At 46.0% G+C, this 126,030-nt stretch overlaps 4 protein-coding genes, 2 long non-coding RNA genes, 2 other non-coding genes and 2 pseudogenes across 16 annotated transcripts; 3 read left to right on the top strand and 7 right to left on the bottom strand.

The window, feature by feature from the left end:
* Positions 1 to 7,951: 7,951 nt before the first annotated feature.
* On the bottom strand, positions 7,952 to 32,450 carry ESYT1 (extended synaptotagmin 1). Its single transcript, XM_058308032.2, has 31 exons — positions 31,985 to 32,450; positions 30,431 to 30,472; positions 30,116 to 30,250; positions 29,932 to 30,005; positions 29,521 to 29,593; positions 29,273 to 29,362; positions 29,031 to 29,086; positions 28,482 to 28,605; positions 28,223 to 28,399; positions 28,043 to 28,125; positions 27,699 to 27,747; positions 27,483 to 27,569; positions 27,279 to 27,371; positions 26,968 to 27,039; positions 26,718 to 26,804; positions 25,363 to 25,512; positions 24,938 to 25,093; positions 24,631 to 24,807; positions 24,383 to 24,465; positions 24,212 to 24,260; positions 24,012 to 24,101; positions 23,768 to 23,863; positions 23,442 to 23,513; positions 23,268 to 23,354; positions 10,852 to 10,992; positions 10,600 to 10,754; positions 10,397 to 10,495; positions 9,437 to 9,568; positions 9,259 to 9,364; positions 9,016 to 9,065; positions 7,952 to 8,822 (listed from the first exon to the last, which is right to left on the bottom strand). Exons 1-31 carry the CDS (start codon positions 32,372 to 32,374, stop codon positions 8,783 to 8,785), a joined length of 3,315 nt encoding a protein of 1,104 aa, XP_058164015.1. The 5' UTR covers positions 32,375 to 32,450; the 3' UTR covers positions 7,952 to 8,782.
* LOC111765987 (U2 spliceosomal RNA) lies at positions 17,241 to 17,430 on the bottom strand. The gene has a single exon (XR_002798165.1). It is a non-coding gene; the product is annotated as a U2 spliceosomal RNA (small nuclear RNA).
* Positions 32,451 to 35,894: 3,444 nt separating the features above from the next.
* On the bottom strand, positions 35,895 to 41,161 carry ZC3H10 (zinc finger CCCH-type containing 10). Of its 4 annotated transcripts, none has more exons than XM_058308034.2 (3): positions 41,069 to 41,161; positions 40,252 to 40,315; positions 35,895 to 38,808 (listed from the first exon to the last, which is right to left on the bottom strand). In XM_058308034.2, the coding sequence occupies exon 3, from the start codon at positions 38,754 to 38,756 to the stop codon at positions 37,449 to 37,451; it is 1,308 nt and encodes a 435-aa protein (XP_058164017.1). In that variant the 5' UTR covers positions 38,757 to 38,808; positions 40,252 to 40,315; positions 41,069 to 41,161; the 3' UTR covers positions 35,895 to 37,448. The 4 variants fall into 4 exon arrangements, with proteins under 4 accessions (XP_058164017.1, XP_004466158.1, XP_004466157.1 ...); XM_004466101.5 differs by having other exon boundaries at positions 35,895 to 38,811; XM_004466100.5 differs by having other exon boundaries at positions 35,895 to 38,811; positions 40,252 to 40,938; positions 41,069 to 41,121.
* Positions 41,162 to 41,610: 449 nt separating this feature from the next.
* LOC101419827 (uncharacterized) lies at positions 41,611 to 42,752 on the bottom strand. Of its 3 annotated transcripts, none has more exons than XR_001119099.2 (4): positions 42,718 to 42,744; positions 42,583 to 42,607; positions 42,199 to 42,221; positions 41,611 to 41,949 (listed from the first exon to the last, which is right to left on the bottom strand). It is a non-coding gene; the product is annotated as an uncharacterized lncRNA (long non-coding RNA). The 3 variants fall into 3 exon arrangements; XR_009188201.2 differs by having other exon boundaries at positions 41,858 to 41,949; positions 42,583 to 42,642; positions 42,718 to 42,752; XR_009188200.2 differs by having other exon boundaries at positions 41,858 to 41,949; positions 42,583 to 42,721.
* Positions 42,753 to 44,687: 1,935 nt separating this feature from the next.
* On the bottom strand, positions 44,688 to 54,047 carry PA2G4 (proliferation-associated 2G4). Its single transcript, XM_012528125.4, has 13 exons — positions 53,768 to 54,047; positions 51,540 to 51,668; positions 51,162 to 51,267; positions 51,000 to 51,069; positions 50,655 to 50,747; positions 47,916 to 47,979; positions 47,588 to 47,666; positions 47,393 to 47,471; positions 47,168 to 47,301; positions 46,573 to 46,667; positions 46,352 to 46,479; positions 46,172 to 46,225; positions 44,688 to 45,789 (listed from the first exon to the last, which is right to left on the bottom strand). Exons 1-13 carry the CDS (start codon positions 53,853 to 53,855, stop codon positions 45,724 to 45,726), a joined length of 1,185 nt encoding a protein of 394 aa, XP_012383579.2. The 5' UTR covers positions 53,856 to 54,047; the 3' UTR covers positions 44,688 to 45,723.
* Positions 54,048 to 55,183: 1,136 nt separating this feature from the next.
* ERBB3 (erb-b2 receptor tyrosine kinase 3) lies at positions 55,184 to 72,684 on the bottom strand. Of its 4 annotated transcripts, none has more exons than XR_011650234.1 (29): positions 72,350 to 72,684; positions 68,785 to 68,936; positions 68,073 to 68,259; positions 67,299 to 67,424; positions 66,605 to 66,670; positions 66,316 to 66,434; positions 66,076 to 66,217; positions 65,676 to 65,789; positions 65,464 to 65,584; positions 63,790 to 63,863; positions 63,520 to 63,610; positions 63,050 to 63,255; positions 62,700 to 62,832; positions 62,413 to 62,503; positions 62,020 to 62,174; positions 61,154 to 61,207; positions 60,609 to 60,750; positions 59,763 to 59,882; positions 59,541 to 59,639; positions 59,139 to 59,324; positions 58,805 to 58,960; positions 58,428 to 58,503; positions 58,103 to 58,249; positions 57,911 to 58,008; positions 57,632 to 57,820; positions 57,387 to 57,458; positions 56,971 to 57,271; positions 55,357 to 56,786; positions 55,184 to 55,285 (listed from the first exon to the last, which is right to left on the bottom strand). XR_011650234.1 is itself a non-coding variant. In XM_004466097.4 (28 exons), exons 1-28 carry the CDS (start codon positions 72,429 to 72,431, stop codon positions 56,263 to 56,265), a joined length of 4,023 nt encoding a protein of 1,340 aa, XP_004466154.2. In that variant the 5' UTR covers positions 72,432 to 72,632; the 3' UTR covers positions 55,184 to 56,262. The 4 variants fall into 4 exon arrangements, 2 of the variants coding, with proteins under 2 accessions (XP_004466154.2, XP_058164019.1); XR_011650235.1 differs by lacking the exon at positions 72,350 to 72,684 and adding an exon at positions 69,343 to 69,425; XM_004466097.4 differs by having other exon boundaries at positions 55,184 to 56,786; positions 72,350 to 72,632.
* A 21-nt stretch (positions 72,685 to 72,705) lies between these two features.
* On the top strand, positions 72,706 to 76,315 carry LOC131280567 (uncharacterized). The gene is made up of 2 exons (XR_009188202.2): positions 72,706 to 72,846; positions 73,667 to 76,315. It is a non-coding gene; the product is annotated as an uncharacterized lncRNA (long non-coding RNA).
* Positions 75,620 to 75,743, top strand: LOC111765990 (small nucleolar RNA SNORA31). Its single transcript, XR_002798168.1, has one exon. It is a non-coding gene; the product is annotated as a small nucleolar RNA SNORA31 (small nucleolar RNA).
* A 31,786-nt stretch (positions 76,316 to 108,101) lies between the features above and the next one.
* On the top strand, positions 108,102 to 109,786 carry LOC101422182 (la-related protein 4-like; annotated as a pseudogene).
* A 3,315-nt stretch (positions 109,787 to 113,101) lies between these two features.
* Positions 113,102 to 120,219, bottom strand: LOC131280568 (cyclin-G1-like; annotated as a pseudogene).
* Positions 120,220 to 126,030: the final 5,811 nt, after the last annotated feature.

Genomic DNA, 126,030 nt, shown 5'->3' on the forward strand with positions numbered 1-126,030 from the left:
AGCCTGGAGGCCCTGGGTTTGAACCCTGGACCTCCTATATGGTAGGTGGATGCTCTATCAGTTGAGCCACATCCGCTTCCCTATATCGTACACTTTAAAATGATCAATTTTATGTTGTGTGTATATTTTATCACAAATTTTTAAAATTCTTTTTTTTAAAGTGATGTGCACAAAATAAAAGTTGTAGAGCCAGGGAGCTGTGGGTAGTGGTAAAGGGAGCTAGAAGAAGAATTTTTGGAGTTATATGACACTGTAGCCCTTCAGTAACTTTGAATAATTGTGAATTCACTCTGTTCAGCCTAACTAGCTCTTTAGCAATAACTAATGTGTTCAGATGGATAATAGTTTAGGTAGAGGGAACACTCTTTCCAAATAAATAGGAAAGAATTTTTGGGCAAGATATTTTCAGTCGTCTTTGGCATTTTGACCAAGAATTGGAACTGGTGGTAATTCACAGTGAAGACAAGGGGAATAGCAAGAATGTATTATGATACGCAGGTAGTTTATAAAATCCTTTCCAAGTCCAATTTTTATAGACCCATACTAGAAGTAAAATATAAACAGAAAAATTTTATGATATGTAATACGCGTTTCATTTGTGTAAATGAACCACTAAAAAGGTGGTTTCAGATTTACCAGTTCTTCAGAATCTCTTGAGAGTTTTCTAAGCACACAGACTTCCAGGCTTTGCCCCCAAAGACTCTGACTCTTGGTCTGCATTAGGACCTGGGTGCGGTCACCCCTCGGGCTGAAGTGTGGTTTGCTGGCCTGGCGGGGGAGCAGCTGCGGCAGGCCAAGCCGCTGCCCCCATAATAGGGTGGCTGGTCGGACTCACCGCCACCCCTGAAGGAAGCTCGGCATGGGCGCAGAGTGCCCTCGGGTCTCCCCTTCTCGGCAGCCATGCTTCCGCGGCCGCCTCTCCTCCCGGATGGCGCCACACGATGCCTGTGGGGTGGCACCCTTCTTCTTCTTTCTCCCTGCGCAGGCGCAGGGCGGAAAATTCCAGTCTGCCCTTTTCCCCTCCCCCGACAGCAGCAACAGCCAGGCGTGGGCGGAAAAATCCAGTCTGCCCTCCACCCCAGCAACAGCAGCCACCAATCCCTAAACCCTGCCCCTTCCCCCAGCAACAGCGACAGCCAATCCCTAACCACCACCCCTCCCCCATCCAGTACCGCCCACTGACCTTTCGCCGGCAACCAACCAGAACAGGGCATGGCTTCGACCAATCAGCCTTCCCCAGCCCTTATAAAACTGTTGCCTCTCCCTCAGTAAAGTGGACTTGCGTGTTTACCTTGTCTCCGCGGTAGTTCTTCTGCCGTGCGCCCTCCAGTCCTGAGAGCCCCCGACAAGGGCCTGGCTTCCCTTGTCCCCAGTTCGTCGCCTGCTTCTCCGGGCGACCCCTTCGTCGCCGGCTTCGCCGGGCGACCCCGTCAGCCAAACCGCGCAACCCCTTGTGAGACCGATCCCTCGTCTGCTGCCGGACCGACCCCTCGTCCCAGGTGGGACCGACCCTTCGTCCCAAGCGGGACCGACCCCTCATCCAGAGCTGGACCGACCCCTCGTCCGCAGCCAGACCCCACCTCTACCGACCGAGCAAACCGTCGCACCTGGGAATCTGTTTGAAATATTTTTAGTACTGGAAAGCACAGAACATAATGTAACAAACAAATGGGTCACCATACCAGTTTTAATAAACATGCATCTGATTGTATCACCTCCCTACTTAAAATCCTTCCATGTCTTTTGATAAACACAATCCTTATAGTGGCCCCACAAAAGCAGCACAGTTTAAAATGCTCCTTGCATTACTTCCTCTGTACCAAATACACCTCTTATCTTTCAGCTCTTCAAAGGCATGCTATGTCCTCTTTGTTCAGGCTGCTGCCTCTGTTATGCCCTTTCTTCCCCCCATACTTGTATCCCCAGGGCCAAGCAGAGCACAGTACCTGGGAGGCTCTAGGCACCCATATATTTGTAGAACGAATGGATATCTGGGTGAAAGAGAAGACTCAAGGATGGGCAACAATTCTAGTAAGTTGATGGGATAGAAGGGGATTAAGGTATGGAGAGAATTCCCATGTATTGGACTCTTATTTTCACCCTGAAGTAGAAGGAGGGTGATTTGATTAACTAAGAGAAGAAATAGAAGGAGGTGGGTTGAAAAAGTAGGGAAGGTTTGAAGTAGGTGCTATGAAAGATGGGAGATGGCTTACTGGGGACCCATTTGCAAATATCCATTTGACAAGCATTTACTAAGTGGCTGCTCTGTGTTGGGCACATGAATTTGCTGAGCAGCATGGAGGGTGGTTGCAATGGGAGATCATGGATTTGTGACAGTGCCTATACACAAGATAGTGATTTCTTTCCTCCAGAAGTAGTAAGCTGAATGACCCTGTCAGAGAATGACAGCTGGAATAGAAATGAATTGGAGATTTGAGGAATCCCCAAAGTTAGTCCAGGCCAAATAAAGATGGAATGAGTATAGAGGAGGAGGCTCTTGGATTGAGAAAATAAGGAAAGTCACTAAGGGTGGGAATTTCAATGAGATTGAAGAAGTGAGATGGTTGGAGATCTCAGAGTTGTAGTTGGAGGAAAATAGTGCATTTGAGATGAAAAATTCAAAAGTTAGAGAGAGAGAGGATCTAGGATGAATGGCCACTGGGGTGGATGGAAAAGGGTAGCAGAAGTGAAGATCATTGCATTTGTGGAAAAACTGTTAGGATTCTTCCAACTGCAAGTAGCAAGAAAATTAAACTGGGGAAGCAGATGTGGCTTAAGCGATTGATCCCATCTACCAGAGATGTGTCCCATCCAGGGTTTGATTCCCGGGGCCTCTTGGTGAAGGCAAATTGGTCCACACATAAAGCTGGCCTGAGTGGAGAGCTGGCCCATGTGGAGTGCTGGCCCGTGCAGGGAGTTGGCCTGCACAGAGCTGACGCAGCAAGATGACCCAACAAAAAGAGACACTGAAGAGAGACAATAAGAGATGCGGCAGACCAGGGAGCTAAGGAGGTGCAAGAGATTGAGCACCTCTCTCCCACTCCAGAAGGTCCCAGGATTGGTTCCCAGTGCCACCTAAAGAGAAGACAAGCAGACACAGAAGAATGTACACCGAATGAACACAGAGGACAGATGGGGGGGGGAATAAATAAATAAATCTTAAAAAAAAAATTAAACCAGCTAAATGATAAAGGGGATCTATTGGCCCATGAAAAGTCAAGAGATATGGTGAGTTTTAGGTTCAGCCTGTTCCACAGGTCATGACATAACAAGGGGATCTAGTCTCTGCAATTTTCTTGCCAACATCCTCCTTCAGGTTAGCTGCTTCTTTCTTGGCTCGCCTCCTAGAGCCAGATATGGCTTGGCTGTAACATTCACAGATATCTCATCCTTATACCAGTAAGGAAGAGAAACATCAAAAAGACAACCCAAATAAGAAATGGGCCAAGGATTTGAATTGACTTCTCTCAAAGAAGATAGGCAAATGGCAAATGGCTAATAGGCACATGAAAAAGTGCTCCATATCATTAGCCATGAGGGAAATACAAATCAAAACTATAGCGAGATACCATTTCATAACACTAGGATGGCCATTATTATTATTATTTTGGGTTTTTCGTTGCGGTATGGGGGCCAGGGATTGAACCTGGGACCTTGTATGTGGGAAGTTGATGCTTAACCACTGAGCCACTTTGGCTTCTCTGAGTTGGTTTTTTTGTTTGTTTTTGTTTTTTTTAGGAGGCATTGGGAACTGAACCAGGACCTCCCATGAGGGAAGTGGGCACTCACTACTTGAGCCACATCCACTCCTGACCATTATTTTAAACAATGGAAAATAACAAGTGTTGGTGAGGATGCTGAGAAATTGGAGCCTTCATACATTGTTGGTGGGAATGTAAAATGGTAAAGTAACCATGGAACAGTTTAGCGGTCTCTCAAAAAGGCAAAATAGAATTACCATAGGGGTAGCAATCCCACTTCTAGGTATACCCAAAAGAACTGAAAATAAGGACTAGAAAGATATTTGTATACCAATGTTCATTGCAGCATTTTTCACAATTGCCAAAAGATGAAAACAATCCAAGTGTCTGTGAACAAATGAATGGATAAACAAAATGAGGTATGTAATATAGGGGAATATTATTCAGCTATGAAAAAGGATGAAGTTCTGATACATGTGACAACATGGATGAACCTTGAAGATATCATGTTGAGTGAAATAAGCCAGACACAAAAGGACATATTAGATTATTTCACTTATAAGAAATAACTCTGCAAACTCATAGAGACAAAAAAGTAGATTGCAGGTTATCAGGGGCTGGGTAGTGGGGGAGAATGGGGAATTTGATGTTTAATGGACAGAGTTTCTGTTTGGGGTGATGGAAAATTTTTGGTAATGGATGGTGGTGATGGTGGCATAACATGGCGAAGTAATTAATGCCACTGAAATGTATGCTTGAAAATGGTTAAAATGGGAAATTTTAATTTGTATGTACGTTACCATAATAGTAATGATAAGGAGGAAGAGCGCTAGCTTTTCTTGACCTTTGTCTCAATTCCTGGACTTCACTCTGACTGGACCAACTTATGTACCCGTTTACCCTTGAGCAATCGCTCTGGCCCGGGAAACAGCCTTCCCTGATTGGCTTAAGCTGTAAGGTCATTGCTCACCTGTGACAAGGAGGATGGTGTTACTGTTACTTTGATCCCCTGAAAATACCATATGAGAGCAGGATTTAGGGTGCCAGAGCCTTCAGTAAATATTGTGGATTGACACAGTATTTAGTAAATGGCATAGATGAGAGAAGGTAGAGTTTATCAGATTGGTATCATCTCCAACAAGCTGGTGTTTTTACTGAAGTTGGAAGAATAATGGTGGGTAAAGCAGCATTGGGGATCTCAGAGAATGCAGGCCCCACTTCCCAGTCTTCAGCACACGGGACTCAGAAGCAGCAGACTCCCCTAGATGGTGCGCCAGGTCGGTGAGGCCTCGTGGGAGGTGAATCAGGTTTCAGAAGCGGCCAGAGCGAGCTTTGTGTGGAAAGGTTAAGGGATTGTAAGGGGTAGGGTGGGAAGTGGTATGTAGAACCAGGTTTGCAGAGGGCACGGGAAAGGTTTGTGAGGGAGGGGTGATTGTGTTAAGGCTCTTCGGCTGCTCTCAGAGCCTCTATCCTCTGTACCTTTCTTATAGGAGGTCATTATCATGTTTACTCGAGTTGCCTGACCACCCTCCTCCTTACTAGATTTTCAGTTCTTTAGGGCAGCCTTATCTTGCATTTCAGCAATACCTACCTAACCCAGGGCTCCATAAATCTTATTTGGATTCCATCCCAAGATTAGAAAAGAAAATCGACAAGGGGACTGCTGCTGGAGAGAGGCTTACTGACAAGCACAAGGAATGACACTTGAGGGGAGAGCGCCTGCTGCTCAGCTGCTGAGAACCTGCTTTGCATGTACGAGGTCCTGGGTTCAGTACTGGGTACCTCCAAAAAACAAAGAAAGAAATGACAGGTGGTAGGTAGTCTGACAGGAAAAAGGCAGGAAAATCTTTAAAAGTAGGCAAAAAGTTTTCCATCAGTTGGCAAGGATTTTTAAAAATGTATATATCCAGTTTTGGAGAGAATATAGGAAAACACATTTTCATGTTATGCTGTATAGAAAATTCATATAATCTCCTTAGAATGCAGTTTGGAAAATTAAAAGTCATAAAAGTATAGAAGTAGACTTAGCAATTCCACTTATCCAAAGGAAATCATTTAAAATGTGTATAAATATTTTTTATATAACTGTATTCCCACAGTGAGTAGCAAAACTTAGAAACTACCTTCATTTATGACAATAGGGAAACAGTTATAAACTATGGTGCATTCACTCATTCTATGGAATTATATAGAACTATTATAAATTTTATTTTCAAAGGATAGTGAAGTATAAAAATGTATAGTGAAAAAAAAACAGGTTGCAAAACATTGAGAAAAAGGTCCTATTTTATATAATTTACATGTTTATAAAAACATAAATTCCTACAATCATGTTAGCTTTTCTTGTGTTTGTAACCTCATGGTCTTAAAGATGGCTGCTGCAGCTCCAGGCATCACATCCTTACACTAACAACCCAAGCAGAAAGGAAAGGGCAATGAGGGCTTTCTTCTTTTGGATGCTCCAATCCCCAGCTGACTTTATCTTACATCTTGTTGACAAAGAGTTGGGTCACAGAGCCATCTCACGTTGTAAGGGGCAGCTGGGAAAGTATCTAGTGAAGAGGTTCATGATTAATCTCTTGGGACTGGCACACTGCCATCATGAATACTTTGTTGTTCTCTAAGTAGGGAAGAGAGGAAAATGGCTGTTGGATAGCTAACTATATTGCTACACCCAGTTAACTACAGTACATTGACCCAATAAAGCCACATCCCAAGAGAGTATTTGTGAACATCAACAGTATACCCATTTGCAGTTATAGCTTCCTTTCTCTGGAATAGGTAGTCATCATGTATGTATCAGAGTCAAAAGTCAGTTGTTCTGAAAATAGAAGTATATTCCTTTGATTCATGACCCTTGTTTCATCTTTGAATAGATAAGTGCAACTATTTACTGACTTGTGTCTCATCTTGTATTTAATATGTAGATCAACACTTCCTCCTTTAGGGATCCTGAACTTGGTTGGATAGAGAACTTGTGCCAGGTCCTCTAGTTTTCTGGAAAATGTAATTACCTGAAGTGATGAACTAAGTCAAGAGTGCCGCTTAAAAGTGCGCATTGCAAGGTCCCTGCTTACATTACCTGAAGCTAGAGCAGCAGGCTTTGGGCCACATGCCCAGGTCTAATCATTAGACAAAAGACTTCAGAAATTTAAGTTCCTCTGCCCTAGGGTTTTGGATCCACCCTCCACTCCCAGACTTCTAGGGACAACTGGGACCTCTTGCTCATGGCCAAGGCTGGGACCCTCTTAAGTTGATGAGAAGAGGAGAGAGCAGGAGAACAGTTAAGAGGACAAAGGACTTGCTGGAAAGAATAGGAGCTTGTTAGTAGACAGTGGGGAGTTTAAATTTATGTTTTCTAACAAAATGAATTTTGACGACTAGTTAAGAACTGAGCTTTGTCCTTTCCTCTAAGCCTTCCCTCTCCTCCCAGTGGGCTGCATCCTAAGGTTTATATTTTCCACTCTGCCCCCCACCCCAAAAGGCTCCCTCATTTGTTTGCTAGTTGTTTGCTCATTGTTTTCTCATTGTCTGCTTTTTTGTTTTTTTCTTTAGGAGGCACTAGGAACCAAACCCAGGACCTCCCGTGTGAGAGGTGGGTGCTCAACTGCTTCAGCCATACCCACTTCCCTAAGGTTTATATTCTTACAGAGAAGATAAGCCCTGCCCCGGGGTGGTTATGAAATAATCCTCTGACCTCCTATTCCTGTGATCCTGCTTTCAGTAGTTAACTTTTCTTCCATCTCATTCTCATTTGGTAGTTAAGAAAGATTGGAGGACAGTGTCTCTAGCTTGAATTCTGGGAAGTCTTGAAAGGAGCAAAGGTGAGCAGATCTGCCGGGTATAAAATATTTCTTATTTAGCTTCCCCTTAGGTGGGCCTGAAACCCTTCTGGAAGTGGCCGAGCATGTTCTGATGGCACTGAGAGACACTCTGTGAGCCTGTGCTATGGCACAGGGTTTCCAGGGTTTCCAGGTTCACCAGGTTTCCTGTCCCTAGAAAATCCATGAGACGAGGATGGTCAGCAAAGTTGGACAGGTTGGCCTTCATCACTGGGAACGGGAATGGTTCTCACCTGAAACGCAGCAGCAGCTACTTCACCCAGACCCCCTGACTATCCTCAATGGAGCCAACATTCTTGGTGGCTGCAACCACAGTAGGTTCTGATCACTAATTGAACAGACACGATTCACTAGGAGTTGAGTAAAGGCTTTCAACAGTTGGAATAAAAATCTGAAAAGAGCCACAGCTGGTCTGAATATGAGGTTTAATGTAAGATACAGTGGATTGGCAAGAGTCGGTGCAAAACTAAGGAGTACCAGATTCAGTTCTAGTCCGTGAGTTAACAGGCTAGGCACTTGGGCAAAAAATTGGCCCTGCTGTCCCGAGTCCTCCAAGGTCCTTTGCTAATCATGACCAGATGCTTGGAGCCTGAAATCCTGCTCCATGAGGCTTGGGTAGAAGTCAAGTGTTCTTGATTCCCAAAGTGAACCAAGAGACTGGCCCCAGCCATCATGGCAGGTATGATGTTCAGAACAGGCTTGAGGAAAGTGGGGACGGAACTGGCCCTGGGGGCCTGGGTTACTCTACACACACCACATGCAGTAGTCCCAGAGGCTCACAGTGGAGCGTGGGCCTGCCCACCTTCTCATCCACACCTTTGCCCTCCCTGACTTCTCGAGATAGGGAGGAAGGAGGCCAGTCAATTAAATAAGAAAAATAACTTTCCAAAAGCTGTATTTGGCATAAGCTAATGCCACTGCTAGTGCTGCCAGTGGCCAGGCACAGGTACAGAAGGCCCTGGGGAGCTGGAAGGAAAGGAGCACGATGTGTGGGCAGAGCAGGAAGCCAGCTCAAGTCCCTGCCCCAGGAGCCCAGGAGGATAAAGGCCGTGCAGTAAAGGGTAATACATGGTCCTTCTCTTTGGTCAGGCAAAGGCCCTCATAAGGGCCTGGGAGGTGAGGGGAGGAGGGGCACAGGCTCCGCCCAGGCCCTGGCTTTAGGCTCATCACACTGAGGTGGTGATACAGCGAGCGGCCAGGCAAGGAGGCAGAGCACAGCCAGACAGGTGGTCCCCGTTCCTAGGAGCTGCCCTTGTCCTTGTCATCCATGAGGTCATACCTGTGGAAATGGGGAGAGCAGGCTCAGGTAGAAATAGGACTGTGTCCTTTTATAAATGAGACACGATCCAAGGGCTCCTATGCTTCAGAGACTCAATGGTTCTGACCTCAGAGTGCATCCTTTCCCCCTTTCTGAGACTGGGATTTCTTCACCTAAATATCCAGACCCACCCCCGGCCCACCTAGTCACTCACCATTGTGCTGCTCCCTGAGAAAGGTCTATTTCAGCCAGGTCCAACTGCACCTGTGTCGGGGGACAGTCAGAGCAAGACGTTATTTTGATACCACCAAAGGCCATTCCCAAGCCAGTGCAGGGGTGATGAGTCACTTCTCAATTCCCACCTGAGGTTCTCCCTCCCTAACGGGGATGGCAGTGTTGGAACAGGGTGGGCTGGGCAGGGCAACGCTCACCTCTGCCCTCCAGCCCAGCCTCTTACCTTCCCCAGCAGCTCACGCTCTCTTGACATGAAGGAGGGATTAGACTTCACAGTGACATCCAGCTTTCGCCTGAGGGCCTCATCCAGGGGCAGTTCCCACTCAAACCTGGGAGGTGCTAGATGTTAGGAGCAGGGGTCCCTCCCAAGCCTACCGTCCCCTCCCTCAGGCTCCACTCACCGTTCACTGAAGTCAGGATTTAGGGTCCTCTTCTTCTGCGAGGTCTTCCTCTTGGTACCTCGGTTCTTGTCTGGCAGTAGCAACAGTGACACATAGGGGTCAGGGGGATCCCGCCCGTTCTGTCGAAGGGCCCTACAACAGGAAGATGAAGGTGACAGGGCGATCCAAGGGAAGGGATGGGGGGAACTGGGCCGGCAGGATGGGGGGGATCCTGGATGGTAGGAGGATGGGGGGGACCTGGACAAAGAAGGAGGGGAGGGGACCTGGGCAGGGGGGACCTGGACGGCAGGAGGATGGGGGGACCTGGACAGCAGGAGAACGTGGGGGAAGCTGGACGGTAGGAGGACGGGGGGGAAGCTGGACGGTAGGAGGATGGGGGGGGAAGCTGGATGGTAGGAGGATGGGGGGGCCTGGACGGTAGGAGGATGGGGGGGCCTGGACGGTAGGAGGATGGGGGGGCCTGGACGGTAGGAGGATGGGGGGGCCTGGACGGTAGGAGGATGGGGGGGAAGCTGGACGGTAGGAGGGTAGGAGGATGGGGGACCTGGATGGCAGGAGGATGGGGGGACCTGGACGGTAGGAGGATGGGGGAGGACCTGGACGGTAGGAGGATGGGGGAGGACCTGGACGGTAGGAGGATGGGGGGACCTGGACGATAGGAGGATCGGGGGACCTGGACGGTAGGAGGATGGGGGGACCTGGATGGTGGGAGGATCGGGGGACCTGGACGGTAGGAGGGTAGGAGAATGGGGGGACCTGGACGGTAGGAGGATGGGGGAGGACCTGGACGGTAGGAGGATGGGGGGACCTGGACGGTAGGAGGATCGGGGGACCTGGATGGTAGGAGGGTAGGAGGATGGGGGGACCTGGACAGTAGGAGGGTAGGAGGAAGGGGGACCTGGACAGTAGGAGGGTAGGAGGATGGGGGGGACCTGGACGGTAGGAGGGCGGGAGTCTCACCGGCAGCCGTGAACGATGCTGACCAGCTTGCGTTCCTCAGTGTAGTACCACACAGTCAGCTTCACCTGGCCTAGGGGCCCGGCTGGGGCCTCCAGGGGACTGTGGAGAGAGGAAGATAGGTCTGGAGAAGGCAGGGCGTGGGGGACCTGTACCTCACACTTCACAGTCCTGACCACACCCTCCTTTTGGTCTCAGTCCCTTACCTGTCCCCATGTGTTAGGCGCTGCCGGAGCTCTGGGGCTGAGGAGGTGACGTGAGGGGGGCCCCCCCAGAGCTCCGGTTCTCCACTCAGAGAAGAGGAGCTGTGGCTGGAGCTGTGGCTGTGAGCTTCCACCCCCGAGTGCTGGGACACCAGGATCTAGCGGGCAGGAGAGGGAGAGCTGGCCTCTGTGCCCACGCTCCTGGGCGTGTCCTCAGCTGTGGAGCCGCCCGCCTGCCCCCTCTCCTGCACTCACCCCCAGCTGCGCTCTCAGCAGCACCTGCCCCTGTCCGTTGCTGAGCGTAAACCAGCGGTCCAAGCAGAGCCGGTCAGCTGCCAGGAGCTCCGAGAGGGGCAGGGATAAGGAGCCCAGTGCGCCAGTCCCCTCACCCCGAACCTGTGAAGCAACACAACTGTCGTTGGTCTGTGGATCTTTTGGGTGGTTCTGGGGAGAAACTCCCCTTTGTGAAGGGCAGGGAAGCCATGGCAACGACAGTTTCTGGACCCGCTTTCCTTCTTCCTTTTGCAACCAGATAGTTCTCATCTTTACTCTCTAACCTTTCTCAAATTATACAATACCTGCACAGAGTAGAGAAAAGAACAGGAAAAATACGTTGCCCCATTTCCATACTCCAAATGTACTATCTTTAAATTCCTTGTTTTGTTGCTTCCAGCAACAAATGCTAAAAAAAATACTGATGTCTGAATTTCAGGATTTACCAACTTTAGGTGGTATCTTCTGATTCTCTGCTATGAAAGATGAGGAACTGGGCTCTATTTCTGCTAGTGTTAGTACTTAGGTTATTTTTTATTCTAATGGTTTCTACTGTAATTCATGTGATTCTCTTCTTAGCAACTTTAGGACATTATTTCTTGACTCCCTACTCCATCAGAAGAGGAAATCAGCATCCCTATATTACTTTCCACCTATCCTTTACCTCTCATACCTCTTCACTTTTTATTCATCCTTCAACCCACTGAAATCTAGTTTGTACTCCATTCATGCCACTGAATTGCTCCAAGCACCAGTTACCTCCTAATTTCCCAAGTCAATGAATACTTTTCCATCATCTTATCTCTTGGCAACATTTGGCCATTTCCTCTCTTTTGAAGCACTCTTCCCCTCCCTCCCCCCCTCCAGAGAATCTGTCAGTTATTATAGTAAAATAAAACAGCAAAGACAAGATCTGACAATTGTGATGGGTATACCATTACATCAGTCCCTAACTGAGCTATTCAGTAAGTCATCTGCCTACTTTTTAAAGCCCCACAGTAATCGTCCTGGTCCATGCCACCACCATCTCTAGTTTGAAGTTTTACATTAGTTTCCTAATTGCACCTTCTGTGAAACGCTCTTCTTTTGGTTCTGTTACCCACTCTTTCCTGTTGAGTATCCTCCACTCAGGCTGCACTTCAGCCGCTCACGGGCTCTTCTTCCTCCCTCTGCCCTTTAATTGTCAGGGTGTCTCACGTGTCCACCCTTTGTCTTCTTTTCACTCTGCACACTCCCTAAGAGATCTCATTCACACCCATGACTACAGTTGCTACCTGTTGCATGCTCAAGATGCTCAAACAAGAGGAGATGGGGAGAACACCAAAAAGGGCCACAGATGTAGACATTTCCTCTTAGCTGTGCGTCAGAGATCTCAAATTTTAAAACTCCTGTCTTTGTGCATTCCCTGTGTCGGCCATCCAGCCACCTCATGCCAGAAACCCAGGACTCATCTAGGCTTTCCCTTGTTCTGCCTCTTCCTCCATATCAAAACCACCACCAAGTCCATTAGGCCTTTGCTATTTCTTGCTTGGATTACACTAATAATCCCTTAACTGATCCACCTGCCTCCAGTACCTTCCTTTTTTTTTTTTTTAACATGAATTTTATTGCATCTTTAAAGTATCACAAATAGGTCTTAGGTATCATTTGGCACCTTGTTGTTTCCATTGCTGGACAGCTCTTAGATCTTACTCATCAGCCTGATTAACTGTTCCTTTTTCAGAGACATAGATACTGTCCAAAATTTTTCTGATATCCTTGAGTTTTTTTGCTTTTAAATGATTTCTTTCTAATTGTGATAAAATATACATAACAAAAAGCATTTAAACCATTTTAAGTGGACGGTTCTTTGATATTAAGTACACTGACAATACTGAGTAACTTTTACCACTATTTCCAGACTATCTTGATCATCCCAAACCAAAACTCATACTTATTTAACAATAACTCCCCATTCCCTCATCCCTCCCATCCCTGGTATCCACTATTCTGCTTTCTGTCTCTATGAATTCGTTTATTCTAAATATGTCATATAAGAGAAATCATACATTTGTCCTTTTTTCACACATGATGTCTCAAAGTCCATCCATGTCATAGCATGTACTAGCATTTTATTTCATTTATGGATGAATAATAATAATACCCCATTGTAGAGGTATACCACATTTTGTTTATTCATTTGTCTATCGATGGAAACTTGGGTGACTTCCACCTTCTGGCTATTGTGAATAATGATGCAACGAACACTGGTGTACAAGTATCTGTCCAAGTACCTACTTTCATTTCTTTGGGGTATATACCTAGGGATGCAATTCCCAGATCATATGGTAATTCTAGGTTTAACTTTCTGAGGAACTGCCGTACTGTTTTCCACAGTGGCTGCACCATTTAACATTCTCATTGACAATGTATGAGATTTCCTATTTTTTCACATCCTTGCCAACACCCCTTATTTTCAGTTTTTAAAATAGCCATTCCAGTGGGTATGAAGTGGTACCTCATTATAGTTTTAATCTGCATTTCTCTAATGGCTAATGATGATGAGCAACTTTTTATCTACTCATCGGCCATTTGTATATTTTCTATGGAGAAATATCTATTCATATCCCTAGCCCATTTTTTAAATTGGATTGACTTTTTGTTGTTGATTGTAGGAGTTCTTTATATATTCTGGATATTAAACCCTTATCAGATATATGGTTTTCAAATATTTTCTCCCATTCATAAGTTGTCTTTTCACTTTCTTCATAGATAATGTCCTTTGATGCACCAAAGTGTTCTATTTTGATGAAGTCCACTTTATCTATTTTTTCTTTTGTTGTTTGGGCTTTTGGTATAAAATCTAAAAATCCTTGCTTATTAACAAGGTTCTCAAGATATTTATGTTTTCTTCAAAGAATTTTATAGTATTAGCTCTTATATTTAGATCACTGATAAATTTTGAATTAATTTTTGTATAAGAGGTAGGTATCCACATTCTTTTGCATGTGGATTTCCAGCTGTCCTGGCACTACGTGTTGAAAAGTCTTATTTCCCCCATTGAATGGACTTGGTACCTGTAGCAGTTTGATATACTTATCAATTCCAAAAATAGACATTAGATTATGTTTGTAAACTGGTCTGTACCTAGGCATGATTAAATTATGATTAGGGCTTTGATTGGGCCACATCAGTAGGGTGTTATAGGTGGGGACTCACAGATAAAAGACATGGCAAAGGACAGAGTTGAGGGCTTTTTGATATTGGGAGTTTTGATGTTGGAGTTTGATGCTGGAGTCTTGAACTGGAGCCCTGGGAAGTCAGCATGCAGAGGAAAGAGAAGCAAGCCCCAGGAAGGGCAGAACCCTGAGCCCAGGGAGAAGCAAGACTTGGGGAGAGAGGAACCCAAAAAGCCTGAACCCTGGCAGTTGTTGGCAGCCATCTTGCTCCAACATGTGGAAATAGACTTTGGTGAGGCAAGTACCTTATGCTTTATGGCCTGGTATCTATAAATTCCTACCCTAAATATATACCCTTTGTAAAAGCCAACAGAATTCTGGTATTTTGCATCAGCACCCCTTTGGCTGACTAATATAGCACCCTTGTTGAAAATCAACTGGCCATAGATAGATGGATTTATCTCTGTACTTTCAATTTTTTCCATTGTCTATATGTCTATCCTTACGCCAGTACCACACTGCTTTAATTTCTGTGGCTTTGTAGTCGTTTTTAAATCAGGAAGTGTGAATCCTCCAACTTTGTTCTTTTTCAAGGGCTATTCAGGAGCCCTTGACATTCCATATGAACCATTCCGCTTCTGCAAAAAGGCTGCTGGAATTTTGATACAGGTTGCACTGAATTTGTAGATCACTTAGGATAGGTGTATTAGTCTGCCAAAGGGTACTGATGCAATGTATCAGAAATCTGTTGGCATTTATAAAGGGTATTTGGGATAAAAGCTTACAGTTACAAGGCCCTAAAGAGTCCAATTCAAGGTCATTTTCTCACCAAAGTCAGTTGACATGTGTTGAAGCAAGATGGTTGCTGATCTCTGCCTGGTCTCTTGGCTTATCTCTCCCTGGGGCCCCAAGATGAAAAAAGACAAAGCTCTCCTTTTCCCGCATGTCTTCTTGAGTGAGTGTCTGTTTATATCAGTTCACCAAGGGGGTGGGGCCTCTACCTGAGTCACGCCCTACTGATGTGGTCAAATCAAAAGCCTTAAATTTTTCAAGTAAACTCAAATCTTTGGAATTTAATACAATCAAATGGTATCACACGCAGAGGAATAGATTAGTTTACAAACGTAATATTTCTTTTTTGGGGGATTCATAAATAATCTCAAACTGCCACAGGCAATATTGGCATCTTAACAATATTTCAGCCTTCTAATTCATGAACACAGGGTGTCTTTCCATTTTATTCAGGTCTTCTTTCATTTCTTTTGGCAATGTTTTGTAGCTTTCAGTGTACAAGTCTTTCACATCCTTGGTTAAATTTATTACTAGGTATTTTATTCTTTTTGATGCTATTGTAAATGGAATTTTCTTAATTTCCTTTTCAGAATTCTCATTACTGCTATATAGAAACCCAATTAACTTCTGCAGGTAGATCTTGCATCCAGTAACTTTGCTGAATTTGTTTTAGTAGCTTCTTGTGGATTCTTTAAGATTTTCTTCAGTATCATGTAATCTACAAATAAAGATAACTGACTTCTTCCTTTCAAATTTGGATGCCTTTTATTTCTTTCTCTTGCTGATTGCTCTGGCTGGGACTTCCAGTACAATGTTGAGTAACAGTGGAATCAGAGGATATTTTTGCCTTGTTCCTGATCTTAGTGGGAAAGCTTTCAGTCTTTTACCATTGAGTATGATATTTGCTGTGGGTTTTTCACAAACGCCCTTTATTATGTTGAGAAAGTTCCCTTCTATTCCCAGTTTTCTGAGTGTTTTTATCATGAAAGGATATTGGATTTTGTCAAATGCATTTTCTGCATCAATTAAGATGGCCATGTTTTTTTCCTTCTTCATCCTATTAGTGTGATATAATACATTGATTTTCTTACGTTGAACTATCCATACATTACTGGAATAAATCTTACCTGGTCATGGTGTATAATTCATTTAATATATTTTTGGATTCAGTTTGCTAATATTTTGTTAAAGACTTTTGCATCTATATTCAAAAGGGATATTGCTCTATAGTTTTCTTTTCTTGTGCTGTCTTTATCTGGCTTTGGTATCAGGGTGATGTTGGCCTCATAAATGAGTTAGGAACTACTCCCTCCTCTTCTATATTTGGAAGAGTTTGAGAAGCACTAGTGTTAAAGCTTCTTTAAATTTTTGATAGAATTCAGCAGTGACACGATTGGTCCTGAACTTTCCTTTGTTGGGAGGCTTTTAATTTTGATTCAATTTCTTTACTTGTTATAGGCCTGTTGAGATTTTCTATTTCTTCTTGTGTCAGATTAGGTAATTTGTTTTAAGAAATTTGTCTATTTCACCCAGGTTTTCTAATTTGTTGGCATGTAATTATTCATGGAACCCTCTTATAATTCTTTTTTTTTTCAATATCAGAGAAGTGAGTTTACAAAACAATCATGCATAAAATATAGGGCTCCTGTGTATCATCCCACCACCACACCTTGCACTGATGTGGAACATCTATTACCACTGATACCACTTTTTTTTTTTTTTTTTTTTGAGATACTGGGGGCTGGGTGCTCAACCACTGAGCCACATTGGCTTCCCAGAGATGGCTTTTTCATTTGTTTTGCTTGTTGTTTTTTTTTTCCAGAGAGGTACTGGGAACCAAACTCAGGACCTCCCATGTAGGAGGCAGGAGGTCAACTGCTTGAACCACATCTGCTCCCAGCACTTTTTAAAAAATGTACTATTTTTAAATAGTATTTACTTTTATTACACTTGATGAAAGAATATTAAAAATAGTTCTATCATCCATGATTTACCTTAGATGTATTTTTCCCCATACACTACCCTATTCTTACCACCTTGTATTAGTATTGTACTTATAATCCTTTTTATTTCTGCAAAGTTGGTAGTAATGTCCTCACTTTCATCCCTAAGTCTAGTGATTTGTGTCCTCTCTTTTTATCAGTCTGGTTAAAGGTTTGTCAATTTTATCTATCTTTCAAAAAACCAACTTTAAGCTTTAAATTTTCCTGTTGTTTTCCTTCTCTATGTCATTTATCTTTGTTTTAATCTTTACTATTTCTTTCCTTCTGTTAACTTTGGGTTTAGTTTGCTATTCTTATTCTAGTTTCTTTATGTGTGAAGTTAGGCTATTGATTTGTGATCGCCCTTGTTTTCTACTGTACGAATTTCCCTCTAAGCGCTGCCTTCTCCATATTCTACAAGTTTGGTTTTTTTTTAAAATGTGGTTGCACCATTCCTGGAAGCATGCAATACCAGATTGATGTGTGGAGTGAATGGAGCAAGCCCCTTTTCACCTTCCTGTTCCCAAAATCAATTTAATATGCTGTCCTCAAATACAGGACATATCAGATATTAAACTGATAAGAACAGATAACTATACTTGATCTTACCCAAAAAGCTGAGAAGCAGTCCCAGTAAGTTCTTTTCTTTTTTTTAAAGATTTATTTTTTATTCATTTCTCTCCCCTTCCCCCCCCCCCCACCCCAGTTGTCTGTTCTGTGTCGATCTGCTGAGTGTTCTTCTTTTGTCCACGTTTTGTTGTTGTTGTTGTCAGCGGCATGAGAATCTGTCTCTTTTTGTTGCATCATCTTGCTCTGTCAGCTCTCTGTGGGTGCAGCACCATTCCTGGGCAGGCTGCACTTTCTTTCACGCTGGGCGGCTCTCCTTACGGGGCACACTCCTTGCGCGTGGGGCTCCCTTACGTGGCGGACACCCCTGCATGACAGGGCACTCCTTGTGTGCATCAGCACTGAGCATGGGCCAGCTCCACACGGGTCATGGAGGCCTGGGGTTTGAACCGCAGACCTCCCATGTGGTAGACGGGCGCCCTAACCACTGGGCCAAGTCCGCTTCCCTGTGTTTTCATTTTCATTTGTCTCAAGATAGTTCTGTAATTCCTTCTCTTGTGATTTCTTCTTTGACTCATTGGTTGTTTAATTTCCACATATTCGCAAATTTTCCAGATTTCCTTCTGTTTTCATTTCTGTCTTTATCCCACTATGGTCCAAGAAGATACACTGTATGATTTCAATATTTTTTTTAAGATTTATTTATTTTATTTCTCTCCCCTTCTCCCCCTCCCCCCCCCCCAGTTGTCTGTTCTCTGGTGTCTATCTGCTGCATGTTCTTCTTTGTCCGCTTCTGTTGTCAGCAGCTTGGGAATCTGTGTTTCTTCTTGTTGCGTCATCTTGTTGTGTCAGTTCTCCGTGTGTGCGGTGCCATTTCTAGGCAGGCTGAACTTTCACGCTGGGTGGCTCTCCTTACGGGGTGCACTCCTTGTGCGTGGGGCTCCCCTACGCGGGGGACACCCCTGTGTGGCACAGCACTCCTTGCGCACATCAGCACTGCACGTGGGTCAAGGAGGCCCAGGGTTTGAACCGCGGAACTCCCATGTGGTAGATGGACGCCCTAACCGCTGGACCAAGTCCGCTTCCCCAATATTTTAAAATTTATTAAAATTTTATTTGTGGCCTAACATATATTTTTTCCAAAAAGTGTCCCATGTGCACTTGACAAGAATATGTATTCTGCTATTGTGGGTGGAAGGTTTTACATGTCCATTAGGTCTGTTTAACAGTGTTGTTCAAGTCCTCTACTTCCTTACTGATCTCTGTTTAGATGTTCTATCCATTCCTGAAAATGATTTTTAAAGTCTCTAACTTTTATCTTAGAACTATTTCTCCCTTCATATCTGTCAATTTTTGCTTCATATATTTTGGGGCTCCATTGTGAGGTGCATATATGTTTATTATTATTTTTTAAAGATTTACTTTTATTTATTTCTCTCCCCTTCTCCCTGTTGTCTGCTGTGTCCATTCGCTGTGTATTCTTCTGCATGCTTGTACTGTCAGGTGGCACTAGGAAACTGCATCTCTTTTTTGTTGCATCATTTTGCTGCATCAACTCTCTGTGTGTGCGGCGCCACTCCTGGGCGGGCTGCGCTTTTCTCATGCGGGGCAGCTCTCCTTGTGGGGCACATCCTTATGCGGGGGTGCCTTTGCATGGCACAGCACTCCTTGCACGCAGCAAGCATTGCATGTGATCAGCTTACCACACAAGTCAGGAGGCCCTGGGTATTGAACCCTGGACCCTCCATATGGTAGGCAGACGCTTTATCAGTTGAGCCACATCCGCTTACCCTTTTTTTTTTTTTTAAATTTATCCCCCTCCCCGTGTCTGCTCTTGTGTTCATTCACTGTCTGTTCTTCTGTATCTGCTTGCATTCTCAGCGGCAATGGGAATCTGTGTCTCTTTTTTGTTGTTGCATCATCTTGCTGCGTCAGCTCTCCATGTGTGCAGCACACTCCTGGGCAGGCTATGCTTTTTTCCGCGTGGGGGAGTTCTCTTTGTGGGGCACACTCCTTGTGTGTGGGGCACCCCTATGCAGGGGACACCCCTGTGGCATGGCACTCCTTGTGCGCATCAGCACTGAGTGTGGTCCAGCTCACCACATGCTGGACCTCCTATATGGTAGGTGGATGCTCTATTAGTTGAGTCACATCTGCTTCCCCATATATGTTTATAATCATTATATCTTCTTGCTGGATTGAACCTCTTTATCACTATATAATATCCTTTTCTGTCTCTTGTAATTTTTTTGACTTAAAGTCTGTTTTGTCTGATAATATAGCTAAGGTCTATTTTATCTGATAACAGAGGTATTCCAGCTCTCTTTTGATTATCGTTGGCATGGAATATCTTTCTCTACCCTTTGTCTTTGTATCTAAAGTGAGTCTAAGAGGCAGATGTTGCTCAGGTGATTGAGCTCCTGTCTACCATATAGGAGGCCCCAGGTTCGATTCTCAGGGTCTCCCGGTGAAGGCAAACTGGCCCGCACTGCTGCCAAGAGTTAATGGCCCATGCCACTGCAGAGAGCTAATGGCAGACAGTGAGCACAAACAAGAAGGGGTGGTGGGGGGGAATAAGTGAAATTAAAAGTTAAAAAAAAATAGTGAGTCTAAAGAGGTTGTATCTTTCAACCTCTTTGTGTCTTTATATCTAAAGTGAATCTATTGCAGAGAACATACATATGAGTCATGCTTTTTCATCCAATCTACCAATCTCTGCCTTTTAATAGGGGAGTTTTGTTTTTTTTCCCTCTCTTCCCCTGGCCCTGCTATTTTTGCTGTTAAGTGTCCACTTGCTGGGTGATCTTCTGTGTCGATTTCTTTTTGTCTTCTTGTCTTGTTTTCTCCTCTAGGATTCACTGGGATTCAATCCTGGGGACCTCTCTTGTGGACAGAGGTTCCCTGTCACCTGAGCCACCTAGTTCCTGGTTTCTTTTACGACTCACTTTGACTGTCCCCTTCCAACTCCTTTTGCTGCATCATCATCTTGCTGTGTGGCTTGCCACATGGGTACTGGCTTGCTGCGCAGGCACTCAGCTTGCCACATGGGCACACCTTTACCAGGAGGCCCCAGGGATTGAACCCAGGTCCTCCCATGTGGTAGGCAGGAGCCCAATCACTTGAGCCATATCCATTTTCCATTAATAGAGGAATCCACTGACATTTAAAGTAGTATCTGAGAAGGAAGGATTTACTTCTGCTATTTACCTATTTCTTTTTCTGTCTTGTATGTTTTTTGTTCCTCAATTACTCCATGACTGCCCCCTTTTTTTTTTTTTTTGTATTTAGGTGCTTTTCTGTAGTGTACCTCTTGGTTCCCTTCTTTTCTTTTCCCTATATATTTTAAGTTATTTTATTAGTGGTTACCTTTGTAAGTACCATTAACATCGTAAACTAATAACAACCTAGTTCAACTACTACCAACCTAGTTTCAGTAGTATACAAACTCTCTAGTCCTATATATCTCTGTCCCTCCTCCTTTATATTGCTGGTATCTCAAATTGTATTTTTATACATTGAATACCCATTAACATAGATTTTAAATATTTTACACATTTGCTTGTTAAGTTATATGGGAAAGAGGAGCAGTTACAAACTAAAAATACAATCCTACAGTACTTTATATTTTCCTATGCAGTTATCATTATTGGTATTTTTAATTTCTTCTTATGGCTTCAAGTTATTGTCTAGTCCTTTTATTTCAGCCTGAAGGACTCCCTTCAGCCCTTCCCAGATGCTATGAAGTGTTTCACCAGACTCCAGAGTTTCAAAACTGTTGATTCAGCTCCTGCCAGTTCAATAGGTGTTTGGTGGAGGGACTGCTTCCTGGGTCTTCCTTCTCTGCCATCTACTCACAATCCTCTCCCCATGACATCTTCAACTATTGTAGCTTGCTGAATGAAAGCAGCTGAATTTGCTAAAAGTTCAATGTCATTTCCCTCAAGAACTAACCCATCTTTCTGGGCTTGATACTCTGAACAAGCAATACCTAGTCTCATCCAAACCCTTTAGATTTATTTTTCACCCATATTTCAGATTTCAACAAGAGACCCACTCTTCTGAGTAACGGCACTGACGGGGAAGCGAGCAGCCATAGAGCTCATCTTGTCACAGAGCCCTGGCGCATCACCCTGACGGTGCTCTGTACATGACGACAGATAGAAAGGACCTGGCTATAGCTCACACTAATTTCCCACAATTTGTCGACCCAAAGTTGCTTCTCCTTTCCAAGAAGACTAATTTCTACACTGATATGCTTAGCATCCCTCCGTGGGGTTCCCCTGGGGCCCTCCACAAGAACTGGGCATCCCTTCAGCCTGATGTTGACGTTTTCTGGAATGTCTACATTTTCTGGAATGTCGACAGTCTGGTTGCTGAGAATGATCTTCATTCTCAGTAGATGCAGCAAAGTTCTAGACCATTTTCCACCCTGCTTTCAGCATGATCTTTCTAAAATGCAATCTAGATGTGTCAGCTCTCAATCTTTGAATGTTTCCCTCTACCTTTAGGAATAAAATCCAAAATTCTTAGCATACCATTCAAGATCTTCTGTGATCTCACTCCTACGTATCTCTAACCTATAATAAACTTGTCTTCTTTCTCTTCCATTCTTTTCCCAGCCCGAAGAGTTTTCCTGCCCTTCTTTCCTTGGTTGGAGCTTATTTACTTTTAAGCTCAGGGGACATTAAAGGATGCCTTTCTTATCACTCTATCTTTTCCCCCAGTCTGACTTAGAACTCCTCTTTCCCCAGTGTTTTCCACCTCAACAGTTACCAGACCAGAAGTATTCTCTGGTTATTTTTCTCCCTAAAGAGAATGTGACAAAGAGGTACCACATCATACCCACTAGGATGGCTATTATTAAAAATAAAAAACAAAAAAAAACCCCACCAAAAAACAAGAAGCGTTGATGAGGCTACAGAGTAATAGAAACCTTACACATTGTTGCTAGGAATGTAAGATGATGCAGTTGCTGTGGAAAACATTTTGGTGGTTCCTCAAAAATTTAAACAGTGATAGTCTACAGTTAATAGCACAATTGTAAACATGTGCTTTCATCAGTTGCAACAAATGTGCCACACTGATGCAAGGTGTTAATAATTCTGTGGTATATGGGAATCCTGTATTTTATGCATGATTGTTCTATAAATGCACAACTTCTCCAATTAAAAAAAAAGAGAGGAAGCAGACTTGGCCCAATGGATAGAGCATCCGTCTGCCACATGGGAGGTCGGTGGTTCAAACCCCGGGCCTCCTTGACCCATGAGAAGTGCTGATGCACATAAGGAGTGCCATGCCACCAGGGGTGTCCCCCACATAGGGAAGCCCCACATGCAAGGAGTGCACCCCATAAGGAGAGCCGCCCAGTGCGAAAGAAAGTACAGCCTGCCCAGGAATGGCGCTGCGCACACGGAGAGCTGACACAACAAGATGATGCAACAAAAAGAAACACAGATTCTCGTGCCGCTGACAACAGAAGCGGACACAGAAGAGGCAGCAAATAGACACAGAGAACAGACAACCGGGGTGGGGGGAAAAGGAGAGAAATAACTAAATAAATCTTAAAAAAAAAAATAGATTACTGATTAACAGGGGTAGGGCAGGGGGAGAATGGGGAGTCATTGTTTAATGGGTGCAGAGTGTCTGGGGTGATAAAAAATTTTTGGCAATGGACAGTGGTAATACTATGAATGTACTTGATACCACTGAACTGTATACATATAAGTAGTTAAAATGGGAAATTTTATGTTTTATATATGTTACCACAACTGAAATTTTTTAAGAGAGAGTTTCATGAAGATAAGAACTAAATCATTTATCTCTGAATGCCCTGTGCTTAGTTCAGTGCCAGGCCCATTGCGGGAATCTGCTAAATGCTTACAGAATGAATTTTTGTTACCTGCAACTCCAGGCTCTCAGTGTTTGGTTTCCTGACGAGAAAGGAGGCACTCTCATCCCAGACAGGGGCTGAAGTTTGGGAAATGGTCTGATGGAGACGACGGGTTCTGATTAGTGGCTGATACTCCACTCCCCTCATCCCTCCCATTCTTAGCCTTGCAGTGTTTCCTAGTACCTTGGTTTTATGAGAAGTGTCTCCCACAGTGAGAGTGGCATGAGGGCTGGGAGGTTTGGTGCCTTTCCGGAGCTGGAAGAGAATACTGTGTTAGTCTTAAATTTGAAGCCAGTTGGGCGGATCCACCCCGCCTCACAAATTACACCTACAACAATGGCCACATCCCCACCGTCACTTGACAGCCACCACCCCCATGGCCTTCGACAGACAATTCTTTCCACTCCAGCACCAGCCTGGGAAAGAAGAGGGCTATTCACTACTGGATAAACCTAAGGGAGGTGGCAGAAGGGCCACGGAGCTATGGGGGCACAGGGAACAGATCTCACCGGCAGGTCCTCCGCCCGCTCCAAATAGACGGACAGCAGGGCTGCTGCCAGTTCTGCGCTCTTCTGCGTCTGGATCAAACTGTTCACCTGCAGCACCTGGGGGGAAGCACACAAGGAACTGGGGAGTGGGAGCTGAGATCCTGGGACCTAGAGTTAGGCATGTGCCTTGAAAGCTGATAGACAAGCTCACCCTGACCCAGCTTGAGTCCCCTCCTTCCTCCAGTCTCCTTCCTTCCTTCCTTACCTCCTCCAACTCAGAAGCTGTGGGACGGGGGGTCAGACGTTCCAGGCGCAAGTGCAGGCGGCCAGATGGGACATCTTCCAGGGCCAACCACTGTGGAAGTGGGCAGGGTTAAGACTTGTGGATTGTGAGGTCAGAAGGACGATGAGAAAGAGACTCCGGACAAGCTCAGAAGGGAGTGTTGATTCTAACCCCACATTCACCTCATCAAGGAAGCCACTGTTCAGGACTGCGGTAAGACTCACTTTACACCTGCAAAGGAGAAATTTTAGGATGGCAGATGGTCAAAGCCTACAGTCTTCCTCCCAGAGGCCAGACTCGACGGCCTACAGAGGCCCAGCCTGCCCCGCCTGCCTGGACGTCCACCGTCTCACCTGCCCAGAAAGTCATCCTTGTCCAGGTCCTTGTCAAAGACCTCAACCTCTAGCTCTTGGCCTGGAATTGATGTGACGATCACCTAGTGAGTGAGAATGGTGCAGACAAATGGGGGTTCCCTCTCTTTCTCCCAAAAATGACTGGACCCCTCCAACTGACTGAGCCCCACAGGTTTTGGGGACCATTCTTGGAGCCGCAGGGAAGAACGGGGCAGGTCTGAGAGGAGCTCCAGACCCTCGTTTCTGACCTCAAAGACCTCATTCCAGCGGGGATTGAGATCCTCACGAACAACGTGACTCCGGAAGCTTCGTCCTGCCAGTTTTAGTTTGACATAGGGGTCTGACTTGCCCTTCACCAATCCCCCCAAGAAACGGTCTTTGGGAATCAGGTCCTGGGCCTCCAAAACATGGATCCGAAGCACATTCTGCAGAAAGGACAAGTGAGGGACCACATGGCAGTCAAAGGGAGAGAGCCTCTCAGACCAGCCCAGAAAAAGGCTTTGTGCACTTACGGATGGGCAAACAGACCCTAGTCCTTTCCAGATAGGAACTCACCTCAGTCCCAAAGTGACTGTCAGGAGTGGTGTGGCAGGGACGGGGAGGGGCATCCACACTGCTGCCTGTCTGTGGGCTCTTGCTGTCCGGGTCCCAAGCGCCAGGGGTCCCAGGCCCAGTGGGGACGCACACTGCTGCTGAATCCAGGTACAGGACCTGGGAAGGGGAGTGTGACTGCTGAGTCAAAGATAGCCACCGGCAGGCTGGGGACTGGTCGGCAGCACTGGTTCTGGCAGGGAAACCAGAGCTCAAGTCTTAAGAGGTCCCTCCACACCTGCCCCCACTCCCACCCCACCCCCGTCAGATTGGCAAGTATTCTGCATGTGCCTGCTAGGTGCTCATTTAATCTTAGAAGATTCCCCTTCCTTACTCCAAATACCAAGGAGTCCACAGGCTCCCCCCCGCTCTCAGGACTCCCTCCATACCCTCATAACCAGTTTCATGTAGAGCCTAGAGTTGGGGCCAGAGCTGCTGAGCTGGAACCACTGGTCCAGGGTGAGTTCAGGGGCGGTCAGCAGGCGGGGCAGAGGCAGGGTCAGTGCCCCTAAAGTCAGAGCCCTGGAGTCATCTTTCACCTACAGGCACAGAAGGAAGGGATATAGTGAGTGAGCAGGGAAGAGGGAGGCTTTAAGAGGAAATGTTAACATGACTGCTTTATTCCTGTATGTACCAGCCACAGATCTTTTGCTCCACTCAGGTCTGCAGTATCATGGTCCTCTGCCTACTCCTTGCTCCCTTCCACCTTGGCTCAATTTGTTCACATTACCTGGGAAGTCTTCCTTCCCTTTTTTTCTCTGCCTATTTAAATCCGATGTAGCCTTCAAGGCCCAATTAAAATCCTACTTCCTTCACGGAATCTCGCTAATTATCCCAGTCTTTGTGCCTTTCTCTAACCATCCTTAGTACTATACCATGGGTATTTTCACTCCCACTAGTTAACATGTAATTGTTCTTGGATGATTTTATATAGGTGTGCTTGCTTAGGAAACTGATCAGTAAGCTCTCTGAAGGCAGATATTGTGTTTTATGCTTTCTCTGGATCTTTAAAATGCAGTGTGTCTAATAGGTATTCAATTGTTCTTTTTTTAAAAAACTGTTAAGGCATAATTTATATACCATAAAACCCACTCATTTTAAGTATACGATTCTTAACTATTTAAAAAAATGAATGATTCTAGAGAGAAAGGGGAAACAGAGATATAGTGAGCGGGTGGGAAATCTTTTTTAATTTTAAACTTTTTATTTGAAATACTTTCAAACTTATGAGACAGTTACAAAGATAAAGCAGGCTGCATACATAGATCTGCGACATACCCCTTTCCCCCCAGATACCCAGATCCATCATCTTTAACATTTTGCCACATTGCCATATCACTCCATCTAGCTGTCTGTCAACCTATCAATCCATCTATTGATCTATCCCATCTGTCTACTTATCAATACGTTTTCTGAAACCTTGAGTGTCAGTTGAATACATCATATTCCTTGTACACCTAATACTGCCATGTACATTTCCTAGAAACAAGAGTATATACTTATGTATTTACCTTAAATGCAGTTATCAAGTTCAAGAACTTTAGCATTGCTATTAAGCTTATAGTCTATATTCTGTTTTTCATATGTCCCTTAGAACCTTCTCTCCTGCCTTGTTAGAAGCATGGGTAACCTGGGTAGAAGACTGAAAATAGGGAGCAAAGGAGAAGATGGGCAGGAGAAACGATGCAAGTTTAGGGAAGACAGAACGGGGTATTCAGGGAGGCTGGATGGGTGCCTATCCCACCTGCACATCGAGCTCCTGGCTGCGAGGGTCTTGCAGGAAGAACCGGAAAGCCGCCTCCCACACTGGGCAGTTGGTGTTGTAGACAGCCTGCAGATGTGAGAGGGTGGGAGGAAGGATGCACAGCACAGTATCATTTTCATTTCTCCAGAAGACCCCTCACTTGTAGGCACTCTAGGGGAGATATAATCCACAGAACAGCTCTTCCCACACCCCAGTGTGACACCTCCCACACCGATGTCCAGGCCCACACCTTGCTCTCCTGGGTCACATCTTGAATTGACAGTTGTACCATGGGGTTGGGTTCCCTGTTCCCCTTCTTCAACTGTGGGGTAGAGAATTCAGAGGTCACTATCTTGGGTGTTTCTGTGTTTGTTTCAAAAAAAGGAGGTAGTATCTCATCAGAATATTTTTCCCTGCAGTGGCTCTGCTCCCCTCCTTGGGGCCTTTGTGTTATACAAGCTGCTGCTTCTGGAGCTAAGCACATGTGGGCATTTGCATCCTCACCAAGGGGGCTGTGGGATCAGGGCTCCCTGTTCACCCACCCTCAGCACCCAAACTCACAGGCAGATCCTGGGCCCGATCCAGATAGACAACCAAGATGGCAGCTGATGGGGGCTCTGGTCGAGAGGAGATGCCTCGATTCCACTGTAGAACCTGGGGGTGGGGTGGGGGTGGGGGGCAGCAGTCAGTCCTTGGTCCTCCCCAGTCCCCTATCCCTCTAGCTACCAATTTCTCCCATGAGCTCCTGTTTCTCAAGTTGGTTACCTGCTCCAATTTTTCTGAGTCTGACAGTAGTGACAGCCATTCTAGCCTCAGGTGAACTTGGCCTTGCCCACCTTGTAGAAGGAACCACTGGAGGGAGAGGTAGAAGAGAGTGAGGTAGAGCAGAGAGCAGGTACTCACCCGGCCCCTTCCCCACCAACGTAGCAATCGTGTGCCCAAGGCGAGGCCACCCCCCACCCTTCTCTTCTCCCCACTTACTTCATCCAGTACTCCAGCCTGTAATACCTTCCCTACATCCAGCTTCATTCTGACAGCGTGCAGGCAGTGAGAGGCAGACAGGGGGAGGGCCTGATATTAGTAGCATATCACTGGCCTTCCACTCACCCACCCAGAAATAACTAGTCAGTCCCAGACTCCCTTCTCAGGCACTCAGGAGGACACGTGTGTACGTGCATGTGTGTACACGTGCACGTGGATATGTGTGGTAGGGCTGAGGGGGCTGGGAAGGAAAACGATACACGGTTCCAGAAGAGGATTATCATTTTCTCCCAGCCCTTGGAGCAAATGGGTTTTAGCATCCTAACACAGGCAGAGACTCTCACCTGCCCAGAAAGTCATCTTTGTCTGGATCCTTGTCAAATATCTCCACCTCTATCTCCTGCCCTGGGACCTCATGTACCATGACCTGGAGAATGCAGAGGGATAAGAGGCTCACGGGCTGCAGCTGTGAGGAGCTTCCAATCTCCGCATCAGAGCCTCCTCATTTCACATGGCTCTCCCACCTCGTAAGTCTCTCGCCACTGGGGGTTGAGGTCCTCATCGATGACACGGCTGCAGAATGTCTGGGTGCCCACACGCACAAGTGCATAGGGGTCTGACTTGCCCTCAAACAGGCCCTTCACATATTTGTCCTTGGAGATCAGCCCTCGGGCAGCCAGCAGGTGAACCCGCACAATGCCCTAGGGGAAGATGGGGAGACACTAAGAAGCCAGCAGAGGGCTCCTGAGAGAGGGACTTGTCAAATGGGGGGGAAGGCCATACCCTGGGTAGAGGGGAACGCAACTGGGCAACATCCTGGAGGTCAGGCACTAGTGGCACCAACAATCTGTTCGGCAACACGAGGAAGGCAGCGATGGAGTCCATGATCATGGTGTCAGAGAGTGAGCTGAGAGCGGAGTAGAAAAGGAGTTGGGATGGACCCAACTTCCAGTCCAATCTCCCCCAATTCCCACTCCATTTCACACAGCCAGCAGAGGCCTTAAGCCCATTGCTGGGGAAGTCCCATCTTCAAGCTCCATTTTGGCTGCTCTTCCACCCCAACTCCCCAACAACTGCTCTGCCCCTTCTTTGGTGCCATTTTCTGCTCCTCTTCTTTTTGCCCTTGCAGAGCAGGCCTCAACTTTCTTCATCCTCTAGCAAAATGCACACCCCCACCCCAGAAGAAAATTTTTTCAGGGGCATTTGTCTTATCTCTCCAACTATGGTGCAGACTCCTGGAGGGAATAGGCCACCACCTTTACTGCGTTGTATCCCTTGAATCCCCAACTCAGGGCTGGAACACTTAGCAGATGCTCAATCAGTGCTTGATACCTGAGTCCTGGAATGTCCAGCAGGTTGGTTATCCCCGTCCAGTTGATGTCTAGGGTCTGGACAGAAAGAGAAGGGGCGCAAAGACAGTTCATGTGGTGGCACAGTCGCACCCATCCAACAGTTGCCAGACCCCTCAGCTTTCTTGTCAATTCCTCTCACCGTTCCCCATAGCTGGCTACCTCACCCTCCCAATCCTCTCTGCTTTCCCTACCTCCTTACCCCTCCTCAATGTCTTTCCTTACCGGGCGTCGGATAAAGAACATCGACACAGCCCCCACGATAGGACGGTCCCCAATGAGTGGCTCAAGGATCACCCGCAAGACACCATGCAGCTGGAAGAAGAACAGACCATGAAAGCCTTTTCCCAGAAAAGGCTCTACACCCCTCCCAGACTTCTCCAGCCTCCGTTTTTCCAACCTCCAACTTCCCATACCCCATGAAACTTAGGGAAAAGGCTCCCTGTTGTGGGGGCCCCTGACATATGCCCCACCTGCATGCCCTTGACTCCTGCTTTGCAGAAATATTTCTTCACTTCCACATCAATCTGCACATCACCTACATAGCTGGGATTGGTGAAGGAAGAGTAGAAGAAGGATTAGTATGAAGCTGATGTGGAGACTGGGGGATGAGGGGTGGGGAGAAAGGAGCCAGAAATGATCAGCACTCCATTTAGGAAGAAGCGGGAGAAATGTAACCTATGAATCACAGCTAGTAGTAATGGTCTGAGGATATTCTTTCATAATCTGTAACAAATGTCCCACAACAATGTAAGGTGTTGGTGGAGGGGTGATGGGTGGGAATTCTGCACATTATGCATGATTGCTTTGTAAGCTCACAGATCCTCTAATAGAAAAATTTAAAAAATAAAATAAAAAGCTGGAAGAGTGGTGAGTGGCATTACCTGATGTTCAAGTCCAGCAGGATCTGCTCTTTGCTCTGACCAGGGTGAACCTTGACTCCCAGGATGCGCAGTGGCTAGAGAGAGCAGAGGGGAAAGGAGGAAGACCTCAGCCCCCTTCTGAGCCACCCACCTTCCAGGTCCCATCTCCTTCCTTTCATTACTTTCCCTTCTTCCACACACATACTTTTTCACCCAATTCCACTCGTGTAAATGTAAATGTTTGCAGGTGGGGATTAGATCCCCGAACAGCTGGGGCCACAGTTTCAGCCAGAAGCTTCTCCATATACTGGCCCAGAAAGGGCCAGATCTGGGCCACAATCTAGGAAGAAACAGAGGTGGTCATAGGGGAGCCCAAACTTCCCTCTAAAGGCAAGTGCCTTCAGAATCCTCCCACAGAGAGCATCGGAGACCAGAAGTGGGGAGTGGCCAAGTCTGACAGGTGGAAACCAATCCCCATTCTCCCTCATGAAAAATGAAACTCAGGACAGTCGACCCTCACCTTGTTTAGCCACTCAGCCTTTTCCACATCTGGGAAGCTGACCTAGTGGGGAAGGAAGAGACGGTGATGAATGCACCCTCGGTCTGTGGTTTCCCACTGAGATGCTGAGGTGTGCCCACAGAACAGGGAATACAGAGGGGTAGCAGGGCCTCCTCACCCCAAAGGTGGGGCTGAGGGGGTCCCCAGTTTCATTTCTCCAGAAGGTTTGGGAGCACTGAGTCCTCTTAAACAAGGGGTGCAGGATACAAAGTTGCTTTGTGGAGAGCTCAGTGATGTGAAATGACAGCTGTTGGGGCACAGGTGGAGGGAGGAGGAGAAGGCCTGTTTCTGACAGGGAGGTCCTGTTGAATAGTTTGAGAAGGGACTCCTGGAACTGGAGAAGTCCTGGTTCTTCCTTCCCTCACAATGAGGTTTCCACTTCAAGAAGATGAAGAGGGGAGCAGCTCCTTGAGTTAGAGAGGGACCAGAACCCTTATGGGTATTTTTTTTCCCTTTTCCCTCTTTTTATCAGAGTAATTCCTTTTAAGTGAAAGAAGGGCACCTGTGCTTTATATAGGGGGTTGGGGGGGAGGGTTGGAAGAGTAGTTTCCGTGATGAAGAGAAAGAACAGACAATTGCTGCACAGACTACAAGTCTCCTCAGACCATTTCTCCCCCTTTCCCTTCCCCAGTCCTGGGAGGCATGGCTGTGTCTTCCTAGAGCCAGCTCTGATTACTCTCTGATTGCCACTTCTGGAAGGGGCAAGAAGGGAGGGGCTGGGAGGGGCCGCTAACGCGCTCTGCCTCCGGCAGGCCGGAGAGGAGGCGTCCGGTCTCCCCACCGCAGGAGAGGGGGTGCAGAAACAAGGGTCCCGGCCCCAGCGGAGCTCCGCTCGTCGTCGGGAAAGGGTGGGGCAGGGCGGCGGCGGAGTGTGGGCAGCGGGCACTGCAGCAGCGCACCAGCCTCCTCCCGCACCCCCGCCCTCCGTCCGGCAGACGTCTCCACTGCGCTGCGGCCCGGCTGCCGAGCTGAGGCTGGAAGGAGCCGGCCCGAGGGTCGTGCAGATGCGGGGTCTCGGCAGGGCAGGCTACTGGGGCTGGCTCTAGCGGGTACCCCGGGAGATAAGAGCACAAGAGGGAGAAGGACCTCATGGTCTTAAGTAAGTAAAAAGTCTTGAGGAGGATAGGAGAGGTTAGGGAACCCTCGGCGTGGCAACGGGGACGAGGTGCCCAGCAGCTGCAACGGCGCGAGTGGCGTTCAGGACCGCTGGGCGGAGAGGGCGAGCCTCGGCTGGGACGGGGTCCCCAGATGTTATTACTGCCTCTTGCCCAAAAGTGGAGGAAGCCCGGATTCTGCGGAAGGATCCGGATCTGGCGGTGCGGGCAGGCCGGGAGGGGTGGGCGGGCAGGGGGTCCAGAGCGCTGCGTCCCGCGGGCAGGCGGCAGGCGCGGCGGGAGGCGAGGGTCTGGGGCCCGCGCTCCCTGGCTGGGGGCTGCCTCTGGGGACGGGGAGGGAAAGCCCCGACCTGAGGCGCTGGGCGCCGCGCCGCGCTGAGGGCTGAGGGCGGCCGCTCACCCAGGCAGGCAGCTCTCGGTGGCTCAGGTAGAGCGTTCTCGCCGTGAGCTGCTCCTCGTCGTCCAGCAGCTGCCGCGCGGCCTGAAGCCGCCGTTCTTTATCGTCGCGGACCCGACGCCAGCCCAAGTAGAGGGCGAGACCCACGACCACGAAGCCCACGCTGAGCCCCATTGCCCCGGCCAGGTAGACCGGCACCAGAACCAGCAGCCGTCGGCCGAACGAAGTCAGCACCGCCAGGGCCTCGCCCGCCGCGCCCAGGCCGTCAGGTGGGCCCCCGGGGCCCGGGTCCGGCTGTGTGCACGCGGCGGGGGGCCGGCCCGGGGGGGCGGGCGGCGGGGAGGGCGGGCGCGCGGGGCCGGGGCTGGAGCCCTCCGCAGGAGCGCGCTCCATGGGGCCACCTCGGGGAGGACCCGCCCGAACCAGAGCCCGGAGACCCGCTGGAAGTGGCTGATCCTGCGACCAGCTCCCGCTGCAAACCGCGAGCCCGCGCGCGGGGGAGGGGCCCTAAGCCACGCCCCCTCCCCGCGGGCGATTCGGGTTGGTCCGCGCCCGGGAGACCGAGGTGGAGTCAAAAGGTCGGAACTCCGCCCTCTGGCGTAGGGCAGGGCCTCCGGCCTCGGCGGCGTAAGTCCGTGCTGATTGGACTAGAGTGCCAAGATGGGCGGTCCGGGATGCCTGGAAAAGGAGGAAAGAATCTGGAGAACGGCATTTGATTGGTCAGAAAGAGGAGGAGGCGTGGCGTGCCGTTTAAAGAGAGGCGGGCCCACGCGCTCCCCCCACGTGGGATTGGAGTGCCTGTGATATGACGTCAGGCAGAGCCTCACCGCCGGTTACAGCGTTTTAGCGAGCTGGGGGTGCGAAATTGGAAATGTGTGGAGAATCAGAATTTCCTTACACCCCATTTGACGGTTTGGAAGGATTTGAATTTTGGGATTCCTATATGATCATTTGTCAGCTTTTCCTAGCCTTCTTACTGAAAGCACATTCCTTCCCTTCATTTTCTTTCTGGCTGTCCGTACCAAAAGGAAATGACCCTATTAGGAATGAAAGCGTTCGATGATCAACCCTCTCTATCCCGTCCCCAGTCCTCTACTTTGTGCAGTATGACAGACATTAAAGAAAACAGGAGAATCAGAGGATTATTGAGATGATCCAGCCTTGGGCGGGGGTAGGGTGGTGGAGCATATTAGTAGGGCTTTATTTCTTTTTGCAAATTTCCAAAAGTTAGCCCATTCTATCTCCAAGAGAGTTAGTCAGGGATTTCTATCTCTACTGCAGTCAGATTAAAACAAAACAGGCAAATAAATGAAGGAAGGAGGGGCTCAACTGGAGTGGAAATAATTTCCAAGAGTTTCCTGATCTTAGGATACTAAACTGAGAAATCAAGAGAAATGAGATGATTCAGTTTCTTATTTGCTTGAGTTGGAAAGAAGGTTTGGAACATAGTCAGGTGTAGAACTAATTGTACTGTGCCGGTTCCAGAAGAAAGTGCAGAATACATTGACGATAACTATTGTTGCTAGTTAACTGGCCTGGGAGGTGGGGGTGTTCTCCAAGGGAAGGGTTGGGCATAAAGTGGAATGACCTTTTAATGCATTGCTTGTGGGGCTTATTGTTCTGTCTAAAGCAGTAAGTAGGGTTACTAGTCTGTTGGCAAGTGATTAGATTCTGCAGCTGATACATTCTGACTCTGCAGGGCATAGATTTCATCAGGCTGTTTCATCAAAGCTGTTTAAAACCGGTTCCTCCCCACACCCTAATCTTAGTATTCTCACTTCCCGTTCCCTTCTGGGGCTGGCAATATCTAGACTGCTTAATTCAGTCTGCAGAAGTGTAGAGAAACAATTTTCTATCAGCCTCCCATCTCCTCTATCTCAAGGTGAGGGAGCAGGTAGAAAAGGAACCCAGGGAGTTTGGAGGATATGCGTAATCTCCTTAAATGATGAAGCAAAACTTCATCACTATAGCAGGAAAGTAGATGAACCTTAGAGGGAAACCTCTCTATAAACTTACGGTGCAGACAGGAGAAGGGGGCTGACAGAGGTTCCTTTCCAAACTTCTTTCCTTCCTCACTCCATCGTATCATTAGACCTTCCTATTGAAGGGGGAAGAATGCTCACCTCCAGGAAGGCCTAGTCCCAGCTGGAGCCCAGGAGCCACAGGATCAGCAGCTGCAATGCAGGCACCAAGTAAAACAGGGTGGGGCCCAGGCCTTTGACAATCCTGCTGCCCAGGAGCCACCTGGTGGTGAGAGGCAGTAAGTGGGCAACAGGAAGGGATGGCCATTTATTAAGAGGAAGCCTCTTAAAGGGTGGGGACCTAAATGAAGAGTGAGAGTACAGAGACATCCTGTATTTGCAATCTGCATTTATATCATCCGGGGGAGGAAGATCATATGTGGTACTCTGGTCCCAGTTCACTCACTGGGATGGAAGGGGCAAGGGGATTTGAATAATTTTTTTTTTTCTGTATTATTCCTCATATATTAATGGTGACCCCATTATTGAGTGGCTCTGTTATTAGACCTTTCTTATGCTAAGTGTGGTCATATTGCCTGGCTCCATCCCCTACTATCTGTGGAATGTTGGGCAGGTTACTATCCCTAAACTGGCTTTCTCATCGGCAAAATGGGTACAATAGTACCCATTGTGTCAATGAACTATTGCATGTAAAGTTCATAGCACCAGTGTTTTGACTTATATTAAGCACACAATGAATGCTATTATTCTAGAACTCCCTATTTCCTGTGCAGCAACACAGGACCTTCTGTCCTTTCCTTTATAGGGCAGCCCTTCAAATATTTAAAAATATCAGGTCTCCCTTCAGTCTTATCAGTTTTTCCAGCTATCATACTGGCTTGTCCATCATCCTCATGCAGAAGTGAGGACAGTACTTGCAGAGTGCTTCCACTTATGCAGAACATGTGGAAATGCTGTATTTTCAAGCATTAGCAATAGTTGTTATTACCCTTGTGGAGCTTTTAGAAGGGTGCCTAGAACATAGCAGGACTAAGACAAGCTCGGGGCTTTAACCTTAAGCAAAATTATTTTAGTAGGGAGGGGGGCCCAGTATTTTCATTAACTCAACTGGCAGGCACGTTGAATATTACTCAGTATTTCCCTGTGTTAATGTTGATAAATGGGCTTTTTAGATGTTTATCCAAGTTAAAAAAAAAAAAAAAGACATAGTCCTTGGGTATGTCACTAGAGACTTCTCTAACATGAATGTTACGGAACCATAATTTTTTAAAAAATCGCCATAACTTAGCAGGTCACAAAGAAAGCAGTTCCTGACCTCTGGGAACTGGCCTGACACAGCCAGGTTTTGAAGTTGCTGGGGGCTGACCTGGCACTCACAACTAGGCCATCATGTTCTCCTTTTGGGCACAACCATCTCACAAAACACCAATATCAAACAGGTCACTCAGTGACTGTGACAAAGTGAGACAAAAAGGACCACTTCATAAAATTTTCAGCACAAAATAAAAATCAGTGTGCAAACCACAAAGTACCAAACGTCTCCCCTCCCAGCTAGTGACTGCTGCCTCTCTGATTACAACTTTAGCCTCACTCTAGCCTGCCCTCCTTCCAGGTAAGATTTAAGACACCCAATGCAGAGTGAACCCCTACTTCCTTGAATCTCCCCCCAAATCACTTAAAAGCCCAAATTTTTAACATTCTCTTTCTGAGCTCTACCACGGTTCCCCATGGTGTATGCTCTTCCTCACTGCAGGAGCATTAAGCCAACCTACTCTCCCACAGGTGTATTCCTGGTGGCCTTTAGATGGAGCACATGGATACAGGGCATATGTCTAGTTCTTAAAATCTACCTCTTTACTTGGCAAAAAGGAAATGTTTGTCAGGATTTGACAGAATTTATGTTGGTATCTATGATCACACTCTTCTCTAAATGCTCATAAACAATTTTTTTAATAATCCAGAATTTTGCCAGAAAGTCAACATTAAGCTCATCAGTGTGTTGTTTCTATAATCCAAAAACAATATTTGTGCACTTTTAGTCTTGAGGCCCATGTTTTTTTTTTCCCAATGACCGGCCCTGACCCAGCCTTCCATCTCCAACCTCAGGTGTAAACTGAGTGATCAACTAGCCAGAGGAGGGAGGTAGCAGGAGGCATGATGGGGGCATACAACCCAGGATCATTTTTTCTAGCCCCAAATCCAGTCTCACTAGACACCTGAGTTGTTTCCCCTACATCAGCCATTAGGTTCAGCTATTGGGGCCCCTGGCCTTACTGGCACTTAAGTAGAATTAAAACCTCTGGTCCCATGTGGGAGCAGAGGGAAGAAAGGGAGGCGTGTGTCCCTAAAAGAACTCTCCTTTCCCCAGCACCTTCAAGGCTTTAAGGCTTAAGGCATTAGTTACTAAGGAAGGGATGGGATAGGGAGGACATTAACTGCCATCAACAACTCAGAGACAACTGCCACCTGTCCTGCTTTGTTTGAATAAGGGAAGGACCTGTCAGCTATATAACACCCCATCTCCACTTCCCAGCACACACCCCCTCAGTACCTACCCCCCTAAATGACCCTAGGAGCCCTGGTTACCAAGGCAACCTGGGAATAGCACATGCAGAGACCAGAAACAGATGGGGCTATTTTTAAACCAGACCAGGTGGCTCCCATGCTTTTACCCCACAAAGTGCCTTTCCCACTTGGTCTTGTTCTGGGTCCATATCCTTCCTCACTGGACCCCCTCCAACCTTACCTAAGCAATATGAGGGCAGGGGTCTCTAGCCCATTGTAACAGGACATCTATTTACTGCTCCCACCTCCCCACACAGAATATCTAAGGAAGTTTTCACTGCTTCCATTTGTTAAAAATAATTTTCTTTTATTTCTTTGGAAAGTGGTGGGCCCTGCCCTATGGATTTCCAGGCCAAGCTAAGGTAATGAACACTCCTCCAGCCTTCGGGCCACTGGAGTACTATGGTCCCCACCTCCCCAGGGGCTCAGGAGCAGTTTCTGTATTGTCCAGCTCAACTGGGCCCCAATGTGTCTGAAGGTTCCTATCTGGCCTTTTCTCCTGGCCCACTTCCCAATCTTTCCTGCCTCTCCGTCTGATTTGTTTTTTTTCCCCTCCCTTCCAAAGCCAGGGCTAGAACCTGTGTTGTGCAGAAGAGAGGACACCACCAGGGATGTCCCCAACTTCCCATCCACACAGAGCCCCTCAGTCAATCTCCTTGCTCTGCTGGCTTCAGTCTGTACTCCTATGCAAGCCCCTTCTGTGAGGCTTGAAGGAAGATGGACAAGAGGACCCTTATGAAAGGGAGGTGAGAGAAAACACAAAGGCCCAACCCTTTCTCAGCATATTCCTTGTAGTCTCTTGTCCTAGTTCTTGACCGAACCCTTCAGACAGAGCCTGGGAGGGCTAGGCAAGTGGGCGAGTAAGGGCCCCTCCACCCTAGCCCTGGGAGGCTATACCAGGGGAGTGTCCAGTAGCCCCATCAGTGAGGTATGGCCGTGATGCGCATGCTCTGGGAAGCAATAGGATAAGTCACCATGGGAGTGGTGGTGTGGCTCATTGTGATTCCTGCCAAGGGCTGGGCCATCGATACAGCCACAGGGGCCACAGGAGCCACAGATACAGCCACAGGAGCCATGGAGACTGGTGGGGGTGCCATTCCCTGGGCGATCGTTTGCGCCAGAGCAGCTGACAGTGGCGTGATCTCTGGGTTCAAGTGTGGGGGTGGGGGTGGTGGAGCAGCAGGAGGTGCAGCATTAGTTGGGGGAGCAGCTGGAGCTCCAGCAGGGGCCACCAGTTCTTGCTGGGACACAGGACGGGGCTGTAGAGCCTGGCTGCTGAGAGTAGTGTGAGTCTGGGCAATGCCATGGTTAAAAGTGGCAACAGTGCCTACAGTGGGGGCCAGAGTCTGCTCCGTGGCTGGTGCAGTGGAGCTCAGGGTCATGACCTTGGCCTGATTTCGGAACTGGGCATTTTGTTCCAGCAGCACCTCATTGGTGGCCAGCAAGTTGCTGACCTGCTTCTTTAGCTCCTCTACCCGCTTCCTGAGCATGGCATTCTCCTCCTCCAGCAGCCTGCATTCCACCCCTCGGGATGAAGCCAGACTATATTCATATGATTCAAAATGGGGGCCATCTGGGGGGCAGCATCCACCTCGCCGACGCTTGGGGCCTGGCTCGTGATCCTCAAAGCCCCTGTCAGGGAGGTCGTAGATGTCATAGAGATCATGACGTCGTCCTGGTGGGACTGGGCCTGTTGAGCCCCCACCACCAGTGCCCCCTCCACCCCGAGCATCAAACTCGAAATCCCGTTGCAGGTGACGAAACTTGCACTTGGCTCCTCTCTGGCAGTCCCCTTTGAGGAAGTCACGGCAGATAGGGACTTCCTCCTTGCCATTCGGTAGGTCAGCTGGTGAAAGGCCCAGGCCGGCTGCCACTTTCTGCCTCAGCCGAGGGGGAAGCTCTCCAGTCTTCTTATAGCCATCTTCATCCTCCTTGGAGCCGTGGATGAATCGGCAGTTTGGGCGGCTACACTCCTTATTCTGGAAGTCATGGCAGAAGATGAATTCATTTTTGCTTACCCCTAAGTTGGACACCTCACTCATGTCTGGATGGCGATAGCGGCAACGCTTTCCTCGCTTGCACACGTTCCTCAGGAAGTCTCTGCAGATAGCATCTGAGATGGCCCCACCACTGCCTGCCCCTGCCCCACTGGCCTCCTCGCTGCCACCGCCTCCAGGGCCTCCACCGCTGCTCCCAGTGCCGTTGGCATAGCTGTCCCGGTCAGGCATCCTGGTCCCCTCCAACTCAGGGCTTTCTTCTTTTTCTTGCCACCCTTGGTGACTGCTAGGAAAGAGGAGAGCTGTGTCAAACAGGAGTCCTCAGAAAGGCCACCACTGTTCCCCACTATAGAGTACTGCAGCCCAACAAGAGGCAGGTCAGAGGAGAAATGGCTTTGGAGATCAGAATCTAAGGCACAATAATTCTAAGTGGAGTTGCTGGCTCTGGCTGGCTCATCAGAAGTCCCTCCCAGGCCCTTCTGCACCTGGTCTGGGTCAGAAGTATTCACACTTGCCTGGCTAACAGAGGAGGGGGGAGATGGAGGGAGGGAGTTGGGTCGAAGCCACCTCATCTCATTAATGATGACAGGCTGATGGAGGAGGTAGGGAAAGAACAGTACTGGATTTTTATATCCACTTCTGAGGTGACCTTATAAAAGTTATGGAAGTGAAATTAAAACTGCTGTCAGTGTCTTATTACCCTGGGAGGAGACTAGAAATAGCAGCCAAGATAGGCTGGTAAGCTACTACAGTTGAGGATGATGAGTTAATCTTCATTAACTCCTTTCCCATGGGATCTCAGGTCAGGGCTCTGCTAGTGTCAAGTCTCTGAACCCCAAGAAATACTGGGTGAAGAAACTGATGTCATCAGCTGGAAAGCAGTTCTTAAACCTGTGTCATTTTTCAGTATCTCTCCCCATCTATTACCAATGTTCAACTTCAATGAGGTCAGCCTCCCCCACCTCTCCCCCTTCCGGGGAGGTGTTCTATAACTGAATCTCTACTTCTAGACCCCAGGACAAAACCATTTGTGGCAAAGCCAAGGGGAAAGGAAGGAGTTAATTTCATAGGAACAAGTGACCTTTCTCCATTTCACACACCTCCTCCTATCCTCCCATTAAAGATTCCACTGACATCAAACTACACCATTCCTTACCCCATAAAGATCCTCTTTATTTATAGACTCCATAAAAGCTTTTTAAATATCCTCTTTCCCAAGACAGCTCTGGAATGTCAACCCACTGCCCTGGTTCTAACCCTCTTCTCTCCCCACCCAAGACTGGGAGTCCCTACTACCACGTGTCTGACCTCTGAAGTCTCTCCTTGGCAGGGTTCAGGCTCCCCCTGCTGTCTACACGGGAAAACTTCACATCGTTTCCTCTCAAGTCTTCACTGATTTCTTTGCTCCCAACCCCCCAGGAATTGCCTTGACTCTGCCTTCAGATCCACCTAAAATGAACTGACCAGACCAGAGACTTGAATTACAAGAGAATCTGTAAAAGAAGAGGGGTCCTTTTCCTCCAAAGGGAAGTAGATCAGGATCATAGAAACAATGAAGGAAAGAGAAGTTAAAAGAAAAGATACAAAGTTTTACTAAAAGGGAAATGACCAGGTGAAGAATAAATGCCATTAATCCAAGTCTGATTTATGTTGCAATCCCACCATAAGCAGATAATGCTTATTATAACAGACCTCCCCATTCAACGTTCCCAAAATTGTTTGATACCTGAGGTAGCTCAGGTGAAGTCCGGGACTTCTGTGGGTCTCCACCTCCACATCACTGCTGGGTTCTGAACAGGAAAAAAAAAGAGAGACTTGGGTGGGAGAAGGGATAAGAGTGGAGAACTATGGGGTGGTTGTCACAAGAACGAAGTCTGACAAAACGGCGAGAGTTCTGGGCACTAAGATTTTCTGAGGGTTCAAACTACACTTATTTGTCAAAGGGAGAAGTCCTTAGTAAGAGGGATAAAACTAACTCGAAGGGGCTGTGAGGATGGGATGGAAAACCAGCCCTGAGTGAACAAAGGGTGAGAGGCATTCTGCCTCAAGTTGAAAGATGTGGGGATCAGAGCCATATCTTGGGGTTAAGAATGCCGAATGGGGAGCCGTGCCAGAGCAGGGACTGACAGTTCAGCAGGATGGCAGATTAGATTTGGGGGAGGTGATTACGACGGTTCGCAAAACCCCAGAGTTTGCGGAAAAAGTCATAGTAGTTTTCCCCTAGCAAGTCTTCTAGATTGGCAGGTTTGGTGATGTGCCGCCGGCGCTCAGCCGTGGACCAGGTGAATAAGACACTGAACGAAGTGGCGTGGGGGACTCAGGTGACATCAAGCTGAGTGGAATGGGCAGGGCTGTGACGTCACGGAACTGGCGTTTGCTCGCGAAGCCGGGTCAGTCAGAAAAGGGATCGGTCCTGGGGCGTAAGGAAGAGCCAGCTTGGTTTTGGGGGGCCAAGCGTGGCCCCGGCCAAGCCCAGCTGCTGGGCCGGCCCCGACTCCTCCCCTACAGGCGCGGCCTCCACCTAAGTCTCCCGCCTCCCTCACCTGCCGCCGCCGCCGTAGTTGCTGCTGCCGCCTGCCGGTCCTCTAGCTTCGACAAAGAGCCGCCCACCCTACCGTCCTTCCGCTTCCTGCGGAAGAAATAACGCTCTAGCCACCGGACCCGGAAACGTACTCTATGGTGTGCGAAGCTCTTGTGCGACCTGCCACAGGAAGCTCCCAGCAAGCTTTGCGTGTCACCATGGCAACCCGGCACATCAACGTTCTTTTACCGCGAAAGGCTGCCAAGCACTGTGTAAACCTGGTAATAGGGAAGGTGGGGCATAACAGTATTTACCCCAAACTTGCTCGCGCACCACCCTTGAGCCTGCCGGTACGTTCGAATTACACCCTTTCCCAACAGAAAAAAACCACCCAATTATCTACCAGCTTCGAGGCCCCAGGGTCAGATGTTCCTTGCACCCCAAGCCCAGGGCTCTGTGGCCTATGCTTTTCTTGACATCCTCCATTGTAGTGACAAAGGCACAGACTGTACTGACAGACTTCCCACCCAACAGTAAAACGTAAAAACCACATAAGAGACAAAATGATTTGATTCTTCAGCTAAGACAGCCGAAGAGATGATTTATTTTAACACGTGTTAACACTCGGCCACAACTGAGAACAGAACTTAGTCCAGAATGTCACAGGTCCAGGGCAAAGGACCAAAGGGACTGCTTTGGTGTGAACAAGATGGGTGTCTCTCAGAGGTGTTCACAAAGTCTGACGACCGTTGGAAGTTCTAGACAGTAGCACGCAGTCAGTAACTTGTACCAGGTTCCCGGGCCTAGGGCATTCCATGTTCCTGCTCCCCTCAGTCTCCAAGGGTGCACGCGCTAACGGTTTACTTGGACCTCTGCCTCATCTTTCTTCTTTTGCGCTTCAGTCTGTAAAGTATACACACAAAATAACCAGAGTTCAGTCTTTCCCTTCAACCTCAGAAGACATGTGCATACAATATATGGGTGGTAAACTGATATACTACCAATACCATTCAATCCCTGGCTCTGGCAGGTCAATGCTTTTAATTTTCACTTAAAAGTTCATGTAGATGTTCAAACCAAATGTTCCTCCCAAGTTTTGTGGAAGGTGGCGCTCCACTTCCCTCCTCCTGTGCTAGTAAAATCTTAACCTACCTGCGCATTCGCTTCTTCCTCCACTGGCAACCGATCATAAGAGGTGGAGAATAAAACAAGAGATCAGTATTTTCAGCAACAGGGTTAGACAATTATCATGAGCAGTCACTTGACCACATATGAACGATTAGACGCAGAAATCGCATCAACCATTTGAGCCCCGTTCCCCTCTACGGAAGTCGGATAGTAAGCGTGCGATCTTCTACCCTTTCCCTCTCCCCAAAGCACCTCCCGGCCACCTCCCCTGCTGCTGCTTTCTCTCTCAGTAGCTCTTGGGTACCCCTGAAAACCCAGCGGCTCGGGAACCATGACGGACTTCCCCTGCCTTAGACTCCCCTGACTTGGAAATCGCTACCGCCCAGCTCGCTATTCTGGACCGCTCACCTTGGCTCTCATGGCGCGGAGGTTTCTACCGAAAAAGAGAAAAGGGAGACAGTTAGTTTGCTAGGGAGATGATAAGCACAGCGACCAGATGTTTGTAGATTGTACGCGGAGCCGGAACACAGATATCACACTTACCCAGCAAGATGGCGCTAAGGCCGAGAGAGCGCGAGAGTCCCGCCTACAGCTATTTAATAACGCGCTCAGTGTCGTCACTTCCGCTATCCCGCCCTTCCCCAGGGGCGGGGTTGCCAGACGCGAGTAATGATGGCGTTCGGAGTTTTCTCTGATTCTGGTAAATGTTTGAGTTATTGAATAAAAGCATTGTAGACGTCCTTTTGTTAAAAGTTCCTTTGGAAAACAGAGAATATGTTGAATTCGAGTTATTTCAATGTGTTCAACTCCCCTTTCCAGTATGGGACCAAGGGGTGGGGACGAGGAAAGGATGGCTTCCACCTTCTCTCATTGCCTCATGGGAGTTAGTTTCCTGGCGAAACCTTCCATTTTACTATGGGTTGGTGTAAACTGTACTAGAAATTCTAACTTGTTTTACTGCTTTGCCTTATTTTCTGAAATAACTTGCAGGGAGGCTGTATCTCGGAACTTCAAAGGTCTTAAAAAATGTCAGAACGTGGAAAGATAAAAAGTGGAATGGGAAAAGCTGTCATACTATGAAAAGTATACTATTATAAACTTTCCTAAAACTACCAGTGAATGAAATAACAGAGTAAGATCTGTCCCACAACGCCTGAGGCAAAATGTCACTAGACATTACTGGCCACATGCAAGATTCTCCCCCTGCCTAATGTGAAGATCAAACAAATGGACACAGGGGGGAAGCAAGGATTAACTAAATCTTCTCTAGTGCAAGACAAAATCTCACGGTATGGTCAGATTAGAAGTACCTGGAAAACAAATAGAACCCCAAGGATTTAGCTACAAGTTTGAGTAATGAAAGATGAAAAAGAACTCTTAATCATACAGGCTTTATTCAGTTAAGATATTGCAAGATTTCTTGTTACAATCCCTCCTCCCTTTTGGTGTTTTCTCTTTAGTACTTATACAGTAACATCACTTTTTAAACCGTGGACTAACAAAGTTTTAAAAATTTAAGGTCCTTGTTCTACATGTGTAAATAGTTCTGGTATTATCACCATCAGGATATCTCGCAAGCTTGTGAACACAAATAGAAAAAAATTTTACAATTACTTAAATCGGTCAAGATTTCACCTGTTAATAGCCTACTAGTCCTTACTCTTTGAGGAGGCCCTTACCCAGTCTTGTTCTTTGTACTATCTCCAGAGCAGCAATGTAATCGCATATATTAAGATATTCAAATCTAACAAGTTACCTTCCTTATCTATTTGGCATTGAAAAGTAGCATCATACCAAAAAGACATTTTGACTCCTTAAAATAAACTTTTATAGTGGTTTATTTTTTTGTACTCTTAAGTGACCTAGTCATGAACAAAGTGTCAGCAAGTGGTATTTTTTAGTACATTTTTTTTTTTTTTTAAGATTTATTTTTTATTTATTTAATTCCCCTCCCCTCCCCTGGTTGTCTGTTTTCTGTGTCTTTTTGCTGCGTCTTGTTTCTTTGTCTGCTTCTGTTGTCGTCAGCGGCACGGGAAGTGTGGGTGGTGCCATTCCTCAGCAGGCTGCTCCATCCTTCGCGCTGGGCGGCTCTCCTTATGGGTGCACTCCTTGCGCGTGGGGCTCCCCTACGCGGGGGACACCCCTGTGAAGCACAGCACTCCTTGCGCGCATCAGCACTGCGCTTGGGCCAGCTCCACACCGGTCAAGGAGGCCCGGGGCTTGAACCCGGGGCTTGAACCGGGGACCTCCCATATGGTAGACGGATGCCCTAACCACTGGGCCAAAGTCCGTTTCCCGATATTTTTTAAAAATTAAATGATCAAAGCCTGATCTTCTGTAATTTACTGTATTTTAATTGAGATTTAATTTAATTTAATTTAATTGAGGTTTTCTTTTCCCCAACCCAAAGTGTAACTTAATTTAGGACAGTAGAGAGTATGGCACTGTAGAAACTGTTGCAACCAATCACTTTAACTGATTTTCATTAAATAAGAGCATCACACAAAGGCATATTATTATGAGCAAATCCAAATTTATTTCAACGCCATTTCATTTTCAATATGTTTAAAAACCCCATAAATTAGTGGGAGCCCTAGTTCCCTGGAACACACCAGAGTTACTGAAATTCATCACCTTCCTTTCCAAACCCCCAGCAATTCATCCGATCCAAGTCCACAGCTTCGGAAAGCCAGGAGTTGTTTCTTTAGACAGTCTGCTCCTCTGGTTCTTGGTCTTTCTTTCAAGGGGAGAGGTCAAAGTATCTCAAACAGGGAACAAGACATGAGCTTCCTGCTCAGGTTTGTGTAAGATGGAGCATAGGAAGAACCCACTGACTCCAGAGAAAGGACAAGTTCCAGAAGGATTATTCTTTACAGCTTTGTCAAAATGGGGGGAAAAAATCTGCAGAACAAAAATGACTAAGATTTACAAATGAGGATCCATTTGATGGTTGAGAATCGTTGGTAAATGTAGGCTCCACCTCCTAAAAACAGGAGGGGCCTGACCAGACAGCCTAGATCACACAAGTAATCTGCCATATTGAATAAAAACAATCTGAAGAATAGCTCTTCTATTTTGAGGCCAGATAAAATACTTGAGTGGGGAAAAAGAGGAAAAAGCCCAACAGATAGGAAAATGCTGACATTGGAGTAGTATAAAAATTTCAGCTGAGTTTTTAGTGGTGGTGGCTGATTTAGCCTCCTCCCCGTCCTGTCGTAGGGCCACAAACCTTGACCAAGTAGATAGTAGAAAAAGGCTAGAAAGAGGGGCTTGAAGACGATGGATTTTGACTCCTGATTTTATTATTCAATCTCTTTTTTTTCTATTTAAAGTAGTCTTCGGTGGCTGGGAAGACTGGCCTCCCAAGACCAGAGTCAGTTGGAGCTGGTTGTTGGAAGGGGGTGGGTTGGGGGACTGGGATGGGGGCAGGGAGACCCTGCTCTGCTGGCGGTCCTGGGTGGAGAAGACGAAATGCGCTTCACAGAGCCTGGGGTGTGGAGGGAAGGGGATGAGGCAGGAGCGGCAAGCTGGGGAGATGGGACCCACACCTCAGTCCCCAGCTTCATTCTCTTCTAGTGTTTCCCCACTGGTGGCATTCTCTGCAGTCTTGGAGGCCTATAATTGGTAAAAGGAAAGATAAGACTTGTCAGTTTTCAACTATTTGTAGTAGTATCTGGGGGACCAAAGACAAAAATATCTTAATCCTCTAGGGGGAGCAAAGGTGGCTCAAAGCATGGGGTGCCTCCCTCCCACAGGTGAGTTCCTGAGTTTGGTTCTCCGTGCCTCCTAAAAAGACGAGAACACAAGGAATAGACACAGAGAGCAGACAGCAAGTGTAAACAATGGGGGGGGGGGGAGCAGAAATTTTTAAAAATCCTCTAGGGTCAAGAAAGAGAAGAAATAAGAATATATGAAAATCTATACCCCACCACCTCCAGGAAGGTGGAATAGAGAGGGATATGATTCACCCCGCAAGGGACAGATGATTATAACACACCTTCTTTTTTTTCTTTTTCTGGGTTTTCCGACTTGCAGAACTCTGGAGGAGAGCCTGGAATATAGAAGGAAACACCAAGTGTAATTCTCAGTATGGTAGCTCTTTTCAAGACTTTGCTGACATTAAGCCCTCACTCCCAGGACAGGTGCCATATAGTCACCACTTTCCATCCACACTGACCTTTAGCTCTGCATCCTGGACCTCCATCTCAGACTTGTAGAGGTCAGGCTCGAAGGGACCACTGGTTATCCGCATGGGGCCATTGGGCATGAGCAGAACTGTAAATTTAAACTGGGCAACAAATTCACCTATGGAGAAAATGAAGAGTTTTGATAAAACATAGAAGCTCTTTCCCTGAAGTTATAGGGAGGAGGGTATCATAATCAAGGAGTGAAACTCACCGTCCTTCTCATAGAGAACATTAAATGGTTGTAGCAGTTCATGTTTGGCGCACTCCACCACACCCATTCGGGCCTTCTTCTCATCTTCAAATGCTCTGGGTAGGGGAATTAGAATTTAGGTATCCGTAACTTCCCCTTAAATCTTACCATTTTGCTCATGTTTTTATTTTTATTTTTTAGGAGATACTGGGGATTGAACCCAGGAACTCGTACATGGGAAGCAAGCACTCAAACCAATGAACCACACCAGCTCCCCAAAAATTTAAAAAAAAAAAAAAATTTTTAAAGGAGGTACCAGGGACTGAAACTTGGACCTTATACATGTGAAGCAGGCACTCAACCACTGAGCTACATCAGCTGCTGCTCATGTTCTTAAACAATTCCTGCCCTTGGGCCAGAAATTATTCTTAAGATTGCTTTTTCCCATTACCTTTCATGAGGGAGAGGGAAGAAAGATAATATGTGTGTGTGTGTGTGTACTACAAATCTAGGCAGGAGGGGAGAGGAAGAGAGAGGTGAGGGAGGGAAAATTTTCCAGGGAACATCATCTATAAGTCAGTCTGGTTCCAAGATCTGTCCTTGCTAAGGGCAGTACCTTAAAGTAAATGGCATGGCATCAAAACGTCTTTCCACCTCACTGAAGAAGGCACGTGAAGTTTTCATTTTCAGGCCATATTGTTTAGAGGGGTCTCGTTTGTAAATGGTGGTTCTCTGTCCTGCATCCTTAGCCTAAAAGAGAAGTTAGGTCATATTTGGTCTAGTGCTCTTCCAACAAACCCCAAGTTGGCCCTCTTTGCTAGCTCTGGTAAACTGTCCTCACCTTGCCCTCTCCTGAGCTGACAAGAACATCCACAGCATATACTTCGTGTACCTCAAATTCAGCTTTTTCATGGTCTTTCCTAAAAGAAGTAGAAGGAAAGGGAACCATTAGGAGCAATAAGTCAATCCTGGAAGCCTGGAAGAAAAAGTTGATAACTCTGGTAAGAGAGAAGATGTGGGGTGAGATGGCACCTACTTCTGCTGATCTGTGGGGTTCTGGATAATGGTTTTCTCTCCATCGATGACATGTTGCTTCAATTGGTGTGATAGCATACCTGTAGACAGGACAAAGCCTATGGTACCAGCCATTTGGTAACCAAAAAGTTTCCTAACCCACCCAACCTAGGTAGTTTGAGAGAATAGGCAATGAGAAAAAAGTAACTGCCTGGGGCTCTGGAAACACATGGCACTGAGGTTTCTGGCCTAGGCTGAGCTAGAGCAGGATGGATACCCAAGAGGCCAAAAGCCTTAATTCTGCTATACCACTCCTAGACCCTCAATGCTCAAGTTATCTGACATCTCACCTTCTATTGGCGTGCAATTAAATGAGTGGGCAACTTTGTTCCAGGCTTCTGTCACTTGTGTGTTCTACAAGTAAAAAAAAAAAAAAAAAAAATCAAAGTGAGTTATCAGGGGCTATGTTGCCATTCTGAGAATAAGAAACAGAGTAGCTGAGAGTTCTAATACTCTCCACCTAGTGCAATGCTTCTCAGTGGTTTTCCACTTCAGAGCCTACCATCCCTACAATCTAAAAATACCTTCCATTTGTATATCATTTTATAAAACATGTTACAAAGGTGAATCAAGGAGGATCTATAACCCAATCTAGAAGATGAGGAAACTGAAGCTCAGAAAGTTTAAATGATTTGCCCAGGATTAAATAAGCATTAAGTGGAAGAACCTGGTTATAATCTCAGGTTTTCTGATGTCAAGTCCAGTGTGTATTTCCATTATACCTGGCATTCTAACCTGTTGAGAGAGCAAACTCAAACACGACCTGATCCTCTAAGCTATGGTTCTCAGGCAAAGAAAAAAGTGAATAATCAAAGCTAATATTTATTGAACAGTTATGTGCTAGGTACCATGCTAAGTACTTTACATGGATTATCTCAATTGCAGAACAATTCTGTGAGAGTAATGCACAATTTTGCTGTCCCTTTTGCAGATGAGGAAATTTGAATTCAAAGTTACTTTAAAATAATAAAGGCAGTAACAGTGTATGAACCCAGTCTAATTTTACAGCTATAAACTACCCACTACACAATACTGCCTTCCTATGAAGACAAAGAATAAACATATTAAATTTTAAAATAATGTAATTAAGTAATAATGTGGATGAAACACAAACTGTTTAAAAGCAAAGAATGAGATGCAAGAGAGCTCAGAAAAAGAGAGGAAAAAAGTACAATGCTTTAAAGAACATGTCTCTGGAAGATTAGAGAAATGTTTCCACTGACAATATAACATGCTTAATTGTATTAGTTCATGAGAAACCTTATGATCCTCAGGCTTCCTTTTTTTAAAAAAAGATTTATTTATTTATCCCCCCACCCCCCACCCTGGTTGTCTGTTCTCTGTCTATTTGCTGCGTCTTCTTTGTCCGCTTTCTGTTGTCAGCAGCACCGGAATCTGTGTTTCTTTTTGTTGCGTCATCTCTCTGTGTGTGTGGCACCATTCCTGGGCAGGCTGCACTTTGTTTTGCACTGGGTGGCTTTCCTTACAGGGCACACTCCTTGCACACATCAGCACTGCGCATGGGCCAGCTGCACACGGGTCAAGGAGGCCCGGGGTTTGAACCGTGGACCTCCCATGTGGTAGACAGACGCCCTAACCACTGCGCCAAGTCCGCCGCCCCCAGCCTTCCTAATACTGTTTGAAAAGCACAGAACTACCTTTTGGCCTTTCTTTGGCCCCAGTTTACTGGTACTGTTATCTTTCCTGTCCCTTAATTTGACTTTTGTTTTATAAGCTTTTACAATTAAATGAGTTTTTGTATCTGTGTTCAATTGTAAGCTCCTTACCTCAAGTTATTTTGGGAAAGAGGCACATAGAAACAAAAAAAAAGGGGGAAGTGGACTTGGCCCAATGGATAGGGCGTCCGCCTACCACATGGGAGGTCTGCGGTTCAAATCCCAGGCCTCCTTGACCTGTGTGGAGCTGGCCCATGCGCAGTGCGAATGCATACAAGGAGTGCCCTGCCACGCAGAGGTGTCCCCCGTGTAGGGGAGCCCCACACACAAGGAGCGCACCCCTTGAGAGCCACCTAGTGTGAAAGAAAGAGCAGCCTGCCCAAGAATGGCACTGCACATCCGCAGCAAGATGACACAACAAAAAGAAACACAGATTCCTGGTGCCGCTGATAAGGATAGAAGCGGTCACAGAAGAACACACAGCAAATGGAAGAGAGCAGACAACTGGGGAGGGGGGAAGGGGAGAGAAATATGTAAAATATGAGTCTTTAAAAGAAAAAGAAAAAAATGAAAAAAAAGGGAAGGGTTTCTAGGAAGATCCTTCTCCTATGAGGAAGGGACTATATAGCCCCACATACCTTGCACTGTCTACGTTAGGCACTCAAAGAGAGTTATCTGCTATTCAGTGTTAAGCTCTTTAGTTCCTGTCTCTTCTGTTTTAAGAAATCCCACCTTAAGATGTAGCTAATAAGAAAAGAGCTGTGTCATTTTTTTTTTTAATGAGCAGGGGGCTCTCGGGAAGTTGGCAGTTCAATATATAATAGCTAGGGAAGCGGACTTGGCTCAGCGGATAGAGTGTCTGCCTACCACACGGGAGGTCCGCGGTTCAAACCCAAGACCTCCTTGACCCATGTGGAGCTGGCCCATGCGCAGTGCTGATGCGCACAAGGAGTGCTGTGCCACTTGGGGTGTCCCCCACATAGGGGAGCCCCATGTGCAAGGAGTGCACCCCACAAGGAGAGCTGCCCAGCACGAAAGAAAATCCAGTGTGCCCAGGAGTGGCGCCGCACACACGGAGAGCTGATGCGTCAAGATGACACGGCAAAAAAGAGACACAGATTCCCAGGCCGCTGACAAGAATAGAAGCAGACATGGAAGAACACAGTGAATGGACACAGAGAGCAGACAACTGGGGGGACAGGGAAAGGGAGAGAAATAAATAAAAAATAAATCTTAAAAAAAATATAAATATGTGTATATATATATAGAATCGCTGAAAAACAAAACAATATATACAACAGCTATAGATGCCTTATGCATCTTTAGCTTTGAGAGTTGAACAAAACAGCTTACCTGGTTTCCAGGTTTGACCAGGCGTAATGCAGCCTCAGCACAAAGGTGAGCTGCCTTAATGACATCTGCTTTCCGCCCTGTTACTGGGGTCCCCTGTAGAGAAGGAAATGTTATTAGTGCCTTCCTGGCAAGTTCTTCAACAGGGATGGCCATCCGGTTACTATCTATGTGCCTATTATGTAATGCCAGCCAACAAGCAGGAAAGAGAGCAACCTTTCTCCTTTTGATTCTCTAGATACTCTCTCAAAACTTATATATTAGGGAAGGGAGGTAAGAGGCAAATGGCAATGCATGACCACCCCACCCTCCAATTGAACAGAAAAGAGTTCAAAGCAAGCTACCTACCTTTGCTGCATCAACCACAAAAGTGTGAGCCACATTAGCAATGAAACCATCCACATGGACCCCAAGGTCACTGAAAAGGCAAGAACAAAGTACAATATTAGGAATTGGCATTATGTGAGTGCTTAAGAAGAAGACAAGTGCTCTAAATTGGCTTCAGCTTACATTTTTACCAAGTCCCCTTCCTTGAGAATATAATCCTGGTCACTCTTCAAAGGGGAGAAGTGACATACACAGTTATTTACCGAAATGCTGGTGGGAAAGGCAATACCTGTCAAAAGAAAATCATCATCAGCCTTACTTGCCTTGCTCTCTCTCGGAACCCTGGTGCCCCTCAAACAAAGAGATTTTCTTCAGGGTCTTACATTTAATCAGTTTGGGTTGGATAGGAACCACTTATATCTATCCCACCTGCCATTCCAAATTTCCAAGTAACTCAATCAGAATTGGGATGGGGACTGTACCATTAAAATAGAAAATAAAACAAAACAACACAAAAAGCATGCAGGACCAGAAAGGACTATTGTTATTTTTTTCTTTTACCTTTCTTCATTTCCTTTTCTTTCTTGAAGATTTTCCCCGTTTCTTCCATAATCATGGCATCACCTTTCTCACACAGGCTCAGTACCGACACACCTGAGCTGGAAGCTTCCACCAAAGACCGAAGTACTCCTGGTGAAAGAATCCCACATCAATCAGCTTTACAGTGTTGTTTTCACCCAAGTAATACTCAGAAGCTGGACTTGGGTTGTTGTTTTTTTTTTCCTTTCAATTATTAGAAAAGTTGTGCGCTTACAAAACAATCATGCATAACATTCAGGATTCCCAAACATCATCCTACCCATACCTTGCATTGTTGTGGAACGTTTGTTACAAGTGATGACAGAACATCATCAAAATATTAATGGCTAACTATAGTTCACATGGACTTGGGGTTCTTCAAACTCCCAAGTGACACTGCCCTGAGGCTGAAAAAGGGAGTAAGTATTGCCTCTTGGGAATGTACCCACCTATAATCTCTAACTTCTACTGTCCTTTCCTAAAAAAGGTCAACACTCCCATACATAACTGGACAACTGGATATACACGATCTCCTTAGACAAGGCCTTAGACTCCTCAGAAATGACTGCTTTGGTGTGGTAGTGCAGAGTTCATGAACTTCGGGGGCTCTTGCCAAGGTATAGCACATACTTGTAAAAGCTGACCGGAAGAAATTTATAGGCGTCAGAGACAACAGGAAGGTAGAGCTGCCTACTCCCAGGTTGATGCATAGTTAAATGTTCCCTTCTTCCTTTCTCAGTCCTCACCCCGACTTAGGTATTAAGAATCTCAATTTATGCTGATTTATTTCTTCATACAAGCATATGAGCCAATAGGGCATAATCTAAGGTCTCTGGGCTTTAGCATGCTCATGGTATAGCTTTCAGCTTACCTCAAAGAAGCATGTGACCTCCAAAAATTCCAAAACTAGAGCCTGGAGTCACAACGGCCTCAGCAGTTATAAATTGCCAAAAAGAGAGAAACTTTTACTGATTCAAACACTAGTACCAAAATGCCCATTGTGTTAATAACTAAATACAAACACTAAACATCTATCGTGTCAGCAAAGCATTATTCTGCTCACTGGGTGCCCTGCTCCATGGCCCATCCTGAATGACAGGTTAGCTTTTTGAGATACGCCCATAGGACCAAAGGCATTCTAAGTACCTTCTCCCTAACTATCTTTTCCATCAAAACCATTTAAAAGTCAAACGAAAAGTAGCTTGTCTCCCTAACTAGGTTTTTAAATGGAAAGGTGAACTGGAGAGAGAGAAAATAGAAAGTGAGACACCTGTCTAGTGTGTTAGGCAGCTGCTGAGAAAGTCAGCAGTCCTAGTAAGGCTGCCTTCTGACAATCCTGACATCAGTCCCCCCTATTCACAAGCTTCCTTACGTTGGTGGGTGGGGGCACGACAAAACACTCCCAAAGATGTCAAGTCCCTAAGAAGAATCAAGTTCTTAAGCTAATTAAGGCTATCTAGAAATTGGTGGGACTTCTAGAAAAGCCAGATAAATCTCCAAGAGTTGAGTTAGAAGCTCCAGGAGTGACCTCCAACGGTCTCCTGAGCTGCCAAGTGGCTCAAGGATTGAAGGGAGTCCCGACCAGGGAAGGAATTGAAGCAAAGGAAAGAGTGCAGCAAAGCACGTGGTGGGAAAGCTGGTGTCAGGGACCACAGCGGAGGGAGAAGGGAGCCAGCGATCCGCACGGGAGCCCGGCAACACGTGTAGGCTCTGCTCCTGATCCAGCCGCGACAAAACAGAGGGGCGCTTCCGTCGCCAACAGCTGGGCGGTTGCTTTTCGAGGTGGCCTCGCCGCTGCGAGAATCGAAGGAAGCAGGGATCCGGAGCGAGGCCACCCTACCCCGGTCCCCCGGCAGCTCCGTTTCTTCGGTGTCCAGAGGGCTAAAGGGTGTGAGGGTGCCGGGCAGGGGATGCGCCTTGCCTCCTTACCAACAGCCTAGGGTCCAAGCCGGCCGGGGTACCCGCTCTGCGCTCTTCCCTGCCTCTGGCCCTCACCTCCAGACTCCAGCCCAGGCCTGGCCGCTCAGTGCCCAGGCACGGCTCTGGGTCTTCCCACCACGCCGCTTCCAGCGGACCGGCGTGGACGCCCCGAGTAGCTCACTCCGCACGACCTCGCCGCTCCGGCCCCATCAGAGCCAGTCTAGCCTCGTCCCCCTTGCCTTGCCTTGCCCCCTCAGCCTCGAACCCCGGACCCCCGAGGCCGCACTCACGGTTGGCGATGTCGCCCCCCATCTTATACTTGGTCACGACCAGGTCCTCGGCGATAGTTTGTTCCTGCTGTTCATCCTCGCCCGACATCTTCCCTCTACCACCACCGCAGTCCTGTTTCCCCTGAGTGGCCGCCTCTGCCTCCCTTCCCAGCCGCAAGCTGTGGCCAGAGTCCCCTCGATCCGCGATCTGAGAGCGAGCGAAACCGCGAGCAAGCAAGGCAGCAGGCGGGCGGCCGAGAGGGAGAAGCTGAGAGCGCGCGGGCTGAGACGCACGGCACGCTGGGACAACGAGTCCTCCCGGCCGCCGGTCTTTAGCCACCTTCGTGAACTCGTGAACTACAATTCCCAGCGTGCCTCTCACGCCCCTACGCCAGGCCCTGGGGCCTTGCCCTCCAAGAGCCTCGCACGCCGGAATCGCCCGGCACGCTGGGAAGGGTCAGGCACCGGCGGGAAGGCGGAGCCGTTGGGGGAACGTGAAGCGAAGCGTGATCTCTCCCGGAAAAACCACAGCTACCAAGAGCTCCGAGCGAGAGCTCGTAATAGAGGGGGGCAGGCTGAGGGAGAGGGGGCGGGGCCACAGCGGCGAACCGGGTTTGGAGGCCGAGGGTCAGGGTGGAGCCGAGTCGAGGGGGCAGTGTCTTCTTCACACAGGCGGTGAGGTGGTTCGCGTCCTTCTCCAGACCCCTGGGGCAACCGGTGAGACCGGCCCAGCCAGTCCAGTCTAGTTCCCCGACGCCGGGAAACGGGGAGGGGCCCAGTGGGTGTGGAAGGAGAGACCAAGGTGCAGGAAGCCGGGGCTAACTTGGGCAGCTAGACTTCGGAGGGATTATCCACTTATTGCCTCCCAACTTGGAGGCCGACGCCTACTGGAGTAAAATAGCACTATTTGAACAGCAGACTTTGTTGGCACCCGAGGGAAATTCAGAGATTTGGTGATCACCTCTGAAGAGAATGAAAGTTCTGAAGCATCTGGGAGTTTAAGAATTTCTCCTGAAGGAAGTATATCAGATAAGATAACCTATTTATAGAATTTTCTCTAACTTCCCCAGGCATATCCAGTTGTCCAGATGGAATCCTAGTGAAATCCTTAAATCGGGTTCTTAACCTTTTTTGTTCCACGGACCCCTTACTAAATCCACACCGCTATACTGTGTATTATTTAATATATCTCACCCGCACCAACACCTTCCCACAAGAACAAAGATTTTTAAAAATTTCAGTTCAAGCTCATGGATCCCTTGTTAAGAACCCTTGCCTTAAAAGGAGTGTGTGTGATGTTTAAGGAAAAGTATAGCTGGAGAAAGACACATGGGACAAAGTAGGACCATCGAAGACAGCATGCCATATCACCTCTGAGGGGAGGAAAAAAAGGCGTGTCTCATCACACACACTAAAGGTTTCCTTGACAGTAAAAGCTGAAAAAAACTTTGGCATTTTTATTCAGACATGTATAAAAACAAAACAAAGCTATATGACATTTTCCTCCAGGTTCCCACCCCAGGGGACAGCGGTCCAGAGCTGGGTCCCCTTTCTATCCTAACTGGAGGTTTTTCACTACCAGCTGAGATTACCTCTTGGATTTTGGGGACCCTTATGGATCTGTCATTGGGTAAGGAGTAGCGAGATCATTTACAGCACATGTGAGCTATGGTTTACAAAAAGATGTCCAGTTATTTTTCCTTCTGGCCCCCTCCTCTACTTTCTGAGATGCCAGCAGGGGAGGAGGGATTAGATCATCCTCGGTGGGATTAGAGCTGGTTCAGTGCAAAAGCAAGAAAACAATGACCTTTTAAGGGCTCAACTGACTTCCTCGACACCTTAAAGATCATGCACGTTGGAATTAGGACGATTTGAATCCTGGATCTGTCTCTTAATTTACTTAATCTCTTTAAGACTCAGTTTTCTCATTTGTAATTTAGATAATGTAGGTAAAGTTTAGCATGGTGCCTGGCTGGTAGTAAAAGCTTAATTAGTGATAATCATTAAGATTTACTTTTAACCTCTCTTCATTTACTTCACAAAATTTTAAGCTTTCGAGTTCTCCCAGGAGGCAAAAACTCATAGACCCAAAATTTTATTTTCTCCTGCCAGGGGTTCTCGCCTTTCCTCTTCTTGAGGATAGTGTAATGGGAACCAGAGGCACACTCAAGAGTCTACTCCCAACAAGTCAGAGCCTGAGAGAAAGGGATCTGGGGAGTAATCCTTCATATCTCCAGGGAAGTCTCCTGAGGAAGCCCAGTGGGACTGGGAAGCACACAAAATAGGGAAAACCTTCTCCTTTCCTGGAGATGGAAAAGAGAAGAAAGTGCAGAGCTGGTTACACACCAAAAGAATTTTGTGTCAAAGTGTTTAAAAGCCTCCAAAGGTTGAATGGAATTGTCTAGGACTAGGGAAATGGGGCTGAAACCTGCAAAGGAGAGGGAGTAGGGAGAAGGGTACCCTCTAGAGGCACTAGCTGCCATCAAATGCTCCCTAAATGCCTCAGGGAGCAGGGGTTATGTTCTCTGGGCATTGGCCTTGGGGAAGAGCCTACTATGCCAGTAATCAGGGTTATCAAAGGCAGAGTCAGTGGCTTCTAAGCTCCGTAGAGTTTTGAGGCGGCCATAATGGACATGGGGGGCATGGTGTCCAGGCCCCTGGAAAGCTCTCATTTCTTCATACCCTTGCTCAGCTGCTGGGCAGGCCCCCATGGCTGCGTAATCCCCTCCAGGGCCACCTCCGCCACGCCGTCGATTCATATATTCATAGTCCTCATCTGGAGATGTGCCAGCAGTGGGCAGGATGGGTACAGGGTGGAGGGGGCAACTCTGTGTGCTGCCGAGGGAAGCACTGAGGTCTGATCCCACATCCATGTACTCATAACCCAGCTCCTCGAGGGAACTTGGCCTAGGGGCACGAGGTGGGCTGCGCCTTCTCCGGTTCATATATTCATACTCCTCATCTTCCTCTTCTTCTTCTGTACCCAGGACAGAACTGAGACCCATTGAAGAAAGGGTGCCTTCCCGGGAAGAGGGGATACCTGGGGGTTGAAAGGAGGAGTTAGGTATATGGAGGACTTTTCAGGGCGAGGCAGTAGGGAGTAGGGAAATGTAGGGAAAATAAATAGAGAGGGATAGGACCAGAGATAACAAAAGGATTAAGAGGAAAGCCTGGAGAAGGAGGATTAGAGGAAGATTTGGGAAAAGTCCTAGGAAGTCAGGTACCTTTGAGCTGTGTATCTGGCATGACATAACCATTCACATCCTCTTCCTCTAATCCCGGTGGGGAGAGTGGGGTAACAGGAGTGAGCAGGCTGTGGCGTTGGGAGTGATAGGCACTGTCCCCACGTGGTCGTGGGCTTCGGCTCCGGCTTCGGCTCCTACACATCAACACCTTCTCCTGGAGCTCAACCTCAGAGACTGTCACAGGATCCTCTGATGACTCTGATGTCAGGCGTCCCCGTGGCACTGGGTGCAGGGAGGCTGGACGGGGACACCGTTCACTACCCCCACAAACGGCAGACTCCTAAGAAGGAAAATAGACAGTGATTAAACCTCAATGGTTTCTAAGATCTTCCTGTCAATCCTAGGATCCTCTGCCACCCAGCCTCTCAGCAGACCCTTAAAGAGGCAGACCTTACCTGACAAGCCTCCCCAACATTACCCTGGTTCATGGGCATGTATCCAGATGACGGACTTAGAAGGCTCTGGCTCTAGGAAGGAAAACGTAAAGGAGAGGTTACAATCAGTGGACAAACCTACTCCCTTCTTCTAATGAGAGAAACCAGCAGGATCCTCTGAGTAGTTGATCTGGGTATCTGTGGAGTTCATGAGGGCTCAGGTGTGCAGATGGACATGCTAGAGTCTTGGGTACTTAGTGTCTTACCCCACGTGGCCGATTAAGTGTTCCAACTGGCAAACTGAGGGCAGAGCCCAGTGTGGCTGCCAGGTTGTCCTCCTCTGCCTCCAAGTCCAGGTCTAGGTCCAGTTCTGGTTCCAGCTCTACTTCCTCCAGTTCCTTGTTCGTCAGAGCAGGGGGCTCTGCTCCAGGGGGAACTCCAGGCCCACTCTCTCTCTATTGGGGCAAGTGATGTTAAGGTAGATCCTGGTTCCATCAAGATTCCTTTTCTTTAAATTTTCTTGACACCTTTTAGTCCCTACTCACCTTTATGACCAGATACCGGGGTGGGTCACGGGCCATCCTGGTGAACTCATTGGCTAGTTCTTTGAAGGTAGGGCGTATGTTCTCATCAATCATCCAACCTGGGGGTAAGGTGTAGGAGGCAGAGCCATAAGAGGGAAGCAGAGTAGGGTGGAAAGTTGGTTAGAAAATGGCTAAGGTGAACAGGTAACTCACATTTGACCATGACCATGTAGACATCAATGGTGCAGATCTGGGGCTGTGCCAACCGCTCCCCCTTCTCCAGCAGGTCTGGTACTTCAGCCAGTCTCAGTCCTGCATAGGGCTCTGCCCCAAAAGTCATCAGCTCCCAAACTGTCACACCTGGTACCAGGGAGAAATGGATTAGTCACTGGCAGAATGGCAGGTGTGGGCACAAAGAAGAGGCAGAACCTGATCTGACCCAAGGATCAGAAGGGCTTAGAGATTCTAGGAGGGATCTCAAAAGGCAACTGTGAAATTTGGGCCAGTAATGGTAAGGGGGGCAAACAGGTACACTGACCATAGCTCCAGACGTCACTCTGGTGTGTGTATTTCCCAAAATGGATACTCTCGAGGGCCATCCACTTAATGGGAGTCTGGAGGATTAAAGATAAAGAGCTGGTGTAACTAAGTGGCTGAGCACCAGCTTCCCACATATGAGGTCCCAGGTTCAATACCCAACCCTGGTACTTCAAAAGAGATAAGGTTGTCACCAGTTGATTTCTACAAAATTTTTTTAAGTCTTTCCAAACCCTAAGTTCTTCATCATTCTTTTCTATGTTGTTCTCAGAAATTAAATTTCCAGACTGCTCTCCTTGAACTTATCATGCAGCACCTGAAAGAGAAAACTTACTGCTCCCTATCCCCAGGCTCACCCAGCACCTTGTGTTGTCTTACCTTGGCCTCACTGTGCAGTAGCTGCTTATCATCAGGGGGCAGCAGGTCGGCCACCCCAAAATCTGCCACTTGAACCTGACTAGGTGACTTTAGCAGCACATTTCGGGCAGCCAGGTTCCTATGCACCATTCCATGCTCCTCAAGGTAGTACATACCCTGTAGGGGAATGCAGTATTCTCAGGTTGGGGGAATTGGTTGTCAAGATTAAGAATCACCCTAAACCTGGAAGGCAGCTCAGAACTTCATCCTCCCCATCCCCTCCCTGTCTCCCCACAGCCATTGTCTCCCTATGGCCAAGCTGTTCCCTCATAGAATTCCTCCAGATTCCTCTCACCTTGGCAATTTGTACTCCCCAGTTGAGCAGCAGCTGTGGCCCCAGGGCCCCCCGGTGTTGTCTCACATGCTCCAGCAGGGAACCCAAAGGCAAGTGTTGGGTGACGAGCTGCAGAGATGAGCCTGGGCACAGTCCTAGCAGCCGTACAATGTGGGCATGGTCTAGGCTGCCAATGGCCAGCATATGCTAAGAGACATAAGAAGAGTTATCTACAGAACAAACACGTTCACATACACTCAACATGTGCATGCCCAGATCAGGGCTTCCCTACGTCCAACCTGAATTCATGTAGAACATCCTCAAGTACATCAGCAAGGATAACATAGTACCTAACACAGGACCGTGCTTCTAAAGAATGTTTCTAATCTTGTCCTCTCTCCAGAATCTCCTTCCTTCACTTACATCAGTCACAGCTTGAAAACTTTGCCGTCCACTCTTGTCCTCAATGACTTTAATGCAGACTGGAATCTTGATTGATTCACCCTCAGGGATCCACACACCCTAAGAAGTTTGGAGCAGGAGTCAGCCTGAGGTCAGACCTTTCCCTAAGTCTTTCTCCCCTTTGCTTTAGATCCTTTTCTCCACTCCTCCCCCCCCACCCCAGACTTTCTGTGGGCCACTCACTTTGTGCACAGTTCCAAAGACGCCTGATCCAAGCACTTTAAGCTTCCTCAGCTCTGTCTCTTTGAAGATTCTGGCCAAGACCTTGTTAGCCTTCTCACTGGGATCCAGAGGCTCTATGCTCTGAAGAGGAGATGGGGAGGAGGTAGTCAGGAAAGTCAACTCCCATGTCCCACTCCTTGTACCTCTCCATCAGTGGATGCCAAGAGCAGCAGAGCCCAGAGGGAGCAGGAAGAGGAATTGTCTTTAGTCTCAGAAAACATCATAGGCATATTGGGAAACAACAGATCCTGAGGATTGAAGAAGTTGTTTGTGCTCATAAGATCAGCAATCATCCCTTTGGGTGGTGGGAAGAGGTAGAAATAATATGATCTTGAGAACTTTTATCTAGTACTCTATTTTTTTCAAAGCACTTCCACATGCATCATCCCCTTTCATCCTTACAGCCATCTTGTAAGGATGAATGTTATTTTTTTCTTCTGTATAGATATATAAGTTGAGGCACAGAGAAGGACATTAACTTCTTTAAAATCATTGACAGATTAATGGCATAACAGGGCTAAAATACACGTCTCCCATTTCTTTGGCCATTTCCTTCTAGTAGACCACACTGTTTCTTTGAAGAAAGGGATCAAATCTCCAGAGAAAGAGGAAGCTTTTAAAGAGTGATGGTGTAGTAGCAAGTGTGGCCCACCAATGCAAGGTGTTAATAATGGGGTGGTGTATGAGAATCCTGTATTTTATGCCTGATTATTCTATAAACCCACACCTTCCCTAATAAAGAAAAAAAAAGAATAAAAAAAAAAAGTGATGGTTAGGCTATCTTTCAGGATTAAGCTAAGTACTCACCTCACCCCGTTCCAAGTAGCGCCTCATGGCCCTTTTATTCTGAATCTGGCGCCCCCGCAAGTAGAGAAGAGTGCCAGCCAGGATCAGGAAAACTGCAACCAATCCTACTACCACTGCAAGAGCCATCACCAGATGGGTTTTGCTATGGGATATGAGAAGCCCAGGGTTATTCTGAGTGTATGTCTTTCCTTACAAATATCATCTATATCTGTGCTGAAGGTATGGTGCAGATTTGTGGTAAGAAGCTAACATTCACACGTATATTTTTGTACTCATGGTGCAGATTTGTGGCAAGAAGCTAACATTCACACATATATTTTTGTACTCTTGAGCACTGAAGGGGTTCACCTAGATCTGGACCCCCTAAGCAGTTAACTTTAGGAAGGGAAGACCAAGAGCCTGAATTCTTATGTTCCCCGTCCAGAGCCAGTAGACTAGAAAAGCCCAGAAGAAACAGAGATCCACTCTTCCCAGCAGATAACTGCTCTCTCCCTAGCTTCTCTCCCAAATATTCCCAGCTTTCTGAATCTCTAAGCCCATCATACCTGATCAGCTCCAGTGGTTGGCCTAAACAGTCCTGTAGCTCTGGTCCTGTACACCTAGAGAAGAAAGTCTCCACCTTAAATGGGAGCTTGGACGACAGGAGGCTCAATTCCAATAACCTCAATATACAAAAGCTTGTTTCTGATCCTACTGTGGCATTCCATTCTAGAGAATATTCCAAGACATAGCCTCCATCTGTAGTTCCCTGAGCCCCTTTTAAGTGAGAATTCCCTGAATTGAGGTTCCCAAATTGTAGTACAATTTTGTGCCATTACAGATTGTACCTTTTTTTTTAAGATTTATTTTTATATTATAAACATTTATTTCTCTCCCCTCCCCCGCTGTCCCCCTCTCCAGTTGTCTGCTCTCTGTGTCCATTTGCTGTGTGTTCTTCTGTGTCCACCTATACTCTTGTCAGCAGCACCCGGAATCCGTGTCTCTTTTTGTTGTGTCGAGTTGCTGCATCAGTTCTCCGTGTGTGCAGTGCCATTCCTGGGCAGGCTGCACTTTTTTCGCCCTGGGCTGCTCTCCTTACGGGGTGCACTCTTTGTGTGTGGGGCTCCCCTACGCGGGGGACACCCCTGCGTGGCACGGCACTCCTTGTGCACATCAACACTGTGTGTGGGCCAGCTCATCACACGGGTCAGGAGGCCATGGGTTTGAACCCTGGACCTCCCATGTGGTAGGCAGACGCTCTATCCATTGAGTCAAATCTGCTTCCCTTCAGATTGTTCTTTTACTACACAGCTAGGAGTGATTCTTAAATTACAGTCCCTTTCTTTCTGATCCCCTCGCCCTCCTCTATCCCCCTATTCTGTGTTCCTACTCCTACCCTTTGATCCCCTTTTCTAATCATCCCATCACTAACCCCTGGGTGCAGTTCTCATGGCAGGGCCAACATTCATTCTGAATATCTGGGTACTTGTAGATGGGACCCTTGGCACCTAGGACTCCATGGGGGCAGCTGCTCACACAGTGGGGCCCATCTCGAAAATGGGCACACTTGGCACAAGCATCAGAGCCCTGGGTAGAAGAGAGAAAGGAGGTCAGGAAAAATGGGGTCTGAAGGTTAGTTCAATCCACCTCCCTCCCTCCCCCAGCAAAGACCAACTCAGACATTCAGGATCCTCCATCCACAAATCCTAGCATTATCTGGCCTCCCTGTGCTGGCCTTGGCCTTGAGATTTGACCATGTCATTCCTCAGGCCATCCAATGTTGCCCATGCCCCCTCTCTCTTAAGAGACCCCGGTGCTACTGTACCGAGCCATTGCATGTGGCAGTGCCCTCCATGGGTTGGCATTCTGGGTGACAGGAGAAGCATTCAGCCTCAAGGGCAAACTCACGAGGCTCCCTACAGTTGGGAAAAGAGGATGGAGGTCACTTCCAAGTCCTGACCTTTGTGCCCTGATTCCTCAAGCACAGGGTCTCCACCTCCTTCCCAAAGGCATATACAGAAAGTAGTCTGAAGGCTTTCAGGTGCTACCTGAACAGCTCCATTCCAGGGCCCCCACCCCACCCCTTCTCAATTCTCTGCCCCTTCAACGTACCCATTCAGAAAGTTGCAGTGGGTCACACAGACACCTCCTCGGCTGTAGTTTCGACAGGATAAGCACTGCCCAGGGCCTGGGCCCCAGCATCCCCCGGAGGAGCACAGTGGGTCACACACTTTGCCCTCTGCCACTGCAGAGGAAGGGATGGGTTAGTAGATGAGTCTGAGGACTCTGAAAAAGGCGTTGCCTCATTACTGCTTCTAACCTGAACCCCCAGAGTTTCTAAAATGCTCCTTCTCCTTGGCTCCTCCTCCCACCCCTACTCCTATTTCCAGGACAAAACAGTCCTTACACTTTCCTCCTCCCTGACCCCCTCTTCCCACTACCCAGTGGGCCCATTCCCTCACCGCATTCTCTGCGGGGCCGATTATGCTTGATATCTAGTCTCTCTTCTGCAGGTCCCCGAAGCAGCCTGGTCCAGTTTAGAGAATGGTGGTAGCAGAGCTGCCGGTTGGCACTTATGTAGATACGCCCAGCACTAATTTCCCTCAGGGATCGGAGACCCAGAGATGTTACATTCAGGTTCTTCATAATCAACAACGAAAAGCCTCGGCTGAGAATAAGGAGACAAGATGAGAGGGAAGACCACAAAGGGAAAATTGACCATGCAGCGGATTCACTTTCACTCAACAAATTTGCTCTGGGTTAGTTAGGTCCACCCAAAGGGAATCCCCCTCCTTTTATAAACTTTCCCCTGTCAAACTTCCAGGTCTTTCAGGCCTGCTGTATGAGACAGGGCCTTGTATTTCACCTGAGGCTGTCAAAGAAACAGGGTTCATTGCCTGGTGATGTTACCGGCTCCATACGCCTTACTCACTTGTAGAGACTTCTGCCCCCAATGGTTGTCAGGTTGGAAAAGACACTGAAGTTGTGCATGTGGGGAGGCCAGGACTGGATGTTCAGGTAACCTGAGGGGTTGGAGAGAAGCATATGAGTAGGGAGCCTTCTCCCCTTCCTTTCTCAGGTTCTCTCTCCTGGCCCCGCCCCTGTTAACTGGAACGTGATTTTCTCAGGTAGTTATGCTGCAATTTGTGCTGGTGGTTCGTCTGTTCCTCTCAAAAAGAGCAGTACCTGGTCTCCCACTCACCTGTGATCTCCCGTACTGTCCGGAAAACATTAAGCTTCTCAGGGTCCAGAGCAGGGATTTTGCGCCATTCATCTCTGGGGAGAACAGTACAAATGGATCAATACGCTAGAGGTATATCCCAGCAGCAGTGAGCACAACCGGCCTCAGAACTTGGTTGTTAAATACCATTCTTTACTAAACGCACCCAGGGCTCCTTGGAAAATAGAGCATAAGTCTAGAACATTTTGTGCCAAAAAATAAGGAAATGCTCAAAAAATGAAGGAACACAGGAGCCAGTTTGAAGTCTTCCACTGGCCAAATCAGGGACAACAGATCACCAAAATAAATAAGGATTGTAAAGGCTTCTAAACCATTGAATAAAATAAGCACCCTTATTCTTGAATAAAGAAATGAATAAATGAATAAGAAGGGAAGTCTTTTCCTAACCCTAGAATGCCAATTTGGCAAACATCATCACAGTAATTGATTCAGGCAATCATTTCCCCATAAGATACTTATTAACTGCCAAGAGAAAAATAGCAGCTTTACAATAGAGGAATCTGGCAGATATCACCTTAACCAAGTGACCAGACACACTATCACCAATGGTGGGATAAATCAGCATTATGTGCCTCCTTGAAATGATGCACTGAGAAAACATTTGTGGTATTCCTATCAGAAATGCAGAACCTGGACCTAATGAGGAAAACATCAGACAAACCCAAACTGAGAAACATTCTATCAGTTACCGGGCCTGCACTCATCAAAAGCAACGTCAGGGAAAAACAAACAAAAAAATGGAGGAAGTGTTCCAGATTAAAGAAGACTAAAGAGACATGACAACTGAATGTAATAGATGATCCAGAATTTTCTTTTACTATTAAGGACACCAGTGGAACAGGTAGTGAAATTTGAATGAAGTAGATCAGATATCATTTTTTTTAAACACACAATTACACAATGGTTTTATAAGAATGTTTAGTTTTTGGGGAATATACACTGATATAGAACAGAGGTAAGGGGCACTGCATCTGGAAATTTACCCTCAAGTGGATCAGAAAAACAATACTGTGTATAATATGTATATGTGTGTGTGTGTGTGTGTGTGTAAGGAGGAAGGAAGGGGGGAGGGGGAGAGAGAGAAATGATAAAGAAAATGTGATATAATGTTCACTTTGGGGAATCCAGGTGAGGAAGGTATGAGAAATCTTTATACCATTCTTACAACTTTAGTGTAGATCTGAAATTAAGTCAAAAGAAAAACTTAAAAAAAAGGATCCTTTACACATGCACATGTGTACACACACATTTTAAATTCTGTGCCATGGATTAGAAAGTTCTTTTGCTTTTTGTTATTCCATGGAGGACAACTACGGCAAACAGCAGGAAGTCATGGGGAGGCAGATTATAATCTAAATTTAAGGCTGAACTTTTAGAAAACTTTACAGAAGACACTGTCCCTGTTGCTCAGGGCCAATCAGCGGCATGGTATCTGACGGTTTGGGAGTGTCCCTGAACAGATTCAAGCCCAGGGTAGGAAGTTGACTTAAGCACTCTCTCAGGGCCTTTGCAACCTCTAAGATTTTATGATTTATATAGATTCCTAATCAGCCCTGCACATGATGGGTTAAGCCAGTGCAGCACACTGTGAGGGGGGGTGAGGTGGGAGGGAAGGCAGGCTCTCTGATCTCTAACCCATTGAGGCCGGTGATAAGGAAGTCCAGGTTGCCCAGGATCTTGGTGCAGTTCACAAATCCATCGATGTTGCTCGAGTCCACAGTCTGGAAGCGGCTCCCAGAGCCGGTGCCCTCACAGGCTGCAAACACAGAAGAAGTTTAGTGGGGAGGCCTGAAGGAGCCTCAGAGGAATGGATGTCTCTCTATCAACGTCTTCCCTATCCCACTCACCTTTTGGGCACAGACCCTCACAAGGCTCACACATCTTGACCCCATTTTTATCCACCTCCATCTTGTCTGGAGGACAGGCCCTGACACAAGAAGTTTGATCCACCACAAAATTATCTAGGGAAAAGGAGTGTACAAACAGAGGTGAGGAACACTGCCAACTACCAACCGAGCCCCTCCTCTAGCCCTTGGCCTCTCCTGCTCTGCACTGGGTTTGCCCCCACCCCCAGGTTCTTGGAAGGGAACAGAACCTAGAGGCCACTCATTGGGAATGGTTAAATGATTATAACCACTTGCCTTCCAGGCCCACCCATTAACCATCACACTGAATCCTTTCTGCCTCCTGAAAGTCTATCTAAAAGCCTGGATCCACTACAGATGTGGCTTCCCCAAAGACACTTACGGGGACAGCTGGCCACACAAACTCCTCCATATTGATACTTGGTGTGGGGATTGGGTTCCAGCTGGAAAGTTAGCTTGTTGTAGACAAGAGGCTGTGGACACCGGGGTACACAGGCTCCACTGTCATTGAAGTGTCGGCACGCCTGGGAACAAGGGAGATTCACAAATATTCCTTACGTATCCTATCTCCGCCCCAAGCCCACGCCCCCATTTCAGAACGCAGGAAAACCTCAGTACGTACAAAGCAGTCTGTGTCCTGAGGGCCTGAGCAGCCCCCTGCACACTCATCATGGCAGCACTGGTTGGGGTTGGGCCCAAAGCAGTGACCATTACATTGTGGGGCACAGATAGTCTTGGTCACTGTGGAGGAAGAGAAGCATGGCTGTCAAGTCTCTTACTACTGTATTCTGGGGCCACTGCTCACTCACTTGCCCTCCAGGCTCATCCCTACCCCCCGGGTGACACAGGCTGAGGCAGAAGGAGACAAGAAAGCATATGAGTATGAAGTTTCTAAAAGGAAGATAACCCACATATCTGGCAGTCTTCTGGTCTGGGACCCCAACATCGCCCCTTGCAGACCTCATGACAGGGGGGACCTGGATGGGAAGGAAGACAACACAAGAGGCCATCAGGGTTAAGGCAGGCTTGCTTGAATCAACAGGGTATGATGTCAGCACAAAGGCTACCCAGTCCCGGGAAGGGAAGAGGGAGGGCAGTGTCCCTCCTTGCCCCAGGAGAGCTGGGCTGGGCTCAAGTGAACCTGTCAACAAGGGTGGTGTCCCGCCTCCACACCACCCACAGAGCAGCCCAAAGGGGAGGGACTAGGGAGTTGCCACCCTTGATCCCAGTCACAACCCTGGAACTTGGTTCCTCCTTGGCAAATTGAACCCAGCAAGAAAAGGTACATGTGAATAGGCAAGGAAAAAGAGACTGTGTCAGGGCTAGGTAGGTTTAAGGAGAAGGGAGTATGTGGTACAAAAAGAGTAATGTATATAAAGTCCAAAGATCTGGCTTCCCCACTTAGCACAGACTAAGACTCTTAAGTCTTGCCCTTTTTCTTGATTCACTGCTTCTGTCGTTTGGGTTCTGGTGGAATGGCCTCCTGGTAAGCTCCTGGGATCTAGGGTCTGGGGTGTTTCTTAGCGGAGAAGTGGGTTCAGATTAGAACACAGGGGTACAAAGAACGGAAAGGGCACTCTGGTTCGGTAGGTCGGGGCCACTCACAGCTCTTGCCATTGTTCTTCACTACTATCTCCGCATCTCGCTCCCGCACAATGTCCCTCCAGTCAATTGTGTCCATGTGACAAAGTTTATCGTTCTTCTCAATATAAACACCTCCTGACAGAATCTCTGAGGTAGGGAAGAGAAGTGACAGTGTCAAGTGCCACAGCAGACCTCTTCTTCTGTACCTTCCCACCAGTCCAAAAGGACACAAGACCCATAATGGAAATATGTCCAATTCAATCTGAGCTGCAGAGGAGAAGGCTTGCCTTATACGAATAGAGAGAAGCCAGGCCAAAAGTACTCCTGTGTCCTCAGACACCTGTCCAGATCCGGTTTGGCCAGTGGGGGAAGGGAAGGGAAAGAAAAGAAGATCCTTAACTCAGTGTCCCACCCCCCGCCCCCACCCCAAGACACACACATAGCCCTGCCTGTATTTCCCAAATGGCCGGGACAGGGAGAAGCCCCAGTTTGTGGGGCTTGGGGATGGAGTAAAGGTAGGTTTCCTAGAGAAGGGAGGCCATCAAGGTACACTGTATTCTGAAGTCAGAGGAATGGGTAAGAGATCCAGCTCAAACTCCAGTTTCACTAGGACTAAAGGACAGTGACAGGTGCCCCCTACTGAGGCACCCTCTACTATTTTAGTGGTGGTTCTTCAGACTACAGTGGTCAAGGTGTTAGGCACCTTGGGAGCGAGCAGTCTTGGGTCCTTATCAAGGAGGTGGCTGTCGGCAGGTTGGCTGAGGGGCAAAGCCAGAGGAGTCATCGGGAACTGACCAGTGAGCTGAGTGAGGCGGAGCTGGCGCAGAGCATGGCTGGAGTTGGTGTTGTAGTTCAACATGACAAAGATGGCAAACTTCCCATCGTAGACCTGGGTCCCCCGCACCACGCGGAGGTTGGACAGAGGCAGTGTAGAAAACTCGTTCATGGCCACGAGGACGTAGCCTGTCACTTCTCGGATCCACTGCGATGGAGCAGATGGTGTTATTGAGAGGGACAACGGGACGAAAAGCTCAATCCCTTCTCCCTCCCTAAGGCATTAAGGAATCCTTAGCTCTTCTAACCCTTTCTCATTCTAATTGTGCAGTAGGGAGTAGACTGTGTTACAATGCTGTATCCCATCTGGGAGTAAGAAACAGTAGCAGAAATGATGGAGAAATTCTAGCTCCCCACCCACCCTCTCCTAGCACACCCCATGCCAGCAGGGGCTGTGCTTAGCCTCCTCATCTCCTCAGGTGCCACCCGGCCCTCAGCTGCATCTCTGGGTTAGTTCTTGCTTAGCCTGCCCCTCCCTCTTCTCAGTAACTACAGCACGGAACCCAGATTCCTGTCACTGTTCCTGCAAATACACGGGTTTGACCGTCAGGTACTCCTGAGTCTTCGGAACGCTGCATCCAGGAGGAGGTGACCATAGGGGAAGGAAGCAGGTTTGTGTGAGGAGAACAGGGCTGAGCAGGGTGAGAAAGAGGGTCAGGTCAGCCTCTCTCACCTGCAGGAAGGAGAGGTCAGCATTGTGTCCTGTGAGCACGATCTCGAGGTTCCCCATCACCACCTCACACCTGTCGTAGAGCTTGTAGAGGGTCTGGTATTGGTTCTCCGCATCGCCAGTCACACTCAGCCCATTCAGAGTCCCAGGACACACTGTTCAAAGTGAAGGTAAGAGTGGGAGAGGGCTAGACACGAGTGTTCAGCCACATCCCCCGTTCCCTAAGGCCACCCCTTACTTGCCCTCCTCCAGTACCTCTCAACAGAATCAGGAGGCAGCTGCCTCTGACCCCCTCCCCGCATGGATAGACCTGGAGACCTATATTGGACGGAGAGCCTGCGCTTTCTCTTTTCTTTGAATCTCCCCAGACTGGAGGTGAAAAGGATTCCATTCTCTACCAGGGACTCCTCTGGGTACTATTTTGAGTACTACAGGTTAATCAAGGGGGGTGTTGTTGTTTTTTTTCTCCCTAGAAAGGAGAAGTTAGAAAAGAACCCCCACTTTGGTTATTCCCCTCCATCTCCCCTCCCATCCCCACCCCTCCACCCAAAGGGCACTTACTTCTCTACCCCCATCCAGCCTCCTTCTAGGTCCTGGAATAAATATCTCTTTGGGGCTAGCACACAGCCCCTATTGTGTCTCCTGCGGGTGGGATGGGGGCAGAGGTGGGGGGGCAGTGCCTGGGGCCACAGCCCAGCCCACAAAGAGGCGATTCTATCCAGGAGGAGGGGGCTGCCCCACCCTGTCCCCAGATTCCTCTCGAGCACTCGGCCCCTCAAGCCTTGGGTTCAGACAAATGACCTCACTATGGTGGGGAGGGGGTAGGGGTGTCAATGGGAGCTTTGTCTTTAAAGCAGGAAGATAAGAAGCTGGTTGCCTACCACCCCCCACACCCCAATTCTCTTCCTAAACCCTGGCTTCCCTTCTCACTCCTGACCCCTAATCCATACTCCAGCTCCTCGGCGTGACACTTTACAAAGTGCCCTGGGTATTTGCAACAAATGCAGAGAAGTCAGGAAAGAGCAGCAGAACCTCCAAGCCTTTCACCCCGTCTCACTGTCAGGAAGGGGCTCGCTAAGAGGCCTTCCCACACGGCAATCCACTAGGGGAGCGGACCAGGAGCCATGTCTGTCTTGGGGGTCCACTTGACCTTAGATAAATGGAAGATATAGGGGCTCTGGAAAATCTTGGACCCTGAAGCCCTACCCCTGTCTTTCCTCTGACTCAGTGAAAGACGTGTGTGTGTGTGTGTGTGTGTGTGTGTGTGTGTGTGTTGGGGGGGGAGGTAGATACCACCTGTTCCAACCACCCTTCCCTGAGGCAGTGCCAGCTCAGTGGGAGGCAGGAGTGGGAAAGGAGGGAGAGATTGGTGAGGCCTAAGCCACTCCCCTGAGATCCACCCCAGGGCTCACTACTTGACCTTTGAGGGCCCCTGGCCTAGCGCTCTCCAGCCAGGGCCCGGGCTGGCCTAGACCCAACAAAGAGCAGTAAACAGGCCGGGAACTCCCAGAGGAGCCTGGGGACCCCAGGGTCCTCGAGATGCAATGAAAGAGACTATGAGGGTTAGTCATTTCCAGAACAGCTCCACCCCAATTCCTTTCCTGGCAGGACACCCCCTCTTCCAAGTCAAGGCGCCAATCCTCCCTAGATAAAGGAGGAGCCAAGATTTCTGCCCAGGGAAGTGGTGTGTGTATGCTCACGGACACAGGGAGGCACACACGACCACGTGCACCCCTCCCCTGCTGGCCCAGAAATCTACATGGGCTCTGCCTTTGGGTTTCCTGCCTGAGGAGTACTCAGGTGCCCCATCCATCACACCTGCCATATCTGTTGGTGAAGACTTTGTGTCTGTGCTGGGAGGCCACGTTAGAGGTACCTCCCAGTCCCCCAGCAGTCTGAGGGTAAAGTCCATGTTACACAAACAGGGAACAAAGGCCCCAGGTGGGGCAGCTTGAACAACACCTCTGGGGAGGAACTAGGCAGCTGCAGGAGGGGGCAGGGGCACTGGAGTCAGAGAAACCCCTGGCCGTACCCAGGGGCCAGGGGCATAAGGGAGGGGCAGCGTCACAGGCCCTCGGGTTGGTAGAGAGCCCTGGGGGAGGGATACGGCAAGAATCTCCAGCCCCTCCTCAACCAGAGGCCTCCCCTCCAACATCCCCCACCCCCATCACAGCCAGCAGGGACAAAGGGGCCATACAAGTCCTGAGACAGGGCCGGATGCCCAGAGGCTGCAGAATCCAGATAAAGGGCAAAGAGACCCAACCATGCCTGCCCCCTGTCTCCCCCAGAGAAGGAGGCCAGAAATCTAGGACTCCCGGGTTCCTGGCTGAAGAGTCCAGGGTCTGGATGGGACAGAGATACAGTCACTTCACTCCTCCCTCCCACTCCAATTCTCTCCACCAGCTGGGAGTGTTCCTATCTAAGATCCCAGGGTCTAAATTTAGGCCCAGCAACTGTGAGGGAAGCACAGGTGTTTCTCCCACTCCCACCCAAGGGAAGGGGCCCTGGCTGTGCCAAATCCCAAGCTGGGAACTAGGGGGAGGGGAGGAGAGTTACAGGACCCCTCCAGTTCCAGCAAGCTCTCAGGAGTCTGTGGGACCAGAGACACCCTGAAAAGGGGCTCCGATGTCATGGGAGTCGGGAGATGAGTAGAAAAGAGCAACTCAAATAAACAAAATGGGGGTAAGGAATGGGGCCTGGGAAGGACTCCCCAGACCAGGGGCCTCAGCAGGTGGGAGAGGTGCCTTCTTGGCTCTGAGGTTGAGGAGAGAAAAGACAAACAGGAGAAAGAGAGGCTGGAAGTTCTGCCCCTGAAGATCCCAGCCCGGGGCCATGTGTATAGTAGATGCTCAATAAATAGTAGTTGAATTAATCTGAGTTTTGACAAAGAGGTTGGTCCAGTCGGGCACCTGCCAGCTTCATTATTTTGCGGGAAGGCGGGCAGCCAGCCTCTGCTGGGCCTCTCACCTGAGGTCACCTGGACTTGGCCCTCTGCTTAATCTCTGCCCTCCCCAGGGCAGGCCTACTCACGGAAGAGGAGGTGCCAGCTCCCGTTTTTCCAACACAGGAGAACAACAACTCCTACCCCCACCCCAATCCTATCGCAGCTCCGCCCTGTGGGCAAAACAACCAAACTGGAGGTGGCTGAAACCCGGGGGGAAGGGGCTGGAGAGCAAACTGAGAGCCCTTTCCCACCCAGATCTCCACCTCCAACTATCTCCTCGCGCGGTTCTCTAGTGCCCTCCGTGCACTAGTGAGGGGGTGGGGGGACCCGGCCCCTCTCCCTGCCAGAGCCCCTCGAACGTGAACTACTGTGTCGGCAGCCGGGGAACGAACCAGAGGGTCGCGACGCGCTGAGGGACTGGTCCGCGTATCCTGCGCCCGCCGCGACCACGCCGAGACCCCGAACCTCTGGAGCCGGCCGTCTCCTCCCAGATGGTCCCCGCGACCCTGGGGTCAACACTCCCGGCCTCGCGCCGCCTGAGACCCTGCCCCTGCCGTCAGGGGCTCCGCGCTCGGGGCTGGGGCTCCCAGCTGCCGAGCCTGCCGGGGCGCGGGCGCCGCTTACCTGCCTGCGAGTTGCCCACCTCTGAGCCCCGGGCCAGGCTAAGAAAGAAGCCTAGCACCTGCAGAGCCGCCTTGGCCCTCATGGCTCCAGAGGAGAGTGAGGGGAGCCCAGCCGAGCCCGGCCCGGGGGGCCCCTGGACTAGGACATCCAAGCGGGGGCCACCTGAGCCGCCAGCGAATTGGTGGCGGCGGCGGCAGAAGTTTGCAAATTGCAACTGGAGCCAGAGCCCGGCAGGGGCGGGATGGGAGGGAAGGGGTGTGTGTCTGGGAGAGCAGGAGGGAGGGCGCACGGGGGAGGGGGGTGAGTCACGGCCGCGCCCCCTCCCGCGCCGGGCGGGAGTCGGGTTTGCTGCTGCCGCGGGCCGCGAGGGCGCCCCACGCCCCTGCGCTCGGCCGGCCCGGGACTCCCTCTTCTTGGCCTAGCAGACCGAGGATGGGTCTCCCCCTAATTCTTCTTGGAGAGGGCAAGAGTCCAAGAACCCCCAAAACCTGGGAAAGGTAATGCGGGTGGGGAGAGCGCTCCAGAGCCCGGCCCTCTGAAATCTGGCCTCGCCCATTAGCCAAATCACTCAACTCCCCTAGCCGGTTGGATCACCTCGGGAGTTTCTCCCCGAATGTGCATATTTCTGTCTGTGTGTGTTTTTGAGGGGGAGGGTGTCCGTTGCCTCACCCTCAGGCCACCTCAGTTTCCCCGGGCTCGAAACCCCGTAACTCATAACTCATCCACCCTGCCCAGGAACCCGAGCCCGCGAGGACGCGTGAAATCGCGCTGTCTCCGGCCGCTTCCTCCTCCAGACCCGGCGCCGTCCAGGCCTCTCCCGGGGATTTGGTTGGGGGGCGGGGGTGGTTTCCAGCCTGGGAACCGACCCCGGAGTCCGCCTTTCCCTCTCCCCCGCGGGAGGGGCTCCCGCACCTGTCGCCGTCCGCTCTGCTGCCCCCCACGGCCGCGGGGGAGAACAGCTGCCTCCCCGCGCGCGCCGGAGCCTGCGACCGCGCCGTCGGGGCGGCCCCAGTTCCCGCCGCGTCTTCTGGGGACTCAGATGGGCGCAGCGTCCCCAGCCCAGGCCCTCGCCCCTCCCCGGCGCCTTCCAAGTCCCGGCTCTCGTGGGACAGGAGGAGAAGGGGGCCGCGAAGGAACTCGCACGGAGGCCACTAGAGAACCGCGCCCGCCGTTCCAGGTCGGGGGCGGCCAGGCGGGCCGCGTGCCCCCGGCGGCCCCGAGCGGCGCCCTGGGCGGCAGCGGGGCCCCACACCCCAGTGCATTTCTTTCTTTCTTTTAGCAATTTTTTTTTTTTTTTTTTTGCCGATTGCATTTCAGTCGTGAGTTTGGCGTTCCGCAACTAGCCCGGAGAACTGAATTATTTTCCCCAATAATTGGACAACAGTTGAGTCTTCATAAGGAAAACTCCATGCCCAGACAATCGGCAAAACTTCTTTAAGCCTACTCTGTGTTGCTGTGCAATGTAGAGGGCCCTCGGGCTTTGTCCTGACCCGGACCCCGCACAGAAGTCGTAACTGTTAATAGCAACAGCGAAACCGCTGGCTTGTACATACCTAGCCCGCTTCCTTTGCAAAGCGTTTTCTCAAACTTGGTACCTTAGAGAATGTTTCTCTTATAAAAAATGATGTGAGCTTGGCCACATATTCGGCAGAACTACAAACTGAAACTCCGGTGACAGTGGAATCAGGATGATGGGATCCGGTGTCTGACTAGGACTTCATGCTGAGACTGGAGCTTCATCTACTGGGCAGCAAATTCCCATAGGAGAACCTAGCTTTTTCATTGTATCACTCAGGGCCCTCGTTCTGCAGTTTGAATTCCAGGTGTGAGATCTCAGGCGAAGTTCCCACTATCCTTTTTTTTTTTTTTTTTTTAATTTTTTATTGATTTTGTAAAAATATTACATTAAAAAAAATTATATGAGGTCCCATTCAACCCCACCACCCCCACCCCACCACTCCCCCCCCCCCAGCAACACTCTCTCCCATCATCATGACACATCCATTGCATTTGGTAAGTATATCTCTGGGCATCGCTGCACCTCATGGTCAATGGTCCACATCATAGCCCATTCTCTCCCACGTTCCATCCAGTGGGCCCTGGGAGGATCTGCAATGTCCGGTAATTGTCCCTGAAGCACCACCCAGGACAACTCCAAGTCCCGAAAGCGCCTCCACATCTCATCTCTTCCTCCCATTCCCTGCACCCAGCAGCCACCATGGCCACTTTTCCCACACCAATGACACATTTTCTCTGTGGACCTTGGATTGGTTGTGTCCATTGCACATCTATGTTAAGAGGAGGCTTAGATTCCACATGGATACTGGATGCAATCCTCCTGCTTTCAGTAGTAGGCCCTCTAGGCTCCATGGTGTGTGGTTGACACCCACTATCCTTGATCTCCGTGTTTGTAAAACAGTTGCAAACAGATTGTTATTTGAATTTGATGAGAATAGTCAAGTAAAGCTCTTAATCACTGGGTTTAATCCTTTAAGAAGCATTCAATGAATGCTAGCTGTATTTATTCATGTTATCACCAATACCACTGCTCCCCTCCCCAGCTAGATCCTAAGGTGTGTTTGTTGATATCTAGTCGCTCTTCAACACTTCAACACCATGCTAAGCTTGGGGATATAAACACTGGAAAAAGCTGTCATATAAGGGGCCATCTCTGTTGGGTGCTGCCCTGGCTGAATAAATATAGGAAGGAAAGGAGGATTTATTGGTGAAAGCTCTCTGCAGTTTTCTAGCACCCCTTCTTCCTTTCTCATTCTTAGCTGATGACTTTGGTTTTTATTTTACTATGAAAATAGAAGTAATCAAAATAAAACATTTTATCTTTCTACCAACCACTTGACCCACTTTCCTCCATCCACACCTATGTATGGTTACTGTCATCAACAAATTCTCTTCATTTCTGTTTAAAGCCAGTATCACTCCACCCCCACATGCTCCAGGTCTCCACTGGAATCCATTCCTTCTTGCCTACCTGGGGACTTTTTCCTGCAGTTGTCCCCTTTCTTCTGTATTACCAAATTTTCCTCCTACTTGATCACTTCCATCAGCAAACATGTTGTTATATCTGCCATCTTAAAAAACAAAAAACCTTTCTTTGGCCTTCTAGTCCCTTGCTTCTCACTGCTGTAACATATTCTATTAGGTGGATTTTTGTATTTTATTTTTTAATTTTTTTTCACTATACCAATGACATAAACTTAGATCATCTCCAACTTCCTGCTACCATAAGCAGTGCTACAATAAACACCTTCTATGCATCTCTGACAGCCCTGGAGCAGTTAATGTCTGCTGCTAAGGTTTCCACTATAGTGCAAGAAAAAGAAGTCTTCGTGCTCTCTGTCTGGTGGCAACCAAGACTGAATGGGGGAATACAGGAAATCCTAAAAACGCAGAAGGGGAAATAATCTTTGTTACTCAAATGAACTTAAAAATGGCAAATAACCTTCTTATTCCACAAAAGGATTCTGAAGTTTGGATTTACGTGAGAAGTGTTGGACGATGATGTTTCCTATGCTCATGCCTTCTGGTAAAGCTTTCACAACTTTGAAAGGTTAAAAAAAAACTGGATTAAAAGCAAGCCAGCAGTTCTTCCCTTTGGTCCTGGAAGGATCCTGGACTTTGTGTGAACACTGAATTGGACTCTTAAATCTGGTTTTCAGTCTTAGGTAACAGAAAGTTTTGCAACGATGGGACAAATGAGCTCAGATCTATCATTCCACTCCAGCAGTAATGAGACACTGGAATAAGACCACCTAGGAGGATAATGAGCAAGTGGAGGCATATTTTTATTTTTGAGCACCTGTAGGTTGGCAGGAAAATCCTGCAAAAAGCAGCATAGAACTCTCCTATATCCTCTCACATTCTTCCTATTAACATTTTGCATTAGTGATGGTACATGAAAAAAAAAGTGTATAGTAAAAAAATAAATAAACACCTTCTTCATACATGCTTCTTCTGGTTCTCTGATGATTTCTTATGTACACTTAGCTCTACCCCCTTCAGAATGTCTGCACCAATCTTACTCTCACCATCAATGCACAGAGATAGTGATGTCTATCTCCTAACTTCCTTATCAATACTTGATATTATTCAAGTTCCAATTTTCCAATTTGCCCTGAGTTTAAGCTATATCATTTCATTTCTTTAATTATTAATATGTTTCAGCATCTTCTCAAATTCTTTTTTTACTTCTGTTTTTTTTCCTTTTATAAATAACCTCTTTGTTTTCCTTTGTCAATTTTTCTATAGGGATTCCTTTTCTCATAAAATTAGGAACAAGACCAAGATTCTCACTTTCACCACTTCTACTCAACATAGACTTGAAGCGCTAGCCAGAACTATTAGGCAAGAAAAAGAAATTAAAGTCATCCAAATTGGAAAGGAAAAAGTAAAACTCTACACAGATGATATGATCTTATACCTAGAAAATCATGAAGAATCCACACACACATACATAGACACACACAAAAACTGTGAGAGCTAATAAAGTCAGTAAAGCTGCAGAATACAAAATCAACATGTAAAAGTCACTTATATTTCTATACACTAAAACAATCCCAAAAGGAAATTAAGAAAACAATTCCATTTACAATAGTGTTAGCAGAACACTCTGGATTCTGGGCTACTTAGTTCTTGGCTCATGTCACATAAAAGAATTTAAGGACACGCCTTGGGGTAGATAAGGGAGTAAAGAGTTTATTAAGAAACAAGAAAAGAAAATCAGTACACAATTTTTTTAAAGATTTATTTTTATTTATTTCTCTCCCCTTCCTCCATCCCCCCTTGTCTACTCTCTGTGTCCACTTGCTGTGTGTTCTGTGTCCGCTTGCACCCTCAGTGGCACTGGGAAAATGTCTCTTTTTTGTTGTGTCATCTTGCTGCATCAGCTCTCTGTGCATGTGGCGCCACTCCTGGGCAGGCTACACATTTTTCATGTGGGGTTGCTCTCCTTATGCGATGCACTCCTTGCGCACAGGGCACCCCTATGCGGGGGACACTTCTGCGTGGCACGGCACTCCTTATGTACAGCATCTCCGCATGTGGGCCAGGTCACCACACGGGTCAGGAGGCCCTGGGTATTGAAACTTGGATCCTCCCATATGGTAGGTGGATTCTCTATCAGTTGAGCCACATCCGCTTCCCAGGACACAATCTTGAGGTATAGATTACATAGATTATGGGCATGCTGCAGGATGAGATGGTGTAAGGGGTCTCAGGTTAGGCATTTTAAAAATCTTTCCTCCCCTTTCCTAGTGTTGGGGAGGGGCCCCAGGTGTTTGCTGTTCTGACTGGTCACCCTATCTGTTAGCTTTTCGGACCAATGCTGAGGCCTTTTGTTTTAAGGTATCTGGAGCTTCCCCTTGACCCTGGAAAGAGTTCCACATGAGCTCTCATAGCTAGGGTCTCACGGGATCTTTCCAGCTTTCTCTAGTAACAGGCTTCCCCTCAGGAGGTTCCCGGGCAGGGTCTCACGGCCATATTATCTGCCCCACATATTTGATAGGGTTTCATATCCAGAATCTGTAAAGAATGCCTACAAATCAATAACAAAAAGATAACCTAATTAAAAAATGGCCAAAGGGTTTGAATAGACATTTTTCCAAAGAAGATATATACATGGACTAATGAGCACATGACAAGATGCTCAACATCATTAGCCATTAGGGAAATGCAAATCAAAACCACAATGACAATACTTCATACCCTCTGGTAAGGCTATAATTAAAAAAAAAAAAGGACAAGTGGTGGTGAAGATGCAGAGACACTGGAACTCTCATGCATTGCTGGTAGAAATGTAAAATAGTGCATCCATTTTGGAAAACAGTTTGGCAGTTCCTCAAAAAGTTAAATGGGGAAGCTCATGTGGCTCAATCCGGTAGGCTCCTGCCTGCCACATAGGAGGTTCTGGGTTCTCTTCCCAGTGCCTCCTAAAGAAGTTGAGCAGGACAGCAAGCTGACGCGATAGGCTGGTGCAGGGGGATGATGCAACCAAGAGACACAGCAAGGAAACACGGTGAGAGACACAGCAAACAGAGTGGAGGTGGCTCAAGCAATAAGGCACCTCTGTCCCACATGGGAGATCCTACATTTGGTTGCCTATGCCTCCTCAAAAAGAAGACAAGCAGACAGTGAGCACAAAACAACAAGATGGGGAGAAAGAAATAAAAATAAATATCTAAAAAAAAAGTTAAATGTAGAACTACCATGTGACCTAGCAATTCTACTCCTACGTATGTATCCAAAGGCACTGAAAACAGGGATGCAGGTCTTCTTTTTTTTTTTTTTTCAATCCTCCATATCCTTCCACCAGAAATTTCAACACTTTTAGCAGATTCTTGTAACCAACCAGCATGTTTACTGAGCAGCTACTTAGCAACTTGCTAGTGCACCTTTCAGTGTTACTTGGGGACAGAAGAGAGATTGCACCTTTTTCTGCAAAGGTGCTCACAGCTCCGTAAAAGCAGTGGACCCTACTTGAAGCAACTGAATATTAGGTAGGATATGAAGAGGTGTTGCTACAAGAAGGATGGATAACAAGGCCTTGAAAGGGCTGTTTAGAAGGCCTAGGATTGATGGTGAAAGAAGAATTAAAATGTCAATATGTCGGGAAAAACTAACCAATGATATCAGCCAGAGTTGTTAAGAGTGTGAACTTGAGATTCTCCAGCACCACGGTGTGAGGCAGGTTAGTATAGTGAAAGGGGGAGGCAGCTGGCCCGGCAGACCACATGGCCATGAGACCCTGCCCAGAAACCTCCTAAGAAGAAGACTGTGGGGAAGACATTGTGAGATCCTGCCCATGAGAATCTCATTTGGAATGAGAGGGAAAAGCCCCGGATATCCTCAAAAGGCCTCACCCTGAGAAATGACAGGTGGGGCAACCAACCAGAACAGCAAACAGACTTAGGAAGGCCATGAGCTAAAGCCCTGTCGGCCCCACTCACCCTGTAGTACACCCATGGTCCATGCCTCAGCATGGACTGTATACTTTCCTCATTTTCTTATTCTTTTTTTTTTTTTTAAAGATTTATTTATTTATTTCTCTCCCCTTCCCCCAACCCTGGTTGTTTGTTCTCTGTGTCTATTTGCTGCATCTTCTTTGTCTGCTTCTGTTGTTGTCAGCGGCACAGGAATCTGTGTTTCTTTTTGCTGTGTCATCTTGTTGTGTTAGCTCTCCGTGTGTGCGGCGCCATTCCTGGGCAGGCTGCACTTTCTTCCGCGCTGGGCAGTTCTCCTTACAGGGCGCACTCCTTGCGCGTGGGGCTCCCCTGCGGGGGACACCCCTGAGTGGGGCGGCACTCCTTGCACGCATCAGCACTGCGCATGGGCCACCTCCACACGGGTCAAGGAGGCCCGGGGTTTGAACCGCGGACCTCCCATGTGGTAGACGGACCCCCTAACCACTGGGCCAAGTCTACTTCCCATTTTCTTATTCTTAATAAACTCTTTACTCCCTTGACTACCCTGTGGCGTGTCCTTAAATTCTTTTATGTGACATAAGCCAAGAACCCAGAAGCCCAGAATCCAGGGCCATCCTGTAACAGGTGAGTCTTGAATCTGATCACTTACTGGTGTATGACCGCAAGCAAGCTGGCTAGAGTTTGCCAGCCTTAGTTTTCTGATCTGTAAAATGGGATGACAATGGTATCTGCTCCATAGGTGATGAAAGGGTTAAATAAGAAAATGAATATACAATATATCAAGAAATGACAACCATTACTTATATTGTTACTGGTCTTTAACAATTTTGGAGACTGGATTAGCTAGAGGAGGACGGATGTGAACAGTCTCACCTCAAGAACGACCTTTAAATGATTCACCTTTGAGGTTGCAAACTGGTGGCCCCGGAGGCGAAATTCCATTTTCAGATAGGCTGTGTTTGGTTCACAGAGTATTTTAGCATTTTTGGTATGAGGCAAATTCATGCACAAATTCAGGTTTTGAAAAACAGGAAAATTAAGTAACTTTGGGTCCATGTTCCCCCACATGGCAACAATGGCTAAGAAACCATGAATTAATTTTGATGAGTCTGGGCTTTGCTAGAATCCCTCATCCTTGAGAATCTTTCCCTCGACTCCTGATTAATTTCTTTCTGTAATATTTGCCTTAAAGAGAGGAGCACTCCTCAAGGAGATAGAGGTTAAAACAGGGTGGTGGGAATTCTGGCATCACTAGGAACATATTTGGGGATGAGCTGCAGAGTTCTCCTCAGTGCCCTCCATGAGCAGAGGTTTTCAAACTCTAGCATGCACCAAATCTCTTGGAGGGCTAAATTCAGGTTGCTGGGCCCAAGCCCATGGGTTACAGTTTCAATAGTTGTGGGGTGGGGCCTGAAAATTTGCATTTCTATCAAGTTCCCAGTTAATGCTGCTGCTAATGGTCCCTGAATCCACACGTTGAGAAGTGCTAACACGTGAAAACTTTTTTTTCAATATAAAATATCTGACTTTGGTTACAAAAGTAAATTTGCCTGCCATGAAATAAAATGCAGATAATGCAGAAAGGTAGAAAGTAGAAAGTGAAAATTTCCTAGAGTGTCCCCACTAGGTAATTATCGTCAAGAGTTATTTTCTATGCTCCTAGAATTAAGGGAAAAAAGAGTTAATTTTGTTTAATCATTGTTTCTTTAGAAACACATGCAATAAAGGCTATACCATATAATTCGACTTGTGCAGTTTTATTTTTCATTTCTTTATTGCCTCGAAATAATAAATTAAATAGAAGAAATATGTGAAAGGCAAGAAAAGGTATGTGTTCTTTGGAGTTAGGCAATTGGCCACCCCGTTTTCCCCCATCTTCTGTCTTAACCCTTCGCATTTATTGATTTCCTACTAAATGCAGACACTGTGCTAAACGCTGGGACTACTCAGGAATTTGAAGCCTGGGAGAGAGGTTCCAACCTCCCGTTTTTGAGGTCCTGGAGTCTATGAACCGCTCCCCTGGGAAGAGGCATACAAACACAATGTTTGGTGTGTCATTTCAGGGTTTCATAGACATTCCCCAAGCTTATTCATGGGTCTCCGAGACTCCCAGGGCACCTGGATTTGTTGCATGATTCCCAAATTTTAGCACACAGGAGCTCATAGGATTATGTGGCTTGTCTTGATTGAGCTGAGGTGTTATCTGTTTTACGTCTTACATGATTTGAGCAAATGTCTCGGCCCCAGTATTCTTATTTCTAAATTATGGAATTAATTAGTTGGCATAGCAAGCTTCAAGGGCAGGCGAACTGAGTGGTCCCCAGGGCCCCTGGGACTCAGATACTTTTATACCAATGTCCATATCAGTATTGTTCACAATAGCAAAAAGGTGCAAACAACCCAAGGATTCATCAACAGATGAATGGAAAAACTAAATGTGTATACCTATGTGTATTAGTCAGCTAAAGGGGTGCTGATGCAAAATACCAGAAATCAGTTGGTTTTTATAAAGGGTATTTATTTGGGGTAGGAGCTTACAGATACTAGACAATAAAGCATAAATTACTTCCTTTACCAAAGTCCTATTTCCACGTGTTGGAGTAAGATGGCTGCTGACATCTGCCAGGGTTCAGGCTTCCTCGGTTCCCAGGTCTTGCTTCTTTCCAGGCTCAGGTTTCCTCTCTTCCCAGGGCTTGCTTCTTTCCTCCGTGTGCTTTTTCCAGGGCTCCAGTTTAAGACTTCAGCATAAAGTCCAACATCAAAACTCCAACATTAAAAACCTCCAACTCTATCCTTTGCCATGTTTTTTATCTGTGAGTCCCCACCCACCAAGGGGCGGGGACTCGACACCCTACTGGCACAAGACGTTTATTTGGTTAGGTATATTATCCAATATAATCTAACATGCCCAGAGGAAAAGACCAGTTTACAAACATAATCCAATATTTCTTTTTGGAATTTATCAATAATGTCAAACTGCTACCACCATGCAATGGAATATTACTCACCCATAAAAAGGATTGAAGTTCTGATACATGCTACTACATGGATGAATTTTGTTCTTTTGTTTTTTTTTAAGGATTTATTTTTTATTTACTTCTCTCCCCTTCTCCCTCCAACCTCCTGTTGTCTGCTCTCTGTGTCCATTTGCTATGTGTTCTTCGTTGTCTGCTTCTGTTGTTGTCAGTGGCACAGGAATCTGTGTTTCTTTTTGTTGCATCATCTTTTGTGTCAGCTCTCCATGTGTGTAGCGCCATTCCTGGGCAGGCTGCACTTTCTTTTGCACTGGGCGGCTCTCCTTACGGGGCGCACTCCTTGCACATGGGGCTCCCCTATGCGGGGACACCCCTGCGTGGCAGGGTACTCCTTACACACATCAGCACTGCACGTGGGCCAGCTCCACCTGGGTCAAGGAGGCCCGGGGTTTGAACCGCGGACCTCCCATGTGGTAGGCGGATGCCATATCCACTGGGCCAAGTCTGCTTCCCTGGATGAATTTTGAAAACATTATGCTAAGTGAAATAAGTCAGACAGAAAAGAATGATACTGCATGATTCAATTTACATGAAATATCTGTAATAGGCAAATTCAAACAGAAAGGATATCAGACATTACCAGGGGCAGGGGGTGGTGGGGTGGTGAAATGAGAAGTTATTACTTAAAGGATACAATTTCTGTTGGGGTGATGAAAAATTCTGGAAATAGATACTGGTGTAGTTGCACAGCATGTGAATGTAATCACTGTCACTGAATTTTACACTTAAGAACAGTTACAGGGAAGCGGACTTGGCCCAATGGATAGGGCCAATTTACTGATGCGGTGACTACACAACTCTGTGATGAAAATGAGAGCCACTGAGTGTACACAGAAGAACACATGGCGAATGGACACAGAGAGCAGACAACTGGGGCGGTGGGGAAGGGGAGAGAAATAAATAAAAAATAAATCTTTAAAAAAAAAAGAACCGTTACAGGAGAGTGGATATGGCTCAAGCAGTTGAGTGCCTGCTTCCCACATGGGAGGTCCTGGGTTCAGTTCCTAGTGTCTCCTAGAAAAGACAAACAAAAAAACAAACAAAACAAACATGGATCACATGAGAGGTCCTGGATTCAGTTCCCGGTGCCTCCTAAAAACAACAACAACAAGCTATCAAACCAAAAAAAACAACTCAGGGACGCCCATGTGGCTCAGTGGTTGAGCGCTGGCTTCCCACAGATGAGGTCCCAGGCTCAATCCCCGGCCTCTGGTACCTCAAAAACAAAACAAAACAAAACAAAACAAAACAAAAGTTACAAGGGCAAATTTAATGTTATATCTGTATTACCACACTGAAGATAATCATCCGGTCTGAGACTTTTGGGTAGGGAAATCTTTGATTAACATTTTAGTTTCTTTAATGCTTGTTGGTATATTCTAGTTTTTAAAATTTCTTCATAGCTCATTTTAGTGTTAATGTCTTCTAGAAATTTGTCCCTTTCATCAAGGTTATAAACATTATATAGTGTATGTATATTAACAATACAAAGATTTTTTTCAACTCTTTGTTGTGGCTGTAGTAATTTCCCATTTTCATTCTGTATCTGGTTAATTTGCACCCTCTTGTATACTTTATTTATTTATTTTTAGGTACTGGGGCTGGAGATTGGACCCAGGACCTTGTTGTATGTGGGAAGCCAGTGCACAACCACTGAACCACATCAGCTCCCCTGAGCTGGTTTTTTGGTTTGATAGCTTGTTGTTGTTTTAGGAGGCACCGGGAACTGAATCCAGGGCCTCTCACGTGATCCATCTAGCTGGAGTTTTCTTTGTGTTTCCCCTCTTGTTCATTGATGATATTGTTCCCTAGATTCTTATTTCTTCTCCATTTGTCTAATAGATTGAGCTTGTTAACTATATCCTTCAGATCTGTTGTACTTCTGTTTATTGTTTGTGTGCTTTATTCATCAGCTTTTAGCTCATTCATTTTTGAGTTGAATGCTTTGTTCATTAGTTTCTAAACCTTTTGATTTCCTTTAAATTTATTCAACATTTTAAAAAATCTCTAAGTAAAGCTTTAGTTGTATCCTAGAAAATTGAACAACTCTTATTTGGTGTTATTTCCTAATTTCCATTGTTTCTTTTTTAACCCAAGATTTACTTAATAGCATATGTTTTCAGTCTCCAGACATAAGGAATTTGAGAAAGCTATCCTTTAATTATTAATTTCTCATGTTATTGAATTACAGTCATAGGACTTTGGTTGTGCAATACTGATCCTGTAAATTGTATTAAGGCTTCCCCTTAAATTTGTTAGAGTACATAGTCATTTTTGTTTCACATGTGCTATAAAAAGTATATTTTCTGTTTATTAGATGTAGAACTCTCCAAATAGATAATAGATTGAGCTTGTTAATTTCATTATTCAGATCTTCTTCTGTATTCTGCTTATTTTTGCCTGCTTGATTTGTCAGTTTCTAAGAAGGGTATGTAAATATTTTTAGTCCTAAAAACTGTTTTTCTTTCCTAACTTGGTCAATTGCTTTATAACTGTAAAATGGGAAGAATAATAAGTACTTTTTTCATAGGATTGTAATGAATATTATGAGTTAATACATGTAAAACGCATTGAGCAAGGGTACTTCACCTTTTTTATTTCATGGATCCTTTTGCCAGTCAGGTGAAAACCATGGACCCCTTACTAAGTCCACACTATACTGTGTATTATTTAATAAGTATATCACACCCACACCAACACATCCACACAAGAATATTTTTCTGCCATAGAGCATGCCTGGCACATAGAAGGGAGCTATTACTATTTATATAGTTTGAATCTATATTGCAAGTGTATGTATAATGGTTATATTTTCTTGCTCTCTTGTTTCTTTTACCATCCTATAATACTTCCCCTTTGTTCCATATTTTTTGTCTTGAATTGTCACCTATTATAACCTCAATTTACTCTTTTTTTTTTTTTTTTTGAGGTACCAGGACTGGGGATTGAACCCAGGACTTCATATATGGGAAGCTGACATTTCAACCACTGAGCTATACTGGCTCCCCCGAGTTTTTTGTTTTTTTTAAATATATATTTTTTTTGAAGTATATCATTCCTACATGAACATGCATAAACGATAACTGTATAGTAAAGATTGTGAACTTATAAAATAAATGTGCATCTCATTAATCGCCCAAGTTGTTTGTTTTTTTTCTCTCCCCTTCCCCCTGCCCCCCAGTTGCCTGCTCTCTGTGTCCATTCACTGTGTGTTCTTCTGTGACCGCTTCTATCCTTATCAATGGCACCGGGAATCTGTGTTTCTTTTTGTTGCATCATCTTGCTGCATCAGTTCTGCGTGTGTGCGGCGCCATTCCTGGGCAGGCTGCACTTTCTTCGCGCTGGGCGGCTCTCCTTACGGGGCGCACTCCTTGCGCGTGGGGCTCCCCTACACGGGAGACACCCCTGCATGGCACGGCACTCCTTGCGTGCATCAGCACTGTGCATGGGCCAGCTCCACACGGGTCAAGGAGGCCTGGGGTTTGAACCGCGGACCTCCCATGTGGCAGGCAGACACCCCATCCATTGGGCCAAGTCCGCTTCCCCCAAGTTGGTTTTTTAATTGTTTTTGTTTGTTTTGTTTTTAGGGGGTACCAGAGATCGAACCTGGGACCATGTACATGGGAAGCAGGCACTCAACCACCTGAGTTACATCTGCTCCCCAATCCCAATTTACTTTTGCTTTTTTGCCTGATAAAACGTTTCCCTTGGTCATAAACTGAGTTCCTTGGAAAGCAGATTCTGAGTGGAGTTTAGAGTACAGGAAGCTATTAGTGAACGCTCTTAGGATCAACAATTGTGGGAAAAAGGGAAAGGGAAAGAAGCAGGACTGGACTGAAGAGGGGCTACAGAGCAGTCACCAAATCACCAAGACTTCAGCTAAAACTGAAGGGAAATCTGAAGTAAGATTAATATTCCACCCTCTGGAGAGCAAGTGTCTTAGGGAGGCACAGGACATACCCGCCTTTCTTGCTCGACCAGTTGCATTTGCGCAATATTATCAATAAAACAGACTAATATAGCCCAGGTCAAAGGAATGTGAACTATTTCTGATCCTGTGTTTTGATAGGGATGGAAAAGAGCACATTTACTAGGTCAAGAGCTGTACACCATGTTCTTGAGACCCTGCTAATTTGCTCTAGTAATTAATGATACCACATATGGCAAAGCAGATGCAATTGGGGCTACTATTTGGTTGATTTTGCAATAGTTCACTGTCATCCTCCACAATCTGTCTAGCTTTTGCAGATACTAGACTGGCAAATTAAATAAGGATATGATGGGGACTGCCACTTTTGCATACTTTAAATATGTGCTGTCTGATATGGAACCAACGTGGCCACATGCTGATTTTAAATTTTAAATTAATTAAAATTAAATAAAATTTAAAATTCATTTCCTTAGTAGCTCTAGCCATACTTCAAGTGTGCAGTAGCCATAGGTGGCTAGTGGCCTCCATATTGCATAGCATGTGTATATACCATTTCTGTCATCATAGAAACTCTACTGGTCAGTGCTGTTTCAGAGTTTTCGATCCCTAAGGATGGCACTAATCTCTGCTATTTCCCCCAGAATGCAATATATATATATATATATATACATATACACGCATACACACACGCACACACATATACACACTAAGTATTTTATTGTATGCTGCCAGTGTATATAAAATAATTACCCTTGGGAGCAGAGGTGGCTCAAGCCATTGGGCGGCTCCCTCCCACATGTGAGGTCCCAGATTTGGTTTCCAGTGCCTCCTAAAAAGAAGATAAAGGGAAGTGGACTTGGCCTAATGGATAGGGCATCCACCTACCACATCGGAGGTCCGCGGTTCAAGCCCCGGGCCTCCTTGACCCGTGTGGAGCTGGCCCATGTGCAGTGCTGATGTGTGCAAGGAGTGCCATGCCACATAGGGGTGTCACCCATGTAGGGGAGCCCCACGTGCAAGGAGTGCGCCCCATAAGGAGAGCTGCCCAGTGCGAAAGAAAGTGCAGCCTGCCCAGGAATGGCACTGCACACACGGAGAGCTGACACAACAAGATGACGCAACAAAAAGAAACACAGATTCCTGGTGCTGCTGACAACAACAGAAGCGGACAAAGAAGAACACGCAGCAAATAGACACAGAGAACAGACAACCAGGGTGAGGGAAGGGGAGAGAAAGAAATAAAATAAATAAATCTTAAAAAAAAAAAAGAACTGATAAAAAAAGAAATCTGTATATTATGACATATGTTACAGGGATGAGCTTTAGAAAAGGCTCCAAATTTAGCTTTCCTTTGAATAGTCATTAGTTCACAAAAAGTGGTTTAGGAAATCTTTGAATGTTTCACTTTACTACAAAAACGAACAGACTTTCTGGGATTGAAAAGGATTTGTTCTTGAATATACTCCAGTCAGCAGGAGATCACGTTGAGCATACTGCAGATAGAATTGTTTTTTAGTCTACCACTGCCTGGGAAACCTTCCTGTGGCTGAGTCAGGCCACCAGCCGGAGCTGCTGAACCACTTTTTACTTAGAGGTGACTCTAGAGGAACCACACTTTGCTTCCACGAAAGAGCTGGGCCCATTCCTCTGCTGGTGGGTTGGTTAGTGGATCTGTGGGGCCAGACCGCTGGGCAGTGCACGGGGAGGCATGGGGCTCCAAGCTTTGTCTGCAATATTGTTTGTAATTTACTCTCCTGGCATGGGTGAGGGGGGATGGGTAGTTTTAGAGGCAGGACTCCATTTATTACTTGGTCCTTTTATTGGGGGGCTATGGTGCAATTCACGTCTCCAAACATCAGTGTCAATTTGGACCATGTATCTAATAATCTTTGAAATGTTTGGATATTCCCCTGTATTAGTCAGCCAAAGGGGTGCTGATGCAAAATACCACAAGTCTGTTGGCTTTCATAAAGGGTATTTATTTGGGGTAGGAGCTTACAGATACCAGGCCATAAAGCATAAGTTTCTTCCCTCACCAAAGTCTATTTCCATGTGTTGGAGCAAGATGACTGCTGACATCTGTCAGGGTTCGGGCTTCCTGAGTTCCTCTCTTCCTGGGACTTGCTTCTCTTTCCTCACAACCATGCTCCTCTGAGTGCTTACTTCCTGGGGTTCCAGCTGAAGACTCCAGCATCAAACTCCAACATCAAAATCTCCAACTCTGTCCTTTGCCATGTCTTTTATCTGTGAGTCCCCACCCACCAAAGAGTGGGGACTCAACACCCCACTGACATGACCCAATCAAAGCCCTAATCATAACTTAATCACACCCAGGTATAGACCAGTTTACAGACATAATCCAATATCTATTTTTGGAATTCCTAACTATATTAAACTGCTACACCCCCTTTCTCCAATATAGGGTTACCCAAATAAATGGCCAGAGGTTCATTTAATGAAGAGGTAGAGCAATCCTTACTATGTACATATGCTATGCTGGTTCAGAATCCTTCTATAGACCCAGCCTCCCCTTCAGTCATTGGGTTCTGCTCTGTAAACTGGCCCAGGGCTGGAAACTGGGCAAATGGTGGTGCTTTTCTTCAGAGGTGTCTATCTCAGCCTTATGATCACATCCATCCTAGATGAAGCAGTACACTCGTTGGTTGTCCTATCTTACCTTTAGGGATGTCATACTTTATTAAACACAACTCTCATTGGTTTGGGTCACCCTGGCAACCACGCTGACCTGGTGGATAATTATTAAAATCGCCCTCATTTGGCTTCTGATAATTGAGTGCCACCACCTGGCTTCTATGATTTTGGGATTTTATCATTCCCATTTTTGTCAGTGAGCTCAATTTTGTAATGATAGATTCCATCAGTCTTGACTTACAAAGGACAGCTAATGCTGCTTCTCGGCGATGTTGGTGGCTTCTTACCAGTGCATTATTTATTGATTTTTTAAAAAATCAATTTTATTGATACATATTAATAAAGCACACAATTCATCCAAAGTGTACAATCAATAGTATTTGGTATAGTCACATAGTTGTGTATTCATCACTTCAATCGTTATTAGAGCATTTTCATTATTTCCACAATAATAATAATAATGAAAAAACAGACAAACAAGGAAATTCTTCACCTCTCAGTCTCTCTCTGATTCCCCTGCTGTATGTAGCTGCTATTTCTGGCTGTTCTGGAACATTTATTTATTTATTAAGCAGTTTTATTGAGATATATTCACATACCCTATGATCTATCTAAAGTGAATTATCAATGGCTTTTAGTATAATCACAATGTTGTGCATTCATCATCACAAAAAATTTTATAATTATTTCATTACTCCAAAAGGAAAAACTCCGCACCCTTTAGCATGCCGTCCCTAGCCCTACATAAACACTAATTAAATTTATCTTTATAAATTGATTTATATTTATATTTTATATAAATGGAATCATACAATATGTTACACAATATATTTAGTTCATGGTAGTACAATCATACAGTATTGGTCCTTTTGTGTCTGGCTTGCGTCACTCAACATAACGTCCTCCAGGTTCATCCATGTTGTCATATGCTTTATGATTTCATTTCTTCATACCGCTGCGTAATACTCCATCATGTGAATACACCACAGTTTGTTTATCCATTCACTGGTTGATGGACACCTGGGTTGTTTCCAACTTTTGGCAATCATGAAAAATGCCGCTATGAACACAGGTGTGAAGATATCAATTTGTGTCACTGCTCTCAGTTCCCAGTGGTGGTATTGCAGAGTCATGTGGCAAATCTATATTCAGCTTCTTTAGGAACTGCCTAACGTCCGCCACAGTGGCTGCACCGTTCTGTATTCCCACTAACAGTGAATAAGGGTTCCTATCTTTCCACATCCTCTGCAATGTTCGTAGTTCTTTGTCTTTTTAATAGTGACCATTCTGATTTTTTTAATCCCTGTGGCTTTTTTTGCTTGCTGTCTGCTCTCTGTGTCCATTCGCTGTGCACCCTTCTGTGTTTTTGCTTGTGTCGCTTTTTTTTGTTGCGTCACCTTATTGAGTCAGCTCTGTAGCGTGTGGGTGAGCCTGCCTTCACAAGGAGGCCACGGGACACGAACCCAGGGCCTCCCACGTAGTAGACGGGAGCCCAATCAATTGAGCTACAGCCACTTCCCTCTGATAGGTTTTAGATGATATTTCTTTATAGTTTTGATTTGCATTTCCCTAATCTTAGTGATGTGGAGCACTTTTTCATGTGTTTATTTGCCATTTGTATTTCTTCTTTGGAAAAATGTCTGTTCAAGCCTTTGCCCATTTTTAAATTGGGTCATTTGTCTTTTTACTGTTTTTTTTTTTTTTTTTTAAGATTTATTTATTTATTTATTTTTCTCCCCTCCCCCCCACCCCGGTTGTCTGTTCTCTGTGTCTATTTGCTGCGTCTTGTTTCTTCGTCCACTTCTGTTGTTGTTAGCGGCATGGGACTCTGTGTCTCTTTTTGTTGCATCATCTTGTGTCAGCTCTCCGTGTGTGCAGCGCCATTCTTAGGCAGGCTGCACTTTCTTTTGCACTGGGCGGCTCTCCTTATGGGGTGCACTCCTTGAACGTGGGGCTCCCCTACGCAGGGACACCCCTGCGTGGCAGGGCACTCCTTGCGCGCATCAGCACTGCGCATGGGCCAGCTCCACACAGGTCAAGGAGGCCCAGGGTTTGAACCGCGGACCTCCCATGTGGTAGACGGACGCCCTAACCACTGGACAAATCCGTTTCCCATCTTTTTATTGTTGAGTTGTACCATCTCTTTATATATCCTGGATATTAAACCCTTATCTGACATGTAATCTCCAAATATTTTCTCCCCTTGAGTCAGCTGCCTTTTTACCCTTTTGACAAAGTCCTGTGAGGTGTAAAAGTGTTTAATTCTGATGAGGTCCCATTTATCTATATTTTCTTTTGTTGCACGTGCTCTGGGTATAAGATCCAAGAAACCACCACCTACCACAAGGTCTTTAAGATCTTTCCCTGGGAAGCGGATGTGGCTCAAGTGATTAGGCCTCTGCCTACAATATAGGAGGACCTGGGTTCGATCCCTGGGGCTTCCTGGTGGGAAAAAAAAAAAAAAGGGAAAGCGTGAGTATATGGTGAGCCAGTGCCCACGTGGCAAACTGAGTGCCTGCGCGGCAAGCCAAGTGCCCATGTGGGTGCCAATGCGGCGAGCTGAGTGCCCACATGGTGAGCTGAGTAACTGCGTGGTGAGCCGAGTGCCCCCTAAGTGAGCTGAGAGCCTGTGTGAGTGCCTGCATAGTGAGCCAAGTGCCCGTACGAGTGTCCACGTGGTGAGTCAGTGCCCACATGGCAAGCCAGTGCTCGCGCAGCAAGCTGAGTGCCCCACACAGTGAGCCAGTGCCTGCACAAGGCACACAGCAAGATGATGACGCAACAACAGAGACGAAGGGGAGCAGAGACCAGGAACTGAGGTGGCGCAATTGACAGGGAACCTCTCTCCGAATCAGAGGTCCCCATGACCAAATCCCAGTGAATCCTAGAGGAGAAGAGAAATAGGTTCAGAAGATCACACAGCAAAGGGATGCAGACAGCAAAAACAACAGGGTGGGGAGGGGAAGGGAAGGAAAAACATAAATAAAAGCCTGTATTTAAAAGAAAAAAATCTTTCCCTGCATTTTCTTCTAGTAGTTTTATGGTCCTAGCTTTTATATTTAGGTCTTTGATCTATTTTGAGTTAATTCTTGCATGGGAAGTGAGATAGTGATCCTCTTTCAATCTTTTGGTTATAGTTATAGATATCCAGTTCTCCTAGCACAGTTTGTTGAAGAGACTGTTTTGTCCCATTAATGCGGATTTGGTAGGTTTGTCAAAAACCTGTTGACCATAGAGGTGAGGGTTTATTTCTGGACTCTCAGTTCTACTCCATCGATTGATGTGTTTATCTTTTTTTTTCTTTTTTGTTTAAGATTTATTTAGTTATTTATTTCTCACCCCTCCCCCCCCCAGTTGACTGTTCTCTGTGTCCATTTTGCTGTGTGTTCTTTTTGTCCGCTTCTGTTGTTGTCAGCGGCACGGGAATCTGTGTCTCTTTTTGTTGTGTCATCTTGCTGCGTCAGCTCTCTGTGTGTGCGGCGCCATTCCTGGGCAGGCTGCACTTTCTTTCACGCTGGGCGGCTCTCCTTACAGGGCGCACTCCTTGCACGTGGGGCTCCCCTACGCGGGGACACCCCTGCGTGGCAGGGCACTCCTTTCACACATCAGCACTGTGCGTGGGCCAGCTCCACACGAGTCAAGGAGGCCCCGGGGTTTGAACCGCGGACCTCCTATGTGGTAGACGGATGCCCTAACCACTGGGCCAAGTCCACTTCCCTGATGTGTTTATCTTTATGCCAGTATGTAGCAGTTTGATATTGTTTATGAATTCCAAAAATAGATATTGGGTTATGTTTGTGAACTGGTCTGTTCCTCTGGGTGTATTAGACTGTATTAGGTTCAGAGGTTTCACTTTTACTTGATTAAATTAAGATTGGGGTTTTGATTTGGCCACATCGATAGGACGTTGAGTCCCTGCCCCCTTGGCGGGTGGGGACTCACAGAGAAAAGGACACTTTAGGGGAGAGAGTTGAGTCTTTGTTGCTGGAGCCCTGGGATTAAAATAAACAAGAGAAGAACACAGAGGCATTGAGACAACTCCATAGACACAGCAGCAGCCCCGGGAAGAGAATGAGCCTGACAGCCTACGGCTGCAGCTGAGCCCAGAGAGAGACAAGACTTACCCCAGCCTACAGCTGAGATTGCAAGAAGCTGGGACCACGGAGCCTCAGGAGGAAGAGGGAGCCTGAGCCCTCGCAGAGGCCGGCAGCCATCTTGCGCCAACTCGGGTCAACAGACTTTGCTGAGGGAAGTAAACTTACAGTTTATGGCCTTGTGACTGTAAGCTTCTACCTCAAATAAATACCCTTTTTAAAAATTTTTAATTAATTTACTGAAATATATCACCCACACACAAACATACATAAACAGTAAGTGTATAGTAATAGTTGTGAACTTAAAAAACAAACATATAACATCACACAGGACTCTCATAACTCACACTACCACCAACACCTTACATTGTTGTTAAACCTTTTTAACATTGATTAAAGAGCATTGACTAAATATTACTACTAACCAAAGTATTTTCCCCTAACCTTCCCTATTATTATCTTTATGTCATTTATATATGAATATACATGAACAATTAAGTGTATAGTAAAAGTTGTGAACTTACAAAGCAAACATGCATAACATCATCCAGGGGTCCCACACATCAACCCTCCACCAACACCTTGCATTGTCATGAGATGTTTGTTATAAATTACGAAAGACTATTGTCAAAATTTTACTACTAATTATGGTCCTTATCTTACATTTGGTGTGTTTTCCCCCAACACACCTTATTATTATTTTTTAAATATATTTTTTTATGACAGAAATTGTAAACTTATAAAACAATCATGCACATATGCTGAATTCCCAAGCAACACCCCTCTACTAACACGCCACACTGTGGTGGAACATTTATTACAGATAAGATAATATCATTTGATTGTTACCATGTCCATAGCGTACATTTGGCTCATATTTTCCAAACTGCCCCATTATCAACACAGCACATCTTTGGCATAAATGCAAGAATATGATGTTATTACTGCTAACCACAGTCCATAGGTCATTCCAGTTGTATTTTTCCCATGAGTTCCCAAACACCCTGCAGTAGTGATAACACATTGGCTCTAGCTCACAAAGGACACTCTTTCATCTGTACCATCAACCACAATCCTCACCCACCTCTTGGTTTACTGTGCTATGCAGTTCCTAGATTATTCTCTAGCATTCTGTCAGTTGGCATTTACATCCCTAGACTACCATTTTCAGATACATCCCTGTTTATAAACTAGCTATTACTATTTTTACCACCCATTCTATACATTTCCACACTCTTACAGTAAAGCTAATTAAAACTTCTACATACATTAAACATCAGTAGTCCATCTCAGTCTTTTCTTATCTCCATTAAGAATCCACCACCTACCACTAGGTCGTGAAGATATTTTCCTACAATTTCTTCCAGAAGTTTTATGGTTCTTTTATTTATAGGCTTTTGATCCATTTTAAGTTAATTTTTGGATAAGGTGTGAGATAGAGGTCCTCTTTCCTTCTTTTGGCTATAGATATCTAGTTCTTTCAGCACCATTTTGCTGAATGGACTGTTCTGCCTGAGCTGTGTGATTTTGACAGGCTAGTCAAAAATCACTTGACCGTACATGTGAGGGTCTGTTTCTGAGCCATCAATTTGGTTCCTTTGGTCTATGTATCTGCCTTTATGCCGGTACCATGCTGCTTTTACCACTATATTTTGGTAGTATGATTTAAAGTTCAGAGATGAGGGTTTGCTTTTCCTTTTATGATTTTTCTGGCTATTCAGGACCACTTACCCTTCCAGATAAATTTGATAATTGTGTTTTTAATTTAAAAAAATGCTAGTGGAATCTTTATCAGGGTTGCATTGAATCTGTATATCAATTTGAGTAGAATTGACGTCTTAATGATATTTAGTCTTCTAATTGATGAGCATGGAATGGTCTTCCAGTTATTTAGGACTTTTTAAAATTTCTTTTAACTTTGGGTTGCAGTTTTCTGAATACAAATGCTTTACATTGTTGGTTAAGTTTATTCCTGACTACTTGAGTTTTGTCTGTCATATTTTATTTTCAACACTCTTTTGACACTTTTAGTTACTTTTATTGATGTAATCTTCATTTCTAGATGCTTTTCCAGGCCTCTCTCTCCTGTCTTTTCTTTTCAGGCTCTAGAAGACCCTTTAGCATTTCCTGAAAATCTGGTCTCTTGCTTAGAAATTCTCTCGGTTTCTGTTTATCTGTGAATATTCTAATCTTGCCCTCATTTTTGAAAGACAGTCTTGCTGGATATAAAATTCTTGGCTGGAAGTTTTTCTCTCATAGTATCTTAAATATATCAGACCACTGTCTTCTTGCCTCCATGGTTTCTGGTGAGAAATTAGCACTTAATCATATTAGGTATCTCTTACACGTTATGCGTTGCTTTTCTCTTGCTGTTCTCAGAATTCTCTCTTTGTCTTTGGCATTTGACATTCTTATTAGTATGTGTCTCAGAGTTGGACTATTCAAATTTTTTCAGATGGGAGTACGTTGTGCTTCTTGGACAGGGATATCTATGCCTTCAATAGGGTTGGGAAATTTTCTAACATTTCTTTAAATATCCCTTCTGCCCCTTTTCCCTTCCTTCTTCTTCTGGGACACCCATGACACATATGTTTGCACATCTCTGGCTGTCGTTTAGTTCCCTGAGACCCTGTTCAATTTTTTCCATTCTTTTCTTCATCTGTTTTTTTGTATGTTCATCTTCAGAGGCCATTTTTTCAAGCTCATCGATCCTTTCTTCTGCCTCCTCAAATTTGCTATGTTTTTAAAATTTCATTTATTGCACCTTTCATTCCCATAAGATCTGCTATTTTTCTATGCATGCTTTCAAATTCTTCTTTGTGCTCATCCAGTGTCTTCTTACTATCCTTAATCTCTTTAGCCATCTCATTGACTTTATTAAGGAGATTTGTTTGAACATCTATGATTAGTTGTCTCAACTCCTTTATGTCATCTGGAGGCTTATCTTGTTCCTTTAACTGGGCCATAGCTTCCTGTTTCTTGGTGTGGATTATAATTTTTGCTTGGTGTCTTGGCATCTTTATTACTAGAGTATTTATTCTGAGTGCAGTTTTTCTCTTTAGTTTAGGGCTTCCTGCTCTTTCTCACTTGCTGGTTGTGCAGTAGGAGCCAAGGATGTAGTTGGTGCTGTAAACTGTGGAGGCTCAAGCTGCCCTCATTGCCCCAGAGATGGATGAAGCTTCTCCCAACTTTCTCCTTTCCCAGAGGTAGGGACAGAGTCACAGTTGTGTGGAATAATCCAGGTTGTGCAGGTGTAGACTGTAGTTGCTCAGAGAGACTGATGAAGCTTCATGTCCCTTTCTCCCTTGCCTGGGGCATGGATGGAGCTGCAGGTGTGGGCAGCAATCTATGCAGTGCAGGTCCAAGATGACTGCAGTTGCCCCAGTAGACTTTTAATTATTCAGTTTGTGCCAGCCAAAGGTACCCTCAGTTACCTGGATAGACTGGTGCTGAGCTAGCCAGCCTCCTCCCTGCCAGAGGTGGGACTGAAGACTAGGCTAAGGCTACAGGCTGATCTGGGTGAAAGGAACCGGTTCCTACCATCACTATGATATTTGGACAGGCTGCCTTCCCCTCTGGCTGGAGGTGGAGTCAAAATGGTGGCCATCTGCCTTTTTTTGACTTGGACAAATTCACACCCCAGCTGTTCCTAGGGTTATTCCTTAGCAATCCGAGTCTACTAATCAGTAGCTGAAATCTGCAGCCAACTGTCTCCTCCTCCCCTGTTTCTGGGAAATGGAGCTTCCAATTCCGGTCACATAACAGCTCCTGGGGCAGCTTGTGCCACCAGAGTAGGACAATCACCGGTCTCCGCAGTTTAGTTGGCAATTTCCTGGAGAGGCTGGCACAGGTCCCTGCAGCTTCCTCCCTGCTGGAGGTGGCACTGGGGCCTAGGCTAGAGCTGCAATCTGACCTGGATGGAGAGTAGCCCGTCCCCACCAGCACTGGGATGTTCAGTCCACCCTGCTTCCCCTCATACCAGGTGCAGAGTTAAGATGGGGGATCCTGACTTGGACAGGTTCCAACTTTAGCTGTTCTTAGGATTATACTTTAGCCCGTTGAATTTTACTTATCAGTAGCTGAAGTTGGTGCCCAACCATCTCTTCCTCCCTCATTTTTGGGAAGTGGAGCTTTCAATTCCAGCCATGGAACAGTTCCCGATGTGGCTTGTCCCTCCAGTGGAGGATGGGCACCAACCTCCGTGGAGTGGAGCGCTCTACTTATGAGTCTTCTCTGCAGATGGGCAGTCTCCTTCTTCCACTCCTTCATGGATGTTGCAGGATGCTCTTCTGGTCTCCTGGAGGCCCCAAACAGGTGCTTCAGCTAGCTCCAGAGAGCTCTGGGTAGGTATTTGCTAACTGCCATGTAGCAGGAGCTGACTTTAGGAGCTCCTTACTCCACTGCTATCTTGCTGTAATTAAATACCCTTTTAAATGCCAACAGAATTCTGGTACTTTACATCAGCACCCCTTTAGCTAACACACAGTGCCATGCCATTTTGACCACTGTACCTTTGTAATATGTTTCAACTTCAGGTAGTAAATTCCTCCCATATTGATCTTCTTTTTCAGAATGCTTTTGGCTATTCAGGTGCACTTTTCCTTTCAAAAGAATTAATGTCTTTTCTATTTCTGTAAAGTAAGCTGTTGGAATTAAAAAAAAAAAAGTTTAAAAAAAAATTAATTAATTTACTTCTCCTCGTCCCCCTCCACCATTGTCTGCTCTCTGTGTCCATTCGTTGTGCATTCTTCTGTGTCTGCTTGTATTCTTATTAGGTGGCTCTGGGAACCAATCCTGGGACCTTCCAGAGTGGGAGAGAGGTACTCATTCTCTTGTGTCACCTCAGCTCCTTGGTCTGCTGTGTCTCTTATTGTCTCTCCCTGTGGCTCTTTTTGTTGCATCATCTTGCAGTGCCAACTCTCCTTGTGGGCCATCACTCCTGTGCGGGGCAGCACTCCATGTGGGCCAGTATTCCTTGTGGGCCAGGTCTCTGCTTGGTCCAGCTCCCTGTATGGGCCAGCTTGCCTTCACCAGGAGGCCTGGGTATCAAACCCTGGACCTCCCATATGGTAGACAGGAGCCCAATTGCTTGAGCCACATCCACTTCCCCTGTTGGAATTTTTATTAGTATTGCACTGAATCTATAAATCAGTTTGGGTAGGATTGACATCTTCACAATATTCAGTCTTCCAATCCATGAACATGGAATGTCTTTCTATTTGTTTAGGTCTTTATTGATGTCTTTTAGCATTGTTTTGTAGTTTTCTGCTTGTAGGTCCTGTACTTCTTTGGTTAAATTGACTCCTAGGTATTTGAGTTCTTTTGCTGCTACTGTAAGTGGAATTTTTCCCCCTGATTTCCTCCTCGGATTGTTCAATACTAGTGTACAAAAACATTACTGATTTTTGCGTGTTGATTTTGTATCCTGCCACTTTGCTGATCTCATTTATTAGCTCAAATAGCTTTGTTGTAGACATTTCAGAATTTTCTAAATATAGGATCATGCCATCTGCAACTAGTGAAAGTTTTACTTCCTCTTTTCCTATTTGGATGTCTTTAATTTTTTTTTCTTGTCTAATTGCTCTAGCTAGAACTTTTAGTACAATATTGAATAACAATAGTGACAGTGGGCATCCTTGTCTTGTTCCCAATCTTAGAGGGAAAGCTTTCAAACTTTCCCCATTGAGTATGATGTTGGCTGTGTGTTTTTCATATATGCCTTTTATCATATTGAGGAATTTACCTTCTATTCCTATATTTTGAAAAGTTTTTAATCAAGAAAGGGTGCTGGATTTTGTTGAATGCCTTTTTTTAGTTGAGTGTGATGATTACGTGGTTTTCCCCCTTCAGTTTGTTAATGTGGGGAAATGGATGTTGCTCAACCAATTAGGCTCCCATCTACCATATAGGAAGTCCAGGGTTTGATGCCCAGGGCCTCCTGGTGAGGATAAGCTGGTGCATGTGGCAAGCTGGTCAATGCGGAGTGCCAGCCCACATGGGAATGAAACCCCATGAAGGAGTGCTGCTCTGTGTGGGAATGCAGCCACATGTGGGAAAGCTGTCCTGCACAGGAGTGCTGGCCAACATGGAGAGCTGGTGCAGCAAGATGATGCAACAAGAGACACAGAGGAGAGAAAACAAAAAGACATAGCAGAACAGGGACCTAAGGTGACTCAAGAGAGTAATTGTCTCTCTTCCACTCTGGAAGGTCCCAGGATCGGTTCCTGGAGCTGCTTAATGAGAATATAAGCAGACAGGGAAGAACACACAGCAAACAAAGAGAGCAGGCAATGGCAGGAGATATAAATAAAAATAAATGTTTAAAAAAATTTTGTTAATGTGGTGTATTATATTGATCGATTTTCTTATGCTGAACCAATCTTGCATACCAGGAATAAATCTCACTTGGTCATGATGAATAAGTCTTTTGATATGCTGTTGGATTCAATTTGCAAGTATTTTGTTGAGAATTTTTGCATCTATGTGCATTAGAGATTGGTCCATAGTAGTCTTTCTTGTGGTGTCTTTATCTGGCTTTGGTAGGTGGGTGATGTTGGCTTCATAAAATGTGTTGGGTAATTTTCCCTCCTCTTCAAGTTTTTGGAAGAGTTTAAACAGGATTGGTGTTAATTCTTTTTGAAATACTTGGTAGAATTTACCTGTGAAGCCATCTGGTCCTGGACTTTTCTTTGTTAGGAGATATTTTTAAAAGAGATTGGTTTGTTAAGTACTTCTATTTCTTATAGTGTCAGCGTATATTGTTTGTGCATTTCTAAGAATTTGTCTATTTCATCTATGTTGTCTAGTTTGTTGGCATACAGTTTCTCATAAAATCCTCTTCTGATCCTTTTTATTTTTGTGGGGTCAGTTGTAATCCCCCCCCTTACATTTCTGATTGTATTTATTTGCATCTTCTCTCTTTTTTTCTTTGTTAGTCTAGCTAGGGGTTTGTCAAATTTATTGGTCTTCTCGAAGAACCAGCTTTTGGTTTTGTTGCTTTTCTCTATTGTTTTTTTTGTTTTGTTTTGTTTTCAATTTCATTTATTTCTGCTCTAGTCTTTATTATATCTTTCCTTCTGCAGTCCCACCAGCAGCAAATAAGTGTTCCTATCTATTCACATCCTCTCCACCACTTGTAGTTTTCTGTTTTGTTAATAGTGGTCATTCTAGTAGGTATGAAATTATATCTCGTTGTCGCTTTGATTTGCATTGCCCTAATAGCCAGGGATACTGAGCATTTCTTTCATGTGTTTTTTTGCCATTTGTATGTCTTCTTTAGAAAAATGTTTATTCAAGTCTTTTGTCCATTTTTTAATCAGGTCATTTGTCATTTTATTGTTGAGTTGTAGGATCTCTTTATATATCACAGATATTAGACTCTTGTTACATGTATGATTTCCAAATATTTTCTCCCATTGATAGGCTGCCTTTTTACCTTCTTCACAAAGTCCTTTGAGGTACAGAACTTTTAAATTTTTGAATCAGTCCATTTTATCTATTTTTTAAAAATTTTTTGCTTGTGCTTTGAGTGTAAGTTATAAGAGAGCCCCACTTACTACGAGGCCTTGTAGGTATTACCCTATGTTCTCTTCTATGAAAATGGTCTTGGTTTTTATGTTTAGGTCTTCAATCTGCTTCGAGTTGATTCTTGTATGGGGACTGAAATGGGTCCTCTTTCATTCTTTTGGTTATGGATATCCAGTTCTCCCAGCACTATTTATTGAAGAGATTGTTCTGTTCCAGAAAACTGGCCTTGGTAGGATTATCAAAAATTAGTTGACCATAGAGGTGAGGATCTATTTCTGAAATCTCAATTTGATTCCATTGATCAAAGTATCTATATTTATGCAAATACCATACTATCTTGACCACTGTAGCTTTCTAGTATACTGTGAGTCCTCTGACTTGGACCTTGTTTTTTAGGGTATTTTTGGCTATTTGGAACCCCTTTCCCTTCCAAATAAATTTAGTAATTGACTTTTCTATTTCTGTTAAAGTAGGCTGTTGGAATTTTCATTGCTATTGCTTTGAATCTAAATCAATTTGGGTAGAATTGATCTTTATGATGTTTAATCTTCCAATCCATGAACATGGAATGCCCTTCCATTTGCTTAGGTCTTCCTTGATTTCTTTTAGTTTCTGAATACAGCTCTTTTACATTCCTGGTTAAATGAATTCCTAAATATTTGAGTCTTTTTGTTGTTATTGTAAGTGGAGTTTTTTCCTTGATTTCCTCCCTGGCTTGCTCATTACTAGTGTATAGAAACACTACTGATTTTTGTGTGTTGATCTTGTATCCAGCCACTTTGCTGAACTCATTTATTAGCTCAAATAGTTTTGTTATAAATGTCTTGGATTTTATACAGGATCATGTCTTTTGTGAATTGAGAGAGTTTTACTTCCTCTTACTTATTTGGGTGCCATTAATTTTTCTTTCTTGTCTAATTGCTCTGATATAGGGAACAAGACAAGGATGCCCACTGTCACCATTGTTATTCAACACTGTGCTAGAAAATCTAGCTAGAGCAATTAGACAAGAAAAACTAATGCATCCAAATAGGAAAAGAGGAAGTAATTGTAGATGACATGATTCTCGATTTAGAAAATTCTGAAATGTCTATGACAAAGCTACTTGAGTTAGTAAACTAGTAGTATCAGCTTTTGTAGAACCAGCTTTTGGTTTGGTTGATTTTCTCTATTGTTTTATTGTTGTTCTCAATCTCATTTCTGCTCTAATCTTTATCATTTCTTTCCTTCTGCTTGCTTTGGAAATAGTTTGCTGTTCTTTTTCTTTGTTTTTTTTTTTAAGATTAATTAATTTATTTATCCCCCCATGTTTGCATTTGCTGTCTGTATGCTGTGTGCTGCTTTTCTTCTTTAAAAAAAAAAAAAAGATTCACTTATTTATTTCTCTCCCCTCTCCCCCCATTGTCTGCTTTCTATGTCTATTCACTGTATGTACTCCTGTGTCTGCTTATATTCTCATCAGGCAGCACTGGGGATCTGTGTCTCTTTTTGTTGTGTCATCTTGTTGCACCAGCTTGTGGCACCAGCTTGTGGCACCACTCTTGGGCAGGCTGTGGTTTTGCGTGGGGGCCACTCCTTATGTGAGATCCACTCCTTGTGTGGGGGCACCTTACATGAGGGCATCACTGCATGGACCAGCATTTCTTGCACGCAGCAGTACTGTGCGTGGGCCAGCTCACCATACAAGCCAGGTGGCCCTGGGCATCGAAACTTTGGACCTCCTATATGGTAGGTGGATGCTCTATCTGTTGAGCTAAATCTGCTTCCCTGTTTTTCTTCTTAGGAGACACTAGGAACTGAACCTGGGACCTCTGATATGGGAGGGAGGCCCCTAATCGCTTGAGCCACCTCTCCTCCCTGTTCTTTTTTCCAGTTTCTCCAGTCCAGTGAGATCTCTGATTTTAACTCTTCTTTTTTAATATAAGCACTGAGGGCTATAAATTTCCCTCTCAGGACTGCTTTTGCTGTATCCCATAAGTTTTGATAAGTTGTGTTCTCATTTTCATTCATCTCAATAAATGTACTAATTTCACTTAATTTTTTCACCTGCTAATTATGTAGGAGGGTGTTGTTCTGCCTCCACACATTTATGAATTTACCTCTTTCCCATCTATTATTGCTTTTGTTTCATTCCATTATGATCAGAGAAGATGCTTTGTATAATTTCAGTTTTTTATATTTATTGAGACCTTCCTTGTGACCTAATATGTGGTCTATCCTAGAGAAAGATCTATGAGCACTTGAGAAGAATGTATAACCCACTGAGTTCTGGTGCAATGTTCTCTATATATCTTAGTCAATTGTGCAATTGTGCCATCTCAGTTCCTGGTCTCTGCTGCACTTCACCTTGACTCTCCCCTTTGTCTCTCTTTTGTTGCATCATCATCTTGCTGAGTGACTCACTTGTGTGGGCACTGGCTCACTGTGCGGGCACTTGACTTGCCATGCAGGCACTTGGCTCACCACACGGGCACTTGGCTCACCACGTGGACACTCAGCTCACCACGTGGGCACTCGGCTTACCACACGGGCACTTGGCTCACAACGCGAGGTCTTGGCTTACCACGCAGGCACTGGCTCGCTGCGTGGACACACTTTCTGTTCTTCCTTTTCATCAGGAGGCCCCAGGGATTGAACCCAGATCTTCCCAAATGGTAGGCAGAGGCCTTATCACTTGAGCCACGTCTGCTTCCCTCTCCCTTCAGTTTAGTCAGAGTTTGTCTCATGTATTTTTGGGCACCCTGATTAGGTACATAGATTTTATGACTGTTATTTCTTCCTGGTAGATTGTTCTTTTTATTAATATATAATGGCCGTCTGTATCCCTTATAACTTTTTTTTTTATTTAAAGTCTGTTTTGTCTGATTTAATATAGCTACCCCTACTCTTTTTTTCTTTTCTTTTTTTTTTATTTCCCCTCCCCACCCCGGTTGTCTGTTCTCTGTGTCTATTTGCTGTATCTTCTTTGTCTGCCTCTGTTGTTGTCAGCAGCACGGGAATCTGTGTTTCTTTTTGTTGTGTCATCTTGTGCCAGCTCTCCGTGTGGGCAGCGCCATTCCTGGGCAGGCTGCACTTCCTTTCATGCTGGGCGGCTCTCCTTACGGGGACACCGCTGCGTGACACAGCACTCCTTGCATGCATCAGCACTGTGCATGGCCAGCTCCACACGGGTCAAGGAGGCCCGGGGTTTGAACCGTGGACCTCCCATGTGGTAGACGGATACCCTAACCACTGGGCCAAGTCTGCTTCCCTCCCCTACTCTTTTTTGATTACTATGTGTGTAGAGTATCTTTTTCCAACCTTTCACTTTCAGCTGGTTTGTATGTCTGGATCCAAGATGAGTCTCTTGTAGGCAACATAAGAATAAGGATGATTCTTTATTTTCTTTTTTCACATTCTGTCAGCCTATGTCCTTTGATTAGGGAGTTTAATCCAGTCACATTCAATGATATTACTGTGAATGCATTATTTACTTCCACCATTTTATTCTTTGGTTTTCATATATCATATCTTATTTTCGTCTGTCTTTTTACTCTTGGTTATTCCTTTCTGCTATTCTTTCTTCTATACTCTCCTCTAAGCCTCTCTCTCCTTCTTTTTCTTTCAGGCTCTAAGTCTTCCTTTAGTATTTCCTGCAAATGTAGATTATTTTTTTATGAATTCTCTTAGTTTCTGTTTGTGTGTGAAAATTTTAAGCTCACCTTCATGTTTGAAGGACAATTTTACCGGATAAAGATTTCTTGGCTGGAAGTTTTTCTCTTTCAGTATCCTAATTGTATCATACCACTGTCTTCTCACTTACATGCTTTCTGATCAGAAATCCATACTAAGTCTTACTGGGCATCCCTTGTATGTGATAGTTTGCTTCTCCTTCCTGCTCTCAGAATTTTCTCTTTATCTTTGACATTTGACATTCTGTGTCATATGTGGCCTGGAGTAAGTCTATTCAGATTTATTCTAATTGGGGTACATTGTGATTCTTGGACATGTGAGTTCATTTCTTTCATGAGAGTTGGGAATTTTCAGATATTATTTCCTCAAATGCTCTTTCTGCCCCCTTTCCCTTCTCTTCTTCTTTTGGAACTCCCATGACATGTATATTGTTGTGTTTCATGTTGTCTCAACTCCCTAAGCCCCTGCTCAATTTTTTCCATTCTTTCTCTCTCTCTGTTCTTTTTTGTCTTCAATTATAGCTATTCTGTCTTTGGTATCACTTATTCTTTCATCATTTTGAGTCTGCTGTTGTATGTCTCTAATTGTTTTTTTTTTTTTCCTTTAGGTGGTTACTTGGGATTGTACCTAAGATCTCATACATGTGAAGCAGGTGCTCAACCACTTGAGCTATATCTGCTGCCCTCTAATATATATATATATTTTTAAAGATTTATTTATTTATTTTAATTTCCCCCCCTCCCCTGGTTATCTGTTCTTGGTGTCTATTTGTTGCGTCTTGTTTCTTTGTCTGCTTTTGTTTCTTTGTCCGCTTCTGTTGTCGTCAGCGGCACAGGAAGTGTGGGCAGCGCCATTCCTGGGCAGGCTGCACTTTCTTTTCACGCTGGGCGGCTTTCCTCACGGGCGCACTCCTTGCGCGTGGGGGCTCCCCTACGCGGGGGACACCCCTGCGTGGCACGGCACTCCTTGCGCGCATCAGCACTGCATATGGCCAGCTCCACACGGGTCAAGGAGGCCCGGGGTTTGAACTGCAGACCTCCCATATGGTAGACGGACGCCCTAACCGCTGGGCCAAAGTCCGTTTCCCTCTAATATATTTTTTATCTCACCTATCATATCTTTCATTCCTCTTAGCTCTGTTACTTTTCTATTCAGGTTTTCAAATTCTTCTTTGTGCTTCCTTAGTGTCTTCTTGATGTCCTTTATCTCTTTAGCCATATTGTCTTTCAACTCATTCATTTGATTTTGGAAATTTTTGTGCATCTAATTGATTAGCTGTCTGAAATTCTGAGTCTCTTCTGGGGATTTTCTATATTCCTTTTTTTGGGCTATTTCTTCAATTTTCTTAGAATGACTTGTAATTTTTTGCTGATGTCTAGGCATCTGATTAAGTTGGTGAGATTACTCTGATGCTCAATTTCTCTTTCGTAGGGATTTACGGTGGGAGGCTGTGTGTTACTGTTGTTCTTTGATTCTTGATTCAACCTGTTCTACATCTTCAGGATTGTTCCCATTAGTTGCTCAAATCTCTGCCCTTGACCAGTAATGGGTTGCAGGCATGTTTTCTAGTGTCTTGGGGAGGGAGGCTATAAAGGCCAGATAAAGACTCTCTTACTTTTTTGCTTTTTTTTTTTAAGTCGTCGGCTCTCTGTGTCCATTTACTGTGTGTTCTTCTGTGTCTGCTTGTATTCTTGTTGGCAGCACTGGGAATCTGTGTCTCTTTTTGTTGCATCATCTTGCTGCGTCAGCTCTCCGTATGTGTGGTGCCACTCCTGGGCAGGCTGGACTTTCTTTTGCGCTGGGTGGCTTGCCTTACAGGGCACACTCCTTGCACGTGGGGCTCCCCTATGCAGGGGACACCCCTGCGTGGCATGGCACTCCTTGCGTGCATCAGCACTGCTCATGGGCCAGCTCCACATGGGTCAGGAGGCCCTGGGTTTGAACCCTGGACCTCCCACGTGGTGGGTGGATGCTCTGTCAGTTAAGCCAAATCCGCTTCCCTATTGCTTTTTTAAAAATTTATTTATTTATTCCCTGCCCTCTTGCCACTTGCTTGCTGTCTGCTCTGTGTCCATTTGCTGTGCATTCTTCTGCGTCTGCTTGTCTCCCTTTGTTACATCATCGTGCTGTGCCACCTCTCCGCAGGCATGGCTGTCAGCTCTCCATGGGCACGGGTCGTTAGCTCTCTGTGGGCACAGCCCAGCTTGCCTTTACAAGGACACCCTGGGACACGAACCCAGGGCCTTACTTATGGTAGACGTGAGTCCAATTGACTGAGCTGCATCTGTTTCCCACTCATTTGCTTTTAATTTACTCAACTCATGCGCATTTCCTTGGTCTGCCAGCAGGTGGGGGTCTTCGACAGCCCTCTCAGTTCACAGTCTGTTTGGAGTCTGCCAACACGGACTTGATCAGTGTGACAGAGGATACTTCTGGAGGCTAAGAGCCTCACAATTCAATCTTTCTCAGAGACAGTTCTCCGAACTTTGCTGGCAGACCTCCCCTTTTCCCAGTTAGGAAATAATTCCACTCCCCTCTGTGTCCTCAACAGCCAGTCCCAGTCAGTAGAGAGGGAGATTTGAGAGGACCCAGTCCTGTGCTGGCTCCCCAGGCAAACAATGGCACATTCCCACCTGACCCAGAAGGGCTCATGGGACAGAGCAGACCAAATTTGTGGGTCAAAATGTGAGCATAGTTAGGCTGTGTTCCTCTCTTTCCCTTTTCCTGGGGAGGTGGATCTCTGGGGTCCCCTATGTCTGTAGCCGCTGCCCCGTAGCCTAGGAATTCAAAAGTGTCTACAGGTTGGGGGACGATGCCAGCAGTTGCAGCTGCAGTTTTGTTTTGTTTTCCTTAGTAGGCAGCAGGAACCGAACCCAGGACCTCCCATGTGGGAGGCGCTCACTCAAGTGTTTGAGCCACATCTGCTCCCTGCTCATTTGTTTTTGCTCATTGTCTGTTAGTTGTTTTTGCTTATTGTCTGCTCATTGTTTTTGCTCGATGTCTGCTCATTGTTTGTCTTTTTTAAAAATACGTTTTTTATTTATTTTTAAAAGATACATAGATCACACAAAAAGTTACATTAGAAAATATAGGAGATTCCCATATGCCCCATTCCCCACATCCCCCACTTTTCCCACATTGTCTTCTTTAGGAGGCACCAGCAACCGAATCTGGGACTTCCCATGTGGGAGGTGGACGATCAATTGCTTAAGCCACATCCACTCCCCAACAACTGTGGTTTTTAACTCACAGTTTTGCCATCACAATTCTTTTCTTTTTTAAAGATTTATTTATTTCTCTCCTCTCCCCCCGACCCTGGTTGTCTGTTCTCTGTGTCTATTTGCTGAGTCTTGTTTCTTTGTCTGCTTCTGTTGTTGTCAGCGGCACGGGAATCTGTCTCTTTTTGTTGCATCATCTTGTTGTGTCAGCTCTCTGTGTGGGTGACGCCATTCTTAGGCAGGCTGCACTTTCTTTCCCGCTGGGCGGCTCTCCTTACAGGGAGCACTCCTTGTGTGTGGGGCTCCCCTATGCAGGGGACACCCCCACGTGGCAGGGCACTCCTTGCGCGCATAAGCACTGCATGTGGGCCAGCTCCACACGGATCAAGGAGGCCTGGGGTTTGAACCGCGGACCTCCCATGTGGTAGGTGGACGCCATATCCATTGGGCCAAGTCCGCTGCCCCATCACAATTCTTTTCACCCTTCTCTCTTCTGGACAGTGACCAGCCTTTCCTGTTATTCTAAACCCCAGAAGATTTTTTTCCAGGCCATTTCTGCCTGTCCTCTAGCTATTTTTCTGGGAGAGAAGAGAGTCCCATGCCTTTCTAGCCCGCCATCTTCCTGTAAGCCCTAGGCATCTGTTTCTGTTGTTGAGTTAACTCTGATGTTCAGTTTCTCTCTCTTGCCTACAGATTTACTGTCAAGTAGCCATGTGCTACCACTGTTCTTTGACTCTTGGTTCAACTAGTTTTAAGTTTCCTCCTGGAAATAATGATGCCACTCCAGTAACTCATGGAACTGAATGCTCTTGGCAGGAAATGGCAGCCACATCAGGGTCTCATCCTGAGGGTAATACGGAGCTTTCAGATGACATGTGTAAAGAATATGAGGTGTTGTGTGCCTCATCTTCTGAAACCACAAGAAATATGGCAGGCATTGGAGAATCCACTGGAGGAATAATTTTAGGACCAGATGATCCGAATGATGACGTTTCTGGAGAAAGCAATTCAGCGATTTCTACAGAATATCTAAAAGAATGCCTGAAGAAACAATTAGAATACTGTTTCTCATGAGAAAATTTGTCAAAGGATCTTACTTGATCTCTCAACTGGATGGTGACCAGTTTGTCCCAATTTGGACAGTTGCCAACATGGAAGAAATGAAAAAGCTGTCCATAGACCCTGATCTAATTCTCGAAGTGTTGAGAACCTCTCCCATGGTACAACTCAAAGAGAAGGGTGAGAAAGTGAGACCAAGTCATTAAGTGTTGTATTGTTATTCTTAGAGCAGTTCCTGAAACAATACCAATAGAGGAAGTGAAAGCTTTGTTCAAAAAAGAAAATTATCCCAAAGTGATAAGCTCTGAGTTTGCACACAATAGTAATTGGTATATCACTTTCCAGTCAGACACAGATGCACAACAGGCTTTTATTTTTTATTTTTAGTTTTTTAAAAGATTTATTTTAGGGAAGCAGACTTGGCTCAGTGGTTAGGGCGTCAGTCTACCACATGGGAGGTCCGCGGTTCAAACCCCAGGCCTCCTTGACCCGTGTGGAGCTGGCCCATGCATAGTGCTGATGTGCGCAAGGAGTGCCATGCCATGCAAGGGTGTCCCCCGCGTAGGGGAGCCCCATGCGCGAGGAGTGTGCCCTGTAAGGAGAGCCGCCCAGTACGAAAGAAAGTGCAGCCTGTCCAGGAATGGGGTCGCACACACGGAGAGCTGACACAGCAAGATGACTCAACAAAAAGAAACACAGATTCCCATGCCGCTGACAACAACAGAAGTGGTCAAAGAAGAACATGCAGCAAAATGGACACAGAGAACAGACAACTCGGGGTGGGGGGAAGGGGAGAGAATTTTTTTAAAAAAAGGTTTATTTTATTATTTATTTCTCCCTCCTCAATGTTTGCACTCACTGCTCTCGGTGTCCATTTACTGTGTGCTGTGTCTGTTTGTCTTCTCTTGAGGAGGCACCAGGAGCCAAACCGGGGACCTCCCATGTGGAAGAGAGGCACTCAATTGTAGAGCCACCTCAGCTCCTTGCTTTTGTCATGTCTCACGTTGTCTTTCCTCTTTGTGTCTCCTTTGTTGCATCATCTTGTTGTGTCAGCTTGCCACACCTGCCCATCGCAACAGCTCCCTGTCTTGCTCATCTTTTCCAGGAGGCACCAGGAACCGAACAAGGGACCTCCCATGTGATAGGTGGGAGTGCAATCGCTTGAGCTGCATCTGCTTCCCACAAAAGGCTTTTAGATACTTAAAAGAAGAAGTTAAAACATTTCAGGAGGAAGCGGATGTGACTCACATGATTGAGTTACCATCTACCACATGGGAGGTCCAGGGTTCAATTCCCAGGGCCTCCTGGTGAAGGCAAGCTGGCCTGTACTGCAAGCTGGCCCCAGTGGAGTGCTGGCTTACGCAGGAGTGCTGGCCTGTGCAGCAAGCTGGCCCAAGCAGAGAGCTGGTGCAGCAAGATGAGATAACAAAAAGAAACACAGGGAAGCGGATTTGGCTCAACAGATAGAGCGTCCACCTACCACATGGGAGGTCCAGGGTTCAAACCCAGGGCCTCCTGACCCGTGTGATGAGCCGGCCCACGTGCAGTGCTGATGCACACAGAGTGCCATGCCACACAGGGGTGTCCCTTGCATAGGGGAGTCCCACATGCAAGGAGTGTGCCCCGTAAGGAGAGCCGCCCAGTGTGAAAAAAGTGCAGCCTGCCCAGGAATGGTGCTGCACACAAGGAGAGCTGATGTGGCAAGATAATACAACAAGGGAAACGGACTTGGCCCAGTGGTTAGGGCGTCCGTCTACCACATGGGAGGTCCGCAGTTCAAACCCTGGCCTCCTTGACCCGTGTGGAGCTGGCCCATGCGCAGTGCTGATGTGCGCAAGGAGTGCCCTGCCATGCAGGGGTGTCCCCCGCGTAGGGGAGCCCCACGCGCAAGGAGTGCACCCCGTAAGGAGAGCCGCCCAGTGCGAAAGAAAGTGCAGCCTGCCCAGGAATGGTGCCGCCCACACTTCCCGTGCCGCTGACGACAACAGAAGCGGACAAAGAAACAAGATGCAGCAAGTAGACACAGAGAAGAGACAACCGGGGGAGGGGGGGAGAGGAATTAAATAAATAAATAAATCTTTAAAAAAAAAAAAAAGATAATACAACAAAAAGACAGATTCCCGGTGCCACTGACAAGAATACAGCAGACACAGAAGAACACACAGCAAATGGACACAGAGAATAGACAGATGGGGAGTGCGGGGCAGGGTGGGGAAGGGGAGAGAAATAAATAAAAAATAAATCTTAAAAAAAATAAAAAGAGACACAGAGGAGAGACAATAAGAGATGTAGCAGACCAGGTAGCTGAAGTGGCATGAGAGATTGAGCACCTCTCTCCCACCCTGGAAGGTCCCAGGATTGGTTCCCACCTAAAGAGAAGACAAACAGACACGGAAGAACACACAGCGAATGGCCACAGAGAGGGGGTGGGGGAGAAATAAATAAATCTTTAAAAACAAAACAAAACAAAAAAACATTTCAGGACAAGCCAATCATTGCTAGGATAAAAGCCATCAATATGTTTTTTGCTAGGAATGTTAGCAATTAATGGAGTCTAGTGTGTATAGTCAGCCCATTCAAACTCAAGCACACTATTCCTCACCAGTTTTTATGCAGCCTGTATATAATCCTCACCAATGGTACTCACTCTGTAGTATTGTACCTCAGTCTTGGTTTCCAAATTCTGCCCCTTACTTTGAAACACCACTGGCCACCATTCCAAAATAGTCATATGAAGCCTCATATCAGGTCATCCAGTTGTTTAGAACACCCAGCAGAGGGCTCTGTGTCATTGGGGTTGGACCATTGCACATATGGAACCTTCCAACCGAACAGCATAACCCCACAGTAACGGCATCTGGAGCAAACTTACCTCCCAAAGGAGACTCCCACTTTGCAGGTGGAACAGAATGGGGACGATGGTAGGGGCAGAGGTCGAAGATGATGAGAAGAAGACAGGATCCCAAGACTCCATCCTGAAACAGCTGAAGCAAAGGCTGTAACACCAAAGTTTGACCTGTTAGCCTCAAATTTTCCTCCTTTACCTGGAAGTTCATCAAGAATACCAGGTGAACTTAACTCTGGAGATTAGGATGTCTGATCCTGTTAAAGGTGTCTACAACAAAAAGGATAATGAAGAGCTGAGAATTAGTTGTCCCGTGCCTACAGAGGATGAGCAGAGACTGCAGCTCTGTCCAGCAGCTCAGGATGAGAACAAGCCCTCCACTTGCAACTGAGCTTCCTGCATTAAGCACAGCTCAGCAAGAAAAGGGTCTAATAGAGCATTCCTCTGTTCAGATGAAGGTTCTCAGCCAGATGAGATACCAGTTTCTTCCCCATCAAGGACAAATACTGCTTCACCATGTAATAGTAATGTACATGCAGCTGTAGCTGTGGCCATATAGGAACCCCATAAATTAAGTTATTCTGAAGTGCCAGAAGTCCCCTAAAGAGCCATCTCCAGTTCCTGTGCAGCCACTATGGGAACTTCACTCCAGTGTAGTGTCTCCCACCAAAAATGAAGAGATGTGGCTCCTGAGAAGTCCACTGATAAACCACCTGAGAGGCCAGAAGTAAGGGCTAGTAAGGATTGTTCTGGCTTCCGAGGCAGTACCGTTCCCATGGGAGCAGCTGGAAAAATCCAAGAACAGATGCCAGTTTGGTCATAGGGCTATACCTCAGGGAGTGACTCGACGTAATGGCAAAGAGCAATATGTGCCACCCAGATCACCAAAGTAACCAAACGACAACAAAAAGCTATTTAAAGGGAAGTGGATATAGTTCAGTGGTTGAGTCCCTGTTTCCCGTGTACAAGATCCTGGGCTCAATCCCCGGTACTTCCTAAAAATAAATAAATACTATTAAAAAACTTCTCTCTCTTCCCAATTAAACTTGAGCTGTATTGAATTGTTTTGGAGGGGAGGGGATAGCTAGGAAGGAAATGGGAGAAAATAAGTACTTAAATCATTATGGATTTTGGATTGGTGAGCAGTAGAATCCAAAACTTCATCTCTAAAGTGATTTTAAAATTCTGGAGGATTCCAATCAGTATAAATAAATATATACATTAAAGAATTAAATGTAATTGCCATGTAGCAATAAATTCACTTCTCTGGATTTTCTATCACGTGGCATTATCAGTACCAATAATTTATTTAAACTGCCTAAATAGTAATCTGTTATGCCTGAAAAGTGGACATGTGAAATGCTGGTTTTGATGACAACCTCACAATTTCAAAAGCACACTTAAGATGATAAGATAGACTTAACTTAAGTAGGATACCACTTTTAATACCACCTAAATACAATATATTGGTCCAATATAGAAATTTGGATCAATGTTAAAAATGAAGATTCACAGTTTACCTTTCAACCCTTGTCATTAGTTTCACATTTATACTGTAGCTTTAATTTGTATGCTTTGCAGATGAATTAAAATCTAAGCATAATTCTACTACTGCATAATACTAAGCAGGCAATTTTCCCAAGTCTGAGAACATTGTTAAACTAGTTGTGATATTCTGATACTTCACAGCTCAGATTTGTTATAATGCAAATAAACCCCTAACTCAGGGTTGTGCAAAGAAAGGCTTCAGAGAAGAGATTTTGTTGCTGTAAATAATCCAATTAAGGAACCGTTTCAGGAATTGTTGGAAGGTGGATGATTCTATAGTAACTATGTTCAATTGCTGTGCAGTACACACAGAAACAATTCATTTCAACTTCTGAACATTTGGTCTGGAATATTTAAATGAATATTCAATTAAACACTTGGATCCAAGCTCTTGCCAGAAGATCAAATATCTGCCACTTATCTGGGAACATTCTGGAGATATTCTACTCCTGTTAATTCTACACACTTCTGTGCTTGGATCTACAGTGCCATGATAGACAATGCCAACACAGAAGGCTTTGTTAGAAAATATGATCTTGCAGTGTCATGCCTAAAGTAGAGCTGCTAGTCTTTCAAAATTAAGGTTGTTTCTCCTTTCACATGGCATGTTCTCGTGAATCAGTGTATAATAGAGTTGCAGAAATTGAAATGTAGTAGTAGCTTTGACTTTCCAACACACCTTTTCTTTTATTTTTTATTTATTTCTCCCCCACCCCCCCAGTTGTCTGCTCTCTATGTCCATTCCCTGTGTGTTCTTCTGTGACCGCTTCTATCCTTATCAGCGGCACTGGGAATCTGTGTCTCTTCTTGTTGTGTCATCTTACTGTGCCAGCTCTCCATGTGGGCGGCGCCATTCTTGGGCAGGCTGCAATTTCTTTCGCGCTGGGCGGCTCTCCTTACGGGGCACACTTCTTGCGCGTGGGGCTCTCCCATGCGGGGAGACACCCCTGCATGGCACGGCACTCCTTGCACGTGTCAGCACTGCGCATGGGCCAGCTCCACATGGGTCAAGGAGGCCCTGGGTTTGAACCTTGGACCTCCCATGTGGTAGGCGGACACCCTATCCATTGGGCTAAGTCCACTTCCCCTGCATATGTTGTTATTTCATTGAGTTCTCAAAAAAGTCCTGTGAAGTATAACTATTACCATTTTTAGATGATGATATGGAGGGTCAAAGAAAGTAAGTTGCCCAAAGTCGAAGGGTATCCCAAAGCAAAACAAGGAATCAAGTTCAGGTTGGTCAGACGTCAAAGTTGAGCTCTTAACTGCTGCACCTCAGGACATGGCATCCATGAGGCCCGGTGCCCTGCCCCCATATCATCTTTAACTGAAACCTGAGAAACTGACCTACCTTCCTCCAGGGGGCCTGGATCTGGATAGGCTGTGTAGTGCCTTATACTGGAGAGAAGGATGCCTCCTCAGAACTTCCTTTTTGCGGTCCCCTCCTCAATTTCCCCCCTCCTTTCCTGGTTCCCCTCCCCATCCCAGGGCTCCCGGGCTTCTCATACCTTGCTTCCTTCCCAGATATGCCTATAATTCAGAAATGATGAGTGCAACATGGACCTCAGAAAGGAGAGCAAGAAGAAAGGTCAGGAAAATAGCCCAAAGGAGGAGATGTGAAGTCTGGGTCTCCGGACCTGCCGACAGGTGAGCTGGGACAATCTCCAGGCTCCAGGCCCCACTGTCCACTTTACTTGTGCAGCGTGAGGTCCACCAGGACTCCCTGCATCCCAGTCCTTATCCCTGTTCATGGCCAGACACCGTAAGAAGCCCAGGACTCCAGGTCCCCCCTCGTCTCCCACACTCCCTTTCCCACCTAGCCCTTTCTGACCCCATTTCACACTCCTGCCCATCTCCTGAAACACTTTAACAGTCCTCTAGAACTAAAGGCCACTCCTCAGTAAAATCCCCCAAAGTCAAAATTCCCTTCCCCATCTACTTTAATGGGAAACCTGGCTCTCCCATAAGGACCCTTGACCAATAACTGTACCTCCTCCATAATTTCATTTTCAAACATCTCACTTTCTGACCTCTTGTTTTTGAGTGATTTTTTAAAATATATTTTTCTTTCTTCTTTTTTTTTTTCTTCCTCAGGAGGTTCTGGGGATTGAACCTGGGACCTCATACACGGGAAACAGGCACTCAACCACTGAGCTACACCCACTCTGCTTTTTTAAATATATTTTTATTAGAAAAGTTGTGAACTTACAAAACAATCATGCCCATGTGCAGAATTCCCATACAACACCCCTCCCCAAACACACTATATTGTTGTAGAACATTTGTTACAGATCATGGGATGATATCAGACTATTACCACTAACTATGGTCTATAGCATACATTTGGTAAATTTTTTCCATGCTCTGCTATTATTAACATAGTACATCTTTGGCATTGATGCAAGAACATTACAGTATTGCTATTGACTATAGTCCATAGGTTACATTAATTGTATTTTTCCCATGCTTCTCTATATTCTTACCACCTTGCAATAATAATATACATTTGTTCTAGTTCATAGCACATTCTAACATTTGTACTATTAAACACAATTCTTATCTACCTCTGGGTTCACTGTGTTATTCAGTCCCTAGATTATTCTCTAGCTTTCTTTCAATTGACACTTACATCCCTAGACTACCCTTTTCAGCCAAAATCCCATTTATAAACCAACTCTGTTAGTTAGTTCTACTCACTATAATGTGTTATCATCAACTCTATTCATTTCCACACTTTTACAGTCAAGTTAATGAAAACTTCTACATATATTAATCATTAGTATCCCTCCTCCTATCTCCTAATAACATATCCTTTAGGTTTTAGCTCTATGAGTTTATTCTTCATATTTAGTTCATATTAGTGAGACCATGCAATATTTGCCCTTTTGTGTCTGGCTTATTTCACTTAGCATAATGTCTTCAAGGTTCATCCATGTTGCCATATGTGTCTCAATTTCATTTCTTCTTACAGCAGCGTAGTATTCCATTGTATGTATATACGATATTTTGTTTATCCATTCATCAGTTGATGGACACTTGGGTTGTTTCCATCTTTTGGCAATTGTGAATAATGCCACTATGAACATTAGTGTGCAAATGTCAGTTCACATCATAGTTTTCAGTACTTCTGGATATATTCCTAGCTGAGGAATTGCTGGATCATATGGCACTTCTATATTTAGCTTCCTGAGGAATCACCAAATTTTCTTCCACAGAGGCTACATCATTTTACATTCCCACCAACAGGGAAGGAGTGCTCCTATTTCTTCACATCTTCTCCAGCACTCCTTCCTTTCTGTTTTTTTAACAATGGCCATTCTATGCGGTGTGAAATGTATCTTGTTGTTTTGATTTGCAATTGCCTAATAGCTAGTAATAGTGACCATTTTTTTCATGTGCTTTTTGGGCATTTGTATTTCCTCTTTGGAGAAATGTCTATTAAGTCTTTTGCCCATTTTTCAATTGGACTGCTTACTCTTTTATTGTTGAGTTGTATAATCTCTTTATATAGAATGGAAATCAAACCCTTATTGGATTTATGGTTTCCAAATATTTTCTCCCATTGAGCAGGCTGCCTTTTCACCTTCTTGACGGAGTCCTTTAAATCACAACAGTGTTTAAGTATGATCTGACCTTTTATTTTTACCAGGTCTACTGGCCCCACCCCAACCAGAACTTGAATCTCTTGATGGACAGCACTTCCTTCCCATTGCAACACCCTCCCCGTGACCTACTTTTCTCCTTGACCAATGTAGCTCCCAGGATCACTCATTACAATTCTCCCATGAGCGCACGCTCACCTCCTTCGCCTCTTCTCACTTCAGCATATTCACATGGCTGATCCACAGCTTCGCTGAAATCCAATTCTCCATCCCTTTGGGTTGGGTACCCCTTCAATTGAACATAGTTAGAAAAAACAACTCAACTCTGCCAACTGGTCTCACTTTAAATTCCTGACTTTTAACTTCATGGGCTACTATGCACAGACCAGTGTATCAGACCACACTCCCTACCTACTCACTTTCCCACTCTCCTAGATGTCTTTTTCATTCTTTCCCCTCTCCTCAAACTCCCGCTCTTCCTCCCTGTATCCTTACTCTCAGCTGATGGATGACCTTGCCTTTTACTTCACTGAGTAAGTACAAGTAGCAAACAACCTATGTACTTCTGGACCATACATTCCATCTTCTCTCCTCTTATTGTAGATAAAATGTCCATGCTCCTATCCAAGGCCAATTTCTCCACTTGTGCACTGGATTCCATCCCTTATTCTCTGTATAGGGGTATAGCTCCTTCTGTCTCCTATAACATTTACTTTCCCCTCTTTATTTCCCTCTGTTATCCCATTCTCAAACAAACACGCTGATATTTCTCCCATTGTATAAAGTCCCTCTTGAGGGAAGTAGATGTGGCTCAAGCGATTGGGCTCCCATCTACCATATGGGTGGTCCAGGGTTCAATTCCTGGAGCCTCCTGGTGAAGGCAAGCTGGCCTGCACAGAAAGCTGGTTGACACAGAGAGCTGGCCCAGGTGGAGAGCTGGCCTGTGCAGGAGTGCTGACCTGCACAGAGCACTGGCTCACAAGGCAAGCTGGCCCAAGTGGAGAGCTGGTGCAGCAAAATGACACAACAGAAAGAGACACAGAGGAGAGACAATAAGATACACAGCAGACCAGGGAGCTGAGGTGGCGCAAGAGACTGACACTTCATTCCCACTCTGGAAGGCTCCAGGATCAGTTCCTGATGCCGCCTAAAGAGAAGATAAGCAGACACAGAAGAACACATAGCAAATGGACACACAGAGCAGATGGGAGGCAGGGAAATAAATAAATAAATCTTAAAAAATAAATCCCTCTTGAGACCCACTTCTTCCACAGCCCTATTTCTCTCCTTTTCAGCAAAACTCCTTCAAAGAGATGTCGCCACTGTTCTCTCTCCCATTCTTTCTATCTTTCTCCCCACCCCCCATAATCTCTTGAATCCACTCTGCTAATGCTTTTGTCCCTACCACTCCACTAAAACTTCTTGTCAAGGTCACCAGACTCCATGTTGCTAAATCCAACAGTTATTTCTCTGTCTTCTTATTTGACCTATTAGTAGTAGTTGGCACAATGTTCCTCATGCTCTCATCCTTGAAACGTTTTCTTTATTTGACTCTTGGACAGCCACAAACTTTTAGGTTTCTTCCTACCTCGTTGCCTTTTCTTTCTCTCTCTTTTGTTGGTTCCTCCTCAGTTCCCTGATTTAAACCTTGCTCTAACCAGGGCTCAGTGCCTAGATCTTTTTTTCCCCTATCTATACTCCCTTCCTAGATGATCTCATCCAGCCTCATGAATTAAAACCAACTACAGAAAGTGGTTAAGGGAGGTGGACTTGGCCCAGAGGTTAGGGCTTCCGTCTACCACATGGGAGGTCTGCGGTTCAAACCCCGGGCCTCCTTGACCTGTGTGGAGCTGGCCCATGAGCAGCGCTGATGCGCCCAAGGAGTGCCCTGCCACCCAGGGGTGTCCCCGCGTAGGGGAGCCCCACGCGCAAGGAGCGCGCCCCGTGAGGAGAGCCGCCCAGCGCGAAAGAAAATGCAGCCTGCCCAGGAATGGCGCCGCACACACGGAGAGCTGACACAATAAGATGATGCAACAAAAAGACACACAGATTCCCCTGCCGCTGACAACAACAGAAGCGGACGAAAAAGACGCAGCAAATAGACACAGTGAACAGACAACCAGGGCAGGGGGGTGGAGGGGAGGGGAGAAAAATAAAAAAAAATAAATCTTAAAAAAAAAAAGTGGTTAAAATGGGAAATTTTATGTTGCATGTGTCACAAAGATTATAAAATAAAACAAGCAAGACAAAACTATAAGGTAATGATCCCCAAATTTTTATCTCCAGCTTAGGCCTCTTTCTCTTAAACTTCAAACCTTTATATCCAACTGCCTACTTGACATCTCCAGTTGGATGTAAAACATGAAAGGATACATACATGAATAATATAAGTATAAAGAAATGCCTGTGAATGACAAGCACTAAATTCAAGATACTGCCTACTTCTTGTGGGTTTGGAGTGAGCTGTAATCAGGGGAGAGTTCATAGGGAGATTTAATTCTACAGGTAACCATTTCTTCCATAAGCTGAGAGGTAGATAGACAAGCATTTGCTGTATGTCTTAAATATTTCATTATAAATTAAAAAACTATTTTGCAAAAGAAGAAAAGCAAGGTGGAGAACAGTACATAGTGTGCCACCATTTGTGTTAAAATCTTTGTATATATATATAGATTTATACAGGCAACTGGTTGTAAGTGTTTGCCTCCTGGGTAATTGAGGAAGAACTGAGAGTTATTTTCACTATGTGTATTTTTTAATAGTTTGGATTTTGTACCTTTTGTATTATTACCAATTGGGGAGTGCAGGGGTCACCACTTCCCCTAAACCTTCTGAGCTTGCCTTTCTTACTCAAGACCCTCAGTCCCTCAGGCACCTTTACAATTTTTTCAATCAATTCCTTTTTGCTTCCTCTTTCTTCCAATTGATCTTGGACTCCGCCATCCACTGTTCCAACCATGACTGAAATGGTACCATGATTCCCATGTTCATATTCCCATACTAAAGCAAACCTGTCATGTATCTTCTTTCTTGCTCCAGTACAATTCCTTAATATTTTTCAAAGTATGGTCTGAGACCAATTGCATGAGAATCACTTGGGATGCTTAATAGCATTTTGATTCCTGGAACCTACCCTGAACACTTTGAATCCTACATTTTGGAGGTGTGGCTTAGGGCTCTGCATTTTATTCAAATGACGGAGATTGTAATTCTCACTCACACAAAGGTGATTATTTATTCATCCATAAATGATGAACACTTGCTATATGTCAGGTTATATAATTGTCCATCTATACACTGTCCCTGATCTCCTGAACTCACAGCTCAGGAGGTATTCCCCAAGGAAGCTGGCAGGAAGACTCTGTTAGTACATGAATATCTTAGTTTGCCAGGACTGCTCTAGCAGATATCACAAACTGGTTGGCCTAGACAACAGGAATTTACTGTCTCACAGTTTCGGAGGCCAGAAGTCCCACATCAAATTATCAGCAGGCCATGCCTTCTCCAAAGTCTGCAGCATTCTGGTGGTAGCTTGTTGGCAATTGATCTCTGCTTCCATCACATGGCAAACTGTCTCTTTCTGTCTCCTGCTGTGGCTTCTACTACCTCCGTGTCCAAATTTCCTTGCTTTTAAGAACTTCAGGGAAGCAGATTTGGCTCAACTGATAGAGCATCCGCCTACCATATAAGAGGTCCAGGGTTCAAACCTAAGGCCTCCTGATTCGTGTGATGAGCTGGCCCACGTGCAGTGCTGATACACAAGGAGTGCTGTGCCACACAGGGGTGTCCCCCGTGTAGGGGAACCCAATGCACAAGGAGTGCGCCCTGCAAGGAGAGCTGCCCCACGTGAAAAAAACACAGCCTGCCCAGGAGTGGTGCCACACACATGGAGAGCTGACACAGCAAGATGATGCAACAAAGAGACACTGATTCCCAGTACTGCTGACAAGAATGCAAGTGGACACAGAATAACACACAGCAAATGGACACAGAGAGCAGACAATGTGGGGGGAGGAGGGAAGGGAGAGAAATAAAAAATAAATAAAAATAAAAATGCTACAGCTGCTATGGAAAACAGTTTGGTGGTTCCTCAAAAGGTAAAACATAAAATGACCATATGACCTGGCAATTCCACTTCTAGTTATATATCCCAAAGAACTGAAAACAGACACTTGAAGAGATAGTTACAGACCAATGTTCATAGCAATATTGTTCATACTAGTTAAAAGTGGGAGCATCCCAAGTGTCCACCAACTGATGACTGGACAAATACACACACAAACATACAATGGATTATCACTCAACCTTAAAAAGGGATGGTGTTCTGATAAATATTATGAGTATGAACATTGAAGACAACATGCTGAGGGAAATAAATCAGACATAAAAGAAAAAATATTGTATGATTTCACTTATGTGAAATATCTAGAATAAGCAAATTCATACAAACAGAAAGATTACAGTTTATCAGGTGCTAAGGTGGTGGGTAGGAGGAAAGGAAGGAGGAATTATTGAGTAATGGGTACAGTTTCTGTGTGGGGTGATTAAAAATGTTTTGGTAACAAATGGTGGTGATGGTGGTACAATAATGTGAATGTAATTGTTATCACTGAAGCATACACATAAACGGCTAAAATGGGAAATTTTATGTTAAGCATGTTACCACAGTCTACGTTTGAAGTAAAAGTGATATAGATACTGAATAAATGAATGAAAATCTAGATTCTAGCCTCAGTTCTCTCATTTAACTAGCTCAGTCTTCTTGGACAAGTCTATTAGGTCATGAATTCATATGAAGTGGACTCACTGATACTTAAGTTTGCTTCGGAGTAAGAGGGAAAGGGTGGTCCAGGACCTCGATATACTGTAGTTCTCTTCCAGGAATCCTGGCTACCTCAGGGAATTGACTTGAAATCCAACAACCTCACAGGTGGACAGTGGACGAATGGCTGGGAGAGCCCAGAGGTTTCTATCTGGCTTGCATACTTTCACACATTGTCTGGTGAATATATCAGAAGGGTCACAGGACTGAGACTACAATAAATATTTTCCCCAATACTCCATAATTTTTTTAAAAGATTTATTTTTTATTTCTCTCCCCTTCCCCACTCTCCCCATCCAGTTGTCTGCTCTCTGTGTCCATTCACTTTGTGTTCTTCTGTGTTCGCTTCTATTCTTGTCAGCGGCACCAGGAATCTGTGTCGCGTTTTGTTGTGTCATCTTCCTGCGTCAGCTCTCCGTGTGTGTGGTGCCATTCCTGGGCAGGCTGCGCTTTTTTTGCGTGGGGCAACTCTCCTTGTGGCACACACTCCTTGCACGTGAGGCTCCCCTACGCGGGGAACACCTCCGCGTGGTCCGGCACTCCTTGCGCGCATCAGCACTGCACATGGGCCGACTCATCACACGGGACAGAAGGCCCTGGGTTTGAACCTTGGACCTCCCATGTGGTAGGCGGACGCCCTATCCGTTGGGCCAAATCCACTTCCCCATAATTTTTTTTTCAATGACAAGGTTTGCAGAGATCTCTACCACTTTCATTGTGACCACCTACTCGAACCTCCATCCATAAAAGTAGAGTAGGCTGCAGTTTTTGTTTTTTTAGAAAAATACTTGTTTTTTTTTTTAAGATTTATTATTTCCCTCCCCTTCGACTCCCACCCCGACCCCCATTGTCTGCTCTCTGTGTCCACTCGCTGTGTGTTCTTCTGTGTCTGCTTGCACCCTATACGGCACTGGTAAACTCTTTTTTGTTGCATCATCTTGCTGCATCAGCTCTGTGTGCAGTGCCACTCTTGGGTGGGCTGTGCTTTTTTCATGTGGGGTGGCTCTCCTTACAGGGCACACTACTTGCGTGTGGGGCACCCTCACACCTGGGTGACCCTGCGTGGCACAGCTCTCCTTGTGCGTGACAGCCCCGCATGTGAGCCAGCGCACCACACAGATCAGGACGCCCTAGGTATCAAACCCTGGACCCTCCCATATGGTAGGCAGATAAGCCATGTCCACATCCTGTTGCTGTTTGTGTGTGTGTGTGTGTGTGTTGTTTTTAAGTCGAGTTTCATCGATTTCTTATACTTTTTCTTTTTGGAGGTACTGGGGATTGAGGCCAGGACTGGGCTATACCTGCTGGTCAAGGCTGCTGGTTTTGCTGTCCAAACTCCTGGAAAGCCTCAAGCTTACTTGTGGGTCACTTCTGACAGCATGGCACATGTGGGGTTTTTGGAGTGGGTGATGTATGAACAGGAGGTAACTTTCCCATGTATGGAAATTGGATATCCTGACTGCTCAAACAAATAACAGGACAGTGGTTTTGCCACTGGTGTTGATTGGGAGATGGAATGGAACCACTTTAGGGACCAAAGCACAACTTTTATGGTTTATCTGACACTCCAAAATCACAATAAACTTAAGTTATCCTCAAGTAGAAAAAATGGTAATCCTATTCTTAGCAGTTAGGCTCTTGAAAGTGGGACCCCAGGACAGATGTGAATACTTTGCATTCAGACTGCATAAACTGGGAAGTGGATGTGGCTCAAATAATAGGGCTTCTGCCTACCATATGGGAGGACCTGAGTTCGATCCCCAGGGCCTCCTGGTGAAAAAGAAGAGAAAGCATGCCTGTGCAGCGAGCTGAGTGCCCACAAGTTCCCGCATGGTGAGCCAGTGCCTGCACAAGTGAGTCACGCAGCAAGATAACGCAACAAAGGAGAGACAAAGGGGAGAGTCAAGGTGAAGAGCAGCAGCAACAAGGAACTGCCATGGCGAAGCTGACAGGGAACCTCTCTCCTTATCAGAGGTCCCCAGGATCAGATCCTGGTGAAAGCTAAAGGAGAAAAAAACGAGAAGACAAAAAGAGAAACAGATACAGAAGATGACACAGTGAATGGACACAGGCAGCAAAACCAGCAGGGCGGGGGGAGGGGAAGGGAGGGATATAAATAAATCTTAAAAAAAAAAAAATAGAATGCATAAATCCATGGGCCCTAACCTGAGTAGTTCAATTAGAACCTATTCTGAGTAAGGTGACTGCTAAGAGTTGTGAAGATTTTCTTTTAGGAGTAATGAAATTGTTCTAAAATTTTTTTGTGTGGTGATGAATACACAACACTGATTATACTAAAAGCCACTGGTTGTACACTTTTATGGTATGTGGATATTTCTCAATAAAATGACTGAAAAAAAAAACCTATTCTGAGAAAAGGATATGCTGTGCCTATAGTTTTTTGTTGTACTTTTGTTTTTGAGGTACTAGGATTGGGAACTGAACCCAGGTCCTCATATGTGGGAAGCCAGAGCTCACCCATGGAGCCACATCGGCTCCCGCCTATAGACATTTCAAGAGGAATCTTGCAGTTATACTCATCTGTCTCCCTGATCTACTAATTTAATCTGGTTTCACTGAGCAAGCTGAGATTCGGGACCACCATACTCAGCACCCATTTTTATTCTGGGCTTCTTGTTCTTCCATCCAATGTTTGCCCAGGGTATAAAGGGGTCATTAAAGTGTAGAGGAATCAGGGGTCCTAATACCAATCTCCTGTGGGTTTCCCCAAAGAATGGACACTCTTGCCTACATTGTTCTGACAAGTTCAGGATCTGTCTTAAGGGTTCCAGCACATCCACTGGTAAACTGATAATAAGTTTGGGACCTTTTTTTTTAAGGAGGTACCAGGTTTGGAACCCAGGACCTTATACATGGTAAGTAGATACTTGGCCATTGAGCTACCTCCACTCCCCATGAACAGCGATTTTTTTCATGTTTTTAGCATGTACACGGGGTCAAACCTGGGACCTTATACATGGGAAGCAGGCATTCAACTACTTCATTTACGGAACCACCATTCTCTGAAATACTTCCTTGCTATCATTCCTTTGAATACACACTTGCAAAGAATGTGTTTCCCAGCATATTGGTAATTTAATTGAAACCTCCAAGCTATTGCTTTAGCTCCATTTAAGAAAAAATATATACATGCAAATTGACAAAGCCAGTTCTTACTTCATTGCCATTCTCAGATGGGATTTTCCAGACAATGGATTCCTTAAAAGCTTCCCAAGTCATGCACCTCCCATTAAATCTTCAGTGCCCCCACCCCAGACTTCTACTCAGGGGCATGCACAAGTCAGCTTGAAGACCGGAGCTTTAAGTTATTTCCCGTTATGTTCCTCACTCAATATACAGTTTAGCTTTTCCTTATTCTCCTAGTTTCTGTTCACCCATCTTTAGTTTGCCAACCAAAGCATTGGCCAGGTTGAATTAACCCAAGGGTCACAGATAAACTCCTTTTTTCACAGCTTTGCAAATTAGGGAAAGCTAAGGCTCCAAATACAAAAAAAAAGTTAAACGTGTGCCCAAAGAGCTAAAGGAAATCAGAAAAACAGATGAATGATAGACATCATGTAAAGGAACAAAATAGGAATTTTTCTCAAAGAAATTAGAAATTCCCTAGAGGGGCTCTCAACAGCAAGTTAGAGCTTGCAAAGTAATCAATGAATCTGAAGAAAACCGAGATCAACCAGAGGAGCAAAAAGAAATTTAAGTCTGAAGAACCTGTGGGGGATCAAGCGCATTTTGCATTATGGGAGCGCCCAACGAAGGGGCAAGGTGCAGATTATTAAAAATGAAATGGGAGGGTGGGGGGTATATGGGAACCTGTTTCTTTAATGTAACATTTTTGTGATGTATCTTCAAAAAAAGTTTACAAAAATGGGGGTGGAGGGGTGGGGAGTGGGTTATACGGGATCATGTTTTATTTAATGTAACATCCTGTGTGAGCTATTAACTTTAATTTTAAAAAGTGTTTAAAAAAAAAATGAAATGGCTGAAAAACTTCCCAAATTTAACAAAAAGACATGAATGTACTCATTTAAGATGCCCAATTTACAGGATAAATCCAAACTCACAATGCAGCATATTATAATCAGACTAAAAGCTTACATGTCACACATTAAAGAAGCCTCAATAAAATTAAGTGCAAATTTCTCACAAGAAACCTTGGATGCCAAGAAGGCAGTGGGATGACATTTCAAGTGCTTTAACACAAAAACTGCCCACTACATTCTCTCTAGGTGGAAGCAGGTACACATCTCAAGTTGGGTTTGGTTCCCTGTGCCTCCTAAAAATACGAGCACACAACAGAGTGCAGACAGTGAGCACAAATGGAGAGGAGAAATAAATCTTAAAAAAAAAGAGGCTAAGACATTACCGGATAGCTAAGGGAGTTTGTCACCACTAGAAGACACTGCCAGAGCTATTAATGAGTTAAAAAGACTCAGGCAAATTTAAATGCCAGTACTATTTTTGGTTTGTTACTTTTTTCCCCTACAGAATCTAAAAGGTAAATGCCTAAGATGAAATGAGAAATCAGTGGTTTTGAACCCAGTGTATAAAAATGCAATTCTCAACAAGTACTACATAAAAGGAGATAAAAGGGTGTAAGAGTATAATTAAGGGAAGCAGACGTGGCTCAACTGATAAAGAATGTCCATCTACCATATGGAAAGTTTAGGGATTGAACCCAGGGCCTCCTGGCCTGTGTGGTAAGCTAATCCATGCACAG

This window comes from Dasypus novemcinctus, chromosome 12 (genome assembly GCF_030445035.2).
Source record: "Dasypus novemcinctus isolate mDasNov1 chromosome 12, mDasNov1.1.hap2, whole genome shotgun sequence".
NCBI lineage: Eukaryota > Metazoa > Chordata > Mammalia > Cingulata > Dasypodidae > Dasypus > Dasypus novemcinctus.

What these genes read in the sequence shown, in the direction of transcription:
- ESYT1 (XM_058308032.2), bottom strand. Translation starts at nt 32,374, where the DNA reads ATGGAGCGCGCTCCTGCGGAGGGCTCCAGCCCCGGCCCCGCGCGCCCG. An exon ending in TGCGTTCCCCTCTACCCAGG is followed by an intron (nt 28,400 to 28,481) that starts GTATGGCCTTCC and finishes ATCTTCCCCTAG; the next exon opens with GGCATTGTGCGGGTTCACCT. An exon ending in AATCCTGACTTCAGTGAACG is followed by an intron (nt 9,365 to 9,436) that starts GTGAGTGGAGCC and finishes AGCACCTCCCAG; the next exon opens with GTTTGAGTGGGAACTGCCCC.
- ERBB3 (XM_004466097.4), bottom strand. Translation starts at nt 72,431, where the DNA reads ATGAGGGCCAAGGCGGCTCTGCAGGTGCTAGGCTTCTTTCTTAGCCTG. An exon ending in CCGCCTCACTCAGCTCACTG is followed by an intron (nt 67,425 to 68,072) that starts GTCAGTTCCCGA and finishes TCCCTACCTCAG; the next exon opens with AGATTCTGTCAGGAGGTGTT. An exon ending in ATGTTGGGGAGGCTTGTCAG is followed by an intron (nt 57,272 to 57,386) that starts GTAAGGTCTGCC and finishes TTTCCTTCTTAG; the next exon opens with GAGTCTGCCGTTTGTGGGGG.
- PA2G4 (XM_012528125.4), bottom strand. Translation starts at nt 53,855, where the DNA reads ATGTCGGGCGAGGATGAACAGCAGGAACAAACTATCGCCGAGGACCTG. An exon ending in AGAAAAGGAAATGAAGAAAG is followed by an intron (nt 51,268 to 51,539) that starts GTAAAAGAAAAA and finishes TTCTTTTGACAG; the next exon opens with GTATTGCCTTTCCCACCAGC. An exon ending in TGGTCAAACCTGGAAACCAG is followed by an intron (nt 47,980 to 50,654) that starts GTAAGCTGTTTT and finishes TTTTACTTGTAG; the next exon opens with AACACACAAGTGACAGAAGC.
- ZC3H10 (XM_058308034.2), bottom strand. Translation starts at nt 38,756, where the DNA reads ATGCCTGACCGGGACAGCTATGCCAACGGCACTGGGAGCAGCGGTGGA.